The sequence below is a fragment of the Diplotaxodon limnothrissa genome, linkage group LG9, assembly GCF_057381915.1.
Source record: "Diplotaxodon limnothrissa isolate DT_005_m linkage group LG9, D_limnothrissa_male_GT1.1, whole genome shotgun sequence".
In the NCBI taxonomy this organism is placed as follows: domain Eukaryota; kingdom Metazoa; phylum Chordata; class Actinopteri; order Cichliformes; family Cichlidae; genus Diplotaxodon; species Diplotaxodon limnothrissa.
The window spans coordinates 11084646-11228824 of NC_140604.1; the positions used below are offsets into that span (position 1 = coordinate 11084646).

Sequence of the window (144179 nt, forward strand, 5' to 3'; positions counted from 1 at the left end):
AAAGAAGAAGAAGATTAAAAATTAAAGGACAACAGATTGAACAGGAAGTCCCAAAACATTAGCCCGTGTCACCAACAAGGCTTTTTGGGGCCAAAGCTATTGACCTATTGGCACTCTGCATACACACTATTTATGAATCACAATGGGTTGTGAATAGCGTTTACACTTTCTCCTACACTGTAGTTCCTATAGTTCTGCTAAGTAAAAACATAAAAATCGCATTCATTTTCTCACAGCCAAAACAACCTAGCACAGGTGGCCCTGCACTTTTGTATGAAAAACATGTTGCAAATGCAGTTTCCTAGAAACATAAACACATTGTGTGTGAAGCACCAATGGGAAGTAGGATCTTAATTTGCCTTTTGTAAGTCAAGAGGAAGAAAGGCATTCTGTACAACTGTGCGTGTAAAACACATCAGTACTGACACACACATGGTAATTGCTCAATAGGACAGTATCAAAATACAATTCTTTAGAAGAATTTATGGGAAGTGTAGTTTATAATGTAGAAATACTAGTTCTGGAGACTGCTAATTATACACTTTCACAGTTATGTAAAAATGTCGAGTTATTTCCCAAATACAGTAAAACATACAACACTGGACACTTTATAAGATGCATCTTACTAGCACTGAGTGGGAGACTATTTTGCCTCCAGGACTGCCTTCATGGCACAGATTCAACAAGCTGCTGGAAACATTCTTCAAATATTTGTCGGCTGCAAATCTATGATGTGAATCTCCTGTTCCACCACATCCCAAAGGTGCTTTTATCGGATTAAAATCTCTTGACCGTAGAGGCAATTTGGATACAGTGAACTCACTGACATGCTCAAGAAACCAGTTCGATATGATCTGAGCTTTGAGTCAATGGACATTGTCCTGCTGGGAGCAGCCATCATTAGATTGGTATACTGGTCAGCCACAGCGCTCAGGTAGGATGTGGTGTGTATCACCAGCAGCCTTAACTCTTGATACAAGGCAGCATGGATCCATCACATCGGGAGTTTCTGAAATACTCAGACCAGCCCCAACAACAACCAACAACCAGGCAGAGCATCTCCAAAGTCACTAAAATCATCTTTGTTCCATATTCTGATGCTCAGGTTGAACTTCAGCAGGTCATCTCAGTTCATTTTATCATATTGTTGTGAGGCTACAGACATTTTCTGTGATTTTCTATAGATTTTAAATCATGTCTGAAATGACCATTTTACGGTCACTTTTTTCCTGTTTTTTTATCTTTATTATCTCCAAAAACCTAATAATGAAACAAAACAAACTGAATAACCATTATTCAGTGTTCTGGATCTGTGGTATAGCTTAATGCTGGCCCTAGACCTTATTTTTGTAAATACATAGTGGATAATGGTGGAAATCATAATAGGATTTCTTGTGCTTTACAGACAAACATAGGATGTGACTATGTGGCGCTTACTTGATGTACTAGCATGCACACAAACATGCACAAATGTATGTACACACTCAAAATCATCCTACTGGCTGATCCTCGTGTATCCCGTAATTCCCTATAAGCTATACTCTCCCCACAGTAAAACAAACACAAGCTTCTGGGGGGGATTAGAGGGAGGAATTACGATACTGTAGTTGGCAGTGGGAGAAACTAGTTCTTTCTTACCAGTATGTGTATTTGTTGCACAAAATCTCAATTCTGTTTCTGTTTGACGTTTGCTTGATCTGGAAAAGTTTTTTCCCCCTCATCCTAAAAACTATTGGGCAGCAACCAGCTTGTAAACAATAACAAGAGTATCCAAGAAAAACATTTATCCACTGGCCAAGTGCACATACTAATATAATTTTAAAAAGTCTTGATATTTCATGATTAATTTTAATTAACGGACAACCTCTAAAATACTATCACTGATGCTTCAGATTGTGGAGTGATCAGCCATCATAGTGGTTTACATCCATCTTTTATATACAGTCTACACTAACATTTACTTTTAAGTATGAAGCGCGTATCATGAAAGTTCCCACGGTGTCCCAGGACCCAAAGGTTCGACTTTGGCCAGTTTACCAAATAGCCTAATTGTTTCCGGAGTATCAGTTTCTGTAATTTCTGATATTACTTTCATTTTTAGTTCCAGTGCTGCAATTGTTTGTCTGGTGGATTTCCTCCATTCTTGATGCTAAATTGTTGTGTCCCATTATCTGCAACCACTTGAATTCTGAGTTTGGCCTTCAAGCCACTTATTATTTACTCTTTAAATCTGACAGATTTTTGGACAAGCAAAAAATCCAAATACCACATACTGCACTTCTACAGTCACGTTCAAAGGAAGCGACGCTGAATGAATACCTATGATAATTTTAGTAGATGAGCATAAATGTTCAGGGAGTACTTTAAACCATATGTGCCAAGTAAATACAATTAACTGCCTGGATGGACTGGAGTCCAGCTCTTCTGGGAATCCCACAGGGTCGGGATCTAACCACAGCTTTTAGGTTACATCTCTTTCCCCTCATGTCCACTGCCTCTTTTTCTGCCCTCCACCTTTTGGTGACCGCCAACATTCCCCTGGCTCTAGCCCTCATCCCAGGCAGTGGTGAGAAATGGGGAAGTTTCCCAGATCGTGTGAAGCAAGTTGTCGTGCCAACTTTGCAGCACATTAATCATACAGGGCATGTGGTTAGAGATACTCTGTATCCTGTTCTGCTGAATATTTATTATTAATTTAGAGACAAATCTGAAGGATGAAACCATATTTGGTGTGCGTGAAAAATTCAAAAGCTGCTAAAAAGACAAGGATGTTAACTGAACAGCAGAATTTGTGTTTTGATGATCCTAGAAAGAGCTGGAAATCATGAAGTCTGGTAAAATGACCTCTCACTGTACATGATTTCACATTAGCTCTGTGATGATGTTTGTCTGATGAGTGTAGCTAGGACATTTAATGTTATTCTTGCAGTAACTAAAAAAAATGACCACCTGGAACAAATTTTTCATATAAAGAAAAGATTTTTTAATAGATAACTCCCATTTGCAAAAACACTTAGAAACATTGGAAGACACTGCACATACATATATATACATACATATATATACATACATATATATATACATATATATATATATATACATATATATACATACATATATATACATACATATATATACATACATATATATACATATATATATACATATATATATATACAAGCCATATTTATTTACGTTAGTAGAACAGAAACAAAAAAGCCTTCAAAACTGTAGTTTTTAAATTATTTGCGTCTTACAATAAATACAAATCCTCAAACATTTATTGAAATGAACACACACAAAGAGAGAGAGAGAGAAAAAGACAAATCCAAAACAGTGACACCATGTACAGTTGTGCGTGTCGACTCCAAAACCTTTCTGGATAGGCTGAACTTCAACTGAACTATTCCCAGTAGTGCAACTTAGCTTCACAAAACTGAGACTGACATTGATTTAATTTGGTGCTTTTTTAAAAAAATTCACTAGTGCAAAAATACTGATGTGAACACAAGGTCCAATGTTTCGGGGCTGAAAGGACGACGTGAAAGGCGTCATAACCCGGAGGGGGGGTATATGAGCTGAAATGCAGAACTTGTCATGAACACTCACCTATGCTGTACAATATTACCTCCAAGAGAAGGTGCGACAGGAGTTTTATGATCTAAAATGATGATGTTTGAAAGATTTTAATTAAAATATTTTACTGTTTGACGATTAAAAAAACAGCAGTTACATCATGATTTCAGTTAGTATCACTTTTGAATTACCAGCCTTCTTAAACTTTGATCTTGTGCACTCTGAATTTCATCTTCCCGTTATCCTTTTTCACAAAGAAGCCCAGCAGCCAGTGCAAAGCAGCACACTCACAAGGTACCAATCAATGCCTTGCTCATGGAGACTTCAGCAGGACACACGCCACAGGGCTTGTGTTGGAGGTTTGATTCCCTGCTTGCTTCTATGTAATCTGGCTGATTGTAACATACAAAAAAAATATGCTTAAAGTTTAAAGCTTTGGCTCTACTGATAGTTTGACATGTTTTACACTATGCAGTATTAATTGGTCTCTAGTTTTCTGAACAGTTCTGCAGCAAGCAAGGATCAGTTTTTAAAACTTTCCAATGTTGCATCGAAAGCTACGCTTTTAGACGATTCAGAACACAAAACAAACGGGCATCAAAGAAGATTTTTCATGCATTAAAATATCCTCGAATGAATGAACAAGTGTTTTACGGTGCTTTAAGTATTATCTTGTGGCACCAATTTAACTTTGCTCACCCTATTTGTTTTTTTAAACTGCCCTGGCAGTAATTTAAAAGCATGAAAACATGCAAAAATCACCTGTTTTTCTCATACTCACTCGTCATCTCCCTTGAGACCAGCGTAGGCGTAAGTCGTCCCCTGTGTGCAAGGTTAAAAAAACCAAAACATTTCTCGACAGCTAAATCTTTGTTTCTTCCACAAAAGTCAGGTGTCCACAACATATTAAAAAAAATAAAATAAAACTGTGTTTCAAAAGTCTTGTCGTCGCTAAATCTAAAAGTGCTTGGAACCAGCTACAAAGTTTAATCCTTACAAACAAACGAATCTATGCATAAACTGGATTCATATTAACTTTGATTGTCACAACACTAGAACCTGAGCTTCTTCGTCAAACAGAAGAAGTATGTGACATCCTGGGAATCCCTTAAAAAATAACTCTTCTCTTATAATGCTGGTGTATGAAAACGATAAGACAAAGTACTTTAATGCACACTGATTTCTTTGCGTGTACAGAATATGTATGTGTGTGTGTTTGTGTAGAGGGTAAGTATCTGCAGATGTGTTGACGTGTCACTTTCACGGCATGTAAATATATGGACTGGACTTGTGGTGTCCTGTGCTCATCACGCATGGCATAACGTTCCTGGAGCCGACCATTATGGACTGGTTCATGTCATGGCCGCGCTCAGGCCACGGCGGCGAGTCTATGGGCTCCCGCTTGATCGAATGGATCAGGCTGTGACCTTTGAACTCGTAGGTGCCATGCTTGTTGTAGTCAGACTGCATGTAGGCCTTGTGTGGATCCTGTGAGTAGACGTGCGAGTCCATGAGGTTGACGGATTGGCTGCTGCATAGAGAGTCTGAGTGTGGGAATCTCTGAGGACTAAACTGACTGGAGTCATTGTTACTGCCCAGGTCTTTGTCGCACTTTAACAGGCGTGCGTTGGCGTTCCCGTTGTTCACTGCATAGTTCTGATAGTTACCGTTGTTGTACGGCGGGCTGATCCCAGCCTTCCCCCGCTGGCAGGGCGAATACTGTGGATCGTAATAATCAGCTTCGGATTTCAGCTGCAGGCCAACGGTGTGGTCATATAGGCCGTTACCATAGCGACGGTCAACGGGCACTTGGTCGCGGCACGTCCAGGGTCGGCCGTACGCGTCGCAGCCGTTCTCCGAATCAGAGTCGTGCTCGATCTTTATGGGGGGCATCTCGGGCATCAGTTGACCATCGAAGCATTCTCCGTAGCCATTCTCGCTCTTCACCAGGTCCACGCAGTAGGCGTCTGGGTCTGTGGGAATCTGGACGTTGCCGTACAGCTTGGAGACAAACACCTCACCACCTCTGCCGCTGTGACAGCTGGGCGAGAGACGGTACGGCTTCCCGTACTGGCCGGTCTTGTTCATGCGGTTAGAGGGGATGTAGCTGACGCCCTGGCCTGCCCTGACGGGTCCTGAGTTCTGTCGCGGAGGCCAGCCGCCACCCACGCCTGGGCTCAGACCTTTATGGGGACCCACGGAGGACTTGCAGTAGTTTAGGGGCTCCTCCTGGTTATAGTAACCGTCCGGGCGGAACTTGAGGTTGTCTTTGGAGAGTGGGGTCCACGGAGTGTGGTGACCTCGCTGGGTTGCACCAGGAGTGGGACAGGAGAGCCGGAGAGAATCTGCAGCATCACCCATTCCTCCATTGAAGGAGTGTCTCCGGAGGTGTTCTCCACGCTCGCTGTGCAGGGGGAAAGAGTGGAAGTGGAAAGAGAAGGAAAAAAATAGATCATTAGTCACAAAACAAAGACACAAAACTTACAAAGTTTTACTGTTTTTCAACAAAGTCCACGAAGAGCCATTCTCTACCCATGTATCCATATGGCAACCACTGCATACTCAATGTTTTTGTTTCTTTTCTGCCGAATGACTCAAAGCATAAAAATTCTAAGTTTGGTTCAATTTAGTTCACGAGAGGATCTTTCCAAAAGTGACTCATCTTTTCCGGGATGTGTCTCATCTGAAAATTGAGAACAGAGTCAACATCCAGAACCCCAAAGATCAATGATGGCCCGGTCACCTAGTTTATAGGCAGCACAATGCAATATATCTTCATGTTTACACAGTGCAGTAGCTGAACCCGAATGTGTTCAGTAACTGCATGAAAGTCTTTTCAAACTGTATTTTCTTATGATTTTAAGTTTGAAATTGATCTTGTTGAATGCTGAGTAAGCGATTGATCGAAAAAGATAAAAGAGCTCAATTATATTTATAACTATTACAGCATTCTGATTAATCAGCATTCATACGTTAAATGCCTTTTCCAGTTTTTCCCGTACTTGTTTGACTTGTTTCTGTGGCTTTCTTCGTGCCCCCCCACAAAAACAATAATCAAAATATGTTTTTTTCCCCTCTTCATCTTTTCAGTTTTTATATGGAAACCCAATTACAGTGCATGGCTACAGTGGTAATAACAGGGTTTAATTTGCGGTTCTGTGAGTGATTATTCAGGAATTCTAAAGGCAAATGTTTCTTTTTGTTTGTCTGCTTCCAAATACGTTTCTGCATTTTTCCTATCTTTCAAATATCTCTCAACCTGAGCACAGCACAGCTGAAGGTCTTTAATACAACCAAGCTGTGAGTGAGTATATTCTGTAGCATCATATGTGTAAAATGAGTCTTTTCTTAGCTCTTAGATTGTTCTAGCAGTAGCGACAATTTCACTATAACAGGCTCGCAAAGAAATGAACTAAGGGACATGTTTTCAGTGACATCTGCCGACTAGTGACACGAAATGACCAAAAAGAGAAGTATTGCTTTCTATTTTTTGTTATAATAGCCTGACGCAGTTTCACTGTGTTTCCTAGTTTTAAAAAAGTCTACATATACTCAGAATTTAGAGCAGAACCGGAGATCGTTGTGCAACAATAAAGTCAGCAGGCTTTCGGGAATCTGACTGTAAGTTTAATCCAAGTCATATTAAGTCTCTCAATATGGCAGCAGACCCAGGCGCTACATGTACTGTACATACTATACACTTAATTCTGAACCTTAACCCTAAGAATGGTTTAACCAATCCAATCTGCTGTCTAGTTAACTGGTTTATCGTTACATTATCCACCATGTTGCCTTGGATGATGTGTGAAGGAAGAAAGAAGCCTGAACAGCAGGAGGGGTGGAGGAGCTCTGCTTTACTGACTACATCCCAAGTCTTGGCCTCTCTGACTCCCTAAAGTTGTTAATGATGCATGAATCACAGAGGGCCTTATCCAAGCTGAGACGCGTATTTGCTCCTAATTGGCCACAGGTAAGGCGTCCAGCGCTTGTTTGGTTTGGTATCAGATCCTACTGGGTGAGGAGAGGGCTTATGTTTGTGTTGGTAACTGGGTCTCAGTGTAAATGCTTGTGTGTTCATAAAACTGTTGCTGGGCAATAAGTTGGTATCTGTGAAAAAAAGACAAACCTCAAAAAATCAATAAATGACACATGAGGGCTGGAGCAAATGGATTTTCTCACAGTAACTCCAAATAATTATGTTTCCTGTGCCCGTGCGATGTGGACCACAACCGAGGCAAGAGGTAATCTTAGGACATGTAAAGTGTATAATAACAAAATAAACACGTCATCCCTTATGAACTGTGAGCTGCTGTGACCTATGGACTCTCAAATGTTGACCTTTACTCAGAGCTCCCATAAAGCCAATCAGTGTCGTTCTCTAGAGGCTATAACGAGATGCCAAAATGCATCAAACCTCAGTGTTAAGACTGTTAAAACACTTCACCTTTAGTTACTACATAGTACCCCTATTAAAGCAATCAGTGTCCAAAACTGTGACACAGTGTCAATATGCATCATCTCTCCTAACTTAGTTAAAGCTGTAAAGATGCTGCGCATGTGTGAGAGTTTATTCCTTCTTACCCTTGCTCCAGTCCGGAGATGATTCCTCCTACTGCTCCTTTATTCTTTCCCCGCATTAACATGTTCTTCATTTTCATCTCCGTGATGGAGGGGAGCAGGAGGGGAACAGCTATGCAGAACAAAGCCAGCTGTGGGGCCACTGGAGCACCAGAGGCTGACTTCTTTTTCTGCCCATGGAGGAACTTCAACCGACCTTGGAACTGCATCGTCTGGAACAGAAGAAAGAAAGGACCCATCCAAAGGCCTTGATTAACATATAATACAATTACACAAACATCTAGGCTTTATTTTTCTGCCCTTTTACAAAGGCTTAAAGGTATCGACTATTATAGCGACCATTTTTATGACCAATCAGTGGCAAAGAGGTTTCATATTGTTGGCTAGGCTTCTGCTAGGTTTCTCCTCTTTTAATCTGAGTCACTGAACTGAACCTCTCTAGCATATCTGCACTGTTAGTGCCACTTTCAGACAAATAGTATCGGTTCCTATAAAGTCAGTTGTGCCGACACTCCATCCATTAAAGCTAAATTCTAGTATTTTATTCGTAAGCTTCTTGGCTCAAATCAGGAGGCATCTGTGTCTGTGGCATGCACGCGTGTGGTCTAAACATTTAGCTAGCCAAGCTTGTTAATGTTAGCTAACTTAAACCTGGTAATCCTCCCCTCAAGTCCAGTTTAACCAAGTTTAATTAGATGTTGTGTGCAGTGTTCAACATCTTGATTAAACCTGTCAGCTAACTTTTATTAGCCAACACTGGTGGACATTTAATTTTTGGCTAACACTGTGAAGGAACTGACTGACTTTCCTGTCCATGAAATAAGGCTGCTACTGTGTCTGAAAACACTCGTAAGTGGTCCAAATGTTATGAAACCGAGACTTTCTTGCCAGATTATTTGTGAGCAGATTGAGCACTGTGCGTTACATTACAAATTGTTGTGTCCTAACTGTAATTATGTTGACTGATGAGGAAAGCCTCCAACCAGTATTTCCTCACTACTTGGCTACCAGCATCTACAGTATATGTAGAAAATTGCCATCTAAAATTTCAGTTGTGCGGCCAGCTTCAGTGCAACCAGAGAGGACTTGGTGACAGTAAACTTGACTGACCCTGATGAAACAGTCCAAACCCATATTCTCGTTGCTCTGTCATCAGGGCCTTCAGCTTTTCCACTGCTGGTCTCCAAACCACTCTAGTCACAGCCATGAGGGATGAACCACGCTCATTCTCTGCCACTGTGGCCATGCACCCAATTACCTTATAATTCTGTCAATACACCTATAAATAACTGCACATACTACAATTATATGTGAAGTCTTGCGGTACCAAGGGGTTATAACACTTTTTATAGCCCTGGGTCTTCTTCCAGTGAGTGGGCAACCCCTGCTCAGTTTTTATATTTTGCGTAAACTTTAATGAACTGAAAACTGAAGTAACGTTGTTGGGGTTTTTTTTGAGTTTGAGTTGGTTCAATTACTCACCAAGAATCCAGAGGTGCTGTCCAAAAGGCATCGGACTCTGGCTATGAAACATCTGTTGAGAAAGCAGGAGAGCTCGGGAGGGATTTCCCCTGCCTCTGGAGAATGGAACAGGCTGCTCACTACAAAGTCTTCACCTGTAATTTAGTAAAGAAATATGGAGAGGGTATGAGTAATACAATTTGTACTGCAATTTGTGTAATAATACAGGAGAAAACAAGATACATATGTATAAATATGATGACGTTTTAAATGACAACAATATTTATAGTTAGCAAATGACTGGGACAGACTTCTTTTTTGTATTTTTATTACTTACCTGCTTTTATGAATAATACACTTCTGTTTAAAGCATTTATCTGTCAGCACTGTATCAATTTTAATTAATGAATCGTTAAAACTGTTAATAACGAGTGTAATGTGAGACAGACACCCTTAAGATCAGGCTTAAAACTTTCCTTTTTTGATAAAGCATATAGTTAGGGCTGGATCAGGTGACTCCGACTCCTCCCTCGGTTACGCTGCAATAGGCTCCTGGTGAGCTTCCCATGATGCACTGAGTGTTTCTTCTTCAGTCCCCTTTCTCACTAACTATGTGTTTATATGCCTCACTGCATTTAGTTATTAGTTATTATTAACATCTGGCTTATTTCCACAGCTCGTCTTTGACCTGTCTTTCTCCCCTCACCCCTAACCGGTCGCGGCAGATGGCCGACACTCCCTGAGCCTGTTTCTGCTGGAGGTTTCTTCCTGTTGAAAGGGAGTTTTTCCTTCCCACTTTTGCCACGGGGGGTCGTCTACTGATTGTTGGGGTTTTCCCTCTATATTTGTAGGGTCATTGCCTCAATTTGGCACTATATCAATAAATTTGAACTGAATTGAATTGAGATTGACAGAATAGATGGTTCCTCTCATCAACATCATACAGATCCAGGAATAGAAATCTCAGCAGCTGACCTCATCACCTCAAACCTATTGCATTGTTCGATAATAAGTTTTATATGTTCCCATACTAAATTCATAGTGATCTACCCACCAGTTCCTGCAGCTAGCTGGTTATCCTGGTGTGCCACCGTCCCTTGGTGCTGTGGAGGACACATGGCCCAGTGGAGCTGGCGTCTGAATTCCTGACGGTCGTCTATGTGGATGTAGTCAAACACATTCTGGTGCATCACGTCAGTCTGTGGGGAGGGGATTCGGACTGGTTTGGTCAATCAGTTTTAATTTTTAGTTTTACATCCGGTTTATGACTTTGGACGACCGAGTTTTGCTTCCATTCTTGTAGCTGACAGCTGTTCGCCGCTCTCAGGGCTAATTCTGCCCCACCATTCCTGGGGAGGTCAACGCTATACATACAAAGTCGATGAAAGTCAGACAACCAGAGCACTCGCACAGTTACATACACATGCAAAAAGGCAGGAGAATTGCCCCAGTACAGTAACAGTCTTAAGGGCAGCTGCGGGGCCAGCGAGGGCAGCTGTGTTTGTCAAACATCGCGTGACACCAGCTCCCGAACGGCAGTCCAGCCCAGCTTTCTCTCCACATCCACACAAACACACAGTAAGTCGGGTTCCAGCCCGCTCTCGTCATTCCTCCCTCTCTTTTCCAGCAATAGCTGTGTTTTCTGTCATTCCATGACAGATTCCTCACTAAAATGTTCAACCTTCTCCTCTTCCCTCTCCCCCTCCTCCCTGCCCTCGCTCCATAATTTCCACACTGGTGGCACGCGAGGCTTTTTGATCGCCTGCCTCTGCAAACACAATCTGTTCCCACTGTCTTCGGCGAGCGCTTCGTCCTGTGGTTGGGTTCCCTACCGGCAGTCAGGCAGACAGAAGGATCGAGTGACTATTGTTTATGTTTCTTGTAAAAAAACTCAGAGAGGAAAAGAAGAGGGGGAGGAAAAAGAGAATAAGTGATATTTTCAGTGACCTTCAAAGGCTAACTGCCCCTGTAACAAATTGGATCAAAGGCCAGTGGAGGTTTTCTGCTCTTCTGTGGCGCTTTCTTGTGGTGCTACTTAGCAAAGCCATGTCTTTTCTTCTTTATTTCCTGTGGTATATTATGGATAAGTGTCTTTCTGAATACAGCTGTGGGCTCAAAATTATGTTACATGCTGTCAAAGCCTGAGAGGCAAAGCATGTGGCTTAAAAACAACTAACAGCTCCTTTGCAAGAGCTGAACATGTGGGAAAGTATAAAAGAATGTTTTCATGACAGTCTGAAAATACAACACGCGGATCTGTGAGTATTTAAAAAGACATATTTTTAATGTAGAAAAATGTAGAAAAGCTGTCAACTACCCGTTCACTCCTATTCATCTTCTCTGTGCTCAAAGTCACCTGCATTTTGCTTTTCACTTCTAAATATGGCCATTGCTGACTACAAAGAACACCTGATTTGAATTCTGAGCTCAACCTTGAGCTAATGCTGATGATACATTCGTTTATCACACCAAATGCTTTGCATGCTGCAGTGCTATGGCTCACAGCCAAACCTGTTGCGTGGTAATTCCTTTTCTTTTTCTTTCTTTAAAATAACTGTTTTGCATGTACGCAATTTAACGTACTGCGGTGACTTGATTCGCTTGATCCGCTGCCAAGTGTCTTACATACAGTCACTGCCGAGATCTGAGCACACAAAGGGCCAGTTGTGATTCTACTAGTGTGAGCTGGTAAATTTACATCTCTTTAATATTTAATCAGCAGCTAACATGTCGCAAAACGGTCCCGGTCCTTCCTAACATGGATACGATTTTTGCTAATTCTTCGAGCACTTGTTGCATATTGAATGAATGTTCGTTTTTTTTGTTTTTAACTGTGCTGGTCACATGTGTTTATGAAAGGCAACAACTGGATGGCAGCAACTCGACTCAACGCTGGGATGGTTTGCTGTGAAATTCAGCCAAGGCCATATTCAGGTTCTGTGCAATAATCAGCTCAAAACTGATATTTTTTTCCATTACTTTGGTTTGATTCCTGCAAAATTATTGACATTAACTTTTCGCTCGGGTCTTTTGCTGAGCACGTGACAATGAAGCTGGCATAAAGTGAAACCTTAGCTAGCAAAATCTGATCATTTGAGTGGAAATTTATGGGAACAAAAAGCAGACGTTACAAAATAAAAAGCGTTGACTGAGCTGCTAAGACACACGTGCATACGCAAATGCCCCTTGGAGTTTTAATTTCCTTTGCCCGGTGGTTCCGTGCCAATCTGTAGACACACACACACCTATGCACATACTGTGGCAGGGCGTCTCAGACCACTTTGGGTTTCATGTCAATTTCATGGCCGCCCCTGTCTGCTTGTAAGCCAAGTGGGAGCGCTGCAGAAGAATGTCTATCGTGATGTGTGTGTATGTGTGTGTGAGAAAGAGAAGGCATGAGGGCAACAGGAGGAATTTTAACAGTGAAAAGCACTTTATTTATGGCTTTGAAGGAGAGCGATGATTTCAGCATCGAGGGACAGGCGAGCCCATGTTGACTTCATTCATAATTAATGACTGGCTGGGTATAGCCACTGGAAAGGAAAAGAGTTAAACCGTCGGTGACTTATCAGTGCCCGCACACACATAACAGACGCCCGCAGAGTGTATCTCAGGGTGAAACAGAGGTCTTCACCCTTCTGTGGTCCCCTTAGGTGTAACCTTCTGGGTTTACTTTGCCCTCTGAAAGAGTTATCAGGCAGCAGGAAGTCAGAATTAAAAGAAAGGCAGTTTACTCCGGATCCTAAACTGGATGGGATGGCAACAGAAGAATGGAGCGTACTAAAAACGGCAATTGTGACCTTGTTGAATAATGACAGCAATGAGGTCCTATGAGATTTGCAGATTCGTAACCTTAAGAGGGTTTGTGTGCTAAAACACTTTCATGGATGCTATCATCACAGATTACGAGGCCATGTGACCAGCTGAAGTACAAAAAAAGGCAACTCATACCTCATTTTTATATTTTATATATTCTGGCTCAAAGAGCACATTTCCTACTGATCTGTTGGAGTTTTGGCACACTGATTCCCCCATCTACAGAACAGTCAAGGCTTATCAGCTTATCTATGGATAATCATATGTACAGCGTGCATTTCGTTTATACATATTAAACATAGATTATACAATGTTTTCACTGTATTCGTGTTCAACTCACCTGATGAAATCCCAGATAGTCCACAATGGTCGAGGAAGCGTAAAAAACCATCCCGTCACTGCTCACCACCAAGGCAAAGCCTGTCAGAGACTACACACACACACACACACACACACACACACACACACACACACACACACACACACACACACACACACAGAAAGAGAGTCAGGGCAGCTCGTGCAGCAAATAAACTCAAATGCAACAAACACACACATGACTTCTCTATTCTGTCTGTGAAAAGCGTAATACAGGTGTAAGAATATAGATACAATATAGTCAGATGTTCTAATTTGTGACCTAACTGTGGTTGAAGTTATTACTACGCCCTTAAAAAAAAGAATTTTTGCTTGTAAAACCTTTAAAAATGTAATATTCAACTTCTTTCCATAATTCTCAGAACAGCAGAAAAACTGTAAAAATGGAACAAAAGATAGAAAATTACAACACAAGAGAGGGAATGAAAAACAGATGGTTGTGTTACAGAGCGAGCCAAATAAAACTTAGTGATTTAGACTTTTTTCCTCATATTCTCTGGTTAAAACTGTATTTTTTAAAGCAGTTAGCTCGCAGATGACTTACGCACCTATTTGCGCTCCTTTAAAGTTACACATTTCATAAGCTCGAAACTCTGATAATTAAGTCTGTTTGACTGGTACAGCTGCTTTGATTTGTCGTAGCAAACACACTGATTAAAAGCAGAGAAACTCCAGACACAAGCACACTTCTTCCCACTTTCCCTCTTTGCTCACACACCCATCCACACAAAGCTAGGGAGGGGGGATAACGTGTTTGGCCAGCGGAGGATACAGAGAAAGAAAATGTTAAAAAAATACACAAATGGTATCTGTTAAATGAGGAGAGATGGACAGATGGAGAGGAAAAGAAAGAGTGCGAGAGATATATTTAAAAAAGGCAGCACATGAAGGAGAAAAGCACAGGAAGGAGACGGGAAAGAGGCCTTCCAGTGTGCAGTGTGCGCACAGCTGTGATAGCGTGACAACTGCAAGGCTACTTGACTTGCGTGACTGCTGCTGCCAGAGTCTGTCACCTCTATTTTACTGCGAGACTATGCAGGTCTTTCCTGGTGTGTGTGTGTTTCTGTGTGTTTCTGTGTACTTTATAAGGTAGAAAGCCCAGCTGCCCCTCACTTCACCCCAGTGCCCACTCCTTCCACGTCTCTCTCTGTCACTTACACCCAGCAGTGATATGACTGCCTTAGCGAGAGGCGAATGCTCACTGTACGCGCCCTGTCCTTACCTGTCCCATAAACTCCTCTCTGTGACCTCTCTGTGAGCAGAGCAATTTGCAGCCCTAAAACCTATCGGCGTAAAAGCCAAGCTGCAGCAAAGCAAAGCCTCTGAGAAAAAAATATTGAGACACTGACACGATGACATCTGAAAACAGTATATGAAAGCATGACGGCAGCAGTGGAGACTGGAAGATGGGTCAAGTCCTCTGTGGCATAGATGCAGATGATGTTTGACAAGTTTAACTGGCACATGTTCAAATGTCGGGGGGTACACACAAACACACAAACACACATAGATGCACAACTTATTCCAGCATTCAAAACAGATGCAGATTAGTTGGAAATAAAGCACACTGATATAGCATCTTTCCTCTGATACTGGTCCTCACTCAGCATTTACTGTGCAACATTTGTACAAATTAAAAGTCTTTGTTACTCGGACCAGCATTTTTGGAGCCCTCTGGAGGGTAGCGATCAATCAACATTAGTGGATTAATATTTAATGTAGCTATGTAATGTATTTAGTACTTCAATAAACATCTGGGAACAACATGTCAATGCCAGATGTGATATATTTACGTCTAAATCCAACACCGCCAACGCAGTGTCGCGGCAGTTCATCAGATAGTCACAACATCTAATGTACTTATTCGGGTTTCTGGACATAATTACCCACCCTTATCTTCGTATCCCTGAAGACATTTTTTCACCTGTCTGGCCTCAGATGTCCTGATTCATGTCCGTGTACACAAAGTGAATATTTTCCGCTATTTGAAAGGGTGTCCCAGACGGGGTTGGCCTTGGATTGATCATTTGACCTCAGTTTGAGTCATGGAGTGACATTATTTATATTATAGAAAATGCTTAGCAGCACGTTAATATGAAACAATATTTTATTGATTATCATTAAAAACGACTTGTTGAGGGTGAGGATATAAAAACGAGTTGGTTACGTTTAGGCTGTGAAGCTGCGGTTAGGTTTAAAAAAAGATCCTGTTCTGGGTTAAAATACAACAGCTGAAAGCTCTCATTTCTTAGCAATAATAGTTTCAATGTCACGCTGACTGTCACAGAAAAATATGGCAATGCATGACCATGAACTTGAACAAACAGATTGCTTTTTCACGACTATTTCACATGTAGCTATAAAGGTCTCAAGCATGGATCACTTGAAGGTCTTTGGATCATGTGTCCAAAAACTCATGAAAACATCCTAAGCATGCTGGAAAGCTAGGTTGACTTTATGAGGTCGTACAAGGCCATAAAAAGGTCGACATTTACATGTAAGGTTCATTTAGATTTATTTAGCCCATTCACCTTTCCCCACTCCTCTTCCAAGTCAGTGAAATGCCAGTAAATTTCTGCAACCCAAATTCTTTACAAAAGGACTTTGACATTTTTATTCTTCTGGAACAAATAGGCCCCAGACCTGTGACCTGAAAGAGTATGCACAAGCAAAAAGTGTATGTTCTAAAGCTTTAATGAGCTTTTTTATGCCTGGCCCTGCAAATTTATTACAGATAAATACAGTGCATTTGTTTTTTACATGTGCAAAACTTCAAGAGAACATCCGTCATTTATGCTGGAATAGAGCAGCTTATTTACTACATTTCCAGTTAAAGAGCTGGAAGGAACATCAGAACTCTATTACTCAAAATAACAATTAGTGTTTGGTTTTATATAAATAAAACCAAACACTTTATATGAATCAGCTAAATACATCTAAACACTGCCTGTTCTTCTGTTGTTGTAAACTAGGCAACAAAAAAAAGTTCCAGAAACAGAAATACTGTTATGATATTGGCTGCACTGCTGCATGCTGTTTTTGTGTGTTTCTCCATTCACATTCCCCTCAGTTCCTTGCATACTAAAGCCTTTAGGTAATGGAAACAGGCACCTGCTGCTGGCCTGCTCCACCACATATCTGCAACCGCAACGCCCCCAGCTCTCATAACTGGCCCTGGGAGACTAAAAGCTTTGACTTACAAATCTTAAGAGGCCCTTTGCACGCAGAGCCCAAAATAAAATATATGTTCGCTGGACTTGGAAGCAGCAGGGGAGCTGTAGGGCGATTGGGGCGGGAGAAGGATGTTAGTGGCGGGCATGGCGTTATTGCCTTGTATCAATGTTTCAAAGGAGTTTCTTTAGTTTTCCTGCTGTCTTGTGTCGACAGTGAGAAATGAGGGGAGGTCGCAGCAACCGTGGTGATACACGCAATAGGGTTGCAGTAATATAGGATCGTGTTGTATTGACTGATAGTTAGAAAACTTTTGATAAGCCACTCAAACCAGAGTCACACATGACAAACATTTTTCATTAAAAGACTAAAAGAAGTGGTCTGTCCATCAGTCCACTGCGTTACTTCTGACTGAAATGTGTTAAAATGATATAAAGAGTTGCCTTTTAATGCGGGAAATGTAAAATATTAAAGATTTTGTTAGTATCTTTGCTTCCCCCTTGAACCTCTTTTGAGTCTAAACAGCCATTACAACACATTTTCGTCTATTAGCCTTGGTAAGTGTTGATAATTAAATATGAAAAAAAAAACATGGATGGAAATATGTTTAAATGTCCAAAAACACTGCTGCGGCACAACACGGCACAACATCGTCCTCATGTGAATTCAATTTATGCAATAAATCCTGCAACTTCCAGCACATTCGATCTGCATCAATCTCCAAAGAATTGCCTTCAGACATTTGCAAACACAGTTCATATGCAAACAGATAAACATGTACAAACACATATGCGTACAGACAAAGACATGCAATCTCCCCCAGACACACGCACACTCAAATATCCGTCTCTTCCCTCTCTTGGGATCTCGTCACCATAAGTAATGTGCCGTTTGCTATGAGGCTCCGCTGCAGGTTGAGTCACGCAACAGGAGGCAGCACATCACTACGGTCAATCTAACCTTTTGTTTCCTGTCCCACTGAGAAGCCTGACACGTTAACACAAGCATCAGTGGATCGCTTCTGCACTCCGAATGAAGATCAGTGTAGTTTTTGTGCGATAATCTCTGTCATAATTTACTGCTTGACCGAGAGCCATGGGAATATTGCGTGGAGGCAATGACGACCTAATGCCCGAGCAATTCCCATGTAGCGTATGGCTACGTGCGTTTAAACGAGTCACACAAACGGCTTGTCACATGCTGTTTGTTACTCCATGCGAAATAAATGCCCTCGTAAAACGTGCTGTTAAAAACCTGATTAAAGGTCTCGGGTCAAGTGAGTGCTGAACAGACCTCCTATGTTCTCTGATAAATGTCGACAGGCTTGACGCCTTCTCGCTCTCTACTTCTCGCTTTCTCGTGCTTTCGGCCGGAGGTCCGACCACACACAGAAGCACACTTCCCTTGGATGCTCAAGCCGCCAACATGTGAGAGTCCCCACCTAATTCATCAGCTCTGACACTCCTGTCTCACCCATATGTCACGCAACAGCACAGCCCTGCAAAGAAGGCAGGACCAAAGGGCAAAGGGTGCGCACACACACACACACACACATGCAAACAAAATCCCCCCATGTCCCAAATTCCCAATCACTAATTCAGAAGCAAATGTATGCAAACCAGAACATGGCAGGAAAATAAGTGCCAACCAAAAGGTAAAATATGGCACATAGTGTGGTAACAGTTGATATTAATACAACTGCTTTGGTGCTGTATTTACAGATGTAGCATGTTAAATGTTCCACATGATCGCCACACATACAGACAACACCCATGTGGTTTCTTACTTCCAGGAGGAGGCTGCTTTCATTCACGCCTGTGCCCAGTGGAAGGCTCTCTTTCCTGGGTTCAGGGTTAGAGGATGCTGTGCTCATGATGTGCTTCCTGCTGGTCTTGTCTTGGCTCGCTGTAAAAAAAAGAAAAAAGAAAATGGGTAAACAGGTTGGCACGAAGGACTCGCTTTTGTTTAACACAATAATCCAAAAGCCACCGGTCGGTTTGAGAATGTTAAAAATGAGAACAGAAGAGGTGGAAAGAACATCCCCAAACAAAACGAGAAGATCACACACGCTGGATACAGCCCTGATTTAAATGTATCCTTATAGGGTTATGCGCTCATATGTGCTGTTGAAGGTCTGAATTCTTAACCTAATTCAATGCACATTCAGAATACAGAGCATATAACAAGGCCTGTGTCAAAACAGGAAACAGTTGACTTTAATAACAATAATAATTCTGTTTTCTCTGATGTGGCAGCGAGAGAACACGACCAGCACTCAGACATGTGGCCGACACATTAACTGTATCGGTCTCCCTTTCTTAGGTGCTGCACTAATGCCAGGTATTACTCTGCGTGGTTGGCTGGTCTAACAAGACAAAACACTGGAAGATTTCATGACTTTAGAGGATTTCTTACACACGATACAGCCACATGCACATGCAAATCTCACTGGGCTACAGAAAGCCAGGCCAAAAAAAATTGAATGCTTTAGCGACATTTGAATGGGAAGTGGTTAACCAGACATAGAGCATTCACTTGTGGATGCTCATGCTCTCTGCTTTTACTGAACTGTGCAACAGGTTCTCAGTCAACAATAACAAATATACTCAGCTGCTAAAATAAGAACATCTTGTCTAAGCAACCCCCTGAATAAAGCATCATAGTTTTTTTTAAGTTGACTTATGCAGTTGCAGTTGTGCAGTTTTATACATTAAAGCTGATTCATACTACATCACGAGAATAACACAATTACATTTTGTACTATTTCACATGTTATAACATAGAGGCACAATATGACAAAGTTCTTTGTGCACGAAAGTGTCGTTGACGAATAAGTAAAAGCCTTCTGGTTCCAGTGACTAACTAAGCCTGACCTCTGGCCTCTCTGTGGCTCACAAAGAGGGCTCCTACAGGCCGACAATGTAATGAGCGGCCATTCAAATCTCTCGCTACACTGTCTCGTAACTAAGCACAGTTTTAACCTGGGTCTTCAAAGGTGAAATATGCCACCTGCATGCTTAAGCCCATGCAATTAGCTTACATGACTGTGGCATGTCGATTCGTCACATGTGCACACGTGGTGACGTATGCATTGCGTGTCGAAGGCATGTTTGCGTGTTTCTCTCACAGGCGTGCTGTCAGGGAGCATGCAGCTCACTCCGAGTGACCGGCCCTTCACTCCATCATTCATTGTAGCAGGCACGGATTAGTCATGCCTGTCATATTAAGCAAACTGTGTCACCACTGACTGAGGCTAGGTCACTTGCAATACCAAATCTCTCTCACTAACAGATGCACACACACACACACACACACACACACACACACACACACACACACACACACACACTGAGAGCATATAAATCTATACATCTACTGACGCTTCATATAGCTCCCACCCCCACTGAGTAACCTCATTACAGCTTCCATCCTCCCCCCTCCACCCCATTCGCACTCCTTCAACTGCCCTCCTCCTCTCTCCACCCCGCCTTTGTTTCAGTCCATCGACGACTGATTTCACTGATTTTGTTGGAACAGTTGGCGTTCTCTTGAATCCACACTGAAGCTTGCAAACCCTTTTTTTCTGCGCCCGTACAGTTTGTCAGGATGAATTTCTTTCACGTGCAATAATTCATTCCCCCAGTTGGAAAAGTAGGTTTATTCAAGCTGTACGAGGAAATAAATGCCCTAACGTGTGCAAGCGCAAGAGCTTTGACAGACAGCTACATTTTTAAAAAGCCAGTAATAATGTTAAGTATTTTGTCATCACCTCTGCAGGTGCAAATGCATGCAAACAAACAGACTCAGACAGTCACACACGCGAACACACACAAAACCCATTCTGTCCAATCACCGCAACATCATCCAACCAGTGGAAACCACTGCAGAGGGAAATGAATCTAATAACCGTCTTTATTTTCCTCCTTCAACGCCTGGTGCATTTTTTTGTTTTCTCTCTTACGGCAGCTTTTTGGAGAGGATGCAGCGTCAGGAAAGACAAACATACGGGATGATTAATTATCGGCACCGGTACTTCCTCTGCCAACAATACGGGCTTTATTCATCGCCGCTCATGTCTTCGGGTTTGCTTTTCTTTGCCTCTATTTTCTCCCTCTCTGGTCGAAAAAGGAAAACAGAGTAGGTAATGGTGAGGCGTTTATGTGCTCCGCGTGAGGACAGGGTGTTAAGTAAAAAGTGACAAGTAGCGGGATGTAGATGGTGCCAAAGGGTGAGGCTGAAAGTGTTTAGCTCCTTTTTAGTCAGCACCGTCTGTCTTTCCACTTTCACTGAGAATCTCAGGACCACCCGCCAAACACCGAGCATAACACAGCATGACTTCATTTTCACAGTCTAAGGCACAATTGTCTCAGCACTTCAATCACCAAACAGAACTTCTGGGATGACTGACGAGAGGAGCTTATAGTGATATTAGATGCGTTGATTTGTCGTAATAAACTAACATTATGAGAAGCGCTGTAATTCAGAGGGAGCCAAAGGACTTTCACAAAACTTTGAACAACCTGCTGGATGCCGCCTGTAAGCAGAGCAGAGCCCTGTGTGGAGCAGGTATTAACTTAAACGGCCTCTAGGGGGTGAGGTGAGATTTGGCACTGTAGCAGACGGATGTGTAGAGCACAGGCTCGGTTTGTTTGTCTGTTTTCAACTGCTTCTCCTCTAAAGCCACTTCCTCCTGTAACACCACCAAGAACACCTTAAAAAAAAAAAAAAAAAAGAACAAAAAGAGAGAGAAAACAGAAAAGAGATAAAAGAAGAGGCTGCATCCAATAAGAAGAAAAGACAGGGAGAGACAGTTGTTTCAGCAGAGGGGTGTAACGTTTCTGAGGGCTTGACATGCTTTTTTTTTTTTTTAATAATGGGGATAAAAGACAAAAAAATAGTTACAAATTGATGCCAAATGCTGAATCAAAGATGTCACGACATTATGCTTAAAATTAATGCTGCAGAAGAGTTTTTATGACTATGCAAATTTATGAATTGCTTCAAGTCATGCACAAGGGTTGGTCTACTTTTAACATCATGTTCCTAAACAGAGCAATGCGCAGTGAGGAGCGAGTAAGTGTTTTTACACGGCTCATAGACACGAAACCAGCAGGCATCCTGCTCCAAGCTGAGTCAATAAGGTGCTTATAGCTGCTGTTTCTGTAGTTTTTCACTATGTTACATTTAAAGTAAATGTTAGTAGAAGTTGGTCCAGTCAATTTTAGCGTTACGTTAAAGCTGTTGTAGGTAACAATATACACAACTGTTAAAATTAGCTTGACTAACTATCTACAGCAGATGAACAGTATCTGAGAGTCTATAAAAATCCAGCAAAGATCTGACACAAGACATAAGATGTGTATCTGGCCCTTCAACCGGTTACTGAAGCCTCATTAAAAAGGGTTTCAGTGGAGGGGCGGATGTCAAGAAGCCATTCTTAATGACAGAAAACAGGGAGAATACACAATAGCTGGACTGAAAACCAGTAGCAACAGATCTGATGGGAGTGATGAATTCGTGGTTTTAATCTCTGTTTCAAACTGTCATCAATATATACGCAGGAAGTCGGGAGAGATGTACAACAGTGAGTTTTTTCAGCCATCTGCAAAGCACGGCAGAGGTGCTGTCATGATTTGGGCCTGCATTTCAGCCACAGGTGTTTGAGATCTTTTGAGACCACTGTGCCACGCCATCTGGAGAGCATGTGATCTGCAACAGTTTCATTTTTCAGTATGACAATGATCCGAAACACACCGTCAATGCAGCAAAAGCATACCAGGATAGTGAAACACTATCACGCACAAGGCCTCCCAAAAGCTTGGAGCTCAACATTATTGAAGCAGTGTGGGATCATCTTGAGAGAGAACAGAACAAAAAGCAGTCAAGGTCCAAAGAAGAAGAAGCCTGGAGAACTATTCCTGAAGACTACTTTACATTAAAAAAGTTACAAGAAAGCTAAGAGGGTTCAGATTGTGTTGAAGAATAAATGTGGTCGTACCAAATATTGACTTTATAGCCAGTATTTTTGCACATTTCACTAAATCACTGCACCTAGCAAAGTATTAAACGAGAGATACTAAAAATATTTATTCATTATTTATAATGAATGAAAAAAAAAAACCCAAGAAACTCCCAGCAAACATCACTGAAAAGTCATCATCTATCAGGTAAAATCTCATTTCTGGTGAATGGCAGGGACACCTACACCCATTCGTCTCTGTGCGCCCCTCATTGGAGTAGCAGGGGTGCCATCTTTTGGCAGCTGATCCACGGCTGTGCCAAGAAGAGCTCCAGACATGAACATGGGAGCGCAGTACAGCACAGCAGTTCTTCCCCTCCCACAAGGCTTGCGTGAGTAGAGAAAACTATGTGTGTGTGTGTTTTCATATGTGTGTGTGGAGGCTGGGTTGGCTCACTGCCACCTCCTTTGCCTATTCCCGCCCCCTTCCCTTAGCACTCTTCTCTCTCTCTCTCTCTCTCTCACTGCCGGCACAGGAAATCCACAGCAGAGAGAGCAATACTAACAGAGAGAGAGAGGCAGCGCGAGAGAGAGAGAGAGGAGCTGGCTGATCAAGGGCTGGTTGTCACGCGAGCGAGCCGTCTGTCAATCTCCCCCCCTTCCTCCTGACAGACTGCTGGCGGACAGCCAAGGCCTTGCGTGCAAGCCGACGAGCCACATTAGCCCATAAAGAATTTCATAATAGCAACAGCTGTTAAATATTGATGACTGCTGGCAAGCGCTCAATGGTGCTCAATGGCGCTCTGCAAAAAGGTTAAGCCTCCTCTGTAATGGAACCCTAACCCATTATGCCAGAGATCAAATGTCCGGATCTCGCCTCGTCTAAATTTGAACTTTTTTTTTTCTCTTGTTTTTGCAATAAAAAAAAAAAAAAAAACACAAAAAAGGATTTACAGCTAGAAACGTTTTGGGGGCATTTCCCTGCTGTTCTAAAGACAAACAGAAGCAGACTTTTCCACTGCTTTTAACTGCAGCAGATGAGGAAACATACAGCACACTGACTCAATCATCCCACGTAACAATATTAACTTTAAATATGAGCTTCGTAAGCTCACCGATATTGTTTTAGATGAATGTTTTGGTTCCCCTGTGACCTGCTATGTAAGATTACATTTAAATGAATGGAGAGATTTAGAGCGACTTTCTTTGTCTGTTAACAAAACAACAACTACAAACAGCACGTTTGTTGGAGGCAGCACAGGACTCAGAAATATTTACCTTTCAGAGGAGATTATAATGCGAGCGAGTAATTTTTATTTTCCTGGGGGAGCATGCACATGTACTGTAGTTTGAGCAGCTAGGGGGAAGCCTATCTCTGAAGCAGGAAAAAAACAGAACCCTGATTCCTGAATAGAACGTAAACAAAGGCCTTGGTTGTGCGCCTAGATACTGAAGCAGAAGGGAAGTGATATTATGACAGAGCAAATGGGATCACACAGAAGAGCACAAGATGTAAACTCAATTGTTTCCACTTCTCTGTTTTGGTTGGCAAGCAGTCGCCACACTCTACAGGAGTAATACGTCTCCACACATGAGCCTTTGGGCAAAACATACTTGCATGGTAACTTCTTCACTACCGCTACTGTATGTGGCTCTGTCTGCATGGTGCACCATAAAACTGGCGCCACGCACCTTTTCCTTGCAAACACACACACACACACACTGGAGAACTATTATAGCGATCATAATTTGAAAGTCATCTAATTGCTTCTATAAATAGAGGACATGACTGATTGTGGCGCACATGCTTTATATGTGAGCGCGATGTTTGTCTGCTGGGAAAATTGCTTTTCTGATGAATCCGCTGAAATGAGCGACGCACAAGCGTAGCCAGCGAAAGGGCTGTCTAAACACTCCTAAATTTGGCTCGTCAAGCCCTAGGAAAATTAACCGCAACATCAGCTCAATGTGGTGCAATATTTATACAGACAATTAGAAAAGCTAACAGAATGCAAATGGACGCAGGCCCAAGGAGAATGTGCTTCGGCACGAAACGACGTGCTCTCTCTCCTCGCACGCACACGCTGCATTCAGGCATGTGTCGCGTGAGATGAGCCAGTTATGCAGGAAAGCTTTTTATTTGACTGTACCCAAATGAATGCAACAGTGTGTCTTCTAATTGAAGACAACAAGACGCTGTAGTTTTCCTCCCGGGGCCGGCGATGTTCCACCAGCTAAACGTCGACCCTGGCCCTCGGTAAAGCTCCACGGGGTTGAACTCAGGATATAAACTCCCTCGTGAGTCACACAGTATATTCCAGCAATAAAACTGCCAAGAGGCAGAATGACAACATGTGTGTGAGCACTGCATGTACACAAACAAACACACACAGTACAAGTGGATTTAGGAGGGGAAACCTCACTATAAGGCGTATTGTCTTTTCCCTTCAATTTGCTTCCTTTGCTTTGCTGCACTACTGTAGGAGGCATCAGCTCTTGCACGCATATACAGTATGCGTTTTGCATGGATACCCTATAAATAGCTGTTCCTTGGATTCCTGTTTTGATGAGGATGGTTGTGGCCCGCTGCTCTCTCAAGGAGCTTGTGGTTAATAAAAGTTGCATTCAGGAACACCACCTGGCCACAATAAAGCACAGGCCTCCTATTTTTGTACTCGCAAAATCTCCGTTTTCATGAGCAGTCTGAGATTCAAGAGCTTGAAGTTGCCATACAGTGTCCTTTAAACTCTAACGTTTATGTGCAAGCTGCTGTAAAGTCCAAATTGCTGACTTTACGTTTAACTGTGGGTAAATTTGTAATGAAAACGTATCCTCTTTTTCTAAACAAACAGAAAACTCAGCAAACAGACGTGCCACGAGGTGAATGTGTTGTTTTAAGAATACAGTGAAAAGGGAGAGATAATGAAGAGGAAGAGAAAGAAGAGATGAGGCCTTGGTGCAAAATCAAGCTTACAATGTATAAAGTAAGCAACTATAAAGTGTTTCTCACTCATTCATCCTTATTCTTACTGAAGAAAGAAATACTTGAGACAAACTTGGGGAATATTTCTTTGTCTTATATCCCTAAACTTTGGTTTCTCTGAATTCTGAATGAGAAGAGAGGAAGGCAAGAGGAAGACAGAAAGCAGATCAGAGGTAAGAGTCTGCAGCATCATGTGCGCTGCCACTTTAAATGAAATGGTGGTTTCTTGTTTGGTGTGCCAATTAATGTCATTCTTACTTAAAATGAGAGGGAGTGAAAGAACCACAACAAGCCCAAGATTATCACTCTGGTATTCTCCTCCTTGTTTAAGAGCCAAAAGCACTCCTCACTTCAGTCTCCATAAACAGGGAGTTAAGCAGGTTTCTGGAAAAAGAACCACACCTTTTTTAAAACCTTGATTCCTTCAGTGATCCAATTAGATTTTATTTTTTTCATGTGTAAAACCTCTTCATAACGAAAGGGTAATCTGTTAAAAAGATTATGGTACCGTTTCGGCCCATTGAGGCAAGTAATAATGGGCAGATGGTCCCTGAGGCTCAATCCATATGGGAGGGAAACTACACTAATGCCGCTGTAGCACGCAATGCTAAACAAATGCTAACCACTGACTTGTGGTGGGAAGACTGTTTCACAGCTTCAGAAAATACGTGTTGCTTAAATTTTACTGAAGGAGACGGTTGTTAGCAGGGAAGAGAGTGAGTTTGGTGAACGCAGAAAGTGGCTCAAAGCTGTACGTTTTAAAAAGTTCAAGATCAGACAATGGTAGCGCTACCATAGCATGTAATGCTGCTAAATGTTAAAAAGAAGGGAGTGGAAAGAGAAGTACAAGAGGTCTCTACTCCTAAAGGGTTTTACCCTGGTAGGAATTTCTTGTTTAAGCTGGTGTCGTCCGAGTGGTTACCCTGCACCTAACGGAGTAGCTCCAGTAGTTAGTTGCAGTTACCAGCCACACCCGGTGCTCTTCCTCTAATGACTGTGCTTCAAGATGATCTGTCTGCTCATGGCGAGGACTAGAGAAATACCAGTCCTTTATTACAAAGCATCACTTTTCATACTCTTTTGCAAAAATCTACTCCCCACTGAGATCGCTTTTTACGCACATGACTCCAGTTGCAACACACTTTCTTCCGCTTTTTGAATATTCGTCTGAACGCAGTGACGCCGCTGACATCCTTTTTATAACATCACTGCTTTTCTTTCATTCATTGTTTTCACTCATTTTACTACGTCTGCTGTTTTGAAATATTGCATTTCGTACAAGATTAGCATTAGCAACAATCACGTGTGTATACATTTCCGAACTCTTTATTTTATCTAGCATCTGATGGCGCTGTGGTGTGCTGGCAGCATATCATCAATGTGTAATTAAATGGGTGTGAGATGGTTAATGAGCCAAGGGTTGAGGAGGATCAAGTGACCCATGATGGTGATCATCCTTAATGCATGAAAGCCATTAACCTGTCAATCACTAGATGCTACCACAGGTGTTACATGTCCGCTGTGTCAGTGTGATCAATCTGTGAAGCGGGTAATCAAGAGCAATGGCTCCATAAAGTATTTATTTTGGCATCGGTTCACTTTATCTTTACCACTCTATTATCGTAAAACTCTGTCCAATAAAATTTAAATTGAAAGAAATATTTCAGACCATGTCGTCCTTTGTAGTTTTAAAGAAAACAACATTTCAGCGAGTGAATGAAGCGGCTTTAACCTGATTTGACACTCGTTTGCATCACCCATTACCAACATTTTAACACTCATCTCCTTTTTTTTGTTTTGTTTTCCTCACTAAAAATATCACAAACCCATTTGGCCAGTGACACTCTAACCCAACAGTAATCTGATTATCCAACACCTCATCCCATTAGGCTAGGGCGGCAAGAAAACACTGGGTGTTCATAGAAACACCCTTAAGACATTTTGATTGCTTTGACATAAAAAACCTCAAATTCACAATGAGGTTGACTGGAGTGGTAAGACAAAAGAAAATACTACAACTGTTTAAATTTGGCGTCTACCTCACTATTGTTAAGATAATAGTGGTGGACTGCAAATGAGGCAAAATGTTTCTACATGGCTGTTCTCCAATAAGACGATGGCAAGCATCTATTCATTTTAAGCTGCCTCCACATGTAACAACTTGCTCTTTTAGAAAAGCTCAAGTGGCAAAATATCCCAAAGAGCCCTTTGGGATGACTTTTATAAAGCTTGTTTTGAGAGACTATTTTGTGTCCACCATGTGAAGAATGAGCTTTTTTTTATTATAGAAAACTGGGAAGTTGCTGTAGTTATAATCCCTCAGGGGAAGGGCAGGTGGAAATATGATAGCTGCTGTCACGTCTGGACATATCGTGACTGTACACTTCACATTTTCCCATCCATGCCCACTTGCACGTCACAACTACGCTCCAATCCAAGCCTCTTTATAAGTGTTTGCTCCTATCACTTCATTTGGCACAGCGAGGGAGGACGCATTCCCCCTGTGTCGTCGCCCAGCAGGCAATATGCTACTGTGTGTGTGTGTGTGTGTGTGAGAGAGACTGGATATGGAGTCGGGTAGTGAGATGAGGAGGGCTTAAAGGGGAGTGATGGTGGGATCACGCAAGCTTGCTGAAAGAGGTAAAGTCGGGGGCAAGTCACGGATGGCAGGACTCGCTGCAGATGCCACCTAGTCACCACTTTGTTTCCTGGCATCTGGTGTTAGTGTGCTAATACGAGTTTATATATGTTTGTGTGTGTTATGTTGAATTCCCGACCAACTGATGAGATTTGCAGGGTGTAAACAAACACGGACTTGTCTGGCCTCTCTAAACAGGCTGTTGCTCTAAATAGGAAGACTATTTTTGTGACTGAATGTGCAAAGCTGCAAAATGCAGCACACCAACCTGTGTGAAGGTTGGTGTGCTAGAAGGCAGCACACCAAAAAGTTGGAGGACATACCTTTTTATTTTAAGGGGCACTCCACCTGCTCCACCTTACCCTTTAATGTGAGTCTTGTGAAAACAGTTGCATGACAGCAGGTCTTTGTCAAGTCTGGGGAAATGACCCATGGTGATATCATAGGGATGTCACTACTGCTATCTTAGCATTTAGCAAGATAACACTTGCATATGGCATGACTATATGAGCATATAGTAACTGTAGGAGACTTTCTTTGGGGAGACCAGGCACCTTATAAAAGAGCGTCCTTTCTAATAAAAAGAAGAAGAAACCCCCACTCCATTTCAACATAAGACCTGCAGCTCAGGAAGTCTCAACTGTTTACTAGACATTAACTGAACAAGACAAAAAAATGCATGGGTAGCTGTACTGAATTCCTGCGTGTAGAAAGCAAAGCTGTAGTTACAGTAAAACAAGCCTCCTGCCAACATATAAAACGTTTTATTGTGCTGATGACCTGAACAAGCTTAGCAGGTTTAAAAACAGAAAAAGCAGATACTCCAAGTGCCTGTGAACTCGATCACAGGGCTGAAGCCACTGGGCTGATGGCACCTGTGTAACACAGCTTTTTAGCTCTTGCCACAGCGCGGACTAGAGCTACTTTAAGCAGTAAGCAAATGAGTCTTTAAAAAAAATTACAGCACAATGACCTTGCGTGTGTGTGGCTTTGTGAGTCATTACAGGCCAGGATTCATTTTTTTCGCAAGTGTTCGTGCATATGACACAGCAGTTGTTTGTGTATGTATGTTTTAGCTTGGTAATGATCTCATCACCATGTGGTAAAATCCTCCTTGTCCACTAAAATAAGAGCCTGCTTCTCACGGAAGCAAGGTCGGAAGCGGTGACGAGCGCACGCGCGTGCGTGTGTGCATGCTTGTGTGCGTATCTGAATCAGGGAGAAAGAGGGATTGTTTTAGACAGCCAAGCAGAGTACAGTAGGGCGCAGCAGGGTCAGCAGACAGAATCCAGTGTCTCTATCCACTGACCCAAAAGCTTCTGCGGCCCAGAGTCACACACACAGAGAGAGAAACTGCATATTTCACTGCCTTCAATGTGCAAAATATATTAAGTCTTAAGTGTGTTTGACTGGAACTTAAAACTGGGATATCAATCTTGTGTGCTAATGTACGTCATCTTTGATTTTGGCTAACACAAATGGAAATATTGCATTTAAACTGATGCTGAAAAGCAAGAAAGTACAAACAGATATTGGGGATAATTCTTTTTAATGAGTTATTATTGCACAATGATCACCTTGGTTAAAATTTGACCTAGGCTCGGGCTAAGCTATAGATTTATCTGGATCCTAAATCATGCTTTTGTGCTCCTGGCCTATAAAGAAATCTGCACATGGTAAAGAGCAACTCTGTAAATCTGAGGCAAAATAAATGTGGAAAAACTTTTCAGAGAAAATATTGCTAGCTAATTTGATTTATGGGAATAGTAGGCAAGATTCATTCATTACATAATTCAGTTTGTTGAGATTTATGTTACTTATAAAGACATCCTTTGAATGAAAATGCGAGATGAGATCATGTGCATCTGATATTTGTTTTCAAGCTGCAGATTGAAATGTAATCAAACAAACATGCATCTGTCAAACTCTTTTTCTTTTTTAAACCAACAATGGTCGGGTACAGAGTCCTGAAGTGACTTTTGGAGGTTTTATATTTGGAAGAAGTCAGAGAATTCTGGAGAAAGGCTAAAAACTTGCCGGGAATCCTTGCTGAAATGCTGAACATCGGGACCTGATGTGTGGCACACTCCTTAAACAACCCTTGCAATTATCGCCTCTGCACTAATGAACCTCACATTACACCCGTGTCATCAAAACCGCCTTTTAGGTTCGGCAACATATAAACTTCCACATCGGCCCTTTGGTGGTGTCCTGCAGCTGAGACCTGCGGGTAACACTGCCAGACCCACGCCCACAATCTGCCCATCTAAGGCTGCAGATCTGGCTGCTTTCAAGCCATTTCTTATTTTATAGCATTCACCTCACGGTGCTTTAAATCTCATCTACAAACGCTCTGCTCGCAGACAGCAAACTCCAAGTTTCTTCTCTTTTCGTCTTATCACCTTTACTCTCTGATGTTGCAACCCTGTTTCCTCACAGACATCATCAGAGTTTTATCTAATCAAATCTAACTGCTGTGCTGCTTCAGATGTGACATGGCAGCATTCATGAGATAAAGTTCTCCTTAAAAACAGGCTGAAGTGTTGTGGTTTGAAACCCTGACCCAGAAACTGAAGCAGCTGCTTTGTCCATTGACAGCTTCTATGTAAACTTGACTAAAATCATTTTAAACCTTGGAAATCACTTGTTAGGCTCCAGAATTTGTTTTTTTAGCTTGTTGCTTGAAGTTAACTCTGCATATATGAAAGCACGTATGCAATCTACATCAGAGAAAATGCAGCAAGACACATCAAACATGGTGAAAGTGACGAACATGTGTTTCCAGAGTATTCCATGCAGGGCCATGCTGTGCTGGACTGAGCGTCACACTGCAGGCCAGTCCTCCTGTGTTTTCTGCTTGACTTTTCAGCTGATTTATGAGCAGGACCACAGAAATTCCTGTGCAATAGCTTCAGGATGTCTCCACAATAAGAGGAGCATTTCTGATTAGGGAAAGTATTAGCAGCTCAAAAACACGGCCGTCACTGCGAGCGGCCCACGCAAGTCAATGCAGATCCTCATCTCCTCTCTGCTGAACAAAGATTTACTGCGCTTTCTGCTCTTTTATTCATCTCATTGTGAATATTTGATGTAGCAACTCCCTATGTCAGCTCGGTGCTTTAATCTTCCTTAAATTATGTGTCATTTTTAAATCGGTCAGGTTTTTCAGTGTCCTGGGATCGAAATCAGTGTCAGAGAAAATATGCAGATGCACTTACACTTAATAATGCACACACACCTACTCGCACGTCAACACACTTCGAGCAAGTGTGTTACATTTTTAGCCGTTTGGGGATATGGTCTTGCTCGAAGACACTTCAGCGCACAGCTGCTGCTGCTGGGTTTGAACCACTGTCCATTCGGTAGGCAAGTCTCCCGTTAAACCCAGACACACGTGCACACACACACACACAAAATAAACACACCAAACACCCACATCCTCCTCACCCAACAACAGTGCCGCAACTGTTTCTCATGTGACAGAAGAGTGGGGGGGTGGGGTGGGGGAACTGCTGAGTCGAGGGAGTGGCGAGGAATAGCGTGCGAAGACCTAATGCAATGTTTCAACCCCAGATGGGTCACATCAGTAGCCCGCAATCAACAAATTTGGCCCTGCCAAGTTTACACGCTTTCCATGTCAAAAGGGATGGAGGAGAGAGGAGAGAGGGAGGATGAGAACCCACCCATCGCCCCCACCCCTAGGCTCCCTTTCAGTGCCATCACAGGTTATAGTTATTCATCGCTGTGACTGAAGAGAAGAGAAGAGAAGAGAAGAGTCCACACTGTGGGCAGGAGGAGCTCTGTGGTCAGCCAATCCATTTCCTCACCGACACCAGTGATTATTCGCGCCACCGCGAGCCCATTTAGGGCTGGAAAGAAACCTTTGTATCTGTCTGCAGTAGTTAGGCCGAGCCAAGCGGACACCTGGCAAGTAACTTTAGACGGAGGGCTTTTCAATGTGTTCACAGTAGTGATATTTAAATAAGACTGATGATATCACAGTCTCTGGAGAAAGACATCTCGAGATAGCAGAAGTTTCAGCATCCTGCTCCGAATTATCAGTGACAAATCACACCCATGCGTGCTTGAGTTTGCATAAACGCACACAGGAGCACCATAGCGATCTATATGAAATCTTTTGCACAAATAGACTGGGAGAGAGAGCTCTGTAGAAGTCTATTCTCAGATCAGTGTGTGGTCTTGTCATTCACTCTTTGTTTCCACTGTGGCCTCTCATCTTTAAATAGCCTGCTATAATCTGTCCATCCAAGCACAGACACATCGAGTTTCAGACCAAATTTTACACTGCACGGTGCCGTTTGACGTCTATCACTGGGAGCCGGAAGAATGATGCACATAATGATGGAGCCTTTAAATAAATGGAAAGTTCACTTTCTCTCACGCTGGAAGAAAACCATTAACGTTTTGTGAAGTATATGTAAAACCGGACGCTGTTTCCTGTTAAAGTACATGTACTTTTAAAACTGATAAAAGAAAGCTTCCTGACAGTCTGTGGGCTAATCCTCATGACTGTCTTGTTTGCGGAAGAACAACTGAATTTACCCTAAAGGGTGGCTGAATATAGTGCTGCGACACCAGCACCAACTCACATTCCAAGCTAAGAAAGACACGGGAGGAGGGTAATAATAAAAGAATGGAATTCCTTTGCAAGATAAAAAAAGAGAGGGAGGGAAAGATAAAGAGAATCCAGGATGGGAACTATCATAAAAAAGAACAGAGAATGAGATTCAAAGTCTTTTTCCCATCGGACAATAAAACATGAAAAAGTGTGTGTGTTAGAAGGAAGGAGAAATCCTCTGTGGCTCCGCCGTACTGTGAAGGAGAGTCAGAGAGAGCTCCAGATGTGTTTCAAACATGCTTCAAGTTTCATTGTGATACTTAGTTGGTCTTAGAGGAGCGGGCCTGGGGTCTGCATTAAACCCAATCCAGCCTGGCTTAGGTTCACGTGCAACCAGATGGCTAACATATGAAGCATAGTTTGACATCAACTGTGCAGTTATCCTTAAAAAAAAGAAAGAAAAAAAAGAAAACAAAACTATACACAGCACCCCTCAAATTATTTTGATTTATTATGTAGCTACCAACTAGATGCCAAACACCATTTCCACAGCATCTGTCAGCAGCTGTGGAAACTGATCTATAGCATCCAACCATCACGTGTGGATGTGAATGCTCAATTTTAATTTTTTCTGATGCACATGTAAAATACGTCTAAGATCTACAAGTCAGAGATTCTCAAAAGCTAACAGCAAACGCAGGATGAGGATGCGGTGACACCTCTCCCTCGGTTTCAACACTTCAGCGTCTGACATCACCTCTCCCTTCCTGCCTCTGTCTCCTCCTCTCTGTCCTCGATGCTCACAGCTTCTCCCTGTCCAAACATTTAGTGTCACTGTGCCACAACAGAGAAGCTCACCTTTGATCATCGGCAGTGAATCACCGAGGCAGCGAAAGGTCAAGACAGCACGGAGGGACAGATTATGTAAAATAAATATATGAAACTGGAACCACCTTGTTTAGGCCATTTTCAGGAAATTAGTCTGAGGATCAGAGCTGATTTTATTTTTTAATCAGCAGAAATATTTACTGATACATCCCCTCTTTAAAGTAAGACTACTAAAACACTGCATCAAGACAAGAATCGTGCACACTGCTTTCCAAAATCCAGTTATTGTAAACATTTTCTCTGCTCTTGAACTTCTTTTTGAAATAGAAACTTTAAAAACAGAAACCACAATTGCTGTAGCTAATTCTTTTAAAGGTCCTTTCCCTCACATGTCAAACATGTACTTAGAAGACGGCTGGATTAAAACACAGCTACAGTTAAAGAAGCCATGGCGGCCTTTCTGTATCTCCAGTTCCCATTTTCTTGACCCAGAGCCAGAGAAGCTGATTGATAATCTGCCAACTGGAACGTAAACTGTTATGCTAAAGGCATTTTCTGTGTACTACTTTTGTTACTTTTAATTTGGCACATGATCACACAGCAACATCAGCTTCAGTGCTCTTGAAATAAAAAGAAAGATACGCCAACAACGGAAGGAAAAGAGGCAGAAAAATGTTGCTTCTGATGGCTAGCTCCAGGTGAAGAGTGTGTGTGTGTGTGTGTGTGTGTGTGTGTGTGTGTGTGTGTGTGTGACTGATCTTATCTGATCATTGTTTGGAAAGACACCTCGCATCCTCGTGGGATCTGGGGAGAGTCTGTGCGGCGCTGTATCTATTTATTTTGCTTTGTAACTAAGCAAAATGTGCGTGTGTAGGAGTGCCATCCTCATGAATACCTGATCAGTGTCAACTACGTCAGCAGAGTGTGTGTGTGAGTGTGTGTTTTTGTGCATATGAATATGTATGTGTCTATGTGAGAGGGAAAGGGCTGGGATTCCCTAGAGCATTTTCAGTTAATCCTCAACCAGCACGGATTCCCAGGCATTGCGTGCGGCAGGGCGGGACTACCAAGCGAACCCACGCCTCCCCACGCAAACTGCGAACACACATACCTACTCAGGAGGAACGGTAACACGGACCAGCGTAACAGTTAGGTGTAAGGCTTGAGCTGGTGCCGTGGGGAGGGTTAATGGACTTCATCCATTTATTCACCTGTCATCCCCAAGCTGGTCCTTCCGTGACCAAATGAGACCTTTTATCTCTATTACAGTCTGCATCTGGTTAACCTCATCAGTGGATCCGTGCGCATCAGTGCATATCCCCCCCCCCCCCCCCCCCCCCGTACGGTCTCAACAGCACTTGTGGAAACAGAATGATACTTATCTTATAAAAATGAGAGCAACGATCCTTTGCAAAGAATATCACTGAGCTGATCTTCAATGTGCTTATGATTTAGCCACGGCAGAAACACCTGAAGACTAATGCGGTTTCGTGGGTTAAAGAACAGTAAAGCTGATGAGTCTCACATGTAGAGGAAGCTCTGGTTGCAGTGTGGGTGGTCAGTCCACAACAGATCAGAGGACTGACAAGAAAAACTTGTTTGAACTGTTTCTATGCGTGTGAGGCTGTGTTTTAGTGGTGGTTGTGTGTTTGAGGGTGAGAGTGCAGCCTATTATGGTAGACTACACCAAAACATGTCATTGCTGAGAAATGGTTGGTTCTCCACCTCCAGACTATTTTCAGTGAAGGCTTTTGATTTCGAGTGGCATACTGCAGACGTCCAGATAAACAAAGGCTGCTTCTTGCTTTGAGTATTGAAACATTTACTGGAGAAATTGGATTTCAAATTGGAAAGTGCTGAAATATGAATCCCAGTGGACGGTGAGTTGTTAGTACAAATGCTCCCGTGCATTTATGTGGCCGATGAGTACGGCTGTAATTTCCAAACTGGGGATCCGCTGGCATCAAGGTGACCAGCACTGTGAAGAGATCTTTACAAACTGTGCTGCAGAGAAACCACCAGCAACTCTACGACTTGCAGGACGATTAGTTGTTCTGTGTTCTGGACACAAGCACCTCACATTGAGAGGAACTCACTGTATAATTGATGAGCTATATCGAGCACTTGCTAGACAGTAACGAGATAATATGAGATCTCGACAAACATGGCAACTATTTTGGAAGCTTTGAAATACTGTTTTCCACTTGTTAAATTAGACATTCTTATATTTTATTTTATTAAGTTTAATGTTTATGAGGTTCAGCTAGGGCTAAGTCAAACAGATTGGTGGGTGATCGTCTGGCAACCTCTGTTTCTAGGGAAAATGTATTCCCCAACCAGTTGTTGAGTTGTTGCTGGTAAAACTGGCTGCAAAGAGGGTTCTACACCAAAAAATGTGACTCCTTTGGTCGCTAGAAGATCTATGGTCCTGTAGTTTGTACAGAAGACGGCGGATTGTTTGCATGCACTCACTAGCTATGAGACAAGAAGCAATTTGAAAAACTGCAACAAAACCGGAAATAATTTCCCTTCAAAGTAAAAGTTGTGCCTCAGCACTGCAGCTAATAGATTTCAAAGGTGTAACATTTACTTTGAAGGCAGACATTCTCAGTTTCTGGTGTGCATCACACTGTCGCTCAAAGAGTAGCTGGTGAACTTTTACAGACGAGTTGGCATCTCACATGCAAACTATGGGTTACTGTGGTAATCTGCTGGTGGCCAAAGCAATTGCAAGAAACTATTTTGTTGCAGCACTGCTTACCTCTTTGTGACCAATTTAACCTAGCGACTGCCAGGAACCCACCAACCAGTCGGAGAATGCAAATTTCTCCCTCGCAACCAGAGTTTGGCAGAAAGTCATCGACAGGTCTCTAGGTCTGCGTGACAGCAGCCTTAGTCATTTGACCACACATCGTCACATGTTCAAAATGGGGGACAAATTCTCGTTATGTAGTCGTTGGTCATGTGACTGCAACAGCTGAATAGCAGTAAAATAGCTGACTAGTTGACATAAGAAGCCCATGTCATCAAAAAATTTATATACCACGTTCTGGTGGAGGTATATCTAAAAAATATTGTTAAAACTTGGTCGTATTTCGAGTTGTTTTTCCTCAACAAAAGTCTGAAATTAAGGTTTAACTGATCTGAAGACCACAAAGCGAAACACGTTGGTCAAGTAATGAAGCTGCTCTTCATACCACAAGTGTTGCTGAGGCTTCAATCTCTTTGATTGATTTGTTAAACAGACACCATAAGTCAGCCTCTGCCCGGAAATTAATACGATTAAGAAAATGATGCTATTGAAAGCGTATATCCTGCACAAGCACGAATGTGTGTCCATGTGTGCAGCCTTGATGTGTTAACCTGACACTATTACAACACGGTGATGCACACCACCTGTGCAAACAGCACTACAAAGACTTCCTTGTTTTAATGGGCTGAGCCTTTAATTAGCCTTTAATTGGGCTAAAACTCCCACCGTTAGGACAACGAGAGACAACCAGCCATCTGTGGAATGAATGCGGGCAGTAAAAGAGATTAAGCACGTGAATGCCTGGAAAATTACTTTTTCCTACATCAACCACTCAGTAATCAGTCATTTTAAATGGTGTATTCAGCATTTCTAAGAACTACATGCATTAGGATGCAGGATCTTTAAATTCAAAAGGTTATCTTGATTAGAAGAAGTAGGCTAAAGTTTTCAGTAAGGTGTCTGTCAAAGCACACACACCTCTATACCCAAAATAATCCACGACTTACAAACCACATCTCAGAAGTTATGCAATGTTCAAACATGTGGCCTGTAGTGAAAACAAACCATGGCACGCAATGGGAGAGAGGTCATTTTATTCACTGTAGAGTCCTACCGCATCCATCTACCTGCTCCCTGTTACTCTTCCCAAAAGACTACATGCACATTTTAGAGGGAAAGCGGTCAAATATTATTACCTCAGCAACATGCCACTGAGTTTTTCCTGACATACGTCAAGACCTTAAATAGACTGAACACTGGAGCAGGGATACACAACGTCTTACTCCTGGATTCACTAAATAACAGGAGGAATCCGTTAACAAGTTGGACTAGACAGCAGAGGGAACAGAAAGTGACAATGCAACAAAATGAACTGGAACCAATCCTGATGATGAGGTGATGATCCCTGATGATGGGAGGCGGCTGAACAGAACTGGAGTGTGTACTTAATGACTGATAGGAAACATGTGGCTGCTTCTTTGAGGTCTGTATGTTGGGTCATTTTCATGTAATAGCTAACACATCAGGGTGGAAGGAAGCCAGACAGAGGGTTGTCTTTTTCCTTTTTTTCTGCTTTGTAATTATACACCAATACAGCTCACATTCGCCAGTATTTTAAACACCAAGATCAGCATTTCTTTCTATACTGACAATAATCTTAGAAAAATCTAACATTCCTTATTTGTTTTGTCTTTATAGACAAGCTTGAAAGCTGGGGCAGCAGGTGATGTGAGACTATAAATGATATCTGTTTTTTTTTTTTTTAAACAGAAGAAGAGTCAGCAGCAGTAAATAAAATGAAAGCACCATGTGTCGATCCATTGTTCTGAGTTTGTCTGTGTGTGGATCTAGACAGCATCCTGTGGAGAAGCATAGGGAAACCATACCATTGTGTTGGTGTGTGTCGACACCTCCTTCCTACCTCCCGCCTCACCAACGCTTTTACTGAAACGGACATACAACAATAGAAAGTAGGAGTTTTTATCCCCTCAGCATCTGCACTGAGTTCTGGAGATCTATGCGCTGTAACGCTGATAGATCTGTATCACTGGATCACAAAAATGCAAGGCAAGTATGAGTCATTTTGGGGAATAAACAAGAAGCCAGATTCCTCCCTTCCTTCAGCCTTGATTAATTTTAGCAGTCATTCTTCTTAAAAAGTTTCACATTTGAACAAAAAAAATACACTATGTTTAAAAAACCCCAAAACAACATATTTTCCTTCTCTTTTTTTTTCCTTCCATGAGGGACTGCTGCTGCTGTTTAAAAGAATACTTGGAAAGGCTGTAGAGAGCTTCAACAAATTCAGAAGAAGACAAATTATAATTTGATTAAAATACATCCACATTGTAGCCTGCTGCAAAACACAAAGCATCCATGAGAGCAGATGAGCCTCAAAGCACAAATGGTACCAATACAGTTAAATGTAGCGAGTGAGCAGTTGAAACAACTGTTTTAGCTACGGTAATATCATCATTTCTGCTATATGTACAGAAGGAAAGGCTTTATTATTTTTCTTCTGTGAAAGTTAAAAGTTACAAGCTGCACTGTTTTACTTTGGACCTATCCCAGGTCTGGTAATCTACTTAATGTTTTTAAAGACACAAAGCTGGGGAATCACCTTGAGCAAAGAGTAAGCGAAGTACTGAATATCGTCTTGTAAGCCCTGGGACAACAGAGGAATGCCCCTACAGTACGTACAAAACAAACCGCACGCCAGTGAATTTGCATTTAGCCACGTTCCAGCTGCATGCAGGAGCTGTGTGAAGAATTACTACATGCTGTACATGCAAGAGGAACGGGGGAGAGAGAGAGAGAGAGATAGAGGACAGGGGACGCATATGGAGGGAGGGATGGAGCGGCACGAGTGAGTTGCCAGTAATGTATTGCTTCCACAAGATGCCCCGCACGCTCAAAACAAGCTATAATTGGCCTTGATCACGCTCAGCCATTGAGACATACAGCAAATGTGACAGGCAGCAGGGGGAGAGAGGGGGGGAGGGATGGATGCACAGAGAGAGAGAGAGAGATGGTAAAGCGCTGTGACAGAGTGATTTTGTAGAAGAAGATGAACTGTAAATATTGACCCTGAAGAGGAGGGTAAAACAGTCATGCTGCACCAGCAGGGAAAGCATATCACACACACACACACACGGTTCTTCACTCATGTGGAAAATGGCTGATGCTATGAGTGGAGATAAACTTCATGTTAGTTTGAGAGCAGTTCCAGTTACAGCAGAAGTCATTTAAAGATTTTCCTGATAGAGCCATAGAAACATCACAGACTTCAGACAGTTGGTCTTTATAGCAGATTTTAGATTTTAAAACATGTATAAAGCGCTGCAGCTGAACTCTAAAGCATTTATAATTGAAAAGGCTGAGGCGCTCTCATCCACCCTTCTTTCATGTCTCTAAGCAGAAGAGTGATGTTAATATGCAGAAGAAAACCTGCCTGAATTCTTCTCGACCTATCAATGTGCACGTGTGTGAAACTGCATGAGCCAACCAAAGACAAATTCCAAACTCTGTATCGCTACATCAGATGACCCTTTGACCCTTTGCTCCCCGTGACTAACCCATTTTGTAGGAATGAGCTTTCAATCCCCACCATCTATGAGCACCAATGTTTAAGTATTTTTAAGGAAGGTATTACTTTCTCCTACTTTCAATTAATCCTGCTATTGCTTGTTATTTGCAGGCAATTTAACCACATCGATTAAAATACATAAGCCTGCCCTTTGATGAAAGTATGATAACAATAAAAATGTAATAATTTAAGCAGTGAGATATTCAGTTCACTCTCCTTCCTCATTAATAAAGGGTATTTTCTACACTTGATTCTAGGATTTTTTTTCCCACAGCTTTAGTTTTTTTTTACTAAAAAATATGAAACCACAATCACTAATACACCGACGTTGAAGTGGCACGAAAAAAAATCTCTCAAGTGTTTTTCCACAGCTCACCTTTGTTTTTATAATTACACTTTCCTTGATGTAAGACCTGCATGGTCTGATGGGACTGAGCCAAAAGCGTGAGAGTTGGCAACCTCGTACAAAACAAAGATCACAATTGTCATGACTCAGACTCATTCAGCCTCCTCCTCGCCCCTCGTTCGCCGTCTCTCTCAGCCCCTTGTCCTGGTATGCCCTCCCTCCCTCCGTCATGCTGCTGTCCCTTGAGCGACTCATACTCGGATACAATGTGCTCTTTGAAGGCGAGCATTACTGTTCACACGCTATCTGCACCAAACACCGATATATTTTGCCCGCTCTTGTTTTTCTTCTCATCTTTTGCCACATCTGTGTATGCTCCTGGTGATATTTAACCTTCTACTAAAAGAAACATTTGACAAACTATCCATGCCTTGATTTTTTGTTTGTTTACTTTCTAAAACATTTATGAGGGTAATGAAGGAAGCCAAAAACTTCTTACAGATGCACAAACATTCGGAGGAACATTTACGTCTACTTGTTTTGGTTAAAGCTTGGTCAGCAAACGTCTCCTGCGACAAAGAAAATTAAAAGCTTACATGTTTCTTTGATTACACGGTTCCAGGTTTACCGCTCTGCTGCTCGCCAAGGAATGAGCCCAAACACTCGCTGATCCTAACACAGTCAGATTGTGGAAAGATTTCAACAAACAGGGACATTACATCACTTTATTTTTATTTCAGGAAAATTTATATTCACATGTTGATGGCTGCTCCAGCCCCCACCGCAACGCTTAAGTGATTAAGAAAACGGAGAGTTTCCAAAACTTCAAAATGTCAACACGCTAGAAACAGACACTGAATCACATTTTCTAAATTCCAGCATTACAATAAATGCACGGGAAAAAAGAATGGATGCAAATTGAGCCATCTTAATTGGACAGTATATACTGTAGTCCTTACAGTCCTCTGTCGGTCTCTGATTGTTTCCATCTGGTCAGCCTCAGGAATCTCTCCTGGATGTTCAGAGCATACCAATGCCACAGTAGGAATATGATACCTGACTTTCTCTCCCCACCTCCCTCCTGCTTATTTCCCCCACTCTCAGTCTCAGTGACAAAATACTCCCATTCCTTTATCTCTCTGGCTTTCTTTTAAATCTCGGTGTATTTTCTATTGCTTCTGTCATGCATGCTATCTGCTCCCATGTGTGAACTGGGTTTTAGTGGCATCACCCCCTGGCTCTAAGCGCTATAAGCACAGCACAGTGTGTGTTTGCTGCATGTGCGTATGCATTCAATACCATAAATATGTGCATGTGGGGCAGCCCTCAGTGCCACTCGGTGATAGTGCAGGGTCCAAATTAACTAATTTCTGCAGCCCTGCTCGCTTATTCTCTCTCTCTCTCTGCCCTCTTTACTGACTCCCTCCGTTTTTCATTCACTCGCTCACTCCTACTCCCTCTCTCTCTCTCTCTCTCTGCTGGCTTCGACAGATCGTTTTCATAACCACTCTTCTGAGGTCGCAGCCTCGTCTGCAGTAGTCACGCAACCCCTTCGCCTGCTCAGTCAGCTTTACATTCTCTCTCTCTCTCTCACACACACACACACACACACACACACACACACACACACACACACACACACACACACACACACACACACAGAGTCTATGCACGCATACTCACACTACCACAGCAAATACTACACTATGCTACACAAAGAGCCCTGTCTTAAAGAGACAGTGTGCATCTCGCTCCCTGTAGCCACAACATGTTACGGGCTCTGCTTTTAAAGGATCAGCATGTCTATTTTTGGCTCTGTGCGCGCTCAAAGCATTCCTGCGCTCGCTGGCAACACACACACAACCTGTGGATGCAGCGTGGAAACGTAACACTAGTCAAAAGCCGGTTTCCCTAATAAACCTCTGATTACAATCGGTGCCAACAATTTTATGCTTTCTTTAGAATGAAATGGAAACAAAAAAAGAGAAGACAACAAAAGATTTTCATGCACGCAAAACACGTATTCAGTGGATTATTCACACAGTGATATACATGTTACGTAATATTGTGCTAAAAAAGGATCTCTTCGTGTGGTTAGAGCACACTTAAGACACACTATTTTTGCCTTTACCTTTTAACCTCAAACCTCATTTGAATCAGTGCTGCAGGCTGCTAGAGCAGGTGAAAGTTTTATATTTACATGTTAAGATCACTGAAGCAAAACCAGAATGAGTTTTCAGTCTTACTCTGTGAACTCTTTCTGTGTACTTCCAACTTGATTATGACCACACACAGAAAGAACTGCATTCTTTCAGATGCCAGAAAACAGAATTGCACACTGTCCTGTCCTGATCAGGACGTATTTACGTTTGCCAATCTGTGTTTGCCCTGCTCCTGTCTCTGTCTCGCTCCTGTTCCCAACACCTCTCCATCCTCTCATCACCTCTGTACTACCAGGATAGCCCAAGGAGGAATACAGAGTAACTGGGAATGACAGGGAGCCAGAGGGGAAAGTGTGCACAGAGAAAGTGAGTGCTAGTGCTTCTGAGCAGACAGCATGAAAGAGAAACAAAGAAGTCATTATTACTGCTGGTCTTCTAAAATGCTTTCAAAATCCGTACAAAGCTCTTTCGACTTACAAATCTGCAAGGGCAACATGGCAACGCAAATCTAGCAGAGAACCTCGGAAGTGAAGTGACTTGAAAGCTGAGCACGCGTTGACCACACCCAATAAGTCAAAGCTTGATTTTCAACAGGTAACAAAAGCACTGATGAGCAGCTGCTCTTGTGGCATCGTGGCCTATATTTCTAACAAAGAATAGCTGCGGTCACAATAATGCAATAAATTTCTGTGAATTCCTCTTTCCTGTTTTCTTTGTGCTCAGACGTAAACAGAATATAGAATAGAAAGATCTCTGTCTGTCCTGTTTAGGATGCGAGTGAGTAGCTGCAGGTTTATGTTCTTAGCTGGTAATTAAGTGAAAATTCACCTCAGGCCATGTAAATAGTGTAATGCAAAGGTAATGTGATGAGTAGTCAAGCTAATTAATTTCTTCAAGGTCTAAGTAGGTAGAAAAACACTTTGCTTAGAAAATAATGCATTATTCTAAAAATGTTTTTAAGATACTCAGCATTTCAGTACTCATATACAAATTTCATTACTTTTAATAGTTCCTAAAATACTTCTTCAGGTCATTTTTTTCATATTCCATTGCTAAGCTTTATATATCTCTGCCGAACTGGACAATATGCAGCCATTTAATCTATTCTGCTAAATGTCTTAGCTAGCTAATATTAGCTTGCTAGCTAGTCGAAAATATTGTTACTTGTTGGCTTTTTGTTTCAAGGAAACTACCTTTACAGTGAGAACTATAAAAATGATGTAAACTTTGAAGTTTGAAGTTTTGAATGAATTTACTTCAGAAATTAACCAGACAGCACTATAACTTTAAGTTTTAAATAATGGTGACTCGGGAGAGCAGGTCAAATCCATTAACATTAGCATTAAGTGAAAAGGTTAGCCATAAATGGCTACTTTCATTTTTTAAAAACTATGTAACTGCATTCTTTATCTTAAGAGTAAATTTGGGTTGCTTTACTAAAAACTGGCAGGTCTTAGCTTATATAAAATCCTTTAAAATATTTAATCTGTTGCAGTTTTTTTCCTGTATTTCAGAGGATAAAATAGAAACCAAACTACACACAAACTATACTACAACAGAAGGTATTTAGCACAAGCCCAAACACAGAGATTCAGAGTGCCAAATCCAAATCCCAACAGCCCTGCCATGCCCTACTAAGCTAGGACCGGGTCAATCGTCTTAGATTTGCCTAAAGATCTCAGCAACGTCCATTTGTCGCATATAAGCACACACCCAGCAGTGTAAATGCATAGACATGCGTGAACACACACAAACTTTGTTGAGTTCAAATATTATTACCTGCGCTGTAGTTGTATAATCAAAGCTGACATTTTGACACATACTCTATGCAGACTGGACAATAATTCTATACAAGCTGGAATGAGATTTTCCAGCTCATCAAATTTCAGTTTGTGTTTTTTGTTATGACATCACCAGTGAGGGAGTGGAGGCCACCATACAGTCTCAATATGGCCTGGAAATTGACAGAGAATTTGGCCAGGAGAGGTTGCATGAGAAGGGGAAAGACTTGAAGTAGCAGGGAGGGGAGGCTTGCCAAAAAGTAAAGGCTCAAGCCTGAAGGCTTTTGGCAGGTGTTTTGTCTCTGCTATCCATCCAGCTGCTGACTAAAAACATGGGAGGTGTTACAAGAAAATCTATTAGCTGTACAGACAGACTCTAATCTCAGTAATCTTCTGTTCTAGCTACTTTTACCAACTACTACAGAGTGACGGCAAAGCATATCGTACTGTTAAAAAGTGGGACATTTCTCATGTCTAGGTTGTTCCAATATATAACAGGTATGAAAAGTCAGTCCAATCGGAGAGGATGCAGCTCCAAAACAACTCCATGAAGATCTGTTACCAAAAAAAGAGTTGAGTTAGTGGATAAACAGAAGAGTCAACCAGATGCAAACTTTCAGCAAATGATTAAGGTCATTTTTCTGGAAATCCTGAATCATAGTTAATTGTCTACCACAGCAGCGCCAACCTCATCAGTAACGTCTGCCAATTAGGTCAAGCCTGTTTCTACATGAATTAACCCATCTGACATTTTAATAAAGATGGTGGTCCAGTGATGGATGAACGGAGAATTGGTGTTGCGATGGCCCAATGAATTATGCACGACAATTTCCCTCCTTTCCGCCTTTTATTTTAAACCTCCTTTCATATGTTTCCAACCCCCCACTGACCTCTCTTGAACACCACTCATAGCGCTGGGTCTTGCGTGACGCGTTGACCTATTTGTAAGATGCATCCGGTTATGCAGCTATGAAATAATTCTGACTTCTGTCTATTTTTCCTCTTTACTGGGAAGCGGGAAGAAGTGCAGGGCAACAGGAGAGGTGAGGGAGTCAAGTAAGGGAAAAAAAGAAAGCGTGTGCAGCTTCAGTTACTGGGAAAAAGTGCGAGAGAGGCAGGCTGAATCCACACCAGCAGGCAGTCAGGCTGAGGTTGTCCAGGCCTCCAGGCCAAGGTGTGGTGGCACCACAATAGAGGAAGGATTAAATGGGAGATTAACAAGCTCAGCGTGAGTAAAAACAAAGACAAAAACAAAAAAAAACACCTGCCCGCATGTCTAGGATATAACTACACACAATTATAAATTAAGAAATGAAACAGTGAAAGTGAAATTTTAGGTGTAACACATGGTTTTGGTTACATTTTTTTCTATCCCTGTATAAAATAATCAGTGTTTATCTCAGGTTAATCTGCATGCCAGTAATTCAAATTGGTCTCCTAGGCAAACCTGTGTATCTGGATAAGATCAAACATGAAAGACAACAGATTCCCATATGAACAGATGGTAAGGGCGATCTGTTAGCCGCTCAAAGATCCGACAGCAGCTTCAACTCAAGTGCGACACACTGACAGACACAATCAGTATTCGCTGTTGCTGCATGTTTGTGTGTGTGCGCGCATCTATGTGTGCGTGTGCGCATGAGAGCGGGTATTTATAAAACTATCACCACATTATCATGCCTAAGACATGTGAGCAGGCGCGGCATCTTCATCCTTAATTCGTTTAGGACATATTGAGGTCATTTTCCCCGGGTTTACACAACATTGCGTGAGAAGGATCCAATTGCCCTCTGTGAGGGCGGCAGTGCCTCCATGAATGTGGCCTTTGAGTGGCGAGAGACCAGTAGACATGTAGACAGCCTGTACTTACTGTATGTGGGAAACAGGCCCGATGCGACTTCAAACGTCCACAATGATGTTATTATGGTGCCCCCCCCCCCCCCACCACCACCACCACCACCCAACCCCCCCTCCTCCCTGAAGACTGTTTCCTTCTTTCTCTTCTTTCTGAGAACTTGTTGCTCATGAGTCACAAGGAAGGAGTCTCCAGTGATCTGTTGTTTATCCTCATATTACTCATGGTAGGATTTGGACGAATTCCCGCTTCAATTTCAAATAAGATGTTTTTTTGTTATCACTCCCTCTAGAGATGGAAACTGAATTATCGCTATGACAATCCCCTTTTCTCCCCCTGTCCCGTGGCCAAACTGCATTTACAGCATTTATTTCAATGAGCAAAAGAATGCGCAGAACATTGGGCATCATGGCCATGTGGTTTTCAGCAGAGGTGGGGGGGAGAAAGTCATCCCTGTTTTTAAAGGTAAACAGGGATAATTTGGTAGGGTGTAATGGAAAAACACATGAAAAAGTTCTGCTGTGATAATTTGGCTGTTTTTAAAGCGATAACCTTAACCAACCCTAGCCACAAAAAAAAGCATTTCACATCCCTTCATCCTTAAGTGGGCTGTCTATATCGTTGAGCCAAGATTATATATAACACAGCTTCTCAGTAAAGATTTGAGAGGCAATCATTTCTAAGTGGTAGCAAAATTTAACTTTATCCCCAAGCAAAACCAAACTTTTTACAATATTTTGGTTTGCCACAGTAAAAGTATGTGAAAAGAGCTTCTCTGAACTTGTATCAGACAGCTACGGACGACGAGTGGATGTGACTCAGCTTTGATTTTTGTGCTATATTTACTCGGGCTTTCAGCCTCGGTGCGGGCTGTCATATCAACATCTTCTGGGTGTCAGAATCTGTGCTGGGCCAGGCTGACTTTTGACAGCAAGAAAGTGGGTTAAACATCAGAATGGCTTTTTTTTAAGTCACATTAATTTGTCAAAATTTTGCCTTCTTGAGTGTTAGGTGCTGTAAAGCAAACAGAGGTGATGATGTCTTTCTTCTTGTCTCTTTATCTTGTGTTAAGCTTTTCTATAGTATATCATAAACATATGCATGTGTTTCATAAAGCAGAGTCATCAAACAGAGAATCTGAAAGGGGAAGTCTCTGCATTGTGGCTTTAACAGTACACAAACATGCCAACACACCACTCACTTTTCCCATTAATCTTCCAGCGCTCACACTAATTGTGATTCCACATTGCATGTATTAATTTAGACACGGAGCCAAGAAAAGCACTGAGCTCCGTTATAGTCGAAAGAATCCTGTGTAAGAAATCAAATATGATTGAAAAATTATGGGAGTGGTGTATGAAAAATAAACATGAGTGGAAGCCACTTCCAGCTCTATATTTGACAGATGACAGTGTATGAAAACACAGATCAGACAGCGTCGGGGCTCCGGCTAGATAAATGTGACCACATTTGTGTGTGGGGGGAGGTTTTATGTGTGTTGTGTGTGTGATGCATATTTAAAACGTTTGCAATTTGATGATGAAAACAAACCCTGGCACATTAGCATGGATAATTTCCCAGCTCCGCACGCAAACTTAGAGCAGGGGAGGGCCCCAGTGTGAGAGTGTGTTGCTGTGGGTGAAGCCAGCAGCTGTTTAAATCCACTCTAACAGTGCTCTCTCCACAACATGCCAATTTAAACAATCCTCAGGGACAGAAACAGTCCAACGCTTCTCTTCACCATCACTTTGTCATTTTCGCTCTTTTTCTCCTTCCTCTTCTTTTTTTTTCATGCTGTTGAAACTATTCGCCGTGCGCAAGTTTCACAGCGTAAATCGCCTACATTGCTGCGGTATACATGATGAGCTCATGCACCTGATTTGACTTGATCTCTTTGCTCACTGTCATGTACTGTCTTTAAGAGCTCATGCCGCCGTGCCTGATGAATAATAAGTCATGAGATCAGTCCTGCACTTATCCCTGGAAGGTCCAGAGCCTCGCTGCCTGTGGCTCCACTTCTACTAAGGTCACGAACCATGGTGACGGGAAACAGCCGTGCCCAAGTATTTATTACATAAAAAGATCCTATTTAAGTAGAAAAGCCCAGTTTTGCTCCTTGCTCAAATATTTCAATACTGCAGAAGCTTGAATGGAAAGTGGCGCTCAAGAGACAAATACTGAGAAAGGTTCAGTTAAAGTGCGAGTGATGCTGTGAAGTAAATGTGCACTACAAGGCTGAGTACAAAGTTAGATTTTAATCACTGAAAGGAGCTGAAATGTTAGCTTAAGGAGAGAAACTGACACGGACGTCGTATAAAGTGAAGGAAAACACGTATGTCGTATCAAGCACGTAGGTGAAAAGACGGTGTCAGCTGAAGCTGGCCAGAGTGCAAACAATGAAAGCAGCTGTAGTAAAAAACAAAGGAAGTTTGTGAAAAAAACCTTCAGAAAAGCTGAAGGAGGCTTGTTTTTGGTAGCAGAGATCTGACACCCGCAAGGATTCAACGCGTCAGCTGAAGCTGAAGCGTACTTTAAAGAGATGAAAGGAGTGGAGATGAAACACTAAAGAGAGTACCAGCTCCTCACTAAAAATATTTAAATCTCCTTTAATATAGCATTAACACTGACAGGCTTTAAAAAAATGTGTGTTAAAGAATCATTAAGTGATGGGAAAAAGAGTAGCTTTTATATTTTTATTCACAGGCATGTATTTGTAGACTCCTTCTTAAAGAAATAGTTCAAATTCCTGCCTTAAAAATCAAATAGTGTAAAGACCAGAGTGAACCAAAGCAACTCCCCTCAAGATAAAACTGCAACGCAGCTGTTAAAAATAGCATCCTTCCCCTTCATTATTCAGTTATTACATCTTTTATGCTTTTCTCCTTTTCTCTTCTTTATTTTCAGTTGACACTGGAAAGTTCAGAATGCCCAGAAAGCCCCAGACAGCTTTCACCATGAACTCCCACAGTGGGCCTTTGGTTTGCTAGTGATGTTAGTGAAAACCTCCAGTGGGGCCCAGTGCGTCCAGCAGCTTCCTTAACAGGAAAACTGCCCTGGTTTCAAGCTCTGCAGAGGAATTAACTACTGTGAACCCAGTTACAAATAAAGCAAACACTTGTTTGAGTTTCCTGCTTTAACAGCATCTCGCTAAAGCTTTTGCAAAGTCTGTGTTAAATGTGCGGTCGTGCTACATTATAATCCCCACTTTAGCTCTTCTGAATAACTTTACGATGTCGTGTCAAGTCCAGTTAACACTCTGGGGATGCGAGATGAAACTCCCTGCCCTGCTGATAGTCTTGTTTGCGCACACATGCACACAAATGTGCACATCCCAAATAAATCCCGGTAAGCATTAGGGCCCCCGTCACAGCTCTGTTTACTGTAGAACACTTAAGATATACCTTCCTTTCTCCTGGCTAACAAATAACACCCGGAGGGCTTGAGGGCTGAGCCAAGCACAAGTCACGCAACTGCCTCTCTCTCTCTCTCTCTCACTCAGTTGCTTCTTCCCTCCCACACACACACACACACACACACACACAAACTTTCATCTTCCTGACTGACTGAATACCTGGCTGCCTTGGTGAGACATTTGCCCCTGCAGAGCCTTCCCCCTTTAACAATGCGCCTGGACGCTGTCAAGTCACAGACGATTCTGCAGCTGTTAACTGATGTTCAGCTTCCCTTCGTCTTTCTTTTGCTTTGGCCGTGTACAAGTGAATGCATGTGCGCATACGTGTGTGTTTGTGTCTGTGAGAGATAAAGCGCCCTACCATTACCCTCGTTCTCTCTCACTGTACCCTCTGCTTGCGTCTATCTCCAAACTAAAAATATTTTGTCAAGCTCACTCATTCGATCATAATTCGGCAGAGAGCAGGAGTTCACTCAGAGTTCAGTCTGCTCTGGGTGTGCAGAGTGCAGCAACGGCCTGCCAGCCAATAAAAAAAAACACACACACACAAACCCTTTTAAACACCCTCTTGCATCACATTCTCTTGTCCTCTTTAATTAGCTCTTACTATGCCCTTTCTCACTGGAATATATGCCTTTTATAGGAAGATGTTTTCGCTTAGTATTATTTCAATTTGTATGGTTGAATCTGCAACACACTATGTAATTCTGAAAAAAAATCTTCCCCCCTCTGAAAGCTTCTCCAAATAACCCTAACTTTATATGACATGATCCAAGGAACTATTTTTCTATTTTTACTCAGGCTGCTGTTTTTCCCATATCACATGCTGATGAAAGGGGACCTCATCTGGCTGACGGTAGTTAGCGTATCGAGCTGTATCGGGTCAGATGCCACCTTTGGTTAGTGATCTTTCCAACCGCATGGAAACATATCGATTTACATTAGGGAACAACAGCAGGGACCGGGTCTGGGCATTGTTGCACACTGAAGCATGCTTCAATTAAGATAAATGGAGGTGACAGACAAAACAAACGGTCTGATGTACAGTATGCTCGGGAGACCAGAGCATAGACACAGCCTGACGACATGTCGTACACGTGGTAGTCGTGCCATGCCACGATCGTTATCACTAATATTGCTTATAACGAGCATATGCTTTGGCTCCTTTGCATTTAATCCTCAACGCATTGCTTCTGGTGCTTGTAGAGCGTTACCAGGTTCAGGAGTCTGTAATGACGATGCATTTAGGCGCATCTGTGGACTACATGTGTGTTTGTTGAATTTGACCTTAATTGTGTTATTTTGATATTTATTACCAGATTTTCTTGGCATAACATTGACCACTCATTCACTAGCAACTGTAAAGAGTCTCTCAGTTTGCCATCAGGCACTCCCTGTGGTCAGTCCATGAAAGCAGGATGCTTTGATTCCTGCCTTAATATATATATATATATATATATACATATTTAAATTCTTTATTTTTTTCTTAGTTCCCTACCAGCAGTGTTGCAAAATCGATTTAGTTTCTGAAATCCGGTAATTCCACAATAAACACATGCAAGACTTTTACAGGAAGACGTTCTGTTGAAATGCTCGCATGCCACAAAAGAAAAAACCAAATAAACAAAAAAAAGCTTAATGAGTTATCAAATGGGCTTTCAACATGTGGCTTTAGGAAGTAGTAAACCTGTAAGCCATATTCCATGTTTGCAGGGACATCAACATTGTCTATTTGTTTGTTTTGTGAAAGAATTAGCATAAATTGGCATTTCAAAAATATTTAATCTAATCCAAAAATGAAAAAGGGTAAAAGGTTGCAAAGCATTGCAGGAAATGCCTGCTTGTAACAATAAATAAATAAATGGCACAGTGCAAACCCAAAGAAAAAAACGCTTTTTAATGAGAAATAAGTCTGCCAACAGCGTTACCATACTGTTACTGTAGATTCACTGCACAACCAGCAATCTTTAAATACCATTGACTTCAGAGTAGCATGTTAACATTTCTAATGGCATGCAATAATATTGTAAACAATGTAAAACACCAGCTGGGCTATGTCAGCGTGTTTGTAGCTGCGCTGCTTCCTTAAAGTGCTCCCATAATATTATTATCATCTTAATCTCCAGGGGCTTTGGGTTGCTTGCTGCCTCCCTCCTTGCCCACCCGCCCCCCTCCACCCTCGCTCAGGCTGCGTATCGCACTAAGCGGTAGTTGTGACAGTGATTACACTAGACAGCTTCAAACAATAGTGTTGGGCCAACAAAGGCTGCTGCTCCCTCTGCATGAGCCCTGACTGTCTATTCACACTCACTCAAACTGAAACACACACTCTACCCGTCAGTCAGCATGCAGGCACGCACACACACACACACACACACACACACACACACACACACACACACACACACACACACACACACACTTACACCTCCCATTGCTGAATGGTCTCCACTAGCTGTTACAGTTGGCGTCTAACGGGGCTCCTATTCTGCATTGATTTGAGCAATTCACTTATGGCCTTCAGTGATCCCAGGGGACTCTTGGGGGGCCCCCCAGGCCTACAGACTCCAACTCCACTCAAGTGAGTTCAGTGTCTATGGCACAAGAGGCCAAGCAGAGACAAAGCCAGTGTCATGCTTTAGATTCAAGCAACTAATGAGTTAACTGTGAGGATGCTGAATGCGTACGGCGACATTTCCATTCATGGTTTTTGACATATACAAGGGATTAGCATGGCTGGCCAGTCGCACTACTTAACAGCTATTGTGTGGCTGATTACTGCAAAGGGGGGGGAAACACATGCACGAGGGTGGGAGAGAGAGCTGACATGCAACGAATGCGCTGCTGAACACAGACTCAATGGGCAGACAATACCTCTATGTTAGCCATAAAACTACTCAAAGCTAAAAATATGCACGCATCCAGGGCAATTTTTCTTTTACAAATTGCCTGGATTATGCAATAAAAATGGTATCACCCACTTAAGGTGCTTATCCCACCTAAAACTATTTGATTAGTGTGATTTTAATGGTGAGCTTAATGGCAAAAAATGTTAAAATTAGTCCAAAGATTGGGACAATAACAGACTAGTTTAAGTTGGAGTGGACACCCTGTAATCTCTTATGTTGTAAAGTAAACAGTAAAAAACACTAACAGTCAGTCAGAGCAATTCCTTATCTTGGATTAGATTTTTTGATCTACAAGTTTTCTACCAATGGGTGCTAGGGAAAGTTACATGGGTAAAAGTGCTCACATTAAAAAACAAAGACTGTCAGTAGAAGTATCTTTGTCACTATACTGTGTATAAATCCTTCTGTCAAACCCTTTCCCCATCAAACCAGCTGGATTTTTGCATGCCAAAATAAATGGAAAGAATGATAAGAACATGAGCACAGGCTCATAACAGTGAGAACACCTTAACATTTACACTGGAAATGTATTAAGGGGCCATACATCTACCTTTGTATACAGACATCGCATGCAAAGGAAAGAGGAAGAAGAAAAAAGCCTGACCACTGGCATTTAGCTCGATCACGCACTCCTCATGAAGCAAAAATGGAGACGAGAGGTGAATTTCTTCCAAAGAGGTCAGAGAAAATTACAGGAGGGCAGAACACAACAAAGGGGGAAAGAGGAGAAGACAGAGATAAAAAGAAAGAAATGTTGGGCAAAGAAAAAAGACAGGGATGGGTAGAAAAGAAGGGGTGGGGGCTCTGGTGGATGTGTACCCTCATTTGAAGATGATAATCTTGCACAAGAGCAAATTTTGTCGGCTTCAACAGCACACACGGAGATGTTTTGACCCATTATCTCCATGGATGCTCGTAATCAATACACACAAGTAGCTCTTCTGAGGATGTACTGATGTGTGCTGATCGGAAAACGATGAGAAGCTGCATGAAACGCTTTAATGAATTGTCCAGAAAAAATAATCGTGAGAATGGAAGCTGCTGGCTCGAGCTCTGGTTACTGTGTGTCACGAACGCTCAAAGGAAGCTTTTGTCCACTTTCAGAAACATGGCGTTCACACCATCACCTCTCACTCTCCTACTTTTGGAAAGTCTTGGAATCCAGCAGCTCGGCATAAACTGGAGATTTCATGCAGCTGACATCAGCAGAGCAGTCAGTCTGTATCCGTCTTAAGGCTTGTTGCGACATGTGACATTTAACTGGCACGAACGGCAGATTCATGTTAACGTCCACGCTAACATTTTATTGCTTCTGATGCACTTAAACATTTAAATATACGCAAACATGGAATCTTAAATCAGCTCGTAAGACTTGCTTTAGCTACTCAAGAAGTCAAGAGTCAAAATAAATGAATTAATAAATAAAAGGGGTTTAATAGAGGGTTTAATTGGAGATAATTTATTTGAATTTTAGGAGCACGACCACACCTCCATACACTTTTTTTGGTTCTCTGACTATACAGGACCCGCCGTTCCAGCTAGTGAAGTGTTTATTTAAAACACACGCGCGCACACACACAAAAACTATAGATAAATACAAGATGAATATCGAGCTGAGCAGCAAAACCAGTCAGTGTATATGCCCTCAAGCTAACGTGTTCAACATCTTCATGTTGACATTTCACGGGTATAATTTATAACAATGCCCAGCAGCTGAATCATTAACAGACACCAGCGTTTCAGTGACAGGAATATCTTCTTCTTCTTTTTTTTAAACCAAACAAATAAAAACATTTCCAAAAAGTTGGGATGGTGTGTAAAAATGTAAATAAAAACTGAATGAAATGACTAGCAGATGAGATGGTTTTTTACTATTTAGCACTTTCTGCGCGTCCTGAGGGGACTTACTGCTGAGAGCAAACTATTTGAGGCCTCTAGTAAAACCGCTGTTTCTTTTTCTTTTTTTCTTTTTACATCTTTTATGTGGGTGACATTCTGATGTTGTAGTATCTACAAAATGTGGTTTGGCATTGTTTTTGCTAAAATAAGCAAAGCCTTCCATGAAAAAGAAACCTGCATATATTACTCCAGACTGTTATATATATCGTTTAGCATTGATGAAGGCTTCGCAAAGGTGCAAGTTACTGAGCTTGGGCTCAGACGAGACAGTGGCTTTTCTTTGTTTCTACATGCTTTTAACTTGAATTTATAAAAACACTGTTAGTTTTCAGAACTGTTCCCAGGCTCGTGCTGGGGTTGCCACATTAGAAAAGTGTCGGTTTTTAATGCTTGTCCAAGGATCACTTCATTCAATATTGGTTCTCGGCCTTCTCCCTTGTGTACAGAGATTTATTTAGCCTCTCTGAATCTTTTAATGATATTACGTACCACCGATAATGAAATCTTTGCAATCTTATGTAAAAAAACATCAGTCTATCTGAGCACCACAGGGGTGAAAACGCCAGCCCACCTTTACTTCTGAAACACTGAGCCTGTCTGTAATGTCTTTTTATACTCGCTTATGTTCCTAAGCTGTTCTCAGTTAACCTTGTTTATTAAGAGATGTTCCATCGCAATTACAGGTTACAGTTGCTGGGGCTTTTCAAAAATATTTTCTGTATGGTAAATGGTAAATGGCCTGTATTTATATAGCGCTTTACTAGTCCCTAAGGACCCCAAAGCGCTTTACATATCCAGTCATCCACCCATTCACACACACATTCACACACTGGTGATGGCAAGCTACATTGTAGCCACAGCCACCCTGGGGCGCACTGACAGAGGCGATGATGATGATTACACAAATCTTTAGGTTTGTAGCTGCCAAGTCCGCAACATTTTTGAAATTTAAAAACAGGAATAGTCTAGACAGGATAGACAGATTAAGGCACAAATATGTGTGTTGAGTCTAGGATGCTAACATCTACAGACCCATAGATCTGTACTGCGCTGGACTAAATGGGTCAAATACAAATTGAACAAGCTGTTGATACTTTCTAATAGCCTGGTTTAAAAAAGGGAACAGCTGTGAACGCCGTCTATGATTCACCGGAAATTTTTTTGGAGAAAGCTTTTTGTTTCCTAAACCGCAATAAACTGACCACATGCTGACCTTTCTGTTGCTAAACCTTTTCAGTTCATTTACAGTCTGCTCAGATCACCGATTTGTCTCGGACTCTGCCTCGCCATCTTGTCTGCCTTTGGGTTGCAAAGTATTAAGGAAGGAAAGAGTGTGGGGTCACTCCGAGTTTAGTAAACACAAAGTCCATCTGTAATGTGACCTGATACACATTTTCACCCATGGGCAAAGACTCCATTCACAAACGGCTATCACGCAGCAGCACTTCCCTCTTTGGGAAATCAAATGGTCCGCACTTTTATTACCCGGATTTGATACAGACTTGACATAAAAAGGATTAACTCAATTAGCAATGAAGACCGGGCTTACGTCCGTGAAATTCTCCAAAATTAGGAGGTGATCTAATAAGAACCTGATTGTTTTGTGCTGTTCCATCCTTCCTCATTTGCACGGCGAGTTACAAAACTGTCTCCTGTCTGCTGGTTGACGTCACAAATGGTGTGCGCCTGGCGTGAGTCTGTGGGTTCTGTGGTCTTTTTTTCTCTTCCTCTTTTATTATAGCTCAGCCAGCATTTAGAGTCAGACAACACGCATATATAAACCTGTCTGCTATTAGCAGATCTGCGCATTGATGGCTGGTAAACAAAATTCAGTATACCAGCGGGATGGTGGGCACATCCCAACTTGGCGTAAACTGGTAGACTTGCACTGAAGTCTCTCGTTACATTGTCTGGGTATGTTCTCATACGCTGTCAACACCCCGACCGGACGACAGCTATGAGGGACGGTTGGGTTTTAATTAAGGACTTCCAGAAACACACACGCACACAGATTTCTAAATATACTTCAATGCAGTGTGGATACATTTACACCGCAGGTATTTATATTTGGACTGAAATCTGTTTTTGGTGGTAACATTAGGGAGTGTTATGACATGCACTCCTAGACAGTGCTAAGTTTTCAGATCAGATGATTTAGCTTTACAGGTTGCTGAGAACTGTGTGTAGAGGCTTTTTTATTTCTAGAATTAAAGAGAAGGATCCATTCTAACTCTGCTGACTCTATCTATATTCAGTATTTATCATGTTTACGATTAAAAAAAAGATTTTGTAGTTGTAACTCCTTTAAGTACCAAGAAAGATGCAGAAAAACTATTAAAATAACTGTTGTTCTACCAAACTTTGTGATAGTTTTAGTTGTTTTTCATAAAGTTGATTGCCGGCATGAGGCACGAAGGCATGAAGCAATATATCCTTGGCAGGATTGCAGATGGATTTAAAAACAAAACAACACACACACAAATCCTATAAGCACACTGGATATCATTCGGTGATTATATTTTAAAGTGCAAACAACTTCCCTGCTGCATCGAAAGTACATATTGGCCCCAAAAAGTTCATTTTTGTCCTGTTCACACCACAGAAGAACTGTCTAACTAACTAACAACTGATACATATCTGCATTATCCATACAGATTTAATATAGGTTTGATAGTCTACGTGGTAGATCTGAGTACAGAAAAAGGCTGCAAATAATAGCACGCAGGAAACGAGTGTGGCATAATTAACTGTTTATTTACAGAGGTTCAGTAGCAAAAGGTTTAAGATCATATTTATTCAATGCCATGTTCTCTGGTTAGGAGAACGCTTCCTGATACAGTCAGGTGTCTATTCTTGGTTACTGGGAAAGTGTGGTGGTCTTAGAGCCTTGTTTGCAGGCACAAAACACCAAGAGAAGTTTCAGGACCAACTGAAACAGTTTTTTTCTTCACACAATTCACGTTTGAAAATGTTCCGCTCGATCGGAGACACGCTGATGTGGAACGTGGCTGCAACAGTATTTCAACCACAAGCTGCACTCCAACTTGCAAACGTGTGACCACATTATAAGCAAACAAAGACCACAAACAGAGCATAATGATCCCTGACATTTTTAAAATATAAGTCGTACCAACAGCTAGTATTAGTGCATTGTTATGAATTACATCAACCGATATAAAACCCATAACAGTGCAACGCATTCAGCCCTAGTTATTAGAGAGGCAGCATGTGCATTAGCAAAGAAGATGCTGCCCAGTTTATTATTATCTCTAGCTCTGTTGACTTTCCACTCTCATTAAAGGCAGATCCAATTCATATCTTCTCAGAGGAAAGTGGGGGTGAAGAGTAATAAAGGAAAAAGAAAAGTTATTGAACACCATTAATCAAAGCGATGACTCCTCATCCAGCTTTATTTTATCAGGATCCCTTTAATGTCATTGATATAGAAAAATACAACCCCCTGCCAGCATCTCTCAAAAAGGGAATGTTCCCTTTAAGAGTTGCCTTTAATTACCTAATCCCTGAAAAAAATGCAGCAACCTTATTAAAATTAAAAAAAAAAAGAACAAGAATATTCTACTTTAAAATAATGAGAAACACAATCACACAAACAGGGTAAAACACATATGCACCGGAGGAGAAATACAGGCAATCGGGCCAGAAAGACAAATGAGGAGAGATAGTTAATCCTAAGGGTAAATATTTAACAAGCTCAGCAATTACAGCTAGGGCAGAGACCTAACATAGAAAAGAGCAGAATTACAACTGCTGACTGTCAGCTCTCACATACGTTCATGCGGACCTACCTGATTGGACATCTGCCTAAAAAGGCAGGAAAAAAAGCCTACTCTGGCCTTTAATCAAATTTAAATGAAAAACATGGGACAAAGAGTTCCACGCAGCTGTAGGCTACAAACTGATGACTTTCTTTCCTTTTTTAAAATTTATTTATTCTTATTATTTTTGTTATTTTTAAAGGAGAGCTTTGCCCCTCTGGGGCCATTTTCACTAGCTCGGCAAACTTTACTGCTAGAGTAATGGTTTATGGAAAGAGGAGAATATGACTTTTTGCCGCGTCCCGTCTCGACTCGGGGAAAAATGTGGCAGCAGAACTCAACTTTAACAAAGAAAATGAAACTAGGCCACCAGTTTTCAGTTTTCACATGGATGTCAGAAGACGGGTACATTTTATAAGTTTATAATAATCAATTAAGTAATATTTACTTACAATGTGCCTTTCACAGACAAGGGGTCACAAAGAGAGTAAAATAAATCAGTAAAAGTACCAACAAAACAAACCTGCTTAAAAAAAAAATTTTTTAAAGGGCAAATGCTTGCACAGTGGTGGTTTCCATTAGACAGTAGCTTCAACTCTAAAGTTACATTTCTAACAGTGTCCCTTATTTTCTTATCTGTAAAAACATTTGGTTGTTAGGCCCGCTTGTGAAAACGTTCCTGTGCCATGCATCTGTCTACAAGCAGACAAAGAAAAAAAAAGTATAGAAATTGTTTATGTATGCAAAATACTTTCACTCTTTATTTATTTATTTGCTAGTTTTTCCTCTATTATAGATGCATATGAAATAGTGCATGTAGTGATCTCAGTCATGGGCCTTTAAACAAATCATCTAAATTTCCAGTGAAGTTCTGATCCCAGTGGAATATGATGATTCAGGCGAGCTTTTTATTCTCACACACACACACACACACACACACACACACACACACACACACACACACACACCCTTAGGGTATATTTGCATGAACTACGTGGCCACACACTGTTCAATGAGCTCCACCTTCGAGTTGTCACGCAACAAAGACAACCAGCATAGAATCTCAGGGAGCTTCCAGAACACCTGCTGCTGCACGGTTTCCCTCTCCTCCTGCCTGTCTGCACCTTTCAGCACACCTTGCATGACATACCTGAATAGTCTCAGATCAAGTTGATAAACTTATGCTTTTACAAAGATAAATGGTATAACTGTAGTCAAATTTCCCACCCACTGCTGTATCTGAACAAACTGAAAAGGATATCAGCCATAGCTCAGCTCAGTAGCAGCTTCACACAGTCCCTCCGGTGGAAATACAGAGTAACTGCACCTTAAAAAGTCTGTGCTTCCCCCAGAAAAAGTGGTTATAAGAACAAATGAAACTTAAGGTTGCTGGTTTCATGCTTTCATAATGTGTTTTCGTCTCAATGACTCACTTTTGAAATGAAGAAAGAAAAAAAGAAACAGACAAATATGACGGTCGCTGAAAACCACAGGGAGGATGTGGAAACTTACTTGTTCATCTCCAGATTTATCTGGAAAAGCTCTGATCAACACTCCATGTGTAAATATCAGTGGAAAGCCCGAACGAGTTTATCAAATGAAGGAGGGCACGACATTCCACATGTATACCAACTCAAATCGCACTAATTAATCTCATTACCAGAGCATCAAAAGACAGATAAGCCGGTCACAACTGCCACTGATAACAAGGCACCCAGCAGAGGTGGGGAAAACAGACAGAAGCCTTGGCGTGAACGCATCTTCAAAGAGTTCGGAATAAAGGATCTTAAATGATCTTTTCCACATTTACCTTTTTTGTAATGCTTAAAAAAACCCTGCACAGATATATTCAAGAAAACTCCCCCTTGTGAGCGTAGTTTTCACCCTGCAGCGTTGCCACTCAAGCCAACGGCTTCTGCACACCTTTCAACACTTGCACCAGCCTCCACACATGACTGAACTGAACCGTCTCCTTCCCTTTGCAGCTCTCAGATGGCATCGACAGTCCTCGGCATCACTCTTCGTTAAAGCGGTGGTTGTGGTCTTTATCTCTGCGTGAGCCCTGATCTGGGAAATGCCCCTTTAATAACTCCATTCAGCACCTGCCTGCCAACTTTGTGTGGTGGCTAAGCTGAATAAGGCAACAAATGATTGAGGTTAAGCGTCAGAGGAGGATCAGGAGGAGGAGAAGGTTAAAGACTAGCTGCAAAACTTTGAGGACACCAGAGCCTCACAAATTCATCTGCCGTCTCCTCGAAGAGAGCTTTCAGTGAGAATTTTCTTTCAGCCCCGAGGGCAGGCTAGGTAGTGAACCTCTCGGGAGCTCCGCTGCTGCTTCTTCTTCACTGCCCTGCCTTTCCCTTTTATCCTACTAATGCTTTTTCTCCTTGCAAGAGTGCTCGTTTTTTGTAATAATAAAAAAGTGCCTCTTGTTTCTAGGCCTGTCACATCCAGCTGTGCCAGTAGCCGCTGTGTTGATAAGGCAGCTGCCAAGGCCACTGGCAACAAAATACTTTCTAAAGCAGCGCATAAATATTTGAAGCAAATCGTGGAGGAACACGAGGAGAGGACGGGAGGCATTCAGTTGACAGTGGGAGGGTGGGAAAACTCAAAATGCCTTCTAATTACATGCGTTTAAAAGAGATAAAGGTCATAATAGTTATTTGCGGTTCCTCGTATCTAGAAAGCATTTTCACATCGTAAATCACTGTAATCTGAAGTGTAATGGCAACATGCACAGATCTTCTTATCTACGTTTTTGCTACGGAGCCTTGGGGAATCTCACTCCTGAGGCCGACAGAAAGAGTGCACAGGTTATTCCAACACACTTTTTTTTAGCTCAGTATTCTGACATTTAAAGCCTTTGAAATTACAATTTACATGTCAAAGTGTTGCAAAACACTATGCATTCTTTCCATCTGCTGAAAGGAAGACATTACTACCTATAGTTCTGTTACCACTATTTCTGTGTTTGCATAGTAAAAGTGAATAGGTCACAACCCTCCGCTTTGCTCCAATAATGTCCAGGTAACTGAATCAGAAGTGGACAACAGAGGCCTCTATGTTCATATGCAAAAAAAACAAAACAAAACAAAACAAAGAAGAAAATTTAAAGCTATTTATTGGCCTGACCCACATCCACTCAGGAGCTTCCAGCTAACTCAAAGCCACACACTTCCACATAAGCAAAATACCTAAACCACTACTGCAACAATGCCGCCTTTTGTACCTCCTTTACCTTGGAAGAAACTCTTGACGCGGAGGTAGGAAACAGCAAGACGGAGCACTGACAGCTTGTCCAGCTTGGAGATGACATCTGGGTGGAATGGCAGCAGGCTGGCCAGGCGGTCCAGTTCAGCATTCAGCCTGTCCCGGTGCCGCTTGGATGGGTTGGTTTTCTCATTGGCAGAGGATGGCTTCCTGATGATGAGACGGATATAAGGTAAAGACAGATCCCAGGTCTGAGAGGACATCTGAGTGTGTGTGTGTGTGTGTGTGTACGTGCGCAACACTCCCCAAAAGCGACAGCAGCAGCACGAAGAAGAGGATTAAGTTTGTTTAACTTCACTTGTTGGAGCTACGCTACTGGTGAAAGCAAAGACGGTGGAAACGACATGATGCAGGCCTTTTTTACAGGGCGCACACACACACTTGTTGATTGTATCAGTAATATATGAAGTATGAAGTGTGGCACCAAGCCAGTTTTTAACACGCTATACCGCAAAAACGCCAAAACACACTCATATCAACACAGTGTCAGACTCTCTGAGGTTACAGTAAAGTGATTACTGACTCACTGTTTGAAGACTTTTTTGAAATAGATACCTATTGTTTTTTTTTTTTGCTAAATAGCTGTTCCTCATTTTGATGACACAAACAATAGGATGGTGTTTTGCCTTGTTTACGTATGGCAAGCATGGCAACTTGCAAACCAAGGACAGACACATGACCAGATAAACCACACAGTGTACGAGTCCGTTTTTCTTTAAAACCATAGTTCCTTTTGACTCAGCCTTCAACAACACAGCATGCACATCAATCATCTCTGCTTCCCTTTAAAAAAAAGAAGAAAAAAAAAGATGTGTGCATTCACCACCAGATAAAAGGAAGCGATTTGGGCATTTTTCTGATATCAAGCGTTTCTGTAGCTTTGTAGAGATTAAAGAGATTAAAGAGTAGCATTAAAGAGATGTGACATTAGAGGTACCGCACAGACGGCCCGATCTTTCCCTGAGAGCATAAAACTCTCCTAGTTATTTGTGAACGTTAGTATGGTGTACCACGGCTTTACCTTAACACGATCCACATACGCAACGGTCAGCTCTGATTTCCACAGCTGAGAGTTTAAACTTTTCAGCTCACGCCGCGCCGAGACGTTTACATTAACGGTCGAATATATTTTCCACTTGTTGCCAGTGAAAAAGTGCGTAAAGAAATATGTTTAAATGTCACGGTGTGGTCTAGACTACAGTTTAAATCGCCTGTTACTTACACAAACTTTGAGTTGCGCAAATTCAGTATTAAATAATAATTAAAACTTCCCTTTAACTATAACTCTAAATCCTCAAGACTCTAATGGCAGAATTAGCAGGCTCGGTTTGACGTGGCAAAGATTTCCCCCTTGTATTAGCAGCACTGTCAAAAACGCTACCGGCCTCGTTAAATTACCACTTCCCTCTTCAAAATCTTATACAACTTGCCAACCACTGCTCATGACATCAGCTGACATAACTGTCCAACAAAAAGTATCCTGGCATTAAAAGCCTTGGACATTTAAAACAGTGAACGAATGATACCGTGACTCCTGTGACTGCATTAAAACTATTTTGAAAAGGACATGCAAGGGTTAAAAAAAAAGAACCTGAAAAAATTCAATTAATTTTAATCATTGATCAATCAGCCCCATTTGTGCGTATTTGGAAACAAGTCCGTAGGAAACTTTGGACAGCTCACAGAGGGCAGTCAAATTCCAATTAATTAACTTTAAAGCAGGGTCTGCACCAGATCTGCTGACAGCAGTGTTAAATGAAAGTTGTGATAGATGTGAAGTCTTCTATTAAAACCCATACCAACTTGTGCTATAATTTTCACACCTTCATGCGAGAACCTCAATTACTTCCTGTCATTCATTATAACCTAGAATCACAGGGCAGAGAGAAGAAGTTTATTTTGAACCAACAAAAGTGTGCAGCCTCAGGAAACAATGACTGAACAGATGTGAACACATAAACAATAAATACTGAAGAGCGCTCCTTAACTGTTTCTGGATGGGCTTCCTCCTCTTTCTGCCCGCATACATGCAGTCTCCAGGAGGGATCATGATCTCGCGCTCCGTGGAGGTAACAGGTGCGCTGCGGAGGACACAGAATAACTTTACGTGAGGCTGGAGAAAGTACCCTGACCCACGCTGGAAGGGAGAGTGCATTCAAATATATACACACTCGCAGTTATATGTCACTGAAAAGTCCTCAGTTTGGAATAAATACGCAGGAAATTCCAGCATCCCTAAAAGTAAATACAACAATCCACTTAAAACAGCCTAAAGTGCTTTAAAGAAAAAAAAATATTAGGGAAATTGCAAAATAGGTTTAATATTTTTATTATTACTCGATAGTGATATAAAAAATAGCAAACATCTAATTGAATAAAACAAATTAACCAATAATAAAATACAAAAAAAGTAAAATAAATTAGTAGAGCACGCCGGTGCAACTTGGATAGCCTGTATGCAAAACTGCAGAAGACATGCTGAATGCTTAAAATCAGAAGAAAATTAAATAAAGAAACTGGAAATTTAAAATGACAAAAAAGCGCCACAAATGCGAGCACTGACCTGAGATATGTGCGGCTTTCTGTTAATTCCAGTATAGTGTTGGCTGTGGAGTCACATTCACTTTAAGTGCTGAAAAGAGATGCGTCTCCCAGGGTGCACCGACTCCCAGCGATAAATCCAGGGGAAATCAAATAAATCTGAGTGGTCCTGTATGAGCTCCGAGCTGATGTTTTCATCAGCTTTGCACTGCTCGGGGCAGATGTTGGCTGATGCTTTATACCCAATTGAGTCGCCTTCACTTCCTCGCGTTTCAGGTGGCGGATTCCTCTGAATGACATGTCGAGCTCTTCGCACGCAACTCTCTGCCTCACAAACACGGCGCGAGCGCACACACACTAGGCTTATGTTGCATTCATGCCCTGTCTGAATTTGGCAAACAACTTGTTTTGTTTATGTATTTTAACATGGCGGTTTTTTTCGTAATTGAGTAAATAATTATGGATGAATAATAGCTGAATATTATTCATTTTTTAGTTATACATGCGGGCTACTTTCAAGACTTGAAAGGAGCATGAAAAGTTACGTGTCGATAGGATTTTTTTCTGTATTCTGCAGAGCAGAGCTTCTGTTCGGTTTCATAAAATCACTAGAGATAAAAGCTAATGTCTACATTGTGGTGGTGCTATATTTGTTTAAATGTATGTGGTTTTTAGCACAGTTATTCGAAACTCGTGATATATTAGCAAATTTACGAAGAGTACTCAAATGCACCATTAGCCCAACCCGACCTGAGAGTAGTAGAGAGGGGAGGGGTCGCACGCGAAGGGCAGAGGAGGCACAAATCTGCCCCTTAAAACCGAGGCTGATGGTGGGTCAGGGCACTCGCAGATCGGAGGGATTTAGCTAACTAAGGGCTAAAGGAGACGTACACATTTTGCAAAGAAACCCCAAAATATCAAAGTGTAATGTGCGCTGGACTGGACTAAGCCTTTTCTTACTAAATTAGCGGATGCAGCTTCCAGAAACGGGCTCTGCGGGACCGGTTTGGCCGCTGCGTCAAGTTTTGTACAGACCGACAGACGCCATGCTTACGCCGGAAATTAGGCGAATGCGTTGTCAAAATAAAAGTAACGACTGATCCGCTGGATTTCGCTTGTACAATCTCTGGAATTAAAGCCGAAACTAGTGAGAGGATTTTAAGCAAGATCGTTGATTCATATTCAGTCTGTTTTAATTAATGGAAAATTTCGAGTAAATGTGGTCTTTGTTTTAAACCGGAAACGCTTAAATCTGGACAACCTATCGGATTTATGATCCGCGTTTATATGTCAATTGGATATAATTATTGTTTATTTTTAAGTTAAAAAGAAATACATACGAAAGCAAGGCTTGCAGTGAAAGGTGGTTTCCAGGTTTTATTTTTGCTTGAACGAATCGTCCTTAAAAATAAAGAAAATCAGATTTTTCATTTGAGCTATATTATTTGTGGGCTATAAAACTATCACTACCCGCACAATGCTTACAAAACGAGGCAGCAAAGCAGAGTTTGCAAGGATTTGTTGCTGCAGAATCCCCCTCTCGGTCATATTTTGCATTACTGACGATGTCCTGTCAAATATCGCAATGAACATGTTTTAAACGTACTTGATGAATGTAGTAATGTATTCACTGATTAATCGTTGTTTGTGAAACTGTACCCTAATAAGTATACTGCCTCAATCTACTGTCACTGAAACGCATCACACTCACTAAACACACACACGTAGATGGTCTACTCTGCCGCACCCTAGTGTACAAAGCATGCACAGCAAACTGAAAAGCACAGTAGCTCACTGTGTATTAGTGTGTAGTAAACCATGCAAGCCAAATTCCACCACAACACAGTTCTTTTAAGAAAGATGACATAGTGCAAGGGAAAAACCTTCAGCTGTGATGTGCCACATACCCCAGACATTATGTGAAGTCACTTTCCTCCAGTGTTGATGGGACAGCTCCCATTGGAAAACTCAATTTAGCAATAAGAAGAGAGAAAAAAGAAAAGGGACACGTGGCATTTAAACAGAAATATATTAACTGCATTATAAACATACCAAGATACTCTGGAGCCACATAGACAAGATGTGATGATGTGGTGTGGCCCAACCTACCAGGGTTTATGTCACCCAATAGGATTACTTCTGAAAGGCTTTGAGTAATGTTTGTCTAACTAAAGCTTTAATCTGAGCTAATGAAGCCGTCTGACAGCGTACAGCAGCCCAGTGAGCGTTTTGGCAACAGGATGAGAGCAGAGTAAATCACTGTTTAATCACCACTGGTCCTCGGTAATGTCACAACTAATGTATGCAGTGTGTAAAACAGCAACCAAGGACAGTGGTGGCCTCGGGCTTGAGGGCTGACATGACAAGATACATTTGTCAGTCGTTTTCCTAGTCTCCAGATTGCTGTGGAATATATGAGATGGGTAACAAAAGTTAAAAAGAAAAACAATCCTTGTATCCTACAGTGAAGGAGACACAGTTACCCTTTTTTCTTATCCTATAATGAACCATAAAGGGCAAAGACATGAGGGCTCACTGAATGGTTTGATCACTATGAAAATGATGTTTCTCAACCCAGATGAACACCTGTAGGAGACTGTGGACTCCCTGCCCTCTTCAACACCATCATCAAAACACCCACTTAAGGAATATCTGATAGGAAACTGCTCCCCCATCCTTCTGGTAGAGTTCAAGACACTTGGAGACTCAATGCTAAGCTGCATTTAAGCTATTCAGGTGACAACTGGTTGCCAAACGGCGTATTGACACACTTTGTTGCTATGTCTTTGTCTGCTATAATTCAAAGTACACATAGAGTCAGACTGCACGACAGACAGAGCAAATGCTTGTTTAGCGTGCTGTTGCATGAAAGTGTCCATCAGGGGAGGCGTTTTATTTGTTGTGACAGTTGTAGTTGGGGATCTAAAGAGATCTTAAGGTGCTGTAAACATTGTCGGTGGCTACCATTAAAGCTACAGGGAGCTTTGATATCAATGCAAATCCGCTGGCACCACTATCCAAGCTGCCTTCCAGATTAGCCCAGGCTTAGAGCTCTGGCAGCGCTGCTGGGGCAGACCATAGCACGCAACTGTTTACTGTGTGCGTGGGTGCACGCCTCTGCGAGCAAGCTATTGTGTGCATACATTAAGAAGTGCATGTGTATGTGGCTAAATAGTTTTCAGAATGACTGGCAAGCCAAATAGGACTTACTAAAAGCCATCTGCCAGGTGCAATAGTGTGGCTTTCATTGATTAAGATGTCTCTGTTGACATCAGTGTGGGATTTCAGGAGACATGGGGAGCTGTGACACGACAAGTCTGATTCTAATGGACATGTATAATTGATGGGAAGGTCGATATCGGAAAGTACCAAACATACACTCATTTCTCCTCGCTGTCACTGTCATTTAGACAAGGCTCGTTGTCCATTATGTGCTACATGAGTGCTCATTGTTAGGAATAACAAAAAGCACAACTTAAAAAAACACACATTTTATCCAGCAGATTGATCGGCACACCGGATAGCGTGCACATTAGGATTTTATTTGTTGTGCAATGTTTCAAGCACAAAGCTTCATCCCGGACATCATTTTACCCAATCCCTATAAAAAGTGATGTCAACAGAGGTGCTGACTCCACTTGCAGTGGAGCCTTGAACCACAGAGTACTAGCAGAGTTCATGGCCTGACAAGTGCAGCTGAAAAGCACAATTGTATTGTCAGGATTTGTGGAGTCTGAGTATAAGCCATGACAACCAAAAGACCAGCTCAAGAGGTTGAGAAGTTAGGACCTGTGGGAAATACCAGAGGTGTGGACTCGAGTCACATGACTTGGACTCGAGTCAGACTCGAGTCATTAATTTTATGACTTTAGACCTGACCTTAAAAAATGTTCTAAGACTTGTGACTTGACTTGGACTTTTACACCAATGACTTGGGACTTGAATTGGACTTGAACCGGTTTACTTGAAAAGACTTGATATTTTACCCCAAATATAAAATTTAACATGCATATTATATAGAGATTGAAAATGTGACGTCATTCACGGGTAGAACCGCAAAGGATTCTGGGAACTCGTGGCAAGCGGTACTAGCGCACGCAGGCTTTCAATTGAAATCAGTCACACAGCGATAAAAAGAAACACAAAAATGTCAAGAAGCTGTTGTATTATTAACTGCAATAGCCGGTCGCATGACAGCCACGGGAAGCCGACGGGTAAAGAGATCGGTTGTTATCGGATTACGTCGTTGAAGAGAAATTGTTCGAGCCATGTTTCCAAAGTAACAAAGACGCGACGGATGGTCTGGATTGCAGCCATTCAAAGATCAAATATAACGTCCCAGAACACTCCAGCTCACAGGTTAGTCTGCTCCAAGCATTTACACAAAGGTCAGTCTGCTGTTGTAGTTAATGCGTCATTTTCATAACATAATTGGTGATATAGGTTACAAGCAAGTCTGGCGCTGAACAGAAATTGTCGCTCCTTTGTTTGTTGTGCATAAATAGTGAATTGTCCTGACACAATATTGCGTTTCGCTTCTGTTATTATGGTACATTGACAAAAACATATACTTTTATTCACAGGATAAAACAGGTTTTTTGTATCACTAATTGCCCAGTACGATTACAGCATACAATATTATTGTCACTGCTACATTTCTGTGATGCTACCAGAAATTATTTCCACTACTAATTAATTACCGTTGAGCTCAAAGGTCCTATTAATAAACGGTTAAGGAATGTGTATTTATGACGACGATTTGTGAGACTGGTAAACTTATGATACGTACGATGGTCTTTCGTTCTACACGGTGCATTTCAAGGTCCTGCACCCATCCGTCGGTAAACTGTACCTGGGCTTGTTGCAGTGACCGGAAGTTACTAAACTTCATGAGTGTGTGCACTCACTCCAAGAACCGTATGATTATAAATATGCATATAAATATGCTAAGATGAGATAGCTGACTTCATCTAACTAGCAAATGTTTTCCAGGCTACGTTGGTGATTCAGTTTTTTTTAATATGTATGATATTTTTGTCATGCGATTTTAAAGCCGGTCCTACAACCGCATCCAAGAATAACATGCAGCTTATCTCAGAACTGTCGGTGAAAATTATTCTTGGAGCTAGGTTTAATTGAGCTGCATTTTAAAGAGGTGCAATTTCACAATTTGTGTATATTTTCTACGTTCACTATTTTGTCATGTGTTGAGAAAAACACAGATTAAAAAATTACATGGTCTAATATTTACATTTAGCATAACTGCAACATTATTTTTTCGTTTTTTTTTTTTAAAGACTCGAAAGGACTTGAAATTCAAAGTTTCAGACTTGTGACTTGACTCGGACTTTTACACCAGTGACTTGAGACTCGACTCTGACTTGCCTGACATTACTTGAGACTTGACTTGAGACTTGAGGATAAAGACTTGAGACTTACTTGAGACTTGCAAAACAATGACTTGGTCCCACCTCTGGGAAATACTGCCCAGGCACAAAAGTGAGCATGCACGCGCACAAGAACAATAGCGAGGTTTCATCTACTCATTTTCTTTTTTTTTCTAGATGTGCAGAAAAGCTGCAAGAATCACACACTGACCCTGAAGTGTTTCATACCACATTTGAACAGACTCGTGTTTATTTGGAGACAATGAACAGATCACCTTTGAACTTATAAAACCATGGATCACAAATCTGGGACAAAATCTGACAATAAAATGCAAAAGACACAGATTGAAAAAGACGATGACGCAGAAAAAAACACTCTGACAACGTACAACCACAAAACTTATCCACTGAAAATATGTGAGGGGTTGGTATCAAGCCCTGGTGACCATTTGAAGATGTTCCAAACACATGCTTTTGTGTACTAAAATCAATATTGCATTCATTTCCTTATCAAATTCCAGCTCACAGTAACATACATTATGGTGCAGCTCAGCATCAGGACAGACATCATGCTGCTGGTTACACACACAACAACAAAATAAAAAATCAGCCTGTGAATACATCTTCAAACTCGTGCGTTGCTGTCACGTTTCTGTCTCTCCCTGTATTGAGATCTGTGTCAATTGGTTTGAGAGGGAAAACTGTGTATTGGAACTGATGGGGATAATCTTTTGTTGATGTTTGGATTTGTTTGGGTTTTTTTCCAGAGGTCATTTTATAGCCAAAGCAAGGGTTAGATGGAGGTTGACTCCTTTTTCTGCTCCCATCAATCCCTCTGTAATCTGCTCCATCCCACAGCTGCGGTTCTGCTTCTATCTGAGTGAAGTGCACGAAAAAAAAAAGGGCACGGAGAGGCCGACAGAGAGGGCCGTGGTGTTGTGTAACACCCAAGATGCTGGGAAACCCTGCAAGCAAATGAATCACTTTTGCAGTGATAAATGTTGACAGTGGAGCACAAATGTGAACTCAAGCAGCAACTGTTTACTTGCACATCGTTTGCACAGTGCAAGAGTACAGTTATGTGAAAAAAAGTGTCCACAGCATTTTGTGCAATGCTGTGGAAAAAATAAGTACACCCTAACTGCTTTCACAGGAATTCGAATGGTTAGTAGCAAACAGGTGCTGCTAGTGTGAGAACCACTATAAAAGCAGAAGTTTTGGCAGTATTCAGCTGTATGCTAACACGATGCCATAATCTTTCCAAGTGTGGACATACATGCCAATTTGCCAAAAGGTCAGATCATGCAATGCTCAGAAAAATTGCAAACAACCGCAAAAGGCCTCTGTTAGTGTGTTAAATGTTACAGTTACAGCACTATTAGAAAAAAACTGAACTAGTATGGCATGTTAGCAAGTGTTAACAGCAGAAAGCCTTAGATGCAACTTTGCATCTAAACAAACTACAAAGACTTCTAGAACACAAACCTTTGTACAGGTGAGACCAAAGTGAAGATGATTGGCCACATTTGAAGAAAACCGAGCACGAAATATTAGCACAAACATCTCACACCAACTATCAAGCCCAGTGGTGGAGGCGTGCTGATTTTGGCTTGTTTTGCAGTCGCAGGATGTGGGTACTTTGCATGTGAGGGGTCAACCATGAATTCTTTTGTATACCAAAATATTCTAGAGTCAAATCTGAGACTGTCTGTTGACAGCTAAAGCTTGGCCCAACTTGCATTTTGCACCAGACAATGATCCCAAGCACAGCACTGAATCTAACCCAGAATGCTTAAAAAAGAAACAAATGAAGGTTTTGCAATGAGCCAGTCAAAGTCCCTACCTCAAAATGGCTGAAATGCTGTGATGGGAGCTTACAAATCCTGCAAACCTAAATTAACTGAAGCATATTGTAACAAATAGTGGGCCAAAATTCCTCCACAATAATGTGAGATACTGATAAAGTCATACAGAAAACAATTACTTCATGTTATTGCTGCTAAAGGTGGTTCTTCAAACTACTTCAAACTACAAGAGTCAATAAAGCCTTTATTTGTCACATGTAAGTTGCCCTGCAGCGAAGACAGCAGGGGAGACAGGTTGGAGACGGTAGCATTATGGAAAAACACTGAAATGTACAAAACAATAGGCAAGTCGAGGAGGGGAAAAAAGAGACCTCTACTCATGCTGGGCTCCTATGGGAGGACAGCATGAGAACAGAAAACAAAACAAAAAAACAAAAGGGCAGGATTTAGTTTTCCAAAGTATAGCACAGTGCTGTGAAAACTTTCTTTTTCACATGAGGCCTTCTAAAGCAAAGCGCAGGGAACAGAAATCAGAAAACTGCCACTTAACTGAAACCGATCTCGACTGAGGATCTTCTTTTAAATCTAGGATTTAAAACAGACACTATGCTAAAACCTGGCTAAGATAGCCAGAATAGTAAGATATAAAGATTTAAAACTCAGTTTCTAATTTATTTTCTATCAAATAATAAAAGGTTTCTGTTGTGTTAATCATTTAAGCAACATTATTAGATCTATGTCTGTCGTTTATCACTACTGCATGACTACTATATTGACAGCTACAAACAATATTATTAAATGTTATTCAATCCAATTGAAACCTTATGTGAGTGAAAACAATTGGGAGGAAATTGAATGAGTCACTCCATTTGCTGCCCGCATGCCACAGCGATGTTAATATATTCCAAATGTACTTCTCTCCCCACCAGTTTCTTACAGCTCACACATGACTGCGCACTCAATCTGCCACAGTCCTGGAGAGGACTGCTTTCCTCTACTGAGTGATGCTTTTCATTAAACTCTGCAGGAACCTTGTCGCCTGCCTGTCGGGCCAGTCTATATCCAGGTCATCAATAATGATTTCCACAATGCCAGTGCGTTGCTATTTGGTCATGTTTGAGGATCGTCTGTGTTGCTGAACCTCAGGGAATGTGGTTTGAAATGCTCGTCGTTTTCATACATCTTTCCACTGATCATTCTCACATGCTCACAGCAGTTTCATATCACAAAAATATCTGGCTTTGCATCTTATTACGTTTGATTGTTGAAGCAATGGCGACAGAGACCAGTTTTTGTCAGTATGAACATGGGGTAGTTATAGTTGCATACCCATAACCACACAATTGTTATAACAATTTGGTAACATTTATCTACTGCATGCAATCAGACTTCCAGATTTAAAGTTTCACTCTTGTGCATCATTCCAGCTTTTAGTTTTAAACACCAAGCTTTTAATTTTAATACCAAATATGATTCAACATTGCATTCAGACAGATGCCAGCTTATGCATGTAAATATGAAGTGCTCGTCTTAAATGAAAGTTAGCCATGGAGTTCCACAGGGCTCTATGCTGGTACCACTATTTTTTGCATTATATATCCTAAGGGAATTAGGCAACATTATTAGAAAATAATGCATAGATTTTCATTGCATTGATGACTATACCTAGTTGAAGCCAGATGACACAAAAAATAGTTAAACTATTGGCATTTCTTGAAGACATAAAGACCTGGATGACCTGTAATTTCCTGCTTCTAAATTCAAGTAAAACTGAGGTTAATGGACTCAGCCCTAAAAATCTTGAAACCATGGATTTTGAACCAGATACTTACTGAGATGGCACTCCAATCTTGGAGGTTCTTTTGCCCAAGATATATCTTTCAATGTGCACATTAAACGAATATGTATGACTGCTTTCTTTCATCTGGGCAGTACTGCTGAGATTAGAAACATCCTTTCTCAGAGTGATGCTAAAAGCTAGTTCATGCATTATTACTTCTATCCCAAAAGTTGATTCTGTTCATCTGAACGTAGCGTTTTCAGTGGGGGAAACGTTCTGTCACTGATCCAAGTGACTTCTTCAGTCTCAGCTGACTGCATGTTTCCCCAACCTTACAAACAATACACTTGCATAATGACTGAAACTAGCTCGACTGATGAACAATGGGCCGTGAGGTCAATTTAGGGCCTCTGAGCAACAAGAATCCTCCAGGAGGCACAGAGCCAGATGCTCAATGAATGGGTGAAACAAACAAATTTCACCATTGATGTGCTAAAATCAAAAGAGGAGATTCTAGATGAGAATACTCTTCAAAAGGTGTTTGAATTCACTGAGAAGGCTCAACGAGGACAGCGTGAAAATTCTAAGACCAGGCAAAAAAAGAACTTTGACCTACTTGTTTTGCATTGGAAACATCAGCAAAATATGTACAGTGTCCTCAGTGGCCAGAAGAGGAACGGATTCCACACAAGTGGGACAAGTGGGTGAAAAATCTGTCTGACAGACAACTTACCCAAACAGTGAAAAACATCCTTGCAAAAGGGTTGAAATTTGCTGTGATGCCGAGACATATCCCGCTAGTGGAACTCATCATAGCACAACATTGCAGATGTGGAAGCAGAGCATCTGCGGAGAAAGCTTTAGCCTGTCTCAGCATTGCAAAGGATATGAAAAGTGGCAGGTTACCATTCTTAGACTGAGATTTCCAGCAGTAATGGGGGACAGTGATCAGTTGATGTGTACCGTAAACCAACGCATACAGATCCGATGTCTCTCATCATCCACTGGAGCACAAACAGGGTGTCATCAGGATGCTACAAGACAGATTGAACACCATCCCTACAGATACAGCAGCCAGGGAAGCAGAGGAACATCACATCAAGAAGGCGCTGAGTAAATGTGATTATCTCACCTGAACATTTGTCAAAACTGGGAAGGCGCTTAAAGAAAGCTCCAGCCGATCCAGAAGAGAAGGACAACTGCTGCCTAAAAGAAAAACTGTAGTGATCCCGTATGTGTCAGGAGTTTCGGAACAGTTGCATTTTTGACGCAGTGTATTTTTTAAACCCCAAAATACACTGCGTCAAAAATTGGTCCACCCCAAGGATTGGGTCCCCCAACATGTGCCAGGAGGATTGCCATGATTTATACATCAGGGCAACCAAACAACCAGATGGCACAACACAGACAAGATACCTCGTCAGGCCAGGACTCTGCAGTCTATTTAAACCTACAGGCCAGTGGGCACTCTTCAGTGATGAGCATGTACACATCCTGGACAGGGAGGAACGCTGGTTTGAGTGGGGAGTCAAGGAGGCCATTTATGTGAAAAGAGGAAGACCATCTCTGAATCGAGGAGGGGGCCTAAGGGTCCATCTTTCATCATCCTACAATGCTGTGATTGCAGCCACTCCCTGATTCTCTGTGAATGGTAATTGATCAGTGGTCATCAATCAGTTGTTCTTGATAAATGGTTATTACAACTTCCATATTAATGATCAAGAAACTGACCTCACATCCCTGTTCGTCAGTGGTGCTAGTTTCAGTCACTGTGCAAATGTACTGTTTATAAGGTTGGCGAAACCTGTAGTCAGCTGAGACCGAAGAAGTCACTTGGATGAGTCACATTTTTCCCATTAAAAACACTACGTCCAGATGAACAGAATCAAGCTCACCTGGGTGTTTGAGCATGCCTGAAGACATACAAAGAAAGAGCATATTCTCCCATATTAACTTCTTTCTTTGGCTCCCTCATAAATACAGAATTTAATTTACATTTTTTCTCCTCACAGACAATGTTTTGAATAATTGGGCCCCATCGTTTTTTAAAGGCCTCATTGTTATTAACCTAATAGAGCACAGCGCCCTTAGGCTGGAGGATGACTTGTAGTATTTAAAAGTAATTCAGGAGACAGACTTCCTTTCTACTTTTAAGATGACTTAAATCTTTCCTTTTTTGATAATGCTAATAGTTAGGGCTTGACCAGGTTTCCCGAAGCACCTTTACTTGCTTTAATTAAATTGCTTTTAACCTTTAATACTGCTATAGGCTCAAGCTGCTGGGGAACCTCATGTGATACACTGACCATTTCTTCTCTATTTGCCTTCACTGAACCGTCTCTGGTGACAGCATGGGAAGCGAGGTGCCTTTTTATTAACTTTAGTTATATTCTCGGTAGTTTTCCCCAAGTTGCATCTAAATCATTTCCTTTACTAGTATAAAGTTTCAGTACTCTTATTAAGTTGGATCAGTTTGGTGAATTACTTTGTTTTGTTAAGCTGTGTTTTTAAAAAAAATCCTTTTAGCAGACTTGTGTTCAGATGACGTCATCTATGTGCCCACTTATTTCTTACAATAGCATATTTTCTTCTGTAATTTTTATATTTTTGTCATTTTGGATACAATGTGCCTGTGAAAAAGAAGTTATTATTTACATTAGTACTTTTATAGATTTAAATCAATCCTGAAAGTTTCATTTTTTGACTCAGGTACCGACTTGGCTTCTTGGCCACTTTTTATGACCATTGATCGGATTAAATTTTACTTTAATGCATCTCATTTAAAAAGCAGAAGACACGATCACACACCTAAATCAGTGCAGAACAACATTACATGCTATTATACCGAGTATAATTTATTGCATCAACTGCACATCGCTGCCATCTTGTGGATGGGAGACTGTTTTTACATCATTTGTTTTCATATGAAGTTCTTAAACAAGCAAAGTTAGACCTTAAACCTGGTTTCCAGCTATAAAACCAAGGCCCCGCTGAATGCACTTTGTATTCTGTGTTTACTTCATTTTGTTGCATTTAATTATGGACACCCAGTTGCATTCAGTTTGTTTAGTGATTCATCCTCTAATTTATGTTTCCCAGACTTGGGACATGACTAAACAGGATATTGCATCAGCGTCATTTCACATTAACTGACCAATCCCGAACAGTACCACAGGCCATCATTTGGATTAAGACTTGGAACAAGAATACCTGATATTTAGGAATGATATAGCAGTCCGTCTGTCTCTCCGTGTTTCACGGCGGGGCCAGAGGGATGAACGGAGTGAGCTGAGTGGAAACTGTTGCTCAACTGTTGCTTCTTTTAAACTAAATTTATACTCCTCATAAAATGTTCCCAAAATGTTTTTGCCAAAGTTTTCTCATCACAAATCCAATAAAGTATTAAACAGAAAAGAAAAAAAAAAGAACATGTTGTTACATCATCGTAATGTTTTATTTACTCATGACAGCACAGTCTTTAATAAGGTCATCTGTGTACATTAGTGGTTTAAAAATTCAACACATAAACTGGTATAAAGCAGTCCCGGGGACTGGCTGACTAAAAATAGTTCACTTTCCCTTCTCCATCGGCTCTCCTCATCGGTGCACCTTCTCAGTTGTAGCACAGCCTATAAATCTCAGTCACAGTCTTACTAGCTAACAGCTAGTTCTTTCCTCTCGACTTCACCTGCCGCTTTTACAATACATCTGCTGCATTTCTCACATTCGTCGAGATAAAATAAATATCTCTCATGGCTCGCGCTCACTCTGCTGTGTGTAACATTCTTGTCTTTCACTATCCCGACTCCCTGCGTTACCCAGCTGCTGTTAGCTGCTGCATTATTCAAAGTATATTTTGCAGCTAAGGTGGCAGTGGGGTTCCTGTTTTTCACGGTATACAATGTATGAAAATTGACAGTGATCACACTGTTTACTCATCCACACTACTGAAAGAAGCAGCACGACAGAGGATCTTCTTTCTTACTGAACTATCTGCCAGACTCGTCAGCTTCAGCCACACACACAAGCTATTATTTATTTTATCTATTTATTTCTAAAGAAGATTAGTTTTACTTATAACTTCTTTAGCATTTAAAAATATTTTTTACTTTCAATAAAGCCTTTGGTCAACCAAAGAAATAAAAAAAAATCTCTTTTATTACCTTTAAGGTTCCTTGTACCTGACTTTAACATCTGCGTAACACACTTTCCTGACACTGTCACTGTACCATGAAAGCCTCATACCGTGGTAACATCATGTGCTTGTTCAAAGCAGCAGGGCACTAAACCCATACACTGAACCCCTGCTTTATAATCCATGACAGAGACACTTTGGTCCAGGAGGGTCCGACACAGGCAGTTTATTACAACCTGATTGGTCTTTTTGACGCATGGTCCTCTTGCACTGAGATCTCTACTGGTCAAGAACACGCCAAGTCTCCATGTCGTTCGCATCTTGGCAGGGTGTCAGCAGCACTTTACTCTTACTCTAAGTACCTTTGGTTTTCTTCCACGTGTGCATCAAGTCGATGGGGTTACCTTTTGCTAGAGGAACGAACCTGGTGTCTCATCCAGCTTGTTGGAGCTAAAGAATGACAGCAGGTAGACAGATAAACAGATCAAGATGCTGTCTTTATGAAGTCTTTCAACAGGCCCCCAAACTTGTTTTCACTACTTACAGCGTGATTGTCCTGGTTGCCTGGGGTTACTGGCACTACTACCAAAAGAAGACTGGAAGTTATGGATGGTCTCTTGAAGAATCTGCCTCTCTCTACCCTGATGACAGACAACAGTGATCATTATGCATTAGGAACAGATTACAGAAAGATGCTGTAAATGTTCTTTAAAAGCAGCCATATCTGGTATGAATCCACTGTAACACTATATATGTTACATTCCCTCTATATGTCTCTTGTGGCTCAGGCAGTTTATTATTAAGACATAATGTTAGGATATACATTAGAAAGATACAGCACAAAATAGATTGCTGGAAGCAACTTTGAAATGCATAACCACGCTAAACCGAACATACCTTTCCAGCATTGAGCTCTGATATGGCAGCCAAGATCTGTTGTCTGGGTCCGTCTGTTTTGATGCCCAGCTCCTTCAGGTCTCCATCGGTTAAAGTCAGGAATGCTTCCATATCCACCTAAAAGACAAGAAAAGAAAAGAAAAGAGATGCATTTTTGGGCTTTAAGAGTGAAAATGTATGGTTAGAAGGCTAAGAAAGAAAAGACGGAGTACCTCTTGTTCCTCAAATATAGGCTGGTATTTCTCAAGGGACAGTTTCTTCAAAATACTGGACAGCTCATCTGAAAAAGTAAAAAAAACTATAAGGGAAACTGATACCACTCATACTTATTTCACATCAAAGCACATGGTGTACATAAAAGAACACAATCCATGCATGATGATGATTTGGGTTAATGCTGAATAAAATGCGCCGACACCTTCATCTGTGATGGTTCCGCTGCTGGATCCTCCGCTGCTCTTGGAGCGTGGATGAGAAGAGGCTGAGGACAGAGAGTCTCCTGGCACGGGGGGAATCTTGGGTGTTGGGGAAGGAGACGGTGTGAGAGTGGGCGATGTGCTCTTGGAAGTCGAGGAATTCCCAGACTGAGGTCTCTTTTTCAACTCCATTTTCTACAAAGGAGGACAGTGAGGGTGGACGGTGGTATTTGTTCAGCTCTGGCTGTTTTTACACAGCTTTACAAGACATTAAGAGTTACTGTCAAAGAAAACCTGTGAAAGAAAGTTGAGACCTTTCTGGAATGGATGTCTGAGGCAACAAGGCTGGGATGGGTGTGAATGTCAGGAAGGCTGATGTCAGGCAGGGGCAAACCAGGTGCTGAAACTGGTGGTGGTAGTGGGGCTTGACTCGGCGTCTGGTTGTGCTGTTTTTCCGGAGGTTGGCTCTTTACCTCTATAAGGCCGGCTGCTCTTTTCCGTTGGGCTGCTATCTGGGAGAGCACGCTGTCTGCACTGCCCCCTGGCGTAAGGAGAAAGCAAGATTGCGATGTGTTTTGCAGCCCCTGTGTCATGCAATCACTTTTTGCTTTTAATGTTTTTACTTGCGAACCTGAACGGTTGTGGGAGTCCCGGTTGAGTCCCGCCACTCCATTTGAGCCTCCAGAGGAGTGGGGGGAGTGATAGTGACCAGAGTTGGAAGGAGAGGATGAAGATGGTCCCTTGGGGATACTGGGAAACTTAATGGACCTGCTGACCACACGGCTGATGGATGTCTGTCCCATAAAGGAGAGAGAAGGAGCAGCATAAGGACAAATTTCGTCTTCTCTGACCTGAACTAAAACCCTCTCTGTCTAACACCCAAAAGGACTCACAATATCTGAGTTTCCACTGCTGTTCAGCTTCCTCTGTGGTGGCATGGGCAGGCGGGGCACTTCGCTCTTGCCCTCCCTGAGGACGCGTGAGCGGTCCGAGTTCCACGGCTCAAAGTTGGAGGGTGGCAAGAAGGGAGGAATCACTGCTTTCAGCTTGTCATTTGGCAGCCGAGTCAAGGGGGCCCCGCTTCTCAACTAAATTAGACAGACACATATTAAGAGTCACAAACACGTCTTAAAACTAAAAGAACCCTAATCCAGGATAGTGCTCCTACCATCGTGGTTATTAGAAAGTCGTCTTTCTCTGAGGATGCTCTGCAGTGACCTGCTGAAAGGAGAATACATCACATTTATACATTACTTTGCTCACATAAAGATGGACATATGCTCAGCTACATTTACCCTAAACATCTCATGGACATGTGATGTCATTCATGGTTTTAAGGAAAAAGACTCACCACCATCTTTGGTCTTCACTGCCCAGGCGGTGCTCATGTCATTCCCTGCTACAGCAGGAGTAGGTGCCACCGCCCCGTTGGAAACAGCAGCGGGCTTCCTGTTCGCCTTCATCGTGGCATCCAGTGAACTCTCGGCATCGTCTGGAAATGGAGCCAGGCGATTGGCTGAAAGGCCATGCCTGAGAGTGTGAGTTAACTTGAGCCGACGGAAGCGGTTCGACATCCTACTCCACCAGGACTGGAAGAGGGTGGACACAAAGGAGCGTTATAACCAAAACTATTATGATATCCTTGATAGAAAGCAACTTTGCAAATTACATTTTTACCTTAAGGCCTCCTTTGTCATCGGGCGGCACGGGGACATTGTTGAGGGACTGTCGACTCTTGGAGCGCGTCATTAAAGTTCTGGCGCGGTGTTTCGACTTATCTTTGTCTACCTGCATGCACACGGATGCTAACAGACGCACCAGCTCAGTGTCTGACAGAAAACACAGGGAAACAATTATGAGTATATGCAGTTAATAACTTGCAAAACGCGAGGGATTTAAGTCGACCTGTTTCATGATCGTTATCATAGATTATTCTACTGATTATTTTCTCTATTAATAGATGAATTGTTTGATTAGACAAACTGATAAACACCCATCACATTCAAACAGCTCGTTTCACACAGCTAATACTTCAAAAAACAACCTCCTCACTTACTGCTAAAACCAAAGTCCAGGGATGAGCTTTTCTAAAAGCAAATATAACTGAAAAAAGATTCAGTTCTTTTTATTCCAATTCACGCTTCTAAATTTTGATTGGTTGATATTATGAAATCACTACGTGTGTCCTGTATCCTCATCTTAAGTACACTACTTTATTTAAAAGGTTTAAATAAGGGATTTCACAAATGGTGGATGCCTTTTGGTTGGTTGGTTTTTTTAGCTGATTATGAATGAATTATAGTCTTTAGCTGAGGTTTTCCCAAAGTGTTATTAGACGGAGCAATGACAGGAAGAACTACCTGGATCATTGAGCAGCATAACCAAATCAAACGCTGTGTATCCATTCTTAGCTCGGAGGTTGACATCAGCACCTTGATTCAACAAGTACTTGACAATGTCTTTATTGCTGAATGGAGGGCGGAGGAGAAAACAAAAGACAGTGTAAGAAATGATACTTGCTCTGTGTATGACTTTGGAAGTCAGACATCCTGATATTAAATATGGTATTGACTTTTTGTCACTCTGTAGTAGAAACCTGTTCTAATTTACATTCAAAATCAGCAGGACAGCAACAACAGTGTTTAAGATAAGATAAGATAAGATAAGATAAGATAAGATAACCTTTATTAGTCCCACACGTGGGAAATTTGTTTTGTTTAACACCTGAGCCAAACTTCTTAACCTCAAATTGATCTAAATCATTCTAATAAAAAAGCAATTTTCTGGTTGAAACAAACCAGCAGCTTCTCCTCACCCGTGGTAGGTGGCCTGCATTAAAGCGGTCCACCCATGGACACCATCTTGTTTATCTATGTCGGCATTCTTCTCCACCATCAGCTGAACCACCTCTAACTGGCCGCTTACTGCTGCCATCATGAGAGGCGTTGCTCCCTCCTGATTGGACAAATTCACCTGAGCAGGATCCTCCTCCAGGATTTCTTTGACCAGCTGTGAATTTCCTGAGAAGAAAACATATTTACAGATGTGTAGAGGCATGTAAAGTCATTCGTTTCCCAAAAACTTTTCCTCCAGGTTTATCTGTTCGATTCAGCGTACCTAATTTCAGAGCGCTGAGCACATCTGGCCTTCTTCTCTCATCATCTGCGAAGAAACAAGTGAGAATGAGAAGAGGAAAGAGATCTGGAAAAAACACAGCCCACATAGCTCAGCAAAAATCAGGCAGCGTGGGGGGCGGGGCTGGGGTGATAAGTACACAACTGTTACATGCTACAGAGTTCAACACACACATAAATCACATCAACTATAATTTATGTGCGAGACTGCTTAGAAAAAAAAGAAAAAAGGCAGAAAAGTAGAGCGGTGAAAGACGCATTCACTAGCAAGAACTAAAGCTCCAAATGTGATTTACCAGAATGTACTGCTAATGAAGATGACACGTTAATGAGAAGCAAAGAGCTAAGCCAGAGGCTGACGCTGTGGTTTGGGGAAGGCAGTGGCTTCGAATCCTGATAAATCCCTCTCAGTTCCCACAAACAGTTGCATAGGGCAGGTGGGCATTTGCAGCAGTAAACCAGCGATGTCTGAAAGGTGGGCCCACTCCTGAACTTCAGATAAGAGTAATAAGAACCTCACCAGAACTTGTACATCGTTAGAAACTAAAACTTGTAGGTTTCGCTAACAAATCTGCCTGATTTGTCTTTTCACACTTTTCCTTGTTTGCATGCTGCAATTAAAACCTTTGAAATATACACTGCGTGTGGCTACGTTGGTAATTTGAGCTAAAAACCTGAACTACCTGTGAGAAGAGCCATGAAACAAAGAGGCTGAGCTCCTCTGGCGCCTCTCACGTTAATGTTAACTGAAGTGCATTCGCATCCTGCAGGGGGTCGGGAGTGGGGGATGGATTCTCTTGTCGACATGGTGCTACCAAAATAAAATTCAAAAGCTTTCAAAGCACCACACACTCTCAGAAAACACTAAAAAGTTGAGTATTTACTTTATTTTGTCTTTTTGCAAACACTTTTTGCACTATTACGTCACTCTGCTATTCTCTGATAATAACATAAAACATAAAAACATTCAACTGACTCCTTCATTATACTATACAGTGAAGTGTATTAACACAAGGCCTACTGTGGAAACCACTGTTGCCTTTATATGTTCTTTTTATGTTCTATATGGATTGAAGATACATGTGAAGTTGAAGTTCTATACTGATGTTATCCATGTTATTTGTGTCTGCTTTGGCTGATTTAATTTTAGTATTAATAATAATAATAAACCCCAACAATCAGATGACCCACTATGAAAACCACTTGGCAACGGTGGAGAGGAAAAAACTCCCTTCTAACAGGAAGAAACCTTCAACAGAACCAGGAGGGGCAGTCATGCTGCGCCCGCTAAGGGGTGAGGGAAGGAAGACAGGACAGCCAGTATTTGTTCTTTTTAGGAAACATGTAACAATGTGTGTGCAGGCTCGGCCGCTCAGCTCCTTCAGTTTGCTTCAAAAGTTTTTCAGACTGGAAGATGTAAGTAAGTAAATTTTTATTTATATAACACCTTTCAAGATAAAATCACAAAGTGCTTCAAGCTAAAACATAAGAACAAAAATCAACCAAAAGCAAGTTTAAAAAGATGAGTTTTTAACTGTTCTTTTACAAGGGCGTGTATAATATGCGATGGCACTACTGTACTTTATCATCAGGCCAAGACAGCAAAGTCTGAATGAGTAACTGAGGGAAGGCCGTACCTGTCTGTGGTCTGACAGTAGTGATGGAGTCCAAATAAGCCTTGATGTCTCTCTGTTTCAGCTGCATGGCCAGTTCAAAGGCTGTCTTAGACAGAACGTTGATTCGGTCTGGGTCAGCTCCACGTTCCACCAGCTGCTGAGCCACAGCCACCTTTGCAAAACACACACACACAGCTTTAATCATCAGGTCCTACAGAAAATTAGCCCAGGTCCATTTTAAACAATTTATAAAAACCCATTAATAAATGCCACCAACATACCCACAATGTGCTAAATATATATATCTTTTTTTATCCATCCAACCGTCAATGTTTTAAACCCTACCTTCCCACTTAGAGTGGACAGCATCAGCGGTCCCCATCCAGTGGTCTTCTGAGAGAAGTTTACATCAGAGCCCCACTCCAGCAGCAGGCACACAACGGCCTCATGACCGTGCTGAGACGCCACCATCAACGCTGTGATGTCCATGAATTCTCTGCCACCTCCTCCTCCCAGACAGCCTTCACCGGGTCCAAAACTGGCTCCGCTGTGAAAAAAAAACACAAAACAGTGGAGGATGTTAGTTAGATATCACACTGGGCTACAAATTTACTTGAAAAAGAGAAAAAACCTGCAGCTGTTGTTATTGTTGCCATTGGAGACCGCCTCTGCGGCAACAGCCAGGTGATCAAAGTCATCCACGTACGCACCGCTCTCCAGAAGCAGCTTGACTACATGAGTGTGTCCCCCGCGAGCCGCCATGGTCAGGACGCTTGCTCCAAGCCTGTTGCGCCCATTAATCTCTGCCCCGTTCTCCAAAAGAATGTGGGCGACAGTCAAGTGGCCAAACCTGGGAGGAGAAATAGGACAGAGGAAGAACTTTGCATGTAGAAGTTGTTCTAGGTGAATTAGGATGCTCTTTTTAAGCCAGCTATCACAGGCTCCAAAAGAGATGCCAGTGCACTTTAAGCAAGGACTGTGTAGAAAACTACAGGTATGTTCAAAATTAGAAAAAGAAAATGGATAAAAGTGAACAGTAATTTGCTACAAAGCACTTGAATTTTCTCTATAAATAAGGTTGAAGGCTCATTGAAATCTCTAGATAACAATGGTATTACTTTATAATACGGCCTGCACATAAGGGCATAAATTAAGGTTTTGTTTCTTTTAAGATCAATTTAGCTAGGCTTGGCTCCATCATTATAAATTCTCACTGGCCTGCAAATTTTGATGATATCTTTGTTTCCTGTAAAAACCTGACTTGTTACCCCGTTATTATAATGTGCCTTCTTGTAATTAACTGTTGGTAAAATATAATTACATTTGAATTTCAAGTAAAATAATTTAAATACAATTTAACTACAGTGGAATTTGTCGCTGGCTGTATTATAAAGTGTTACCCACGAAACTCCACTAAGTTCCGCAAATGTTAAACCCCCGATCGGCCTGTGATATTAAAGGAAACAAGACTAAACACAATCTGCTCCCTCTCATGTCACTAAAATGTGTGTTTTTATGCGACGAATTGGGGAGGGGCATCGGAAGATTCCTTCCCTTTAATATTAATTACTTTATGATTAACAACACACGGTGGCAAATAAAAAAGGCACATTTTTAGAAGGAGTATGGTGCCACCCTCTTACATGAGCTACATGAGTTACATGAGCTCCAGCAAGCTGCCCCACCTCGCAGCCTGCATCAGTGGGGTCCAGCCGTAGTTGTTGCGACTGTCCACTGAGGCCCCCTTTCTCAGCAAGAACCGGACCAGGTTCTCGTGTCCGCTGGCCGAGGCGAACTGCAGGCCGGTGTTTCCCTCTTCGTCGGTGCAGTCCACAGGTATCAGAGACAACATGTCCGCAGCGTCACACTCCGAACCCGCTTCTGACCGCAGCCTGCTCTGCCGCCCGGACTCCTTCGGGGCTCCGGGCTCCAGGATGCTCCGGGCCGTTTCATAGTCCCCCTCATCGCAGGCACGTAGAAGTAGCCGCGAATTCACGGGGACCCCGAAATTCATGTCTTTATTCGCCGCGCTGTTTCGTCTCCATTCAGTTTCCAGTTGTTTTATCGACGCTAACCGTGAAAAAGTTCTCCTCTGTTACTTGGCGGCGGCCTGTGTTTGGAAATCATGATGCACAGCAAAATGAAGTTCAGATTTGTTGTTAATGTTCTTCCTTTCAAACAATACGCCAAGGAGCTCCTCTCCAGTCTCTACATTTAGTCTAATGTTCTTCACAAAACAACTTTGTGGCCATCAGCCGGCGATGCCCGGTTCCGTTACTTGTTTAGGAATCTGACCACGGTGAAGTTAGTGGCTACACGGCGCAACTTCTGCTTTTCAAAACAAAAGCATACTCAGGTACGATCAGCTTTTAAGGTACTTTGGTCAAACCCACTTATAGCTCGGCTGCGTAGTATATTTCATTACATTGTGTTTGTATATCCTCACTCCACATTCGTATATGACTAGTGTCCGATACATTATTAGCCAAGATAATATTTTAAAATATACAGTGTCACAAACCTTAATATATACTTTGTGACACAAAGCAAATGACACATCTTATAATTTAAAAATGTAAATATCAAAAGGGTAGTGTTCCACAGAATAGTATTGATATTGATATTATTCACTCGGCTATCACCATATTTCTGAACTTTTTGTTCGCCTCAACATGATTGTATTATTCTGAAACGTTTTTTACCGGAAGTGTTCTCTGGTTTTTATGTCTCTGTTTGCTGTTGTTGTCCGAGGTTTCTGCGTTACATACTTAGAGGTTATTTAGTTGTTGTAGATATACAGAGGTTAACAGTGCTAAAAACACGAGGTTTCTGGTTTATTTTTAATGTTGTCATGATTGTTATTGTTATTTATGTCCTGCCAACGCGCAGCTGATCAGATGTGCGAAAAACGTGTTTCCACTGCCCTCCAGTGGTGGAAAAATGCAACAATTCACTTTATTCCTTTTTTTTTTTTTAAACCACAGACACCAAATAGCAGTATCTACAGTGAGCATTATTATTTGCACAATATACACAAATATAGTTTTAATGTAAACTTTGAAATAAGGTTTACTTTAAATAAATAAATATATTTGAAAAAATATTTTAAAAAATCTGGGAGATTTTTTTTTCTCTCAGTAGAAAAAACAAGCAGTATGTTATGTCTGTGAAGGTTCTCAGTCATCCAGGTCATCGTAGTCAAAGGAGCTTGCAAAGAAAAGCGTCTGGACTTCTTTAAGTTGCTTGAAGACGTTTCACCTCTCATCCGAGAAGCTTCTTCAGTTCTAAGGTCAAATGGTGGAGAGTCCCAGATTTAAACCTAGTGGGAGTGACCCCCCACAGAGGGACAAAAGGACCCCCTGATGATCCTCTAATCGCCTGAGCCAAGGTGGGAAACTGGGCGTGGGTCCCAATCAGCCAGAGTTTCGGGTGTGTTCATTGTGAAACCTGGCCCCACCTTATCATGCGAATTCCTGAGGTCAGATGGCCCAGGATGTGAGTGGGCGTTAAGGCGTCTGGGAAGGGATCTCAAAACTGGATTATAGATGGCAGAGAGTTGGTGTCGTAAACCACCGCCTCTGTTCAAAGATGGTCGCTCACAGTGGACATAGATCTCTGTCCAAAATGTGAACATTGGCATCCTCGAAAGAGTGTCCTTTATCCTTAAGATGCAGATGGACTTCTAAGTCAGCAAAGAGGCACAGAAAAGAAGACCAGACACCAGCGAGGGAGGATAAGAAGGACAGACGCAACAACATTGTCATCCCCTATGTAGCCGGCGTATCAGAGAAACTCAGGAGAGTTTTCTCCAAGCATGACATCCCAGTGTATTTCAGACCCAGCAACACGCTCAGACAGAAACTGGCTCACCCGAAAGACAAAACGCCAAAACACAAACTTAACAATGTGGTGTATGCTGTACAGTGCAGCGAGGAATGCTCAGACCTCTACATCGGAGAGACCAAACAGCCACTTCACAAGCGCATGGCACAACACAGAAGAGCCACCTCCACAGGACAAGACTCAGCAGTCCATCTGCATCTTAAGGATAAAGGACACTCTTTCGAGGATGCCAATGTTCACATTTTGGACAGAGAGGACAGATGGTTTGAAAGAGGAGTGAAAGAAGCCATCTATGTCCACTGTGAGCGACCATCTTTGAACAGAGGCGGGGGTTTACGACACCAACTGTCTGCCATCTATAATCCAGTTTTGAGATCCCTCCCCAGACGCCTTAACGCCCACTCACATCCTGGGCCATCTGACCTCAGGAATTCGCATGATAAGGTGGGGCCAGGTTTCACAATGAACACACCCGAAACTCTGGCTGATTGGGACCCACGCCCAGTTTCCCACCTTGGCTCAGGCGATTAGAGGATCATCAGGGGGTCCTTTTGTCCCTCTGTGGGGGGTCACTCCCACTAGGTTTATATCTGGGACTCTCCACCATTTGACCTTAGAACTGAAGAAGCTTCTCGGATGAGAGGTGAAACATCTTCAAGCAACTTAAAGAAGTCCAGACGCTTTTCTTTGCAAGCTCCTTTGACGAAGCAGTATGTTAATGAAAAAAAAATTGTTTGTTGCAGGATTCGATTTGTTTTCATAGCTTGTTTTCACAGCCAGTACAGTCAGAGCAAGCAAACAAACAAAAACACAAAAACAAAAAGGAAATGATTTTAAATGTATCTAATTAAATTACATATACAATTTGTACATTGTAAAATGTTAGAATTAATAGAATCTGGTCAAATGAAATTTACTTGATTGGCATAGATTTAGTTTATACCAAGTATATTTTCCGTGATGATTGCTAATTTAAATAAATAAATCTTTGATTTTATATATTTCATTTACATTTTACTCAAAATTCTTGCTTCATGTTTACTGGAGGTTAAGCTTTATTTACTGTGTACCCTGGGGGTTGGAATAACAGTTTCTTTTGTTTAATATGACGATAGGGGCTTCTCAGTGTCAACTTTATATTTCAATTTTGTGGGATATATTTTGCGGAAATTTGTGTAATTAAACCATTTATATCATTAGAACTATTTTGTAAAATATTGTATTATTTAATATTGATACTTTAACTTGCTTGTTACTGTTCTTACTGTGTTGGAGCAACTGTGACCTTTTAATTTCCTCTGGGATTAAAAAATATTCTGATTTTGATTCTTGCTTCTAAATGCACATTTTGGAATGAAGAATTTGCCATAGATTACGAGTAACAACACAATAACTACTGTAACAAATTTGTGGCATTATCAGTTTGTACAAATCACTATTACTGGAATAATAGTAAAGGTAACAGTTGCAGTCTTATCTAAAACGCACATACGTGATCACACTGCAATTTCAAACTCACGTTAATAGATGTCGCTATTAGTTACGGAGCTGCTTGAAACACCAACGAAGAAGTAGAAGACTTCCGGATGAGCAGTACATATGAGGAAACTGGCCTGTGCTCGGTCTTTTCACCGAGAGCTAACCACGTTGGTGGCGTGCTTTCCTGGCTCACCGCTGTTCGCTTGAATTTTTTTCCGAATAAGTCGGTCAGGAATATTCACAATGGTATGTGCTGTTTGATTATGTCAACCAACAAGTTGTATGCAGCTGGCTTTTGCTAACTGCTTGATAATTTGTAGAGTAATTTGAACTCAAGAGTTCTACGGAGTGTCGCTGCTAATGCCGACAGCTAATGGCGCTCGCAGCCCCTTCATAAACACCGTCCAAACGGACTGTAGATAGTTACTAACGTTAGCAAGCTGTAGATTCATGCGGCTGTGGATGTTAAATGCACAGTTAACGTTTCGGCGCATTTCTAAGCGAGGCAGAAGACTCTCTTATATAAAGTTCAAGCTTCCTCTTGACTCGCGCGTTTTGTGGGGGCCGGTTGTTGCTGAAAGTAAATCATCTGGGTGTCGTTATTCATCGGGGTGTCCCAAATTATAGTTCTCTGCCGCTGCGTTCAGGTGCTTTTGCCCGGGCTTCCGAATCAGTGTAAAAGGAATCAAACCTAAACTAGTTCGCTGCGCGTGTTCTTGAGATCTCCCCTTTTTTTTTTTTTTTTTTTTGGGGGGGGGGCTTGTTTAATTGTAAGCCATGCTGTGTAATAGTCTGTGGACCCCCTTTTTTTTTTTTTTTTTTTAAATAAATCGTCCTGCAATATCAAGGATGGGCCTGAGTAACTGCTTTTTCCTCCTCACATTCAGGCTTTTAAGGACACCGGCAAGGCACCAGTTGACACTGAGGTTGCCATCCACCGCATCCGCATCACCCTCACCAGCCGCAACGTCAAATCTCTGGAGAAGGGTAATTAAGCTCAGATTTAGTTAATGTTGTGAGTTTAACCTGACCTGAGCTATGAGGACAAAAATTTGACTGATAAACCCTGATTTATGTATACGCTATTCTGAGCCACGGCTTGGAAAGCAAATCAAGGCAAAGTGATGACTGGCCGTGTTTTCAAGTTTTTGTGCATTTCTGCTCTGCAGTCTGCGCAGACCTGATCCGTGGGGCTAAGGAAAAGAACCTGAAGGTGAAGGGACCTGTCCGCATGCCAACCAAGGTACTGAAGACCATGGCTCAGAACTCTTATCTAACACCACATTGGAATAAATTGCTTTTTCTTGATTGCGTATCCTGAATGCTTGATCATTTTATTAAAGTAAAATGCATTTCTCTTCCTCCCTCCAGACTCTGCGCATCACCACCAGAAAGACTCCCTGTGGTGAAGGGTCCAAAACCTGGGATCGCTTCCAGATGAGGATCCATAAGCGCCTGATTGATCTGCACAGCCCATCTGAAATTGTCAAGCAGATCACCTCCATCAGCATCGAACCTGGTGTAGAGGTCGAAGTCACTATCGCTGATGCATAAATGACCCAGATTTTTCAATAAAGCAATGAATGAGGAAACTATGACGTGGTGGTGTTTGGGTTTGTGATGGTGGGAAACCTCAAAAGGGCCAAGTTTGCGATGAGTGTCTAGATGTTAATTGTAAACTTAAGCAAAATCTGCCTACAGGTACAAATAAAGGAACCTGAAAAAGCAGTCTTAGACGCTCACTGAATGGCTGTAGTTTTCAAAAGCAATAGATATAAATTTGCCTTTTATTAATATGTCTTAAAGGAAAGAAAGTGCCAAAGGTTTTACTAAGTTAAAATGAGTGTAAACATTTGTCAGTTGAAGAATTATTAGGGAAACCTTGAACTAAGGGGGCTAGTGAAATATGATAACTGTAAACCAGAGTTGGATGTCTCGAGACCGGTCTTCACTTTTACGTGGTCTTGGTCTTGCTTTCTCAGATCGACAAAGTGTTCAGGAGATTTGGAGTCAACCATGGGGGGTGGCTTACTGGGCTTAAGCCCGGGTCATTTTTTCAGAAGCCCGGGGTCTTTTGGAGTGTAATTTGTTTCATAGTAAGATGCCTGACTGACAACTATAAAACAAAAACTACACACCATATTCCAAGCACATAGCACACAGTAGTAAATTCCCTTTAATTTTGGTATGATCCGAGCTCAGGCACTAGTAGACTGAGCACAACGCTTGCGCATGTGAGCAAGGGGGGAGAAGCTGCTCCCTGCGAGTTTACTGCAGACAGAGGAGAGCTTAAGTTTGACCAGGTACCAAAGCAAATCATTGGCACTGTTCTAATAATGTAAATATGACAATGTTTCACAAAAGATTGATATCAAACTGATCACTTGACCCATATTACGTTACTTGCTCTTCGAGTGAATCAACAAATGGCGAAATGAAAAGCCGAACAACAATAATGCTTTCTTTTTAGAGAGTCTTAGCTTACATGTGTGTTTATTTCATATTTTCAGTTGTTACCCTCCACGGCTAAACAAACTCTAAATCGGTTTCAGATATGTACTGATGAACACAACAATGGCCATAAGGAGCTTCTTTCAAAGAAAAAACTCAGGTAGATGTTATTTTATGTATTATGCTTTGGATGTTGTTCAGTATATTTCTATGCAAAACAAGAGGAATTTCAATTCACAGCAGTATATTCACAGTTGAAACCAGATCTTTACATAAACTTTAGAGAGAAAACATAGAAACATTTTTTTACTGTTAAACATCAATTTAGAGTAAACTTGTTTTGTTTTAGATAAATAAATATTGAAATATCTTTTGAATTAGTTAAATGTCAGAATAAAAAGAGGAAGCTGTCTATTTTTCATTACTTTCATCAAATTTAGGAGTACATATACACTAAGTTTATTGTTAATTAATAAGAAAACTCCAGACGATTCCATTCTGAGCTGAAGAAGCTTCTGACAGGTTCGTAGAGTCCATGTGAGTAAATTGGTGGCACAGCTGTGGATGCATATAAGGCAAAACACAGAGCCTGTTTCTTTGACATGGGAAAATCAAGAGATGTCAACCAAAACACCAGGAAAAGAATTGTGGAGCTCCATGAGTGTGGCTCAATTTTGAATACAATTTGGTGCCATTTACAATTAAGAAATACAGACAATTTACTCTTAAATTTAACAAATATGTTTTTATATTTATTAATCTAAAAAATAAACATTTAGTCTGATTCGATGTTACAATTAAAAACGTTTTTGTGTTTTTATCTGAAGAGTGTGTAAATGTCTGGTTTCAACTGTATATTTGATGATGTTGGTGTTTGGCTTGATTGTCAGCACAAAGAGGGAGAGAGAGGAGCAGAGAGGGAGAGAGAGGAACATAGAGGGAGAGAGAGGAGCAGAGAGGGAGAGAGGAACATAGAGGGAGAGAGAGGAGCAGAGAGGGAGAGAGAGGAACATAGAGGGAGAGAGGGGAACAGAGAGGGAGAGAGAGGATCAGAGAGGGAGAGAGAGGAACAGAGAGGGAGAGAGAGGAGCAGAGAGGGAGAGAGAGGAGCAGAGAGGGAGAGAGAGGAACATAGAGGGAGAGAGAGGAGCAGAGAGGGAGAGAGAGGAACATAGAGGGAGAGAGAGGACAGAACAGAGATGGAACAAGAGCAGGTGACACACATGTTAGTCAAATGGTTGTTTGCCAAAACTCATCAGAACATGTATCTAGTACCTTGTGTGACTTCTGAGATACCATTTGTTACTTTTCAAATTCTATATTTATTAAGTTATGCAGGCTTGTTTGCACAATAAGGCTAAATAATTATATAAGCTGCTCTGAATCTAAATAGTGGACTTTGGTAGAATTAAAAAATAAGTGTAGTGCAGGTCTATGATGATTTTTAGTGCTATCATCTAGTTTTGATTCTGGTTCTGTTTTGGTTAAGTCCTCAGTAGTCCTGATTTTGAACTCTTGTAGTCCTGTTTTGATTCCCGATCAGTTCTGGGTCTGTTTGAATTGGGGTTTAGTCCTCGTGTCTTGATACAGTTTAAGGTGTCCTGCATATGTGATATTTATTTTTTCCTATATGAAGTCATTCTTTTTTGAACAAAACTCAAAACAGAGCCTATTAATCTATCAGTCATTTCTACCCTCGCTTTATTTTCTTTCGCTGCTCAGCTCTCACACAGTGCCTCAGCTGTGCTCCAATCCCTCCATATTGTGGCCAATCACATGCGAGGATATAGGATAATATCATTGTGTGAAAAACAGAGAGGGTGAGAGACGTGCTAAAGCAAAAACACATAAATATGCCTGACACCCGTAAACGAAGCAGCATCTGGCTGCAGTTTAAAGACTTTTTTGTCTATCTCTGTCTCGTCTCGACTTGGTCTCGACTTGTTCTTAGTCTTGTCTTGGTCTCGATACCCTCTGGTCTTGGTCTTGGTTTAGGCGGTCTTGACTGCAAGTCTAGTTGCACCAGTGGTGCCATGAGCAGTATCTATCTGCTGCTCATCAGCTGCTATGCCGTGGTTATTGTCACAATGTGGTGTATTTGGATCACTCGGTCCTAAGTGGATATGGATATGATCCAGGATTGGATGTTTTGTATAAAATTTGAAAGGAACAATTGTTCCTTTCCCCTTTGCTGTGTACTCTGCTGATGCTGTTTTCAAAACCTACCACACTCATGTACAGTATCAGTGTCACACTGAGATATTTCAAAGATAATAATAATACATTTTATTTGAAAGCGCCTTTCAAAAACTCAAGGTCACTGTACACATTAGAATAAAAAGCAACATAAAAACAAGCAGTTTACACAATCGTAAAAGCATAAGACATAAACTAATTTAAAAGAGCAGAGTGGAGAGGTTATGTGGGATAAGCTATTTTGAACAAGTGAGTTTTGAGTTGGGACTTAAAGAGAGAGAAGGAAGAGATATTTCTTAAATCAGGAGGTAGGGGATTCCAGAGTCGTGGAGCAGAGCAGCTGAAAGCCCTGCTCCCCATGGTGGCAAGACGGGGGGAGGGGACGGAGAGTGAAAGGGAAGAAGTAGATCTGAGACAACGAGATGGGGCGGTGATCTTAACCAGATCAGAAAGATATGGAGGGCAGAGATGATGAATAGCCTTAAATGTGTACAAGAGTATTTTGAAATTGATACGATATTTGACCGGGAGCCAGTGAAGATGCTGCAGAACAGGAGTGATGTGGTGGATAGAAGGGGTCCTGGTGATGATACGGGCAGCAGAGTTCTGGACGCGTTGAAGCTTGTGGATGGATTTTTGAGTATAAAAATAACCTGAATAAATACAAATAAAGGGAAAGAGCTGTCCAGACCTCTGTCTCTGACCATCTGTGTTAACACTTGAAATCGGAAACATGTAAATGTAACAAACATGTTAAAACATAAGAAATCAGGAAGGGGCAAAAAAAGCATTTTGCTAAAAAAAGATTTAGAGCAGAAGTTTTTAAAATGAAGATATATTGCATTTATTTACAATTAAAAACACACAGAGCAGAAAGTGTGTTACTGTTTTACATCCACAGACACACAAGAAAAGAAGCCGGCAACGTGAGGTCAAGTTATGGCAATTTTATTTGTGTATTTCAGTACATGTATTCAGAATAGAGTTTTTAAAAACAAACAAACGTCCCAAGTCAAGTTTGGGGGGATTTTTGTGAAAGAAAGGTTGAGAGAGGGGGAAGGAGGAAGAAACTATTGCTCTCCTTAAACTTGATGCTGCTGGGTCAGTTTTTTCTCAGCAGTCTGCTCCAGAATCCACTCCTGTCCTCGGCTTTCTTTTCTTTTTCTTTTGCCTTCAGCTCTTTTAAGGTTTTGTTTAGCTGCTCCTCGGCGTCTTTAAATGTTTCTTTCAGCTGCTGTTTGGCCAGTTTGACTTTCTGTTTCAGGAGCTCTTTAGCTTCCTTTTTGTGCTTTTGTATTTCTTTAAGTGCATCTTTGCAGCCTTTCTTGGTCACCTCAGAGGCTGTCGTTTCTTTCTTGAATACCTTCAACTCAATTTTCTCTTCTGCAAGTTCTTCTTGCACTTTCATCAGTTTCTTCTTCAGAGTTTCACTTTCCTGTTTTGCCTCCCATTTTCCATGTGTCTCTTTTTCTATTTCTTCCTCTGTTTCCAGCAACTTCTTCCTCATGTTTTGAGTGAAACTCTTTGTATTTTCCATTTCTTTCTTTGCTTCCTGTATTTTAAATTTCTCTTCCTCCAACACTTTTTGAGCTTCCAACAATTCTTTCTTCATATTTTCAATCTCATTTTCTGCCTCATGTTTACGTTTTTTCTCCTCTTGAAGTTGTTGCTTTACATGCAGTAATTCCTTCCTGAGTATTTCAGCTTCAGCCGTTACATTTTCAGCTTCTTGTGTTGCCAACTGCATTTTCCTTTTCTCCCCTTCAAAAGCTTCCTGCACCTCCTGTAATTCCTGCATCACATTTTCTGCCTCCTTCTTTGCAGTTTGATATTTATTTTTAGCTTCTTGTGCTGTGCTTTTCTCTTCCTGCAATGCTTTTTGAGCTTCCAACAGTTCTTTCTTGATGTTTTCATTCTCATTTTCTGCTTGTTGTTTTCCCATCTTCTCTCCTTTAAGCTTTAGACCCACATGCAGTAATTCCTTCAATACTACTTCGGTTTCAAACTTTGAATTTTTAGCTTCTTCTCTTGATTCTTCTGCCACTTCTTTTAATTTGACATTTTCAGCCTGTATTATTTGAAATTCTTCTCGTAGTTTAATCAGCTCAGACTGTTCTGTACTGTATGGTGACGCACTCACCAATCCTCTTCTCGATCTCCCTTGATTCATTTTGGCCTTTTAAACAAAGGAACCAAAGTTTTGTAGAGAAGTGAAGTTTTCGATGTGTTTTTTTCTTCAACCGTCGTCTGTCCTACACAGAGATGCTGCTGTAGATGTGTCTCTAGCTGTGTCTGGATAAAATGAAAAATGCTGTAACTAAGTGCTTGTGTTGCACAGTTCTACGAAACATTCCATTCCATGCATGCTCCGCCCACATGGTCAGGAATGTCAGGTGCTGCATCACCAAATGCTGCTCCCGTTGCCTAGCAATAACAGCTGTTTACTTTTTGGGGTCTGGTTCATTATTTAATAAAGAAAACATGTCCAAGTATTGCAACCATGGTGCTGAGGCTCAGTGCATATTCTAGCCTGCTGTGTGGGTGGGCAGCTAGAAATCACTGGTGGGCAACATGAGAGAGGAGAAAACTGGAGCAGCCAAGCAGGGAGCTGCAGGTTGCTGGTTTGAGTCTCTGTTCAGATGCTGGTGTCTCCTCTCTCTGAGATGTTTGCAAACAGTCCCAGATAAAACAATAAGGATAATAAACAAACACGTGACTAAACTAACAATTATGACACTGATATGTTTCATGTGATGGCCTCTATACAGCAGTCACTGCAAGCATCCACATCAGCACACTTACTTTTCTTTAAGCAGGCGTGCTGGGGTCCTCCTAAGGAAAGTTTGAGAACTTCATTTCCTTCATGCTGGTGAACTTTTTACCAAATATTTTCATCAAAGCTTCTCCATCACTGACAGTGATTGTTTGGATCTTCACACTCATCTCCATGAACCCTAAAAATTGAGTTTCACTTTGCTCATATAATGCCAGGAGTGTCTCCATATTCCACAAACGTCTATGCAAACATGTAACAGTATCCCATATTCATATAAATATTATTGATATTATAACAAAAGCTGTCTCCACCACAATTGTCCCAAGTGCTTTTTTTAAAACAGGATTTTAAACCAGAGGATTTCCCTAAAGCTTAATTTTTTTAATATTTTGTAGACAACAACAGAATCATTTCAGAAAAACTCAAAATGACTGGTGTCAATATTATTTGCCCCACAAAAAAGGTCAAATATAAAAAAATATTGCAAATATTGCACAGTGAAAAGGCACTACAGCTCAGTTGTTCCCACTCGCCTTTGTCCTCCTGTTTCCCCTCCCTCTCCCCTCCAACGAAGAGTTAAACAGTTTGATGGCGTGTGGGACAAAGGAGTTTTTAAGCCTGTTGGTTCTTGACTTTGAGAGAAGCAACCTGTCGCTGAATAGGCTCCTCTGATTATTTACGAGCATGTGCAGAGGATGCCCAGCATTTTCCATAATGTCCAGCAGTTTCTTTAATGTCCTTTTCTCTCCCACTATCACCAAAGTGTCCAGCTTCATGCCGACCACAGAGCTAGCCTTCCTGATTCGTTTTTCCAGCCTGGATGAGTCCTTTGCTGTGCTGCTCCCCCAGCTGTTTCTGGTTCTGTTTTGGTTAAGTCCTAAGAAGTCCTGATTTTGAACTGTTGTAGTCCTGTTTTGAGGGGAGAGATGATGAATGGCCTTAAATGTGTACAAGAGTATTTTGAAATTGATACGATATTTGACCGGGAGCCAATGAAGCTGCTGCAGAACAGGAGTAATGTGGTGGATAGAAGGGGTCCTGGTGATGATACGGGCAGCAGAGTTCTGGACGCGTTGAAGCTTGTGGATGGATTTTTGAGTATAAAAATCAGAAATCCTGGGAAATGCTTGAATTCTAATGTCGTCTTTTCGAGGTTTGAAAAGTGTTTGAATTTCAGATGTGGTGCTTGAAAGTTCTTGAAAATGTAACTGTATTTCAAAAGCAAAATTTCCCCGCCTGGGCTGCCTTGCATCTGTTTCAAAGTGTGACCCCGCCCCTCCCTCGGACAGTCGGGGATGAGTGCGCTAACATACCTGCAGGTTGCTGTTTTAATGAGTGTTTGATGGAAAACAACAATGGCGGAGTTTGCTCTGTCCGGTCACATGATAGGTGAGTCCTAGTAAATAATTTTCCAGTATGTGTACGTTACACACGCTATTTTTTTTTTAAAATTATGATTATTATTTTGCTATCAAACTCGCTGGAGAAATGATTGAAATGCACTGAGTGTGATGCAGTATGGCAGCGCTATTATGGAATATGCTGTGAAAAGCAAAGTTGTCACCAAGTACTGTTTATATTTGTGTGTATTGCTGCAGCTCTTTTGAGTATTAATTTGTGCCTTTGGGTGAAATAATGGTAATATGAGGGACTGATCTATATGGTCACAAAGAATAGCCACTTGTTTCTGTGCTACCAAAGTTCCCCGGCTTTCATTCAAAATGTGTTTATCACCAGCACCTACACATTAAACTACTTAAACAGTCAGTGCTGTTCTCCATGCCTGTCTGACTTGATGTTATTAGCACAAACACTTTAAAGATGATCATTTAGGACTTCAGCAATAATACAGACAGCAATGTAGTTAGCAATGAAACAGTTTTATTGGGAATTAACTTAAAAAACAAACAAACAAACAAACATCTGTCTCCTATTTTTTGTCACACAGGAAAGAAGCATCAATATCTGATGAGAAGACTTATTTCTTTATTTTTCATTTTTCATTTTTTTTTCAAGAGGAGAAGAATATCTCTAACAAGTTGATTTGTTCACATTTTCACATCTTAATTTTTAAGTGAAATGTGTATTTTGAGTTTATACACTATGTATTAGGGCTGGGCGATATGGCCTAAAATCCATATCGCGGTATAATTTGAAGCACGTGCGTAACGATATATATCGCGATATATTCTTTTCTTCTGTATAACGTATTTTCTACACTATAAGGCACACTTAAAATCCTTTAATTTTCTCAAAAATCAAGAGTGTGCCTTATGTATGAATTCTGGTTGTGCTTACTGACCTCGAACCAATTTTGGTGTGCAGAAATCTGTTAGAAAATGTTTTGATGGATCGTCAGAGCATTACGGCTGCCGTGGTGAGGAGCTTCGCGGAGCAATCTGGGTCCAAAACTCCGTCCACTTCAAGTCCCAAAGTCAAACGAACACTGAGAGTTAAAAACGGTCTAAATTCTTTCATCTTTAATAAAATCATCAGCGTTGCTGCTTTACCAGGTGTAACAATTAAGTTTAACATCCAGGCATCCATGAAAACAGAAGTTATTGAATTTAACGGAGTTACAAGTTAGCAGGAAGTTAGCTCGCTAGTTTCCACCTAAACATTTCATACCATGTTCTGACTGAGAGATTAATGAAACTAATTCAAACGTACAGCTCTGCTACCACTACCAACATAAATGAAGAAAGAAAACTAAACAGCAGTGGCGTTTGCAGGGTTACTGAAGTTGGACTACCTGGTATATAATGTTGTGCTACGTGATTGCTAGCAACACAGCTATGTTAGCATAACATTAGCACAGTGAAGCTGGAGGATGAACGCAAACTTTTTTTCCACTCGATAAAAGTTAACGTGAGGGATTCTGGTGGTCAGGGACAAATGCAATCGCATAGCAGGATGCTATACATGGGGCAAACTTAGGGTTGCCAACCGTCCCTTAAAAAACGGAATCGTCCCGTATTTAGAAACAAAAGTACACGTCCCGTATTGAGCTAATAAGGGACGCACTTTGTCCCGTAATACAGTGAGAATCAAAAGTAGTCTATAAATGTTAATGGAATTAACGCTTTGTTTGAAAACATAATTCCCAGCCCCTCTCCTGCTTTGTGACCAATGAGCTGACAGCACACTTATGACAATTCGAGTATGACAATTCAGATTATCTCATTGGTCGAGGAAAGGTCGCTTGCGGAGAAAATACCGGAAGACAACAGATGACCACAACAACAAGCATGGCCAACAGGGAAACAAACGCCGACACTGCGGTGCACGTCTCGGATGACAGTACACCTAAAGCTGGGCAGACACTGCGATTTTTTTCAGTCACGTTATTCAGCTCTTGCTCAAACTGCACGATTGACTCGCAGGGATTAGAAGTTTGCAGGTCACGATGCAGGTCTCACACTATACGGCCCGATGCTCTGATGCGACCTGAGTGCTCACACTGTGCCAACATAACATGAAGGTTATAACAGAAAATCTGTCGCTCGCTCTCTCTGTCTTTCACTCACACAGACACACCACCACCATCAACTTTGCTAAATTGCTAATGAAAAACATGATCAGGCAGCTGTGATTGAGCAGCAATGTAAATCCAACTATTTTCACGGTTGTTGTGGTCGTGATAATTTTGTGATGCTACATCGAAAAGGCTCGGATGAGCTTTCCAAAGTTCTACAAGTGCCTCCATCACTTGTGTCCATATCACACGCTGCACAGCCGTGCTGCGCCGTCTTTTTCACCGATGTTTACGTGTTTGCGCATGAGCAGTGTGAGCGGCTGTGGTGACACCCTCACGAGCGATTGATGATCGGGAGCTGGTCGTGAGGTGTTAATCGCTTCTCGTTACCCCACGTATACTACACGATGCACGATGAAGGCCAAAATCGGGCCGATCACCAAATCGGTCGCACGACTCAAAAATCGGCTCAAAATGGGCCAAAAATCGCACAGTGTAAGCCCAGCGTTAGAGCAGCAATGTTTGTTCCCCTCAGAGAAAGAAAAGAAAAAAGGCTGCAAAAGTACAGGGAGGACTGGGAAAAGGAAAACACCTGGCTGGGAAAGTGCACGATAACACCTATAAAGCGCACTGCACTGTGTGCCGGCGCACTTTTTCCATAGGCATGCTTCTAGTGGTGGGCACAAGAAGAACATGAGGGGCGTGACAGCTCGGGGAACCCTTAACCAATTTTTTGTCCACCAGGCCACGGCAGAAGCAGATATGGTATGTAAACACTGGTTTGTTGTTTAAACCCTCTGGTTAAGGTTAATATGGGCATGTGCAGTGAATATCAGCGCTATGTGGCCAGAAGTGTGATAATATCATTTATTTTGTGTAATAAACAACTGCAAGGATGGATGATTACAACAAATAGATGAATAATACATAAAAGTAATACATAGATGAATAATGATGATGAGTTAAGGTGCGTAATCATGGGAACAAGTGGGTTTACAAACAGGAGCAGCTGATTAGCATTAGAAAAGCTGAAATAATACCTCAACTGAAGCCAATTGTACTAAATGCACTAAATGTGCACTGTTACAAGAATATTTTTCGTTCTATTGCTTTCTATTAATTTATATAATTTTAAGTTAAGCAGGACAGAGTTCTTTTAAAGAAAGATTTACTTATATTCTCAAAAGTTAAGCATGACAGGCTTCTGTTTAAGAAAGAGACCTGTTTTACTGTGTTAATGTTGTCATTTTGAGCTAAAAATAAATGGCTAAATGATCATTTGTTTCCCATATGGTCATATCACAAAGAATATGCATCTGCTTAAATCAAATTCAAGTCAAATGGTTAAAAAATAATTTCACACACACAAAAAAAGAGCTACCACACTGGGAAGGGTGAAGACAACTGGGTTGCCCGGCCCTGGCCACGAGGTGTCCCTTATTTATTTTTCAGGGAGTTGGCAACCCTAGGCAAACTTCAGTCAGGAGAACAACTGAGATTATTCATCCACAATACGAGGTTAGTCATTAATATACTGCAACAATATGGGAATAGAACAGATGTGAGAGAATTCAACATTAATGATTCAATGTTAGGAAGTGGAGGAAGCGCAGTTTTTGGCTTTCCCCATATTTAAAAAGTGCTTCATCTCTTTGCTATGACTGCCGCCTGCCATAATTTGCAGATGATAATGGTTGTAGTCGCTGCGATGCTTTCGACCAAAACAGCCGCAGCTTGATGACATCATCAACTTGCGCTGTCGCGATAGAGCGGTATAGTCAAAATCTCTATCGTTGGCCAAATTTATATCATCGTATATCGTTTATATCGCCCACCCCTACTATGTGTATAAGGTGTGTTTTTCTATGTCCTAACAAAAGGGGAGCTAAGGTGTCTTTTCACATGGTCTTACTGAGGTGATGCTAATTGAAACATGCATTCTTTTCTTTTTTTGGCACGGGGGCTGGAAAAGCTTGAAAAGGGACCTTGAAAGTGCTTAAAAAGTGCTTGAATTTGACCCTGAAAAAGGCGTATGAACCCTGTAACTGTTAGATTTGATTTATTATTATTGAATATATTAGACAATTATAGAAATATATAATAGGAAACAGCAACAGGAAATATAAAAAAGTGCAGACCTGGTAAACATTTATTACTATTCAGGGCTCGCAAAATCGCTAGCCCGACGTCCCGGAGTTTGCAATATCTGCGGTCGGGCGACAAAAATCTATCTCAGCCTCGCCCGTCGGGCTATATGATAACCCGACAGGCGGGGCTGAGATAGATAGGGTTGGGCGATATATCGAGTTTTTAAAAAATATCGATATATTTTTATACGAGATGTAATATGTGACAATATCCTTTATATCAATATAGTTGTGGAGCCATAAGTTTGTCGCTCTTTCGTCCACTTTTGTCTTTATGCAACTTTACTCGACCTCGCCTCTCTCCTTCACTGAACACAACTCCCCCTCCTCCCCCATCGCTTCACCTGCAGGCAACGACAAGATGAACACAGCAAATCTCTGTTAACGAGTTACTGCGCATCGCCCTGTGCGTGGGGCTGGACAGCGTCAACGTGTTAACGAGCTAACCATGCTAACGGATTTTAGGCTGCCTAAAATCCTTTCATTCTCTCAAAACTTGATAGCGCGCCTTTTGTATGAATTCTGGTTGTGCTTGATCACCGCGAACCGATTTTATGTGGTACACAGCGCTCAGCAATCTGTCAAAAAATGTTTTAGTACGACTTTGGTGAGCTACGGAGCTGCACCGCTTGATGCATTGTCGGAGCATTACGGCTACCGAGGAGCCTCGCGTAGTAATACGTACTGTGCTTCAACGTAATATTACCGTATTGTGTGTGTATAAGGACCATAAATGGCACCTGTTAAGAGAAATGGTTACGAAATGGATTTCAATTATTTCAGGCGACTTCCAGGATAAAAGTGTTGAAGGACTGACTTACACTGTCTTTGTGTCTTTGTTTAGAAGCAGAGCGACACAGATGGATCCACTTCTCAACCCTGTCATCGCTGTGGTGGTGGGAAAGACTTTCGTTGTGACATCTGTGGAAAAACTTTCAGTTAGCAAGCCGGCCTAAAAATACATCAACGTAAACACACTGGAGACAAACTGAAATACTGCAAAGAATGTGGGAGAAGCTTCCCCACATCAGGTGACTTAAAACGACATGAACTCTTTCACAGTGGGGTCAAAAAGCACCTCTGTGATCAGTGTGGGTCATCTGCAGGTGACCTTAAAACACACAAACGAGTCCACACAGGAGAGAAACCATACAAGTGCAGACACTGTGACAAAAGCTTCTCACGTTCAGGTCATCGTAACGAGCATGAACGTACACACATGGAAGGAAACTACAGCTGTGAGCAGTGTGACAAGAGCTTCAGTAATCTCAGTTCATACTCTGCACACAAACGATCCCACGTTACTAATAAACTTTTTCACTGTTACCAATGTGCCAAAACATTCACTTCATTATCTGCTCTGTGCAAACATCAGCGCGATCACGCAGGGCTGAAATCTAGTGATGGGCAGATGAAGCTTCATGAAGCACTGAAGCTTTTCATCCAATTGGTTCACCCCAGCGCAAAGCATCTTGAAGCTTCATTTGCTCTAGTAGGACATCTACTGGACGTAAAAATATTAGTTGGCATGAATTTGAAGAGTGTGGCCTTTTGCACACAGCCTGTAAATGTCAACAACAAAAGGAGTGTGTAAAACATCTATATTGTAGTGATCCAGTATACTGTGTATATTTATACTGGCAGTATGGAAAATGATTATTTGGAAATGCTTAAAATGGAAATGATCATTTACTGTGAGGTGAGGTGTGGTTGGGGTGTGGACAGTGGTTGTGCTTTTGTAACGTTGAGGTATGGACAGCTACACACTGAGGCTTTGAGCCTCAGTCCTGCCCACATTTTATTCTGTAAAAACTAAATTTTCACTGCTTTTATGACCTTTTTAGTGGGGAGAACATAGCTAGGATTTAATGATTTAACAAACTTTTAAATCCTTTGTCCTCCACAATGCTAAATGGCTGGGAGTCCTCAATCACCATGCTAACCAGGTCTTCATCTATTTGAGATTGTTCTCCTGAGGAAAGACAACAAAAACAAAGCACAAATATAAATATCACACACGTAACTTATTACAGTTGTATAATATTGTTATATCATTTAGTAACATTACAGCATGCTATATTATCATGGCATTTGATGGCTCACCTGGTCTTGCTCCACAGTCGGTGTTCCTCTTATTCTCATGCAAAGCTCTGTAGTGCCTAAGCATGGATGAGGTGTTGTTGTTATATCCCAGCTCCCTGGCACATAGTAAACACTTCACCTTGTACAAAAGTCAAGACAGCTTAACATAAATTGTATTGCACCATCAGTATTATGAAAATACATCTTCTGTAGAAATTTACATACCTTGTTGGGAGATATAAGATCAAAATGTTCCCACACAGGGGAGGACATCCTCCTCTTCTTAGCTGGCTCCATTCTCTCTTGTTATGCAACAACCTCTGGTGATTAATATAAAAAAACAAGATTACCTTTCATGTGTTTCTGTTTAAGCTCAAATTGATTTGATGGTTGGAGGTTTTCTCAGTGTTCATCAGTCACTCTTGACCTGGTGTTATCATATGGTTTATCTGTTTTATATTTGGAAATGTGGGATTCAGTGTTCTCTCATCACAAACCTGTTTCTCTTGTGCATGAGTTTAAAGCTCGCGCTCCACCCCGCCGCTGCTCTCTTCTCCTCCACTTTTATAAAGAAGATCCACCCGAACAGTCAGGCGTCAGTGTAGGAGAGCAGAGTGAAAGTGGAAGAAAGACAAATTGCAGGTTTCTTTTGAAATGTTAAAAGAATGTTTCTCAGATCATTGTGTTAAATTGTCATAATCGCCGTGTTCTCTTTAAGACTATCAGCTCTACTCTAAACAACCCTGAAAGCCTCTGCTGACACATGTCATCAGTTCCTTTCTTTCTTTGTAAACAAGGTCGAGTCTGTCAGGTCAGCAATAGTACTTCCTACAGATGACCCATCAGTGTTTATTCCATGACTGTAAACATGTTTCCATTTGTCACTTCAGTCTTTACTCTGAAATACAGGAAATGACATCATGGCTCAAAATCTTTGTCGTTCAAACAATTCTTTATTTAACATCATTTTAACTTCATTTAAGAACTTTAATAAAATACATTCAATAAAAACTTGAGAACAGGAAACTGATTTTAACTCCAACCACTGAAAAAAAAGGTAACCACTGAACACAAACAGAAGAACAATTTATAAAGATTAACATTGAACTACAGGAACAGTTTGATTCATAGCCTCATTTGAACTTTAAGGAAAGCCGACCTGAACTCTGTGGAGCCTGATCTCCAGGGTTTTAAGTTGGACTCTGAAACCAGAGGATGTTTCTCTCTCTTCAGATTCACTCTGATCCTGTGATGGGAACGATTTCAGCCCTGCGTGATCGCGCTGATGTTTGCACAGAGCAGATGATGAAGTGAATGTTTTGGCACAGTGGTAACAGTGAAACAGTTTATTAGTAACGTGGGATCGTTTGTGTGCAGAGTATGAACTGAGATTACTGAAGCTCTTGTCACACTGCTCACAGCTGTAGTTTCCTTCCATGTGTGTACGTTCATGGTTGCTACGACTACCTGACTGTGAGAAGCTTTTGTCACAGTGTCTGCACTTGTATGGTTTCGCTCCTGTGTGGACTCGTTTGTGTCTTTTAAGGTGACCTGCAGTGGTGAAGGATGACCCACACTGATCACAGAGGTGCTTTTTGACCCCACTGTGAAAGAGTTCATGTTGTTTTAAATCACCTGATGTGGGGAAGCTTCTCCCACATTCTTTGCAGTATTTCAGTTTGTCTCCAGTGTGTTTACGTTGATGTATTTTTAGGCCGGCTTGCAGACTGAAAGTTTTTCCACAGATGTCACAACGAAAGTCTTTCCCACCACCACAGCGATGACAGGGTTGAGAAGTGGATCCATCTGTGTCGCTCTGCTTCTAAACAAAGACACAAAGACAGTGTAAGTCAGTCCTTCAACACTTTTATCCTGAAAGTCGCCTGAAATAAAGAGCATCTCTGCAGACGTCCAATTACATTTTACTGTTTCGATTAACACACTCAGTTTACTGGGCTACAATAACTACAATACTACCACCATAATACTACAGCAATACTTATTTAATATTACAGTAACATCTGACTTACACTTAAGTACTACCATACTACTGTTTTTAGGGTACCCATGGTAAACTACTGTAACACTGCAATAATACTGATTTAATACTGCATTAATAACACTGTAATTGTGCAGTTATAACACTGAGCTGACCGGGATACAAGAAAAACACTATTACCCCCAATGACACTGCAATTATAACATTAAATGGGTATTTTAACACTAATGTTTAAAAGTACTAAAGCTATAAGGAAGCAATGATACTACAGCTACAATACTACAATACCATTACGTAGAGCAGGGCGATATGACCAAAAATATTTATCACAATATAGATTTGAAAATTGCGATAACGATATAACTGACGATATAATTGACACTAGAGAAAATACTTTACAACTCCACAATTTTATTAGTGCAAAAAACCCCATCAATGTATTTTCACTTAAACAAGCAGCTGTTTTTTACATTAAAGTTATATAAAAATGTAACAGTGCAAATTCCTCGCTGACAGTTTAACCAAAAGGCATTTCCAGTGGAAATTGGCCGACATATCCTCAGCATAACCATGTATAATATCCACAAAACTTTAAAAGAGCTTATACACACACAATACGGTAATATTATGTTGAAGCACCGTACGTATCACTCCGCGAGGCTCCTGCCTATGACAGCCGTAATGCTCCGACAATCAGTGTTGCTAACTTAGCGACTTTGTTGCTATATTTAGCGAGTTTTCAGACCCCCTTAGCGACTTTTTTCCCTAAAACGCGACTAGCAACAAATCTGGCAACTTTTTCTGGCGTTATTAGAGACTTATTTATGACAACTTTTTAACGTGAAAGCGCGTATCGCTCTTACTCTCAATGAGCAGCGGGTGCTGCGGTGGGCACCTCGCCCGTGCAAAAGCGTTCACAGGCGGAGGATAGTCCTCCCCCAGCTGGTATCAGGGCAGGGCTCCCGCACTGACTGTCAGTCAGTTCTTCTTTTACTGTTATGTTGTTTTGTGGACCACAAAGTTTAAAACTACTTATGAACACACAAAAACACAAAGTAACTCCACCAGAGTGCCTGTTTCGGGTCACTTTTGCCGTCCAAGCCAAGGACGGATAAAGGGTTGGAATTGTGACATTAAAAAAACAATAATTGCTAGAAGAAATTTAATTTGTAGTTCTAAATAAATTCTAAATGCATTTAAGACGTTTTTTACTGACTTTATGTCTCTTCCACAATGTTATTTCTCTCTCCAACAGCGTAGGTTAGAATTACATTAGCATGACCAATTATGCAAATTAGGCGATGACATCATTTAGCGACTTCTAGCGACAACCAATAGCGATTTTCCTTACTGAGGAGTTGGCAACACTGCTGACAATCCATCAAGTGGTGCGGGTTCGTAGCTTAGCAAAGTCGTACTAAAACATTTGACAGATTTTCGAGCGCCGTGTACCACATAAAATTGTTTCGAAGTCAGTAAACACAAACCAGAATCCAAACATAAGGCACACGGGATTATAAGGGGCACTGTCGATTTTCAGAAAAATCAAAGGTTTGATTTTAAGTGTGCTGTATTTACCAAAAAAAACGGTAATAACGACGGTCTGCTGGCATGCTCTACCAAAAATAGTGCTTTGTTGTGTATCTGACGGACGAAAGCTAAACCAGTTCCACACCACTGTCGTTGCAGCATTTTTACAAACCAATTCTGGTTCATCCGTTTCATTCAACGATTCGCTTTCGCCCTTGTCATTCTCCGTCGCCGCCGTGCCTTTTTCGCCATGTGCGTATGAAAACAAAGGCACTGTTGCATGCGCGTTTTACCCATATTCTATCGCGATATTTCATTTTCTTGTCGTTGCCCATAGAGCTGGGCGATAGAACGATAACGATATGTATCGCGATATAACTTTTACTCGATAGAGAAATTAAGCTATCGCGATAGACCTCGCCACTCTTGTTCTCTTAAAAAAAAAAAAAAAAAAAAAAAAAAAAGGTCAGCCGATCCAAATTCAGTAGCGCAGAGCCGAACCAATCACAGCCGCAGCGTCACGTCGCGTGACTTGTTACGTACAGCACAAGTGCCAAGGTGTGTTTGTTTGGGAAGCAGCCAGCGGGTAATGGAGGAAATGAGTGTGCCGACTAGAAAAATCAACCGAGCGTGACCGAAGAGAAAACAGACGATGGTTCCAATGCCGGAGAGATTGTCGAACGGAAGAGCCATAGAAGTTCCGTAGTGTGAAGGTATTTCGGCTATTTCAAGTCTGACAAAAAACAGAGTAGGGTGCACTGTAAATTGTGCCGAAAGCAAGTCTGGAAATACAATAAACTGGTGCATGCGTCACACTGTGCGCCACGTTATTGTTTCAGTGAAATGAATTTCTACAATACTGTTACTGTTAATTCTACTCTCTGCAGTGTTTAAATGCTTACATATACACACAGTTACTGTCCCTCCACACATACGACTCGGTTCTGCTTCTATGCCGCAGCTTTGTTTACTTTTTCCCACCGAGGCTTCTAGACTTCTGATTGGCCAACATTTCTACACGGTTAGGAATCTAGCGCCACCTGCTGCTTTGGCATGTTCATAGCAGCGTTTTCCTTCATTTCTGCCTTTATGTGTGGACGGGATTATTTTTTAAAACGAAAACGGAAAATCTCCATTTTCAAAAATACCCGTGTACGTGTGGACGTAGCCTCAGTCTCTGACTGGAAGCGCTAATTCGTCATTCGGCTTTTGTCAGACTAAAGTAACTGTTAAAACTGTTTGAAAAGCTCAGCTATACAACAAGGAGAGATTGAGAATTTCCTTTTAGTTCTCAGTTTATTTGATATTGACAAAAGTTAGTCAGTTTTGTCTGTTCTTCTGTAAAACAAACTAAGATTTATTTTTAGAATTAATATTTTGTTTCTAAGTGGAATTGACAATTTAGTCTGTTTCGTTTGTTCTATTTTGAAACTTAAACGCTTTAGCGGCTGCCTTTTGTGTAGTTTGCAATATTTGCCTTTATTTATCTGAAAAAGTCTCATGTTCCTTAAGTACATCTACCCTGTTGAACTTATTATGGGAAATAAATATTTAAATAAAAACAAGCTGCTGATTATTTCACATTTTACTTGTGAGCAACGGCACATTTAAATCTTACAAATAGTTATTTGGCTTATATCGTGATAGATATCGTTATCGCCTGAAATGAAAAAAACATATCGTGATATGAAAAAATCTCATATCGCCCAGCTCTAGTTGCCCAACATTATACCGGTATTACAGTGAACGGTATGATATGGCCCAGCCCTACCATTACGTAACGATACAACTTTGTTAACCATAAGAGAAGATTACTGAATGGTTTGGTTTTGTACTTAATTTGTTTTATTTTATTCCATTTACACCTGACAGAGGAATGAGGCCATTTATGCAGAAATAATAACACCATGATATACCACGAAGGTGCCTGAAGATTAAATAACAGCAACATTGCAATTTTCAGCATTTTTAGTTTTTCATGATCGTGTAAACGAAACTTATAACTGAAATGAAAACCTGAATAATGGCTCAGAGCTACTCTTCGGTGCAGTAGAAGTGCTAACATGCTAACACCATTTAATGAGCACACTTGTTCCAAACAGTCAGACTGAACTTACAAGATAAAAATAAAAATACAAACCTCACAGTAACTGCACTTGTAGAGTCTCTTTCTGGTGTGGATCTGTTGGTGTTGTCTCAGGTACTGTGGAGTTTTAAAAGTCTTCTCACACAGGTCACATTGATAAGGTCTCTCCTCAGTGTGGGTAAACATGTGGCTTTGTAACTGTGCGTCTGTTATAAAGTATTTGCCACACTGATCACACCAGTACACATCTTCTCCGGAGTGAATGCGTAGGTGTATATTTCGGTACCCTAGCCGGCTGAAGGTTTTTCCACAGATGTCACAGCTGTATGCCTTAACTCCAGAGTGGGTAACTAGATGAGTCTGTAAACTGCTACTGTGAGCAAAAGCTTTACCACACTGATCACAGCTGTAAGCTTTAACTCCACTGTGGACGACTTGGTGTGTTTTCAGGGCATTCTTCCAGGCAAACGACTTTCCACACAAGTCACAGCTGAACGGTCTCTCTCCAGTGTGGATGAGCTGATGTTGTTTTAGTTTAGACTTCAAAGTAAAATCCTTCCCACACTCGTCACAGGTGTTTTTTTTCTCTCTCTTTCTTCTGTGAGGTTTGTCGGCCTCCTGAGAGCGCTGACTTCTCGGTCCACGTTGGTCCTGCAGTGACAGAGATACAAACAGAGGCAGTGAGTGAAATGCAGTCATTGAACAAACTGAAGCTTCAAACTCCCTCCATTAACACTAGTTTTAAACCTGAAGGTGGAGTGTGGCACCAAACACCTTAAAGGTCTCTTATCCCCACCTACTGGTAGTAGTAACACATTACATCCAACCTGGTGTTAAAGATAATTAATCATTGTTCAAACACTCTAAAATCATGCCCATCTCTCCTGCTTGTACACAAATATTAATGCTAACACACTCAGAATAGTAATAAATGTTTACCAGGTCTGTACTTTTTTATATTTCCTGTTTGTTTCCTATTATATATTTCTATAATTGTCTAATTTATTCGATAATAATAAATCATATGTAACAGTTACTAGCTTGGTTCAGTGAAGGATGATGTCAGAGTCTGACTGTAACCTGACGTTTTTTTTTACTTTTACTCGCTACATTAAAAAAAAAAAAATCTGTATTTTCTACTCCTTACATTTTCAACACAGGCTTGTTACTTTTGGTTTAAGTCATTTGAGGGGAGTTATTTCATCACTGCGGGCATCAAAGATCAAATTGATTTGAGCCTAAACAGTAACACATGAAATCCAATCCTGCATCATACACCAGGCTGTGTGGTAAAGTCCTATAAATGGAGCATGTAACGATCACTGTAACACAAACCGTAAATTTTATCTGAGTTTAAAGGTTTAAATCACCGTCAATTTCATCCTTCTATGATTCAAAGTTTGGCGACATCCTTATCATACAGAGTTCCGTTGGCTGAGTTGGGAAAAAGTTCTCAATAGTTTTTGAGCTCAGCAAGGAAATCTGTCAGTTCATGGTGTGAGATTATTATATTATCTTATGCCACGTTATACCCCTAATTAAAGATAGTGAAATTATTACGTAGTTTTAGTTTGCATTATTCTCCTGACTTCGAAGAAGGTGACAACTATTACAGTTATTAAACTGATTTGTATTACATTAGACTGCTGATTTATTGTGAATGAGTGATATTGTTTTAGATTAGATTAGATAGAACTTTATTAATCCCTCGGGTGGGTTCCTCTGGGAAATTCGATTTCCAAAAAAGCACAGCACCGACAGAAGTTACAGAGTTACAGAATATTATATATATATATATATATACACACACACACACACACACACACACACACACACACACACACACACACACATATATAAATACAGAGACAATATAAATAAAATATACGAAGGGGATAAATAGAATAAATAGGAACAAAAAATAAAAATACAAGTGAATTGCACATTTCAAGTATTGAGGTCTATTGCACTGTTGACTATTTACAAAAGTATTGCACAAAAGGTATTGCACAGTGAAGTGAAGAGGCACTACAGCTTAGTTGTTCCCCCCTCCTTTGTCCTCCTGTTTCCCCTCCCTCTCCCCTCCAGAGAGGAGTTAAACAGTCTGATGGCGTGTGGGACAAAGGAGTTTTTAAGTCTGTTAGTTCTTGTCTTTGGGAGAAGCAACCTGTCACTGAACAGACTCTTCTGGTTGTTAATGGCCGTGTGCAGAGGATGCTCAGCATTGTTCATAATGTCCATCAGTTTCTTTAATGTCCTTTTCTCTGCCACTGTCACCAGAGTGTCCATTTATGATGCATTATACTGCTGAGGTATAAAAATACTGTTTTCAGAGAGTCATGGCCTTATTTGTCTGATTAGAAGAGAACAGAGCATACCGGAGAGGTTTTCTGCCCCATCTCATCAGGAGGAGATAAAACAGGGAGCCAAGGCCGTCACTTAGGCGCCGTAAGAGAGAAAGAATGTGAATGTTTAGGTTTTATGACTAGGTGGAGGGGGGCTGAAGCTATAAGAATGTGAGAAACACTCAGACGCTTCGAGATCAGGCGGACACCCTCCCGCGCTCATCTCCCCTCCGGATGGTTTATGCTCAAAAGTGTTGAATTGTATGGAATAAAAGATTGTTGATTGAGCATTTATACACCGAGTATTGTCCTTCCTTCAGCCCAAAGATCAAAAGAATTGGGAGATTTAACAATGGACATGACATGTATGATGCAGTGAAGGCATTTCAAGTGAAGCTGTCACAAATGCACCAGTGCAACCTGTCTCACTTTCCCTGTTGCCAAGTAATGTTGAACCAAGTCGGCGCACTTTGCTGATAAACTGAGCGCACTGAGTTCGCGGCGCTTTGGTGACTGTGAAGCACAAAAAGAGAATTTCAAGCTTCTTCTTTACGTGGAAACTGCACCTGTGCAGATTCAGATGGAGCTGCAGTGTAATGGTACACTCAAGGCAAAGTACGACACTGAATGGCTCGCACAGTTTATTAGTTCCATTCCTGCAGCAATGCCCCAGCTCCGTCTACATGCAGCTCCAACCTTGTGTATGTTTTCATTTATTTTTCTGGGGTTTTTGCAGCATGTTCATATTTCTAACTTGCATAATTTTGACAGGATATATTTTTATGAAGATCAAAACATTTAAAGTTAAAGTTGATTTTTTAAGTTTATTTATTCTGGAATAATATTCTTGTCTGTTTTTATTCATATTTCTATTTAAAAACATGGTTTTAGTGTGTTCAATAAATGTTTATCTTGTTTGGCCCGCGACCTAAAGTGTGTCTTGAGTTTTGCTCCCTGTGCAGTTGAGTTTGACACCCCTGGTGTAGAGGATGGAAATCAGCCAGGACAACTCATGAAACATCTGCAGACATCTGGTTGAATTCAGTTGTGTACATCCACAGAGAGCAGCAGGTCAGCTGATCACAGCCTGTACATTAAGAACATCGACTGGAGCTCTCAACAGAAATGATTGTGAGCTGTGACTCTTTTCCCCACACTGAGCCACTACAGCTGATTTTAGGGTTGAATCCTGCTGAATCCCACTTTAACCTCTTCCCTGCCCATTTTCCTCTTTAGAGGCAAAGTCACCCTCTACAATGTAGGCATTGTATTATTACATGAATATTACATTACATTAATATAGCACAAGGTTCAGTTAGTTTTGCATAAAATATATATCAGTACTTCATCTTTTACCCCTTTAAGACCTACCATAGAACCAAGTTTGTCAGAGCTTATGTTTATATTTTTACTAGAGATGGCACGATACCACTTTTTTATGTCCGATACCATAAATTTGGATATCTGCCGATATCGATATGAATCCGATATAGTGTATTTTTTAATCAACAGAACTGTTTTTTTTAAAATATCTTGCTGCTTTTGTATAAGTTCATACTCAAGTTAAAAAACAAAACACTAAAGCTATTCTGTTATACCTGTATGCAAAAAATACACAGCACCCAAATATTTCATAGTTCACTAATAGTGATCAATCTAATACACTTAATCCTACTCCATCCTCCCTATTCTGGTATTTTAAAGAGTAAGTAACCTAAATAATAGGGCTCTAAAACTCTAAAAAAAAAAATAGATAGGGAATCACCCACCCTCCACCTCATGATGCTTAATCAACATAATCAACTTTAATTTGATGCAGTGTGAAAAAAATTCACAGAAATCAATTATTTTTCAAGAATAATTAAATAGATTCAACATCTTTCTTCAACAGAACTGCAGACTGCACAGATGGTACCTTCCCAAAGGAAAAGTACTATAGCTTACTAGGGTATATTAGACTTAATAATTACTATATACAGTCATGGACTTCTATGCATTTTACATCAGATTAAAACTTTGGGTGTAAGATTCAGATAATTATTTAATAAAAGCTAGACATTTTAAATGAGAATAAGAAAGAAAAGTATGTCTTGGTGCCCACCTTTTCCCTGTTAAGGACGCCTCTGTCAGTGCGCCCCAGGGCAGCTGTGGCTACAATGTAGCTTGCTATCGTCAGTGTGTGAATGGGTGAATGACTGAATGTAGTGTAAAGCGCTTTGGGGTCCTTAAGGACTAGAAAAGCGCTATACAAATGCAGGCCATTTACCATTTACCATTTTTAATGCCCTATCGGCCCCCCTGGCTAAACTTTGCTAGATCCGCCCCTGCACAGTTACCAGCCGTCAGCTAGAAAAGGATCCTGGTGTAGAAAGTAATATTAAATAAATTCTAACAACAGCTTATCAAGGTTAAACGTGCTGCTGTTGTTCAGCTGCTGGTTTCCTCTTTCTGGCGCAAAGTGGGCAATAAACAAACAAGAGAGACGGACTCGCGACAGAAAAGCCGATCAGCTGATCATTAATCAGTTTCATGACTGAAGTAGCAGCAGGAGAGGGAGGGGGAGAGAAGAGGCAGTCGCTCCATATATGTTCCATCGTGGGAATGCTTTACAAACATTCAGAGATGAACTTACACACTTGCAAAACGGAGCATTCCTGCTCCAATAGGCCTTAAAGGGTTAATGGAGTATTTCTTAACACTAGTATCTGTCACCTTCTTTGTCGAACTCATTGTTTTCTCTGCAGTGGCTGAGCTGAGTCCACGTAGCTTAAATGTTCCCCTGCTGCTCCGTCAGACTCTTCTCCTCCTGCTGATCAGCTGGGACACAAAACAGAACTTTGTTAGGCTCCACACTGCACTGAAGAGTCAAAGTGTCTCATATGTTCATCTGAGAGCACAAACAACAAATTTTAGCTCTCCTGGGTGGGCAACTTGTTTAAAACATACAAAGGTTTGAGCACCGATACCAAATTCAGCAGTATGGCACACCAGTACCAGGAGAGCAATTCCTCTTTAAAAAAGGCCCTGGCAAAGAACGAAAACAGAACAATCAATGGATTACAATGGAGAGTACAGTGTTTCCCAACCACTGTGCCGCGGCATATATACGTGTGCCGTGAGAAATGATCAGGTGTGCCGTAGTGCCACTGCACTACTTTCAAGCATTCTGCAACCTGTTCTCTAATGTGTGCCTTCCTCCTCTTTGTATATACTCCTCTTATATGTTATTTATTCTTACTGTCTTACTATTTATATTGTTTTCCATGCACAGTTGGTGTGGAGCACCCACAATTTAGTTGAATATGTACAAAGACAATAAAAGACTATTCTATTCTATTTTAAAAACTCTGCAGTACTTTTAAAACACAGATCCCCTCTTAGGGTTCGAGGCTGTATTTGTTTTAAAAATGAATCTCTGGTATCTCTGGCCTATCATTATTATTTTGCTAACAGTTAATCAGGCTCATTTACTGAATACTGATCAGAATTTATCAAATTATCTTTGAAATGATTCTAACAACAGGCCTCTCAGAGTGAGGCCAGTTTTTACAATCACATGCCCTGTGGGCTGACACAACTTTGCTGATAAGACAAAGGCAGCTGTGTTTTAGTCTGGAATACATTTATTTTTTACCTTTCTTTTAAATTGATTTCATTATAGCACTTTTACCGCCAACATATTTGGATTTTTTGCCGCTGGAAGTGACCTTATATTGATGATGGCTGGCGTTAGCTAGCTAGCTAGCTAGCTTGGATAGCACACTGCATTCAAAAACTATGCAGGTGCCACACAGTGACAGAGATGCTAACTAGCGCTTAGTAACAGACTAATAAAATAATAGAAACTCTGATTACACTTAGCTAATTTAAAAGCTTTCTTCTAATAATAACACTGTTTTCTTCTCTGTGTTTCATTAGCATTTGTTAAGATTTTCTTGTAAATTAGTTTATAGCAGCTTGACTTGATGTAGAGGCTTTTTCTTTCAACTGGTTCACAAATAACTGACAACAGAGACCGAGGAGAGCAACAGAAAACTTCACTCAGGAGCTAAATTCAAGATTGACTGAACTCAGATCAAAGTTACCTTAGTGCTTCATTTTAGATGAGGAAGAAAAATAAACTAAAACACAAACGCAATAAAGCGGGAACTCCGCGGCTTCTTCTTCTTTTGGGGTTTTTCTTTGGCGGTTAGAGCTTTAAGGCGCATTACCGCCACCTGCTGGACTAGATGGTTCTTAAACGAAACTAGAGATTTAAAAGTAATTTAACAAACAATAAAAACAAAGTCAAAATGTGTCAGTGTGTTATATTCATGAACATAAACATCAGATGGCTTCAGCTTACCCTTACTCCCATTTATTTAAGAGGTTTTGCTCTCTGCAGGGCGCCACAGTAAGTAAGTATGTGTAGTTTTGCCTGATTTAATAAAGGTTACACTGACTCACTTCTCTATCAGCAGATCCAAGTGTAGCCATAATTTCCCAGGAGGGTACTTGGGTTTGGAGTCTCAGCACAGTTTTCAGATTTAATTAATGGGCTTGAGTACAGCCTGATAATTACAGGCATTCAAACTGCCTGTAATTCTATGGCATTCTGTCTCTATGAAGACATTAGATCTTACATATTTCTTGGTTAAAACCACATTCAACTACTTAACAATAAGCCTGCAGCTGCAATGTGGAGGCAACTAAGAGTTTTGATAAATTTTCCAAAAATCTCATCCAATTAATTCTCCTTTACAGATTGTATAACTTTTACTTTTTACAATAAGAATTCTCCAACAAATGTTTAGAAGAAAATGATTTTTCTTTCATTTGTTTTGATACTAACTGAAACCTCAAAGCTCCAGTTTCACACCCCAAACTAACCAACTGTAATGATTATTTTCATCAGCACAATAGTTTTCAGTTTTCAATTTCACATTGGTCTATATTCCCCACATCCTGTCATGTCCTTATCCTTGTTAGGAATCAGAGAAATGAATATAATCAATTCATTAATTGAATTCCACGCTTGTGTTCATCCACAGCAGCTGGACAATAAAGTTTATTGTGACCCTGATACTGCAGCAGAAAAGACTTTTCTGCTCCAACTTTCTGCGAGCAAACGCTCAACTTCTCCCAGCGTGTTGAGCTAATGATTAGTTGGTGTTTTTCTCCAAACACTCTTCTCTCAATGTGTTCACAATAAACTGTGAACAAATACCGAGGAGAGCAGCAGAAGACCTCATTCAGGAGCTAAACTCAAGATTAACTGAACTCACATTAAAGTTTGCTCGGTGCTTACCTTTAGATGAGCCCACAAACCACGAGACACTCTACTGTGGCAACACCACCAGTTTATAAAGAAAAAGAGACGACAGAGAAAAGTTGTTTTGAATGACTAGCCTGTGTGTGATCGTGCGTGGCCTGGGTCCTGTGGGACATGGTCATGGAGGCAGGTGTTCTTGGGCGCCTGGGACAGGCTCGTACAAAGGGATGGTCGGCCACTAGTGGAGTCAGCTGCCCCTGGCCTGTGGTTCTCCGTGATTCTCAGCCTTCGTCTGGGGGAGCCCCATCTGGGCTCCTGGGGGCCATTATTGCAGCTTCCCGCCCTCATCATCAAATACAATTGTGACAAAGACACACACTCATACTCTCTCTCTCTAACAGACAGGCCACAAGATGCTTGATGATTTATGTATCTGTGGATTTATCTCACATGTGCAGCGGTTGTCGATACATTGAGTTTTTCTATTTGTAAAACATATTCGGAAAAAATAAATCAAGAAACACAGTGAGACGTAGACTGTGACAACACGAGCTTGACACGGTGTCTCATATTTTGACTGTGAGTATAGAGGATTGTAGCTCAAGTTAACATGGAAAGATAAGAGGTCTAAAGTCTCTAAAACTTTTGGACGTTCAGTCTCTGACAGAAGGTTTGGAGACAAAGTGTCATGGTCCTGGGTCGTTGACCCAGCGTTTTGTGTTTTGTGATTATTTCCCTCTGTTCTAGTTATTCTGTGTCCTCCCCCCTTGTGTCCGGTTCGGGTTCTAGATTTCCTGTTTTGTTCTGAAAGTCTGTGTCTGTTGTCATTGTGTTCAGCTTGTGTCCTCCAGTCATCATGTGTATTCAGATCAGCTGTTCTTCCCTCCTGTGTGCGATTACCTGATTACCTTGTGTGTGTGTATATATAGTGGGTGTCGGTCTGTGTTCGTTGTCGGCTCGTCTGCGTTCTATGGTGTTCCTGTCTCTGCGTCTCTCTGCCCCGCACCCCTTTTGTATGGTCCCAGGTTTGTCACTTAGTTTCTCCCAGTTTAGGTTTCCGTTTGTAATTACTCATGCTTCATTGCCTGTTTTTGCCACTACCACCCTGTAAATAAACGTCACTCGTATCATCAGTTTGCTGCATTTTGGGTCCTCCTTTTCCTCCACGCCACACGGCTCCCTCCGCCAGCCGTGACACAAAGTTAGTTTTGAATTTGTGAAACAAATATTTTATTTACAGTTTCTCATACACAAGGCAGATAATATTCTTCATGTACATTATTTTTTACAAATACTGGAAGTACAACAAACTGAAACAAAACACATTTTCATGAATTCATCTCTTAATGTTTTATACAAAACTTCTGAATGTGTTCTCTCTGATTTCCCAGTATGTGTTTTGGATCGACTAAAATGTATTTACAATAGCCAGAGTCGACTGAATCCAAATATTTCTTAAATCCAAATTCACCCCCCATTTACTGGAAGAGATCAGGGTAATTTGAATTCTCCAACCTTATAAACCTTTTCTCGAATTTCAAATCTAGTTTGTAAATTTGCCGGTAAAAGTTTAGTAAAAGCTTTATACAAAATTATGGATGTATTGTAATTAACCAGATCCTGGAATTTAAGTAACTTTGCCTGAAGAAAGAATTTGTGAGTATGATCTAGATAACCAGCCTTGTGAATAATACGCAGTGCTCGTTTCTGTACTGTGACTAATGGATTAGTTGTATTTTTATATGTATTTCCCCACAATTCCACACAATATGTAAGATATGGAAGAACCAGGGTACAGTACAGAGTACGAAGTGCTTACCCTTACTCCCATTTATTTAAGAGGTTTTGCTCTCTGCAGGGCGCCACAGTAAGTAAGTATGTGTAGTGCTTTATCAAGGAATTGTTTCACTTTGTTCAAAACTGCGAGGCTTCTGGAAATTTTGGTTTTTATGTGTCTGACGTTGTCACGGTCTGGCTGGCAGACCGTGGGGATGTGGGGAAAGGAGGACCCAAAACGCAGACTTTGCGATGCAAACAGTGCTCTTTATTTACAGTGAAAAGGCTGTAAATACAATAACTCCCCGTTGCTCCCTCGAACCCCGTGTGCGTGCTTCCCTCCGATATCTGTGCTCGTGCTCCCCGCTGTTGTGTTTCCGCACCCCCGTGCGTGCTGCCTCTCCGGACCACTCCTCCTGTAGGGAAACCAGAGACGCAGCCGTCAACACTAACCCTCGGCGGGCATATACGCACAGCACAGACCTAAGCTAACACACACTGACTTGGTAAGATAACTCAATGATCCCGCGTCGGTGGGAGCTCCAAGACTCTCCTAAGTAGCTCCCCCGACGAGCCCTGATCAGCGGCAGGTGTGTGGCTTCGGGTGTGGCCAGTCCCTCCGCAGGGCCACACCCCTCAGGCCTGCAGGTGGCCGAGCTCCATCCTCCAGGCACACCCGCAGACATACACACCCATACCCATCGAGAGCAAGCAGAAACAGGAGCCTGCAGTGCTCCGGGCTCCACCTCCTGCAATTTCATAACCATTTAATTTATACATTTAAAAGCTGAATTTAATTTCTACATTAAGAAACAAAGCATGCTACGTTTGTGCTGATTTGAACAGCCAGCAGGCCACAGCCAGCAGACCCAGCCAGGCTCCACCATCAGCCAGCAGGCCACAGCCAGGCTCCACCATCAGCCAGTAGGCCACATCCAGCAGACCCAGCCAGGCTCCACCATCAGCCAGCAGGCCACAGCCAGCAGACCCAGCCAGGCTCCACCATCAGCCAGCAGGCCACAGCCAGGCTCCACCATCAGCCAGCAGGCCACAGCCAGCAGACCCAGCCAGGCTCCACCATCAGCCAGCAGGCCACAGCCAGGCTCCACCATCAGCCAGTAGGCCACAGACAGGCTCCACCATCAGCCAGTAGGCCACAGCCAGGCTCCACCATCAGCCAGCAGGCCTAGCCAGGCGCCATCATCAGAAATTCCGCTTCCGGGTCCCTCATGGTGGCCGCCTCGTGCTCTCGCTTCAGTATGCCACCCAAGAAAGGCCCAACACCAGAGGAGGTTGAGGACATTAAAACCTCCCTCGGAGCGCTGTGCGGAGACGTGGCCGCAGTCAGGGCACAGCAGGAGCTGCTTCTGGGGCTTCTGGAGGAGGTAAAACAGCTACGCCTCCAAAATGCCGAGAAGGACAGACGGATCATGGATCTCGAGCGGCGGGTGGATGAGCTGGAGCAGTACACCCGTACGAACGACGTGGTCATCAGCGGTATTAAAATCAAGCCGCGCTCGTACGCGCGCGCGGTGGCCGGGAACGTCGGGGAGCCCAGCGACGAGGAGACCCGCTCGGTAGAGCAACAGGTGGCGTCCTTCCTCCAAAGCAAGGGGATAGAGATGGACCTGGAGCACATAGAAGCATGTCACTCACTGCCCAGGAGGAGTGACAGACTGCCGGCCATCATTATGAGATTTGTCAATCGGAAGAACAAGGTCGCACTGCTGAAACAAGGACGCAAACTGAAAGGCACGGACGTTTTCATTAATGAGCATCTGACACGAAAAAACGCAGACATCGCGAGGAAGGCAAGGCAACTGAAGAAGAACAGTAAAATACAACATACATGGGTAACAAACTGTAAGATTTTCATTAAGCTAAACGGGACACCAGAAGAGGCAAAAGTACTGATAGTGAGGAACATGGAGGATCTGGACAAGTATAACTGACACCAATGTATCAATTACACCAGGAAATGACATGGACACGTTGAAATTAGTTCTTCAACAGAAAGTAATTGATCTAGATTGTGAATATAAGGAGCATAATATAATAGATCCAGAAATAGATTCTGAAAGTAACTTTCTCTCTTCTTTTGTTAAAAATTGTAATTATTTCACTCAGGAACAATATGAAAAAGAAATTAACCTAGACGGGAAGCTCTCATTAATTCACTTTAACAGCAGAAGTATGTACTCTAATTTTGATTTCATTAAGGACTATTTGCAACAATTTTCTCGCCCCTTTAGTGTTATAGCCATCACTGAAACTTGGTTCAATGTCGATAAAGGAATAGATTTTTGTTTGAATGGATATGATTTAAAATACATGAATAGATTAAATAAGGCGGGCGGCGGGGTTGCTATATATGTTCATAACTCTATAAAATATAATGTTGTAACAACTATGTCTATGGCTATTGATGGAATTTTGGAATGTTTGACTATTGAGATTATGAATGAAAAAAAGAGAAATGTTATAATAAGTTGTATATATCGGACACCCAGTTCAAGTATTGACACTTTTAATGAATGGATAGAAAAAACGTTTGCTTCGGTGAACCAAAAATTACTATTTATCTGTGGTGATTTTAACATTGATTTGCTAAATCCAACAAGGTTAAAAGCCATTGATGACTTTACTGACACGATGTACAGCTTATCACTATATCCAACAATAACAAAGCCAAGCAGAATAACTTCACATAGCGCCACTATTATTGACAACATTTTTACTAATGTCATGGATTTCCAAATTAATAGTGGTCTGCTTGTCTGTGATATAACTGACCACTTACCAGTTTTTACTTTGTGTGACTGTGATTTAAAAAAAATAGATACCAAGATCATGATAGCAAAGCGAACAATAAATGAAGAAGCAATTCATGCCTTCAATTTCGATTTAGCACAACAAGATTGGAGTTCGGTGTATGAAGAGTCAGATGTGGACAAGGCTTATGATAATTTTCTAGATATTTTTACTATGTGGTACAATAAACATTGTCCTGTAAACGAACACATGACAAAGAAAAAAAAGATAAAAAGTCCTTGGCTCACAAAAGGAATTATTAATGCTTGCAAAAAGAAAAACAATCTGTATAAACAGTTTATCAAAGTAAAAACAAAAGAAGTGGAACAAAGATATAAAGCATATAGAAATAAATTGACTGATATTATAAGAACGAGCAAACAACTTTATTATAGAAGAAGATTATATGAAAATAAAAACAATATAAAAGGAACTTGGGATGTGTTAAACAACTTAATTAAACAAGGATCTTCTGGAACATCATATCCTGAATATTTTACTGATGCAAATGGTGAAAATCACAACATGAGTAATATTGTCGATGGGTTCAATAAATTCTTCATAAATGTTGGCCCTGAACTAGCAGCGGACATCCCGTGTCATAAAAATGAAAATATCAGTAATATAAAATCAAATCCCTTTTCACTGTTCCTCTCAGCTACAAATGAGCAAGAAGTAATAAATATCACATTAAAATGTAAAAGTAAGTCTTCAATGGATTATCATGACATAAATATGTCTGTAGTTAAACAGGTTATTCTGAATATTGCTAGTCCCTTAACATATATCTGTAATTTATCATTTCAGTCCGGTTGTTTTCCAAAAAAAATGAAAATTGCGAAAGTAATACCACTATATAAAAGTAATGACAAACACAGTTTTACCAATTATAGGCCTATTTCTCTACTGCCTCAATTCTCAAAAATTCTAGAAAAACTTTTTAATTCAAGATTAGAAAAATTCCTTGAAAAACATCAAATAATAAATGTTGGTCAGTATGGTTTCAGAACGCAAAGAACCACTTCAATGGCCTGTCCCCCCACTTTTGTACATAGCACTATCTCTGCACCTTTTCTATATACACCCTGAGAACCATGTAAATAAATTCCTTGTGAGCTTCTAACTTCGGATTCCTGCATGTTCAATTCAATTCAATTTTATTTATATAGCGCCAAATCACAACAAAAGTCGCCTCAAGGCGCTTCGTGTGAGTCCTCCACGTCAACCATAACATAAGATTTCTACTTATTATAAAAAACTAGATCCAAAGCAGATTGTTTAAAAAAATCTTTTTATTGTCATGTGATGCACAGAACATAGACACCAAAATTCATAAAAAATATATCAATGAAAGTAAAATGCAATTAACATAAAAGTATATACTTCATTATATTATATCCATTACTTCAAATCAGTCTTTGGTTACAGCACATGTACATGTTAACAAACATGAAGACATGCTATGTAAAGTCGGCTCTATTTTTAGAACAAATAACATGTAAAAACTTTTAACTTTCAAAAACTGATGAATTGGTGATTTTTCAGTGCTTAACATACATCAACACTTTGGAAATGTGGCAGGAGGGAATCTCCCTCTCAGATCATTTCATACACCTTTGTGAGCGACATTTTACGCTTCCATCAGAGCTAAACGAGCCCTCATTCATTTGATCATATTTGGTTCATGTCCTGGGATTCATGTGTGTTTCTGCCATGAGTGACTTCAAAATTCAACATCCTTTAATTGTCCTAGATAATCTGACTGATGTTAAATCTCCCAATTCTTTTGATCTTTGGGCTGAAGGAAGGACAATACTCTGTGTATAAATGCTCCATCAACAATCATTTTATTCCATACAATTCAAAACTTTATGAGCATAAACCATCCAGAGGGGAGATGAGCGCGGGAGGGTGTCTGCCTGATCTTGACGTGTCTGAGCGTTCCTCACATTCTTATAGCTTCAGCCCCCCTCCACCTAGTCATACAACCTAAACATCCACATTCTTTCTCTCTCTCAGTGAGCCTAAGTTATGACCTTGGCTTCCTGTGCAGTATGTTCTGTTCTTTTCTAATCAGACAAATAAGGTGATGACTCTCTGCACACAGCATTTCTTATACCTCAGCAGTATAATGCATCATAAAATAATATCATTCATTAACAATAAATCAGCAGTCTAATGTAATACAAATCAGTTTAATAAATCTAATAGTTATCACCTCTTCTAAGTCAGGAGAATAATGCAAACTAAAACTACATAATAATTTCACTATCTTTAATAACAATGTTAGCCCTCAACAGGCAGGAAACCATAGATGGGAAAGGAGACAGAGTGAGAGCAGCAGAGGAGAAAGAAGATGGGGAAAGAGGAGCAGCAGTGGGAGCAGGCCCAACAGGAAAAACATGGGTGGAGGCAGCAGCAGCAAGCAGAACATGTACAGGAGTCAGAGTGAGAGCAGCAGCAGCAGCAGAAACAGTAAAAAAGCTGGAAAACACAAAGGTGGAGGCAGGAGCAGCAGGAAGAGAAGCAAACATAGTAGCAAGAGAAGAAGCAGAGGAGGAAGTACATGGGGAAGCAGGGGGAGGAGCAGCAGTAAAAACAGGGGTGGAGGCTCCAGGAGGAGCAGTAACAGTAAAGGTTAGAAGAGTTAAAACAAACCATCATCCCTGAAGACAAACTTCCTTCACACTTTTAAATGATTTTTTCCCCAAACAGAGTTTAAATTCTACTTAAAACAAAATATAAAAAATGTTCTGCCCTGTTTTTTCTGAATAAAGTCTTCAGCTTCAAACCTGCTCCGTGTCTGTCTCTGTTACACCGAACATCTGCAGATTAGACTTGATTTACTGATGTCAGTCCCACATCGAGATATTTATTGAGGTACTTACCGTCATTCTGTTTATAATCCAACAGTGCACAGTTGAATGAAAATACATTTCCAGGCAGGTATGTTGAAGTCCATTTTTTTCACATGGAATAAATAGCCATATAAATATATATATAAGAGAGCATCACAGAGACTTTATTATTCCCAGAGGAAAAATTAGTTGTCATAGCAGCAAATACAGAACAATCATCAAGCACACACCAATTAGTGAAACTACAGGAATGTCTTAAAGACATAAAGACCCGATGACCTCTAATTTTCTAAATTCAGATAAAACTGAGGTTATTTTACTCGGTCCTGAAAATCTTAGAAATATGGTATCTAACCAGATTCTTACTCTGGATGGCATTACCTTGGCCTCCAGTAACGCTGTGAGGAACCTTGGAGTTTCCAAGGTTTCTCACTTTCCAACTTTCCACATGTAGAAAGTTAGTTTTGAATTGGTGAAACGAACATTTTATTTACAGTTTCTCATACGCAAGGCAGATAATATTCTTCATGTACATTATTTTTTTTACAAATACTGGAAGTACAATAAACCGAAACAAAACAAATTTTCATGAATTCATCTCTTAATGTTTTATACAATACCTCTCTCTGATTTCCCAGTATGTATTTTGGATCGACTAAAACGTATTTACAATAGCCAGAGTCGACTGAATTCAAATAGTTCTTAAATCCAACGGTTAAAAATAAATGTCTGAAAATTCAGCCCATTCCTTTTATTTACTGGAAGAGATCAAATCTGAGACTCTGTTGTGTTGAGCTACATGAAGACAAGTAGATTCAAACTTAATACAAAAAAACCATTACAATATTTGTAATTAAAGGATCGTTAGCTGCTGGCAAGCCTCTCTACTTGCTCCTTCAAAACTTGTGTTGTGAAAACCAAAGTTTTTGTTGTTCAACAGGGTTGAATTCATAATTGCCGTTGCCTGGTGGCATCAACCAGCCAAACAACTGGGATGAGGTGGGAAAGATCCATTGAGGTCCAGCCGCAAAACTGCCCACAGCCTGATAATTTGCACCACTTCTGATTAAATTGATCTCCAGGTGCTGGGTGTACTGCTGCTTGAGTGGGGGCTCTCCCTCTCCCTGACAGCACAGTCAGTAAAAGTACAATACAAAGTTCTTGTTTCAAATTATACTCAATACATTTCAAATGAAATTAATGAATGAATTACCCAGATGTCTGAAAAGTTTAATAATTGTCAGGGTCCTGGGTCTCCTGACCCAGCATGTTTAGTTCTTTGTGATTTTTGTATTATTGTACTTGTGTGAGTTATTCTATGGTTTCTAGTTTCGATCCCTTGCCCTTCATGTTTCTCTGTGTCCCCTCTGTTCTGTGTAAGTCTGTGTCTGCATGTTTGAGTTTCCCTCTGTGTCTTTCGGTTCTTAGAGTCCTCTGCCTTATTGTTTATGTCTCTGTGTTTCTTAGTTGCTGTCTCCACCATGTCAAGTTTGCGTCTCTATGTGATACTTCCTGTTTTACTTTGATGGTCCGTGTCTTATGTGAATGTGTCCTGCTTTGCTTGTCTCGTCAGTTCTGATCTCTCCCAGCTGTGCCCTCCTTCTGTGTCTCATTCCCCTCGTTACTTCCCAGTGTATTTAAACCCTGTGTTTCTCTGAGTCAGTGTCGTGTTGTCCCTCATGCTGTGTAGAGGTCCCTATGTCTCAATGTGAGTTTAGTTTGCTTTTGTATGACTTTCTCCTGCCAGCAAATAAAGCTGAGTTCTTTGTGTTTAAACCTCGTGCCTGCATTTTGGGTCCAACTCCTGTCTGCCGCACAGCGATTCATGACAATAATAGGAGATACTTACATGAAATGAGACACCCTGATTGAGATGCTGAGGATGTGACCTCCTCCTAAACTTTCTCCTTCTGTTTTGAAACCAAGTTTTTACCCAAAAAAGAAAGAAAATAGAAAACATCTAATCAGTACAATGGAGACAAGATTGAACACGAATTCAATTTCTTATGTTTTAGTAAGCTGAAAAACACTCACCTGTTTGTAGGTCAGTCCTGTCATCTCTTCCAACTATTTAATCTCTCTTGGCTAATGGTAATGTTTTTAAAAACTGAAAAAAACTGGGCCCCCTTTCCCTGGCGGGTCGCGGAGTATGGGGGTGCCTACTGGGGTCAGCGGGGGAGCTGGCCCCAGGGAGGGGTCACTTGCCCCTCCCTTCCTTCCCTCCCCATCTCCAGCTGCCTCCCTCTTCCCGCTCCACCACAATCACCCACACATGCAGGGCTTTGGGGTAAAGGTATGTCACCAGGGTGCAGGGGAGGCATCCCCCCCCTCTGTCCCCTTCTGGCTGCCTGTGCCTCAATTTTATCCCACAACTTAGACATTCACATTACTCACACTCTCATTACACATACATATAGCACCTTGGGGGTGGGCACGCTACACAGAATCCAAAAGACCATCAGGGTGTACAACCTCACCCCTGGCGTTGTTGCCCACCTCTCAGTTTTTTTAAATACATGTAGATATTGAGGGCTATCAGGAGGGACTATGCGCTTACCTGCTGCTCTCTGGCAGGTAGCTCCATGTCCTCCTGGGTTTTAAATGCACCTTAGAACACACATGCATCAACACTACATATGAGCGGGTGGAGGGAGGTTTGGAGTCTTCTCTCACCCCCGTTCTCTGCGACCTGCTGGAGCGGGGGGGCTAGTAGGAGGAGTTGGCCATCCGACTGCGGTCTGGAGTGTGGGGCCTCCCTGCTGGTGCGGAGTTGGGGCGGTCTGCTTCTCTCCACCGCAGGGAAAAGGGCAACACCACCTGGGTCTGGGTGGAGTTTCCCCCTCCAGGGGCAAGGGTACCTAGACCCGGTTCTTAGAGTACGCTTGGGGAGTGTGATTGTGTGTACAGCGTCTCTTTATGTCTGTCTCCACGTTGGTTGAGTGTGGAGTAAGTGCATATGAGAGCATGAGAGTGGGAATGGATGTTTGTGTCTGTGTGTGCCTGTATGTCTGTGTCTATATGTCAGGTTGGGTATCAGGCGCCACCTCTCTTGGGACATCTCAGGCCCTCCAAGGTATGGAGGCCTATCTCCCCCCACCACCACTCCCCCTGCCGATGGCAGACGCCCTCAGACATCGGTGCGTTGGTGGTTTTTGTGTCTGGGGGTGGGCGTCCAGGTACACACCGGCTCACTCCTTGGTGGCTGCTTATCGGGGCCTGGAGCCTGGGGCTCGCTCGGGCCCCTTCGAGGGTGGGGTGCCCCCGGCCTCTCGGCCTGGGGCTCGGTCACTCTGGCACAGCTGGCTGCCGGCGGAGCTCACGGGCGCGTCACTGCTGGCTTCTGCTCCGCGGCTGCTGAGTGACCCCTAATCTGGGGCTCTCGTCAGCTCTTTCCGGGATAGTTGCGCGGCTGCCCCTCTGTTGGTCTTCCTTGGTCTGTTGTGTTCTGGGGGCCTCTGGATGTCTGGAGTTTTGATCTCCTCCATACCTGCTTCATGCCCTGGAGGACGGGGCTGTGGCCCCCCCACACCCTCTAGCAGATCATTACATGAAGGAACCTTTTAAATACAAGCGCACTCATGCTCACAGGTGTACACACGGGTGCTCACACACACAAACTACACCCTTTTTGGCTCCTACCTCAAAGCACACTGTGCGCTGTCGATCATACGTGCTGCACAATAATGTTTAACACTTAGTATTTACTGTTATATTCCCATAGATCATCATGATGTTGTTTATTCTGTTACTCTCTTTTTCTTCTGCTTGTTTTCTCTTTTTTCTTTCTCAACAGGTGATCCAGGTGATCGATATATGTATTTTTTGTCTGCTTATTTTGTTAGTTTTTGTTTTTTGCCCTTTATCCTCGTCCCTCTTCTCCGCTGTTTTTCTTTCCCTCTTTCTTTCTCCTGTTTCTTTTCCCCAGTCAAGTCTGTCCCGTATTTAGCAAGTGAAAATAAAATAAAATAAACAATAAAAGTTGAATCAAATAGACCATTACGGCAAGGCTGGGATGGTCCATTTGGTAAAGTAAATCCGTTGGGCATCTTTCTTCGCCTTTTGACAATAATTCTAATGGCAAAAGAGCCAAACGGGACAGGCCCAACCCCCCCCCCCCCCCCCCCCCCCCAAAAAAAAAAACACTGAATATGAATTAGCCTAATTGGAAATTCAAATTTATTTATTTAAATTGAAATTGAGTTTTATATTTTGAAAATGAATTCATTTGCTTTGAAACCGTATTTTATCCTTTAAAAATTTAGCTCTCGAATAATTTCAGTTTCACCTCTCATCATTCAGTTTCAGTTCTACAATACAAATTCATTTCCAAAATTAAATTTTTTTGGGACTTACATCCGGTTCCATTTCAAGAGTAATGAGCGCAGATTAATTGAACTACAGCTGTGTCCGAATTCAGGGGAAGGATGCGCCAATGCCATATTTGGAGGCAATGACGTCACGGCGACGCAACGAAGGCTGTCCGAATTCAAAGAGTGCTCAAAATGTGGCGACAAATGCGTCCTACTTTGCCCCGAATTTTAAGGATGGGTCCAATGTATCCTTCGTGTCCCAGGATTCATTGCGGGTCATAGAGCAGATTTGTTTCTGATAACGATGGTGGTTGAAGCGGGAGAGGAAAACACTTTCAAATGTAAGTATATGAAAATCTGGTTGTACAAAAGTTAAATTGTTATAGCAGTTGTGTTGTTAAGCTTTGGGCATCTGCATAGACATGTTTTTTTTATTTTATTCAGATAACCGTTGATAGGTTTGTAGCTTGAACCCATCCGCTGGAACGTTGAAGACAATATAATTACACTGCAAAGCAAGACACAAGTAGGCAAAGTTCTTCATGCTTCTCGTGCACGGGAGAGACCGGACAGGCGCCGTTCCTTCGCTTGACCCCAGTTGCTCTCGCCAGCTCTCCCGTACCACTGTTCTTTTATTGAGGTTACATGAATATGCATAGGTTCATTAACATATGACGTCTACATACACACAAAGAGTACCTTGCCTGTGTGTGTGTGTGTGTGTGTGTGTGTGTGTGTGTGTGTGTGTGTGTGTGTGTGTGTGTGTGTGTGTGTGTGTTACTGCTGATCAAAGGGTCATATACATGGAAGCACACAACAAACATCCTTGGTCAGGAAGAGGGTAGCCTCCCCCTCACCCTAGATGGTTCACCCTAGATGGTTCACCCTAGATAACACGGTGAAGGAGTCCTGCAGTTCATCTAAACAAAGAGCACTTAGACTAGAACAGACGTAACTACGTTAATCCTACCATAAAACAATAAGACACGGTACGACCTCTCACATGCCCCCAGAGTGCTGCAGAGCACACAAAGTTTGCAGACTATCAAGGATCAAAACCTCTACCAATCTACAACTAATTATAAAACTCTAAGCATATATAAGTAAATATTTCTAAGCATAAATGACAATCAACAATACAAAACCTAACATTCCCCCCTTATGACAATTATGCTAGAAAAGGTCCCAGTTATGAATACCTCATGTCTGACAGTTTCAATGCAAACATTTTTATACTCAGCATATGTCAAATCACCCTAAATTACTGTAAAAGTACACAGTTTAACAAATGTATTAGCAGTTATCCCATTCCTCATTGATCTCATCCAATGGCAAACCGCATCCTACAAGCAAACAAAGAAATTGTTAATTTAATAGTGAAAATAAGAAGATAACATTTTCAAAAACATCTCAGCTTGGTGGTGCTTCCTCCGGGTGTGCAAATCACATGTCTCTCTGCAGAGTGGTTTAAGCTCTGCAGGGCGTCATGAATGTCTCTTCCAGTTGTTTCCATCATTGTCCATAGGACCAGAGTCCAAATGTATGTAGAATAGACATTCAAACATACCAGTTAGTTTTGTTGTTTGTCAACATGGGTCTCAGCTATTTCCAAAGCTGCAGACCTCTCAGCACTCTAGTTTTATGGCCTCTACCAACCCCCATCACCTCACTTCAGGCCTTCGACCTGCGAGGGGGATATTTATGACTCCTCAATTGTCCACGCTCTGCAGAAAAACACCTCACCATAGCTTCTGGTTCCTGTGCTTTCACAGAATCATGATGTCATCCTCGAACTATTTTATTTAAAATCTTGCTGTGGGAAGCTTAGTAGCACAGCTCTCTGTGTGATGTCTGCTGTGCTGAAGATGATCTCTGATCCTCCTGAAGTCTCTCTCCTGGCCTCAGCTCCCATCTTGTGGACGATCCTCTCAGGCACTCCTTCTCGTCATGGATAGTCCTGATTTTGGGCCTGCTGGATCTGTCTCAAAACACTCAGGGCGTCAGTCATGTTTGATGAATGTGCGTCTTCTTTATGTAAATGCAGCATGTGGTATTAAAAAGGACGCAAAGTCCCCCTTTCTCTGCTAATATCATAGAGTAGTTCTTCTCTGAGAGTTGGTCCAGGAACATACAGTGGGGCAAAAAAGTATTTAGTCAGCCACCGATTGTGCAAATTCCCCCACTTAAAATGATGACAGAGGTCAGTAATTTGCACCAGAGGTACACTTCAACTGTGAGAGACAGAATGTGAAAAAAAAATCCATGAATTCACATGGTAGGATTTGTAAAGAATTTATTCGTAAATCAGGGTGGAAAATAAGTATTTGGTCACCTCAAACATGGAAAATCTCTGGCTCTCACAGACCTGTAACGTCTTCTGTAAGAAGCTTTTCTGTCCCCCACTCGTTACCTGTATGAATGGCACCTGTTTGAACTCATCATCTGTATAAAAGACACCTGTCCACAGCCTCAAACAGTCAGACTCCAAACTCCGCCATGGCCAAGACCAAAGAGCTTTCGAAGGACACCAGGAAAAGTATTGTAGACCTGCACCAGACTGGGAAGAGTGAATCTACAATAGGCAAGCAGCTTGGTGTGAAAAAATCAACTGTGGGAGCAATCATCAGAAAATGGAAGACATACAAGACCACTGATAATCTCCCTCGATCTGGGGCTCCACGCAAGATCTCATCCCGTGGGGTCAAAATGATCATGAGAACGGTGAGCAAAGATCCCAGAACCACACGGGGGGACCTGGTGAATGACCTGCAGAGAGCTGGGACCAAAGTAACAAAGGTCACCATCAGTAACACACTACAACGGCAGGGAATCAAATCCCGCAGTGCCAGACGTGTTCCGCTGCTGAAGCCAGTGCATGTCCAGGCCCGTCTGAAGTTTGCCAGAGAGCACATGGATGATACAGCAGAGGATTGGGAGAATGTCATGTGGTCAGATGAAACCAAAGTAGAACTTTTTGGTATAAACTCAACTCGTCGTGTTTGGACGAAGAAGAATACTGAGTTGCATCCCAAGAACACCATACCTACTGTGAAGCATGGGGGTGGAAACATCATGCTATGGGGCTGTTTTTCTGCCAAGGGAGCAGGACGACTGATCCGTGTTAAGGACAGAATGAATGGGGCCATGTATCGTGAGATTTTGAGCCAAAACCTCCTTCCATCAGTGAGAACTTTGAAGATGAAACGAGGCTGGGTCTTCCAACATGACAATGATCCAAAACACACCGCCCGGGCAACAAAGGAGTGGCTCCGTAAGAAGCATTTGAAGGTCCTGGAGTGGCCTAGTGTCACGGTCCGGGGCAGCGGCCGTGTGGAGAGTGGAAGGAGGACCCAAAATGCAGCACTTATTCAGATGTGAGGGTGATTTATTGTTAATAACAAACACAAAGTGGAGATGGCAAACAGAACTAAGGACGAAACTAAACTGGGATAAACTACACAGAGGAGTGGCAAACCTGAACATGAAGGGAGAACAGCAGAGAGAACACGCAGAGGATTACACCAGGTAGGAACACAGATGACGCGACGAGGAGCAGAGGAAATCACACGCTATAAATACACAAAGAGACACTGGGAAATCACACACAGATGGGGGAAACAGCTGGACCTGATTAACCTGACGAGACAGGGGAACACTAACACCAGGGACCAACAGAGGGAGCACAAACCCAGAACCCAGTGTCTAAAATCCCAAACACAAACCATCCCAAAACAGCCATGAATAATAATGAAAGTAATAACAATAAGTACATAAACATAAAGTCACTGAGTCATGGTCGCAGGACCATGACAGTACCCCCCCCCCTCAAGGGCTGGCCCCCGACAGCCACAGAAACACACCACCAGATCCGGGCGGGCGGCAGGGGGCCCAGGACGGAGGGACCGGACCACGACCACGGACGGAGGCCCCAGAGTCCCAAAACAAAGATGAACACAAAACCCACAGGGGAGCAGAGTCCAAAGCACAGTTCAGGAGGCCGTCCACGAAGAAGGCAGCGGCGGCGCGTAAAGAGTTCAGGAGGCCGGCCGTGCGGAAGGCAACGGCGGCGCGTAAAGAGTTCAGGAGGCCGGCCGTGCGGAAGGCAACGGCGGCGCGTAAAGAGTTCAGGAGGCCGGCCGTGCGGAAGGCAGCGGCGGCCACACAGGCGATGGCGGTCCGGGGGCCGGCCGTGCGGAAGGCAACGGCGGCCACTCAGGCGATGGCGGTCCGGGGGCCGGCCGTGCGGAAGGCAACGGCGGCCAGTCAGGCGACGGCGCTCGGCCAGTAGCCTAGCCAGCGGTCCAGAAAATGGCCGTTTAGCTCCAGACCCAAACGAGGCTGGGCCAGGCGAGGCTGAGGGCACGGAAGCCGGGACCGCAGCAGGCGGAGATGATGATGCAGACACAAAGGCTGGACCAGACGAGGATGCAGACACGAAGGCTGGACCAGACGAGGATGCAGACACGAAGGCTGGACCAGACGATGGAGACACGGAGGCTGGACCAGACGATGGAGACACGAAGGCTGGACCAGACGAGGATGCAGACACGGAGGCTGGACCAGACGATGGAGACACGGAGGCTGGACCAGACGATGCTGATGATGGACCAGACGAAGATGAAGATGAAGCCGGACCAGGCGAGGATGAAACCGGGCCAGGCGAGGATGAAACCGGGCCAGGCGTGGATGAAGCCGGGCCAGGCGAGGATGAAGCCGGGCCAGGCGATGAAGAAGCTGCAGCTGAAGCTGGGCCAGGCGAAGCTGACGCTGTAGCTGAAGCTGGGCCAGGTGAGGATGAAGCTGGACCAGAATCAGGCGAGGATGAAGCCGGGCCAGGCGTGGATGAAGCCGGGCCAGGCGTGGATGAAGCTGTAGCTGGGCTAGGCGAAGCAGACGCTGAAGCTGAAGCTGGGCCAGGCGAGGATGAAACCGGGCCAGGCGTGGATGAAGCCGGGCCAGGCGAGGATGAAACCGGGCCAGGCAATGAAGAAGCTGCAGCTGAAGCTGGGCCAGGCGAAGCTGACGCTGTAGCTGAAGCTGGGCCAGGTGAGGATGAAGCTGGACCAGAATCAGGCGAGGATGAAGCCGGGCCAGGCGTGGATGAAGCCGGGCCAGGCGTGGATGAAGCTGTAGCTGAAGCTGGGCTGGGCGAAGCAGACGCTGAAGCTGAAGCTGGGCCAGGTGAGGATGAAGCCGGGCCAGGCGAGGCTGAAGCCGGACCAGGCGAGGCTGAAGCTGGACCAGGACCAGGCGAGGATGAAGCCTCAGGCTGAGGCGTGGCAGTAGCAGGTGGTAGCGCTGCAGGTGATGGTACTGCAGGAGGCGGCGCTGCAGCCACAGGTGGAGAAGCAGCCACAGGTGGAGGAGCAGCCACAGGTGGCCGGACGGGATCCTCGGGCCCCCCAGCCGACGTGGCAGTCAGTGTGGCATGAGGCTGGACGGGCTCCTCGGGCCCCCCAGCAGGCGAAACAGGAGGCTGGACGGGCTCCTCGGGCCCCCCAGCAGGCAAAGCAGGAGGCTGGACGGGCTCCTCGGGCCCCCCAGCAGGCGAAACAGGAGGCTGGACGGGCTCCTCGGGCCCCCCAGCGAAAACAGCCGCAGAACCAGTGGGCACCGGGGCCCCCGGCACACATGAAACAAGACCAGTAGGCACGCGGGCCTCCGGCACACATGAAACAAAACCAGTAGGCACGTGGGCCTCTGGCACATGTGAAACAAAACCAGTAGGCACGTGGGCCTCTGGCACATTTGAAACAAAACCAGTAGGCACGTGGGCCTCTGGCACATGTGAAACAAAACCAGTAGGCACGTGGGCCTCTGGCACACATAAGGAGGGCTGCAGCTGCGCAGAGCACTGACCCTGCTCAGGCAGTGACAGCCCGGTGCAGTTCACAGCTGGCATCTTGGCCACCAGGGGTCCAGAGTAAGCTGAGGGTAGTAACCCTCAGCTTACCCTCTGGGGAAGCCCCGGAGTGAGTAACAGTCACTAATGTTGCCAGCTGTTGAGGAACAGGTCCGTAATGTAACAGTTCATCTCCCTGCCTAGAAACAGCGGTGGAAAAACAGTGTGAAAACTGTGATTCAGCTATTACCGGAACCGTGGGTTGTAGCGATGCTAGCGGTGATGGTGGTGGCTGAGTGGCTAACTGGAGCGGCGGCAGAACAGGCAATTGCGCCCCCAGGGAGGCTAACGGCTGAGCTACTGACTGGGGAGCTTGTGGCCGAGCACTGAACTGAGCCGGAGAATGGCGATAAAGTCCTGGCTCAGAAGGGGTGGCAGAGACACAGTCTGTTAGTCTTGCAGAGGGTCTGTACACGCCCACTTGGGAAGGATCAGTCACCACGAAGGTGGGTAAGCGATCCATACAGTCTCCCATCCCGCTCTGAATAGCCCCAGAAAACAAAGTCCCGGAAACTGGGGAAGCCAGAACATGTCGCTCGCTCACCGCCTCGGGCTGCTCGAAAGTAAAAGCAGACGGGGGGTGAAGTCCGAGGTCCAAAAGGAGGAACTCCCGCTCCCACGAACAAAGCGAGCCCAGAAGCCATGGGAGACCGGTCACCAGACGCTGTAGCCGCCTCTCTATAGCGCGCTGGGACGTGCCACCCGGGCTTTCCAGCCACAGGTCGATCAGCTCCTGTGTGGCATCGATTAGATTCTCCCGTAGCTCCTTGGACGGGTTAAGCGCTGCTGGGTCCATCTTGTGGTCGCGTCGTACTGTCACGGTCCGGGGCAGCGGCCGTGTGGAGAGTGGAAGGAGGACCCAAAACGCAGCACTTATTCAGATGTGAGGGTGATTTATTGTTAATAACAAACACAAAGTGGAGATGGCAAACAGAACTAAGGACGAAACTAAACTGGGATAAACTACACAGAGGAGTGGCAAACCTGAACATGAAGGGAGAACAGCAGAGAGAACACGCAGAGGATTACACCAGGTAGGAACACAGACGACGCGACGAGGAGCAGAGGAAATCACACGCTATAAATACACAAAGAGACACTGGGAAATCACACACAGATGGGGGAAACAGCTGGACCTGATTAACCTGACGAGACAGGGGAACACTAACACCAGGGACCAACAGAGGGAGCACAAACCCAGAACCCAGTGTCTAAAATCCCAAACACAAACCATCCCAAAACAGCCATGAATAATAATGAAAGTAATAACAATAAGTACATAAACATAAAGTCACTGAGTCATGGTCGCAGGACCATGACACCTAGCCAGTCTCCAGACCTCAACCCCATAGAAAATCTGTGGCGGGAGTTGAAAGTCCGTGTTGCTCGGCGACAGCCCCAAAACATCACTGCTCTCGAGAAGATCTGCATGGAGGAATGGGCCAAAATACCAGCTACTGTGTGTGAAAACCTGGTAAAGACCTATAGTAAACGTTTGACCTCTGTTATTGCCAACAAAGGTTATGTTACAAAGTATTGAGTTGTATTTTTGTTATTGACCAAATACTTATTTTCCACCCTGATTTACGAATAAATTCTTTATAAATCCTACCATGTGGATTCATGGATTTTTTTTCACATTCTGTCTCTCACAGTTGAAGTGTACCTCTGATGCAAATTACTGACCTCTGTCATCATTTTAGGTGGGGGAACTTGCACAATCGGTGGCTGACTAAATACTTTTTTGCCCCACTGTATATAGTGTGGGGTATGTTGCCGTGCTGGGTAGATGGGAACAGACAGACGTAACTACGTTAATCCTACCATAAAACAATAAGACACGGTACGACCTCTCACATGCCCCCAGAGTGCTGTCTAATACACACAAAGTTTGCAGACTATCAAGGATCAAAACCTCTACCAATCTACAACTAATTACAAAACTCTAAGCATATATAAGTAAATATTTCTAAGCATAAATGACAATCAACAATACAAAACCTAACAACCGTAAACCAGCTTGTATGGTGAGTCCCTCGATTTTTCATGTATTGCTGCGTACATACAGCTAATTTGGATTTTTTCGAATTGGTGATATGTTGTGGGGAACAAAGACCAAACAGCTTAATTTATTAAAACGAGGAGAAAATGATCACCTCTTCACTGGGGTGAAGAATTGGGCCGCTACGGAGTACGGTTCTATTAACCCTCATGCTGTACAGCAGCGGCCCCCAACTTTTTTTTCCACCACAGACCGGTCTATGTCAGATATGACAAAACAAATTTCCCACGTGTGGGACTAATAAAGGTTATCTTATCTTATCTTATATGGACCGGCCTTTCAGGTATCACCGATGAATACAACCACATAAAAGGATCCGACCAAGACAAATACTGTGGTATTTTGTAAATATAATAATAAACGTGAATGTACTGTGTAATTGTGTAACTTTATTAGCAGCGTCCTCCTGAAAATGCACCAACATTGAGAGTAACATCCTCCTCTGTGCCGCTTAATGCTCGCTGGTCGCTATGGTAACGTGTAAATATTTCTTTCAAAATAAGACACACAACTACAACAAGGGAAAAGACCCAAGGAAACCGAGTTAACGATAAAACCCCTGAAAACCATAAATTTCACACCGGAGCCTCAACTCTCATGGCCCGGTACCAAACGACTCACGGACCGCTGCTGTACAGAACCTGTGATGTCCAGACGGTATTCCTCTGGTGTTCTGCTGTGAAAACCTTTGGGTTTAGGGATTAACATAGTGTCCATGGTTTCCTTTCTTCTCTTATTTGTTGTGTGTGATTCAGGACAATTCTGGAGAAGATGGGCCTGCAGGTGAAAGTCAACCCCTTGCAGGCCAGAAGACATGGGATAACTTTAAAGAATACAAAGTACGTATGTGTGTTATCTAGAAGATAATTCTTAAGAACACAAGTTAATAAATGTGCAATTACTGAGAGTTGTTGTGGTGTTTTTATTTGCCTGCTATCATTTTTGATTTCCTCTGCCTTTAGGATTGCAACTATCCAGGCTCAGGAGAGGGGGTCAGTGGGAAGCCCACTGCTGCTACTTGGTCATGGTATGCCCTCATGATAGGACAGATGCCTTCCACTAAGCCTCCTGTCCTAATGTCCTCTCTCCCTGAGGACACTCCCGGGCCAAGAACAGCAGTGGGTGACCAAAACGACAGCGATGACGAAGCAGTTCAGTCACCTATGACAGGGATAAAGAGGAAAAGAGACAGGGATGATGAGCTGCTAGGCCTCATCAGAGAGGACCTGAGGCAGCAAAGAGAAGCTGAGGAGAGGAGAGCAGGGAGAGGATGGACAGACTGTTCTCACTTCTAGAAAGATTAGTTCCAAAATAAGTTATGTATTGAGAAATTTATTTATTTGAATATATTTGTTACATTGTTATATGTGTTGCATTAGTTTAAATGTTTTTTGCTGGTTGGCGAGTGGAGAATCACACAGGGTGGTCTGCAAAGAGAGCTTTAGGATGCTTCCTCCCACTGTCCACTGCATCGTCCATCCACAGGGTTTGCAGGGCTGGCTCACTCGTGGCTGCCACACCACTAAGATGTTTTCAGAAATATGCAAGCAGGAGATGGTGGATGCTATATTATTAGTATAATACTTGTAACTCTGTAGCAGACAACAGTTTGATAAAGTGCTATGTAAAAAAACAAACAAAAGATTAGATTTTATATGTTTCAAAGATATTTAGTTTATATATTTTATATGATACAGTACATGTGTAAGAATGACTGATGTGTCAAAAAATGATCGTCTCCCAAAAACTGATTTTCGGTTTTTGCCCTAAACTGCGCGTATTTAACCTGCTATGAATAACTTGTTGGTCTATAATACGTGAAACATGTCATATGTATCCCTCATTAATGATATCAAGTCACTCTGAGCCACCAGCAACATTCCTGTAACAAGGTAGAAGCTGCAATCAGTTTTTGGCAGTGACTTTTATATATCCTTTATTTATCCAGTTCAAAAACAATCTTGTTGACATTAGAAATTTATTTTTTAAGAGTAATCTGGTCAAGTGGACAGTACAAAGTGCAACAAATATATCAATTTTACTTACATTATAACCAGAGTTATAAAGATACTTGAACAACAGGTAATTATTGTATATATAGAACCCATGTTCACCGAAGTCTAATTACAACATACATAAAGATATTACACACATTACACACGGAAACATTGGAAATCAGTTTTGTCAGGCGAACACTTTTTTGGCACAGCGAGTATAGCTAAATGCATGTAGATTAAAGGAAATAATTTTACCTGGATATGATTGTCTCTGATGAGCATAAGGTACAGAATGTGCGGGCGACGACGATAAGGTTTTTCTAGCTCCTCGAGAAATAAAATTGTCCAAACAACGGAGCAACATTTCTGGGTCCATTTTAAAGTTTTCACGCTGTGGTGCTAGCGACCGGATAAACACGCAAGTAAGGGCGGAGTTGAAGGCTAGGAGGCTGTCCACAGCCCATCTGTTATGTTGGATACTCATTGTTTGTTCTTTTTCTATGGAGAAAAAAAGGGTCCTGTCCAGTGTTGCCAACTTAGCGACTTTGTCGCTATATTTAGCGAGTTTTCAGACCCCTTAGCGACTTTTTTTCTTAAAAAAGTCGCGACTTTTTTCTTAAAAAAGTCGCTAAAAAAGACGTGAAAGCGCGTATCGCTTTTACTCTCAACAAGCAGGGGGTGCTGTAACGTAGTTCTTTTTTTACTCTTTTACTCTTATGCTGTTTTGAGGATCACAAGGTTTAAAACTACTTATAAACACACACACACACAAAGTAACTCCACCAGAGTGCCTATTTCGGGTCACTTTTGCCGGTCCAAGCCCAGGTAAAGGAGCAGGGTTGGAATTGTGACATTAAAAAAACAATAATTGCTAAAAGAAATTTAATTTGTAGTTCTAAATAAACTCTAAATGCATTTAGGACGTTTTTTACTCACTTTATGTCTCTTCCATGATGTTATTTCTCTCTCCAACAAGTAGGTTACAATTAGATTAGCATGACCGATTATACAAATTAGGCAATGACGTCATTTAGCCACTTCTAGCGACTTTTAGGACAGCCAATAGCGATTTTCCTTACTGAGGAGTTGGCAACACTGGTCCTGTCCACAGCCGCTCACTTCTGACTACCCGTCCGTCTAACGACACTACCTTGTGACGTAGGTAGGTAGTGTCCTTATGAGCATCCTTCCCCTGAATTCGGACACAGCATACGTTTTACTAGCGGACCGAAAGTGTTACTGACGGGAATCTACAGTGTCTTGAGCTGAATTAAGACTTCAGAAGTCATTCGTCATGTCGAATGACCTGCGGATACATGTATAAGAACAAGCGTCATGTTAACAAATGATAGCCGTACAGTAACTTTTATGCTTATTGTAGCTGTTAGCTAAAAATGCTAAGTAGTTTGCCTTGGATTCAGCTTTGACAAACAAATATGATCGACTGTTTCTAGTAGAATTCCAGAGTTGTCATCTTGTACCCTCTTAGAGCTCTGTATGTGTCACGGGGTGGAAAGGGACAAGTTATCTAGGGTTTTTTACTATGCATGTTTTGCTGTGTTTTACCTTTTTAATATTTTAATATTGTACACTGGTTTATTTTTATGAGTTTTACTGCATGTTTTTATGGTATTTATTTGGTGACTTCTCCTCGAAAGACTCCGCCCCTACCTGATTATAAACCTGATCACACCTGGGAGGTCCCAGAGGCCAATAGGAGGGCCTGGCAGGCCACAGAGAAGGAGGCTTGAGAGAGACGGGCAGGAGTGAGTGGTGTCAGGCGCAGGGCTGGACTAGGACAAAAAATCGGCCCGGGCATTTTGACTAGAGACCGGCCCACCAAAAATGTGACGTCATTCAGGGGTAAAACCGCAAAGGATTCTGGGAACTTGTGGCAAGCGGTACTAGCACATGCAGGCTTTCAGTTGAACTCAGTTACACAGTGATAAAAAGAAACACAAAAAATGGCAAGAAGCTGTTGTATTATTAACTGCAATAGCCGGTGTTGTGCCAAAAAGTGGTTGTCTGCCAAAAAGTGATTTCTGGTATTTGCCAAAAACTGATTGCTCGTATTAAAATTGCTATAAGTAACTTGTTGGGCTATAATATGTGAAACATATATCAAATGCATCCCTCATGGATGACATAAAGTCATCTCTCCATCTCCATCTCTCTCTCCTGCTCTTTTATTTCTCTCTCTTGCTCCATCTCTCTGCTGCTCTTCTGTCTCCTCTGTCACAGACTTCTCCACTTTTGATGATAAATCAGCCTGGTGCAACATGTAAGGATTGGCACAATTTGTTAAGATTTGAGGAGTTTGAGAAACTAACCTTAAGCATAAAATAAAATTTACTATCAGTAACTTCATAGCACCCGCCCAGCAGTATATAAAATCCGTCATGCTAGCTAGTACGCAGTACCAGTTATTCTAAGCGACTGTAAAAAGTCAGCACAACGAAAACAAACTACAACTAAACTTGGTTTATATCTGACACAGACAGACAGCAGGTCATAACTTCTTACCTGAAGTTCAGTTGCTCTGCCACTATGAGCGGTGTTGTGCCAAAAAGTGATTTCCGGTATTTGCCAAAAACTTTATATAACCTTTATTTATACAGTTAAAAAAATCTCATTAACATTAAAAATGTCTTTTGTAAGAGTAAGTTGGCCAAGAGGACAGCAGAAATGGCAGCAAATATGACAATAGTTCTGTAAAAATATTTTAAGTGAGGATAAAGGACCGGATTGGTTATAATATAAGTACAATAACACAGAGCTGTAAAGATACTTGAAAAAACAGTTAATTTTTAAATTCTATATATAATCCCTTTGTAAACACTGTTCACCGAAGTCTATTTACCAACAACATAAAGATATTACACATAAAAAAATACACGGAAACATTGGAAATCAGTTTTTGGCAGGCAATCACTTTTTGGCACAACACCGGCGGCCTTGGGTCTCTCCTCCTCTTGCCTCCCCTTTCCCTTATCCACCTGCTGGCCTCCACCACTTGCTGATGTTGCTAAATCTGTGGAAGCTATGCCATAGCTACCGCCAAACAATTCAGTTATTTTTACACATTTGGCAGTGTCTGCCTGAAGGGCTTGTTTCTTTTTGGCCCTAATTTTTTCTGCACCTCCTTTCCTTTTTTTGTTCTCCATTTTCTTTAGTTCGTCTATAAGATTGCTAAACAAGGGGGAGGGTGCATCCGGCCTCCTCGGCTGTAATTGGTCCAGCCCAGAGTCGATCATGACCAATTGGCCAATCCAACACCTTTCATTATATATACCCTTCCAAAAAAAAAAAAAATCGATCGGCCCATAAAAACAAAAAATCGCCAGCGGCCCCCCAGGCAAATGCCCGGTATGCCCGATGGCCAGTCCAGCTATGGTCAGGCGGCGGCGCCTGCAAGCCCGGAGGGCTGGTGAAGGTTGGCGTCAACAGGGAGGAAGATACAGCGCCAGCGACGCTGAGCGAGCAGTTCGACTGCTGCAGCAACAGGAGGCCAGATTATGCGTCTGCGGGAAATTAGAGGCGGCGGACAGTAGGGATGGGTATCGAAAACCGGTTCTTGTTGAGAACCGGTTCCCACTGTTTCAATTCCTTGGAATCGTTTGCCACTTTTAAAAACGATTCCCTTATCGATTCCAGTCGCCCCGAATGACGTCATCACGTTGAGTAGCGTCTTTTACCCAGTAGGAAACACGGCGCCTGAGCGGCACAAACGCTCAAAAGTTTGGTTACACTTTATGAGAAAGGATGACAACAGGGCAACGTGCAATACTTGCAAAGTAGAGATTTCATCAAAGGGAGGAAACACTACGAATATGCAAAAGCATTTGCTCAAAAAACACGCGATTGCTTTCAACGAATGTCGTGTTTTTGATCCGCTCCGGACTAGCGAAGCTCAACCCAGCAGCAGCGGTAGCGTTTCCACGTCCTCTCCCGTTAATACTGCAGGTAACTAATCAATTAGCATTGCATATTATGTTAGCGCGATTTACCTTATTACAAAACCTGCTATTACTGTGCGTTGCATTTAGATAACCATGATGAGAGAGACAGAGTCTGGCTGGCTCAGATGCTGGCAGTTCTCGCTGCAGTCTACCGGTAGCGTCTCCTTTCAGGCCAGGATAGACGAATGTCACCCAGCAGTGTCTAAGTTTGTGGTCAAAGGCTTGCACCCATTTGCCACAGCAGATGCCCCCGATTTCACTTTGGTAAGTGAATGTGTTTAATTGTAGGCAGGGACATTACTGGATATTCTTGTGTAATTGCTACAGAATAATTTATGTTAAACTTTGTTATTGCTACAGGAGAATATTTATTTTATTATTTTACATATACGTTTTTTTTCCTGGGGACCCTGTGACACCCCATTGAAGAGCCGTAGGCTGTGGATCTCTTAAGATCCCACTGTTGGGTTTGTAAGGCCATGTTACTCCTAAATTTCTATCTTGTTCAAAGAGAAGATATAAAACAAAGTTCTAAGCTAATCGACCTTAGTGTTCTCCTTTTTTAAAAATAAGAATCGATAAGAGAATCGATAAGGAATCGAATCGTTAAACAGAATCGAAAATGGAATCGGAATCGTTAAAATCTTATCAATACCCATCCCTAGCGGACAGGCTGGTGCCGATTGGCGGTTACAAAGAAACGGCGGGCAGAGTTGAGAGCTCTGCCCACCCGGGGTAAGTCTTTTGACTTGTCCCCTTTAATGAATGATAGCTGCCTAAAAGAGTAGTGACTGCCGCTGCCTCCCTTTCTTTAGCGCACTGGAATGCGGAGAGGAAGCCGAGGACGCCGCTGGGTTTCCCTTCCGCACCGCTTCACTGGATTTTTAATTCTTCGTGACTTTTATACCGTGGCAGACACCACTGGACTTTTAATGTTGTGTTTTATTGATTTTTATTGTGTTGTCCCCTGGCCAGGGTTGTTTTAATTCATTTTATATTTTTAACTATTTAAATATAATAAATTATATTTTAATTATACAGTTTTTAATTCGTGTGCTTTCCCTTGGCGGCTCCACTGCTCTGTCCATTTGGAGGAAAGTTTCCCTCCTTTAAAAACACTGTGGAAATAAAATCACCTCCGTTACATATGCTTGCAGAGACCCCTACAGTAGAGAAACATGGAAAACAGTGTCCAAACCTTTGTGTTTTAGCTTTATTTATGTCTTACACAGCATCTAAACTCTTTAGCTAACTTAATAACTTTAGCTAAAGTGAATAGTTAGTCTAATTCATTTATTTAATTCATTAATGCAGCATTACTGGTCATGCCATCAGTAGGGATGGGTATTGGTAAGATTTTCACGATTCCGATTCCATTTTCGATTCTGTTTAACGATTCGATTCTTTATCGATTCTCT

At 41.9% G+C, this 144179-nt stretch overlaps 4 protein-coding genes and 1 non-coding gene across 8 annotated transcripts; 2 read left to right on the plus strand and 3 right to left on the minus strand.

The window, feature by feature from the left end:
• Nucleotides 1-3200: 3200 nt before the first annotated feature.
• Nucleotides 3201-64537, minus strand: LOC146625173 (uncharacterized). Of its 3 annotated transcripts, XM_085362650.1 has the most exons (9): nt 64279-64537; nt 63704-63796; nt 61684-61865; nt 18767-18885; nt 13772-13861; nt 10670-10814; nt 9637-9770; nt 8158-8366; nt 3201-5980 (listed from the first exon to the last, which is right to left on the minus strand). In XM_085362650.1, the coding sequence occupies exons 2-9, from the start codon at nt 63763-63765 to the stop codon at nt 4837-4839; spliced, it is 2085 nt and encodes a 694-aa protein (XP_085218776.1). In that variant the 5' UTR covers nt 63766-63796; nt 64279-64537; the 3' UTR covers nt 3201-4836. The 3 variants fall into 3 exon arrangements, with proteins under 3 accessions (XP_085218776.1, XP_085218775.1, XP_085218777.1); XM_085362649.1 differs by lacking the exons at nt 61684-61865; nt 63704-63796; nt 64279-64537 and adding an exon at nt 56262-56999; XM_085362651.1 differs by lacking the exons at nt 61684-61865; nt 63704-63796; nt 64279-64537 and adding an exon at nt 44593-45172.
• Nucleotides 64538-77763: 13226 nt separating this feature from the next.
• anks6 (ankyrin repeat and sterile alpha motif domain containing 6) lies at nt 77764-85440 on the minus strand. 2 transcript variants are annotated; one of them, XM_085362648.1, is made up of 18 exons: nt 85112-85440; nt 84058-84276; nt 83772-83973; nt 83448-83598; nt 81794-81838; nt 81492-81696; nt 81037-81143; nt 80354-80505; nt 80031-80265; nt 79845-79897; nt 79570-79764; nt 79308-79470; nt 78991-79217; nt 78679-78871; nt 78473-78540; nt 78261-78377; nt 77908-78004; nt 77764-77813 (listed from the first exon to the last, which is right to left on the minus strand). In XM_085362648.1, exons 1-18 carry the CDS (start codon nt 85438-85440, stop codon nt 77764-77766), a joined length of 2808 nt encoding a protein of 935 aa, XP_085218774.1. The 2 variants fall into 2 exon arrangements, with proteins under 2 accessions (XP_085218774.1, XP_085218773.1); XM_085362647.1 differs by having other exon boundaries at nt 80028-80265.
• A 3445-nt stretch (nt 85441-88885) lies between these two features.
• On the plus strand, nt 88886-90349 carry rps20 (ribosomal protein S20). The gene is made up of 4 exons (XM_085362701.1): nt 88886-88994; nt 89636-89735; nt 89918-89991; nt 90120-90349. Exons 1-4 carry the CDS (start codon nt 88992-88994, stop codon nt 90300-90302), a joined length of 360 nt encoding a protein of 119 aa, XP_085218827.1. The 5' UTR covers nt 88886-88991; the 3' UTR covers nt 90303-90349.
• Nucleotides 89781-89846, plus strand: LOC146625176 (small nucleolar RNA U54). Its single transcript, XR_014906527.1, has one exon. It is a non-coding gene; the product is annotated as a small nucleolar RNA U54 (small nucleolar RNA).
• A 14670-nt stretch (nt 90350-105019) lies between the features above and the next one.
• Nucleotides 105020-114565, minus strand: LOC146625177 (uncharacterized). The gene is made up of 3 exons (XM_085362667.1): nt 114548-114565; nt 109545-110141; nt 105020-105697 (listed from the first exon to the last, which is right to left on the minus strand). Exons 1-3 carry the CDS (start codon nt 114563-114565, stop codon nt 105020-105022), a joined length of 1293 nt encoding a protein of 430 aa, XP_085218793.1.
• Nucleotides 114566-144179: the final 29614 nt, after the last annotated feature.

Excerpts from the sequence above, each read along its gene's own strand:
- LOC146625177 (XM_085362667.1), bottom strand. Across the intron at positions 105,698-109,544 it reads ACAAGTGCAGTTACTGTGAG|AAGCAGAGCGACACAGATGG; the intron begins GTTTGTATTTTT and ends GTCTTTGTTTAG.
- LOC146625173 (XM_085362649.1), bottom strand. The coding sequence starts at position 56,595 with ATGAGAACATACCCAGACAATGTAACGAGAGACTTCAGTGCAAGTCTA. Across the intron at positions 18,886-56,261 it reads GAACAGCACAAAACAATCAG|CGAGCCAAGACAAGACCAGC; the intron begins GTTCTTATTAGA and ends TTTTTTTTACAG. Across the intron at positions 8,367-9,636 it reads ACAGCACCTCTGGATTCTTG|ACGATGCAGTTCCAAGGTCG; the intron begins GTGAGTAATTGA and ends CTTCTGTTCCAG.
- rps20 (XM_085362701.1), top strand. Across the intron at positions 89,736-89,917 it reads CGTCAAATCTCTGGAGAAGG|TCTGCGCAGACCTGATCCGT; the intron begins GTAATTAAGCTC and ends TCTGCTCTGCAG. Across the intron at positions 89,992-90,119 it reads CTGTCCGCATGCCAACCAAG|ACTCTGCGCATCACCACCAG; the intron begins GTACTGAAGACC and ends TCCTCCCTCCAG.
- anks6 (XM_085362647.1), bottom strand. The coding sequence starts at position 85,440 with ATGAATTTCGGGGTCCCCGTGAATTCGCGGCTACTTCTACGTGCCTGC. Across the intron at positions 81,144-81,491 it reads ATGCAGGCCACCTACCACGG|CAATAAAGACATTGTCAAGT; the intron begins GTGAGGAGAAGC and ends CCCTCCATTCAG. Across the intron at positions 80,266-80,353 it reads ATGACAAAGGAGGCCTTAAG|TCCTGGTGGAGTAGGATGTC; the intron begins GTAAAAATGTAA and ends ACCCTCTTCCAG.